General features: G+C 40.7%; 6 protein-coding genes across 22 annotated transcripts; 4 read left to right on the top strand and 2 right to left on the bottom strand.

The window, feature by feature from the left end:
- Window positions 1-20388: 20388 nt before the first annotated feature.
- On the bottom strand, window positions 20389-44649 carry ric8a (RIC8 guanine nucleotide exchange factor A). 2 transcript variants are annotated; one of them, XM_030731435.1, is made up of 15 exons: window positions 44395-44649; window positions 37397-37444; window positions 36544-36561; window positions 33305-33518; window positions 30098-30252; window positions 29907-29987; window positions 29316-29415; window positions 27281-27468; window positions 26820-26914; window positions 26565-26715; window positions 25581-25676; window positions 25348-25492; window positions 23106-23250; window positions 22059-22178; window positions 20389-21928 (listed from the first exon to the last, which is right to left on the bottom strand). In XM_030731435.1, the coding sequence occupies exons 1-15, from the start codon at window positions 44539-44541 to the stop codon at window positions 21787-21789; spliced, it is 1845 nt and encodes a 614-aa protein (XP_030587295.1). In that variant the 5' UTR covers window positions 44542-44649; the 3' UTR covers window positions 20389-21786. The 2 variants fall into 2 exon arrangements, with proteins under 2 accessions (XP_030587295.1, XP_030587296.1); XM_030731436.1 differs by lacking the exon at window positions 36544-36561.
- A 2147-nt stretch (window positions 44650-46796) lies between these two features.
- Window positions 46797-73206, top strand: ppp6r3 (protein phosphatase 6, regulatory subunit 3). Of its 15 annotated transcripts, XM_030732527.1 has the most exons (27): window positions 46798-47025; window positions 48217-48270; window positions 52871-53040; window positions 53214-53447; window positions 54047-54233; window positions 54348-54485; window positions 54779-54844; window positions 55481-55593; window positions 55848-55961; window positions 57041-57167; window positions 57345-57497; window positions 61012-61161; window positions 61471-61535; window positions 61639-61754; window positions 62676-62761; window positions 63437-63523; window positions 64081-64178; window positions 66029-66083; window positions 66455-66585; window positions 67430-67545; window positions 67912-68110; window positions 68235-68332; window positions 68555-68750; window positions 70085-70102; window positions 71516-71623; window positions 72554-72622; window positions 72796-73206. In XM_030732527.1, exons 4-27 carry the CDS (start codon window positions 53221-53223, stop codon window positions 72845-72847), a joined length of 2769 nt encoding a protein of 922 aa, XP_030588387.1. In that variant the 5' UTR covers window positions 46798-47025; window positions 48217-48270; window positions 52871-53040; window positions 53214-53220; the 3' UTR covers window positions 72848-73206. The 15 variants fall into 15 exon arrangements, with proteins under 15 accessions (XP_030588388.1, XP_030588395.1, XP_030588397.1 ...); XM_030732528.1 differs by lacking the exon at window positions 48217-48270 and having other exon boundaries at window positions 46797-47025; window positions 67433-67545; XM_030732535.1 differs by lacking the exon at window positions 48217-48270 and having other exon boundaries at window positions 46797-47025; window positions 64099-64178; window positions 67433-67545.
- Window positions 73207-75586: 2380 nt separating this feature from the next.
- On the top strand, window positions 75587-77598 carry LOC115782371 (THAP domain-containing protein 6-like). Of its 2 annotated transcripts, none has more exons than XM_030732544.1 (5): window positions 75587-75800; window positions 75981-76131; window positions 76299-76406; window positions 76733-76943; window positions 77072-77598. In XM_030732544.1, exons 1-5 carry the CDS (start codon window positions 75703-75705, stop codon window positions 77113-77115), a joined length of 612 nt encoding a protein of 203 aa, XP_030588404.1. In that variant the 5' UTR covers window positions 75587-75702; the 3' UTR covers window positions 77116-77598. The 2 variants fall into 2 exon arrangements, with proteins under 2 accessions (XP_030588404.1, XP_030588403.1); XM_030732543.1 differs by having other exon boundaries at window positions 75601-75800; window positions 75981-76173.
- Window positions 77599-79183: 1585 nt separating this feature from the next.
- Window positions 79184-87202, top strand: tmem170a (transmembrane protein 170A). Its single transcript, XM_030732545.1, has 3 exons — window positions 79184-79405; window positions 80274-80444; window positions 84294-87202. The coding sequence occupies exons 1-3, from the start codon at window positions 79291-79293 to the stop codon at window positions 84422-84424; spliced, it is 417 nt and encodes a 138-aa protein (XP_030588405.1). The 5' UTR covers window positions 79184-79290; the 3' UTR covers window positions 84425-87202.
- A 9387-nt stretch (window positions 87203-96589) lies between these two features.
- cox8b (cytochrome c oxidase subunit 8B) lies at window positions 96590-98654 on the bottom strand. The gene is made up of 2 exons (XM_030731858.1): window positions 98433-98654; window positions 96590-96909 (listed from the first exon to the last, which is right to left on the bottom strand). The coding sequence occupies exons 1-2, from the start codon at window positions 98538-98540 to the stop codon at window positions 96814-96816; spliced, it is 204 nt and encodes a 67-aa protein (XP_030587718.1). The 5' UTR covers window positions 98541-98654; the 3' UTR covers window positions 96590-96813.
- A 4375-nt stretch (window positions 98655-103029) lies between these two features.
- On the top strand, window positions 103030-114848 carry c6h11orf24 (chromosome 6 C11orf24 homolog). Its single transcript, XM_030730990.1, has 4 exons — window positions 103030-103125; window positions 106447-106820; window positions 109343-109680; window positions 109795-114848. Exons 2-4 carry the CDS (start codon window positions 106679-106681, stop codon window positions 110206-110208), a joined length of 894 nt encoding a protein of 297 aa, XP_030586850.1. The 5' UTR covers window positions 103030-103125; window positions 106447-106678; the 3' UTR covers window positions 110209-114848.
- Window positions 114849-144112: the final 29264 nt, after the last annotated feature.

The following is a 144112-nucleotide window of genomic DNA, read 5'->3' on the forward strand; positions in this document are numbered from 1 at the left end:
GTTAGGGCTCAGAGTTGAGCAGATGGATGGCTTGTGGGTAAAAACTCTTCTTCAACCTTTCAGTCTTAGTCCTCAGGCAGCGGTAACGCCAGCCTGATGGGAGCAGGGAGAAGAGAGAGTGTCCGGGGTGGCTGGGCTGTTTTAGGATCTTCATGGCCCTCAGCCTGCACTGCTTGATGTAAATGTCCTGCAGGTTGGGGAGGGTGGTTCTGATGGTCCGTTCAGCTGAACGAACCACCCTTTTTAGGGCCATGAAGTCCTGCTTGGTGCAGTTTCCCATCCAGGTGGTGATGCTCCCACGCACGATGCTCTCGATGGTGCAGGTGTAAAAGTTCCTGAGCACCTTGAGTGGGAGCTTGAAGTCTCTCAGCCGCCTGAGGAGGTAGAGACGCTGTCTGGCCTTCTTCACAGTGATGTTTATGTGATGAGTCCAGGACAGGTCCTGTGAGATGGTCACTCCCAGGTATTTGAAGGTGTCCACTCTTTCCACCTCAGCACCACTGATGACAAGTGGATGGTAGTCCCTCTCCTGCTTCCTGCTGAAGTCCACGATCAGTTCCTTCATTTTGCTGACGTTGAGCAGGAGGTGGTTCTCCTGGCACCAGTTCTCCAGGCGGGAGACCTCTCTCCTGTAGGCTGTCTCCTCATTGTGAGAGATTAGTCCCACAACAGCAGTGTCGTCAGCAAACTTGATGATGACGTTGGACTCTGACGTGGCCTCGCAGTCATGGGTGTACAGTGAGTACAGCAGAGGGCTGAGCACACAGCCTTGGGGGGATCCGGTGTTGAGGGTGAGGGAGGATGACCCACTCGTACCACCTGTGGTCTGCTGGTCAGGAAGCTGTGAACCCACCTGCACAGGGATGGGCCCAGGCCCAGGTCCAGCAGCTTAGAGACCAGCCAGGAGGGAACTATGGTGTTGAATGCTGAGCTGTAATCTACAAACAGCACTCTCACATAGTTCCCCTTACCGGTGTCTATGTGTGAAAGGGTCTTGTGGAGGAGGAAGGATATGGCGTCATCTGTGGATCTGTCTGGCCGATATGCGAACTGTAGTGGGTCGAGGGTGGTGGGCAGTGAGGAGGTGATGAATGTCTTGATGAGTCTCTCCTCTCTCCTCATCACCACAGAGGTGAGTGCTATGGGCCTGAAGTCATTGGGGCTGCTGGGGTGTGGTTTCTTTGGGACAGGGACTATGATGGACTTTTTAAAGCAGGTGGGAATCACACACAGTTTCAGTGAGAGGTTGAATATCAGTGTAAACACAGGTGCCAGCTGGTCAGCGCAGGTCTTAAGGACACGTCCACTAATACCGTCTGGTCCAGCCGCTTTCCTGGTGTTTACACGTCTAAACGCCCTCCTCACGTCGCGCTCTGTCACAGTGAGTGTCTCCGCCCCTCCGGCCGGGAGCGCAGCGGGCTGTCGGCTTCCCGACTCGAAGCGCGCAAAGAAGTTGTTGAGTTCATCAGCCAGAGAAGCGTCGGCACTCACCGGGGGTGTGAAACGATCCCACGCTGCAAAGAAACTGTTTCACTGTTACCAATGTGCAAAAACATTCACTTCATTATCTGCTCTGTGCAAACATCAGCGTGATCATGCAGACCTGACATCATTCCCATCATTGGATCACAATGAATCTGCACACACACAAAGATCCTCTTCTGGTCTAACTTAAAAACCATGAGATCCGGCTCCACAGTATACGATGGAATCTCCTGTAAAAATCTGATGAGGGAGCTGTGAAAGAAAATGTTACATAGTTACATTTTTTTCTAGAAATTAGTAGCATGCAATTATTTGTATTTAGTTTTAGTATTTGTATTATAAAGTTGCAGAAATGTGTGTTGTGTTCAGGTGAGATTGCAGCAGTGTTATAAGTTTGCCATCCAGTGGGCTGGATTGGACTAATTGAATATTTTGGTGGGCCTCAGGCCGTATGTTTGACAACCCTGAATTTAACACATCTAAGACAAAAGATCCATAAGACTGAAATGTTTGAGGAAACCTTTTTCCTGGATTTAAAGTGTTTTAGCTGTTAGAGTTCGTGTTAGTGATTAGCTTTTCTCCAGCAGTCAGAGTAAAAATCAGTTCTTATCTTACATGTTAGTTTGTACTGAATCTGTTTTATCTTCATGTTGTTGCTGTTTTATTGTTGAGTTTTTGTTGTCAAATCCTACAAATGCTAGGTTAAATAAAAAATATTTAAAAATGTTAAAGAAACAGTTCAATAATGAATCATTTGAGCCATGATGTCACTTCCAATTCAGTTTTTTTTTTATAAAGCACATTTAAAACAAAGTGATGAAAGTGATGAAAACAGGATAACACAATAAAATAAATATGACACACACACAGTAAAGCCACTGCACTCAACCCGGTGCCAGGCGATCAACCACTGGCTAAAACCCTGAGCTTAACATAACATTAAAAAACTAGTAGGAAAAATAAAAAGTCTTACCTGTTTTTTTTGTCGCTGAAGTAACATACAGGTCATACATCTTCCCTAAGGTAGTGTCGAATGCACATGCGCAGTAGTGCACGTCATGACGCATGCCCACGCTCTTAGAAGTCCTTTAGCACAGCAGATCCCCACACCACTATCTGAAGTTTGTTCAACCTAAAACTTTAAGTAGATTGCACTACTTATAAGTAAACTTTAAAATTTCAGTTGGCTGAACTTTTTAAACAGTGTATTTGTTCTCCCAGCTTTTAAAAATAAGCTAGAGTAACAAATATGAAGTTGGGCTTTTTAGAGTGCAGTGGGGTACAAAGAGCAGCAACAAAGCGGCAGCCTGCACCGAGCTGACCTTTGACCTGCCTGAGTTAAATGGATGATGGACGTGAAATGGTCAGAGACATAAAAAGCACTGGTTCCCAGACAGGAGCTCCCTGACACTGTGAGTGTTCCTGTAGTGAGCTGATCTCAGCAGCTGTGACAGACTGAGCTCCCTGAGACGCTGCATTGAATTCCTGGATATATCTGAGTGGTTTCCCCTCACATGTTCTTCCTCCTCCTTTTCGTAGATCACAGCAGCCTGGGCTCTTTCTGCCACTTTGATGCAGAGAAGAAGAAGAAGCTGCTTCAGAGAAGCGGCTGCGTTCATGGTCTCAGTGCACAGGCTGCCAGTCAGGCTCACACACTGCATGTGGCTTTAAAGCAACATGTGTGTTCACTGCCATGATCCAAACACCGAGGAAAAGCTCTGAAATGTCTGAAAAGTCAATTCTAGTTCAGGACTCCATGTTATTCTTTTTTGGAAGCCTACAATGCTAACACAACACTGCCCCTAACTAATTAAACTTTCTCTGATCCTTTTCCTACGTTCAGGACTCAGTGTGACTCTGATTTATTGAGAAACCAAGTATGTTAACATTGCCCCACCCACTGCTGTCAGGTGTGCTTCCATCTCCCATATCACAACAGGTCAAACCTACATATACCAGTGTGACTGAAGCAGCATGGAGGGTCACTTTGTGAGCGTGTTTCTTTGTGGACAGAAGAAGACTCTCACCCTGTGTGAAGTGGAGGTGTATGCTGCTGGATTTTATTGACTGAAACACACCTGCCTGATATTGACTCATGCCTGTTTGTGCTTTTCAACACTTTTATGGAAATATTTTCACTGCTGCCTTAAACAGACAAACAGTCCAGTCTTCAGCTTGTTATGGGCTGGTGTCTGGGCCAGAACCTATCGATTGGTGCAGAAACTTGAAGGATGGATGTTATACACATGTTTCAAATGATCTGGATGCCTGATGGAGAGCAGACTTATTGGCTGTCACTGCTGTCACCATCATCAACAGACAAGACCATTATATAGACAGGATCATTGGGGTGCAGGTCCTGATCGGGGACTCTAGAGCAGAATGGCAACCAAAAGCCCAGGTAAGACATGACTTCAGACAACTGGATCATTTCTCCATAAATATTAAAGAAGAAAAAACATTTCTGATTTAAATGTCTGTGTAGATTCTCAGTCATCCAGGTCATAGTAGTCTCTGGAGCTTGAAAAAGGCGACTGGACTTCTTTTTGTTTCTTGAAGACGTTTCACCTCTCATCCGAAAGGCTTCTTCAGTTCTCAACCAAATGGTGGAGAGACCCAGGTATTTAACCCCCTGTGGGCGTAGTCCCCTGGAGGTGGTTATGACCCTCTATTGATCATGTGCGTGAACACATGTGCCCAGGTGTGAAGGGGGCGTGGGTCATATTTAATCAGTGGTTTCAGTTGAAACCAATTTAGGACTCCGCTCCATTGTTTCCTGTGGCCTATTGAGGTCACTGGAACAAAGGTGTGAATGGGGGTTGAGACGTCTGGGAAGGGAGCTCAGGACAGCACTGTAAGCGGGGGAAAGTTGGTGACGTAATCCACCTCCTCTGTTCAATGATGGTTGTTCACAGTGGACATAGATGGCTTCTTTCACTCCTCTTTCAAACCATCTGTTTTCCCTGTCCAAAATGTGAACATTGGCATCCTCAAAAGAGTGCCCTTTTTCCTTCAGATGCAGATGTACTGCTGAATCTTGTCCTGTCGAAGTTGTTTGCTGCCTGCAACAACTTGAAAAGGAAAAAGCCATTGACCGCCCCACTTACTACCTACCGCCTGTACCCTGGAGAAGCCACTCCATGCATTTATGGACTCCCAAAGATCCACAAAGAAGGAGTCCCACTTCGACCCATTATCAGCAGTATAAACTCGGTCACCTACAATATTTCCAAACACCTCGCCACCATCTTATCACCGCTTGTTGGCATCACACCCCACCACATTGAAAACTCTACAGCTTTTACTAACAAGGTCCAGAATCTTGTACTGGATCCAGATGAAACCATGGTGTCCTTTGATGTGGTTTCACTTTTCACTTGCATACCCACAACTGAGGCAGTGGAGACCGTCAGAAGACGACTACAGGAAGACGATTCCTTACTGAACAGAACCAGCTTCACCCCAGATCAGCTTTGTGCACTTTTAATTCAATTCAATTCAATTCAATTCAATTTTATTTATATAGCGCCAAATCACAACAAACTGTCGCCTCAAGGCGCTTTGTATTGTGGGTAAAGACCCTACAATAATACAGAGAAAACCCAACAGTCAAAACGACCCCCTATGAGCAGCACTTGGCGACAGTGGAAAGGAAAAACTCCCTTTTAACAGGAAGAAACCTCCAGCAGAACCAGGCTCAGGGAGGGGCAGTCATCTGCCGCAACCGGTTGGGCTGAGGGGAGAGAAAGACATGCTGTGGAAGAGAGCCAGAGATTAATATCAATTAATGATTAAATGCAGAGTGGAGTATAAACAAAGTAAATAAGGTGAATGAGAAACAGTGCATTATGTGAACCCCCCAGCAGACTAGGCCTATAGCAGCATAACTAAGGGATGGTTCAGGGTCACCTGATCCAGCCCTAACTATAAGCTTTATCATAAAGGAAGGTTTTAAGCCTAATCTTAAAAATAGAGAGGGTGTCTGTCTCCCGAATCCAAGCTGGAAGCTGGTTCCACAGAAGAGGCGCCTGAAAGCTGAAGGCTCTGCCTCCCATTCTACTCTTAAGTATCCTAGGAACCACAAGTAAGCCAGCAGTCTGAGAGCGAAGTGCTCTGTTGGGGTGATATGGTACTATGAGGTCTTTGAGATAAGATGGTGCCTGATTATTCAAGACCTTGTATGTGAGGAGAAGAATTTTAAATTCTATTCTAGATTTAACAGGGAGCCAATGAAGAGAAGCCAATATGGGAGAAATATGCTCTCTCTTTCTAGTCCCTGTCAGTACTCTAGCTGCAGCATTTTGGATCAGCTGAAGGCTTTTCAGGGAGCTTTTAGGACAGCCTGATAATAATGAATTACAATAATCCAGCCTAGAAGTAATAAATGCATGAATGAGCTTTTCAGCATCACTCTGAGAAAGGATGTTTCTAATTTTAGAAATATTGCGCAAATGCAAAAAAGCGGTCCTACATATTTGTTTAATATGTGCATTGAAGGACATATCCTGGTCAAAAATGACTCCAAGATTTCTCACAGTGTTACTGGAGGCCAAAGTAATGCCATCCAGAGTAAGTATCTGGTTAGACACCATGTTTCTAAGATTTGTGGGGCCGAGAACAAGAATTTCAGTTTTATCTGAATTTAGAAGCAGGAAATTAGAGGTCATCCAGGCCTTAATATCTTTAAGACATTCCTGCAGTTTAACTAATTGATGTGTGTCATCTGGCTTCATTGATAGGTAAAGCTGAGTATCATCTGCATAACAATGAAAATTGATGCAGTGCTTTCTAATAATACTGCCTAAGGGAAGCATGTATAATGTAAATAAAATTGGTCCTAGCACAGAACCCTGTGGAACTCCATAATTAACCTTACTGTCTGAAGAAGACTCCCCATTTACATGAACAAATTGGAGTCTATGAGATAAATATGATTCAAACCACTGCAGTGCAGTACCTTTAATACCTATAGCAAGCTCTAATCTCTGTAATAAAATGTTATGGTCAACAGTATCAAAAGCTGCACTGAGGTCCAACAGGACAAGAACAGAGATGAGTCCACTGTCAGAGGCTGTAAGAAGATCATTTGTAACCTTCACTAATGCTGTTTCTGTACTGTGATGAATTCTGAAACCTGACTGAAACTCTTCAAATAAACCGTTCCTCTGCAGATGATCAGTTAGCTGTTTTACAACTACTCTTTCAAGAATCTTTGAGAGAAAAGGAAGGTTGGAGATTGGCCTATAATTAGCTAAGACAGCTGGGTCAAGTGATGGCTTTTTAAGCAGAGGTTTAATTACAGCCACCTTGAAGGTCTGTGGTACATAGCCAACTAATAAAGACTGATTGATCATTTTTAAGATTGAAGCATCAATAATTGGAAAGACTTCTTTGAACAGTCTAGTAGGAATGGGATCTAATAAACATGTTGCTGGTTTGGAGGAAGTAACTATTGAAGTTAACTCTGAAAGATCAACTGGAGCAAAAGAGTCTAAACAAATACCAGCAGTGCTGAAAGCAGCCGAACATGAAGAATAATCTTTGAGATGGTTATGAATAATTTTTTCTCGAATGTCTAAAATTTTATTTGTAAAGAAATCCATGAAGTCACTACTAGTTAACGTGAAAGGAATACTCGGCTCTACAGAGCTCTGACTCTTTGTCAGCCTGGCTACAGTGCTGAAAAGAAACCTGGGGTTGTTCTTATTTTCTTCAATTAATGATGAAGAGTAAGATGTCCTAGCTTTACGGAGGGCTTTTTTATAGAGCAACAAACTCTTTTTCCAGGCTAAATGAGCATCTTCTAATTTAGTGAGACGCCATTCCCTCTCCAGCTTTCGGGTTATCTGCTTTAAGCTGTGCGTTTGTGAATTATACCACGGAGTCAGGCACTTCTGATTTGAAGCTTTCCTTTTCAGAGGAGCCACAGTATCCAAAGTTACACGTAGTGAGGATGTAAAACTATTGACGAGATAATCGACCTCACTGGGAGCAGAGTTTAGGTAGCTGCTCTGCACTGTGTTGGCACATGGCACTGAAGAGCATAACAATGAAGGAATTAGATCCTTAAACTTAGTTACAGCACTTTCAGAAAGACTTCTACTGTAATAAAACTTATTCCCCGTTGCTGTGTAATCCATTAAAGTAAATGTAAATGTTACTAAGAAATGATCAGACAGGAGGGGGCTTTCAGGGAATACTGTTAAGTCTTCAGTTTCTATGCCATATGTTAAGATCCAGAGTATGATTAAAGTGGTGGGTGGGCTCCTTTACATTTTGAGAGAAGCCAATTGAATCTAACAATAGATTAAATGCAGTGTTGAGGCTGTCATTCTCAGCATCTACATGGATGTTAAAATCACCCACTATAATTATTTTATCTGAACTGAGCACTAAATCAGATAAAAAGTCTGAGAAATCAGACAGAAACTCTGAGTACGGACCAGGTGGACGATAGATAATAACAAATAAAACAGGTTTTTGATTTTCCCAATTAGGATGGACAAGACTAAGAGTCAGGCTTTCAAAAGAATGAAAACTTTGTCTGGGTCTGTGATTAATTAATAAGCTGGAATTGAAGATTGCAGCTAATCCTCCTCCTCGACCTGTGCTTCGAGCATTCTGACAGTTACTGTGACTCGGGGGTGTTGATTCATTTAAACTAACATATTCATCCTGCTGTAACCAGGTTTCTGTAAGGCAGAATAAATCAATACGTTGATCAATTATTAAATCATTTACTAATAGGGACTTGGAAGAGAGAGACCTAATGTTTAACAATCCACATTTAATTGTTTTATTCTTTGGTGCAGTTGATGAAGCTGTATTATTTATTGTTTTTGAATTTTTATGCTTAAATAGTTTTTTGCTGATTTTAGCTTTGGTTTTTGGTGGTCTGGGAGCAGGCACCGACTCTATGGGGATGGGGTTTTGGGGGGATGGCAGGAGGAGAGAAGCTGCAGAGAGGCGTGTAAGACTGCAACTCTGCTTCCTGGTCTCAATCCTGGGTAGTCAGTTTTTAGGAGGGTTAATAAATTTGGCCAGATTTCTAGAAATGAGAGCTGCTCCATCCAAAGTGGGATGGATGCCGTCTCTCCTAACAAGACCAGGTTTTCCCCAGAAACTTTGCCAATTATCTATGAAGCCCACGTCATTTTTTGGACACCACTCAGACAGCCAGCGATTCAAGGAGAACATGCGGCTAAACATGTCGCTCCTGGTCTGATTGGGGAGGGGCCCAGAGAAAACTACAGAGTCCGACATCGTTTTTGCAAAGTTACACACCGAGTCAATATTAATTTTAGTGACCTCCGATTGGCGTAACCGGGTGTCATTACTGCCGACGCGAATAACGATCTTACCAAATCTATGATTAGCCTTAGCCAGCAGTTTCAAGTTTCCATTAATGTCGCCTGCTCTGGCCCCTGGAAGACATTTGACTATGGTCGCCGGTGTCTCTAGCTTCACATTTCTCAAAACAGAGTCACCAATAACCAGAGTTTGTTCCTCGGCGGGTGTGTCGCCGAGTGGAGAAAAACGGTTAGAGACGTGAACAGGTTGGTGGTGTACCCGGGGCTTCTGCTTAGGACTACGCTTCCTCCTCACCGTCACCCAGCTGGCCTGTTTTCCCTGCTGCTCGGGATCTGCTGGGGGGGAGCTAACGGCGGCTAAGCTACCATGGTCCGCACCCGCTACAGGGGCCTGGCTAGATGTAGGATTTTCCAGGGTGCGGAGCCGAGTCTCCAGTTCAGAAAGCCTGGCCTCCAGAGCTACAAACAGACTACATTTATTACAAGTACCGTTACTGCTAAAGGAGGCCGAGGAGTAACTAAACATGTGACACCCAGAGCAGGAAAGTGCAGGAGAGACAGGAGAAGAAGCCATGCTGGTAGTGAGTCGGCTAAGGACTAAGCTACTAGCTGAGCTAAGCTAGCGAATTTCTAAAAACAAATAAAGTGAGTAATGTGAATACAGGTGATTCAGCAAAGAGTATGCTATTTAAAGTAGGTTAAGATTACACTAAAATATGTTATTATCCAGATAAATCGAGTTATACAGATATAACAGCTAACAGACAGCAAAACACTGTGCTCCGAAACAGGAACAGGAAGTGATACAATACCGCAGTGAGAGCCAACACCAGTGACAGTTTTAGATCTCTGCCTTACCACAACATATTTTAAATACAATGATGGATTCTACAGACAGAAGCATGGATGTGCCATGGGCTCCCCAGTGTCTCCCATTGTAGCCAACCTTTACATGGAGGAAGTGGAAAGTAAAGCTCTTGGTTCTTTCAAAGGGATGGCACCTAGCCACTGGTACAGATATGTAGATGACACCTGGGTCAAAATCAAAACCCAAGAAGTAGAAGCCTTCACTCGTCACATTAACTCAGTGGATAAATACATACGTTTTACCAGGGAGGACACCAGAGATAACAAGTTACCATTCCTGGACTGTGCGGTGCTTATCGAGGAAGATGGAAGCCTCAACATTGAAGTTTACCGGAAGCCCACACACACACAGACCAGTATCTCCTCTTTGACTCCCACCACCCTCTGGAACACAAACCTGGGGTGATCAGGACCCTACAACACTGTGCGGAAAGTGTTCCCTCTAAGGCAGAAGGAAAGCATAAGGAACACACACACATTGAGAAAGCCCTCAAAACATGCGGTTACCTCAACTGGGCCTTCATCAAATCAGCTAAGATGCACAGGAATGAAGGCCAAACACAAACTACAGAGAATAGGAAGGACAAGAGGAACAACATTGTCATCCCATATGTGTCAGGCTTGTCAGATAAACTCAGAAGAATTTTCTCCAAGCATGACATCCCAGTATACTTCAAACCAAGTCACACCCTAAGACAAAATCTGGTTCATCCCAAGGACAAACCCGCCAAACACAAGATCAGCGATGTAGTGTATGCTGTTCAGTGCAGTGAAGAGTGCTCGGACCTCTACATTGGTGAAACCAAACAGCCTCTTCACAAACGAATGGCACAACATAGAAGAGCCACCTCGACAGGACAAGATTCAGCAGTACATCTGCATCTGAAGGAAAAAGGGCACTCTTTTGAGGATGCCAATGTTCACATTTTGGACAGGGAAAACAGATGGTTTGAAAGAGGAGTGAAAGAAGCCATCTATGTCCACTGTGAACAACCATCATTGAACAGAGGAGGTGGATTACGTCACCAACTTTCCCCCGCTTACAGTGCTGTCCTGAGCTCCCTTCCCAGACGTCTCAACCCCCATTCACACCTTTGTTCCAGTGACCTCAATAGGCCACAGGAAACAATGGAGCGGAGTCCTAAATTGGTTTCAACTGAAACCACTGATTAATATGACCCACGCCCCCTTCACACCTAGGCACATGTGTTCACGCACATGATCAATAGAGGGTCATAACCACCTCCAGGGGACTACGCCCACAGGGGTTTAAATACCTGGGTCTCTCCACCATTTGGTTGAGAACTGAAGAAGCCTTTCGGATGAGAGGTGAAACGTCTTCAAGAAACAAAAAGAAGTCCAGTCGCCTTTTTCAAGCTCCAGAGACCTGGATGACTGAGAATCTACACAGACAGGAACGAGCTTTGTTAAGGTTCAGTTGCCCATTAATAGTTTGAACTGAAAAAGACAAAAAGGCTGCATCACAGTCTCGGGAAGTAACATTTAAAAGACATTTAATGTTATTCCAGTCTTTTTGGAGATTACACTACATTACAGAATAAAAGTTAAGTTTATTGTCTTTCATGGAAGCAAAATAATAAAGGAGAAATCACACTCCTGCAAGAGTTGCTCATGAAATCAATTTAAAAAGGGTGCCATGTTCATTTTCAGCTCCACATCTTTCATTCTTGGATTCCACTGGAGAAGGTTTGCATGACTTTAAAGTAATCCTCATTTTATACTGGAGAGGAAATGGGGAAATTGTAGCTGGAATCCTGCTACAATTTCACCATGGACTTCAAACTTATGCAGATATCATACATCAAGTTCTGTGTCAAATTGATCCAGAACTCAAACTGAAAATCACCAATCATGACGTGAGCTGACCAAACGACAGCTGTCAGTGGAATCTATAGTGTTCAAGCCCAAAGGCAGTGCTTCAGTTCAGAGCATTCTTTCCTTGACAACGAGCGTATCTGCTTAAATTTTGAACTCCTCCACCAAAGCCTATTTGATTACATTACATGTACCAAGGCCTTCCCATAAGTGAGGTGAGGCCCATTTTACATCAGCTGACAAATGCCCTGTCTCACCTCACTTCCATGGGAATAGTACACGCTGACCTCAAGCCAGGTAACGTGATGGTTGTGGACCATCGGTCTCCCATCAAAGTAAAAGTTATAGATTTTGGATTGGCATGTCCCGTGTCTGCAGTGGGCCCAGGTGTCTGTGTGCAGACCCTTTGGTACAGGGCGCCAGAGGTCCTGCTCCGTACCTCATTCAATCAAGCCATTGATATTTGGTCCCTGGGCCTGATAGCTGCAGAGCTGGCCACAGGGCTGCCACTCTATCCAGGTAAAACGGAGTTTGATGTTCTTGGATTTAAAATAGAAACTCAGGGCCAGCCGCCAGACTGTGTCCTCGACCGTGGATTTGTTACAGATGATTACTTCATACAACAAAACTGCAGCAATCAGCGCTGGAGATTTAATTCTTCTGAACAATTCCAATATGAGACAGGACTCCAACCCCAAGAAACAAGATATTTTAAGCTTAATAGCCTTAATGCTCTTGAACCTTTAATGATGATGAGAACGGGACACCATAGTGGTCAGGATTTGTTGGCGAGCCTGATTACACAGTTGCTGCACTTAGATTCCAACCACCGCATCACACCCTTGGAGGTTCTCCGGCATCCGTTCTTTGACCTCCCACAGAGTTCCCCCAGAGACCATCGTGTTGACATGGAGAACACAGAAGACTGAAGCCTCGTTCTCTGTCAGCAGCCTTTCAGTTGGCAGTCAAAAAGCCCACACGGTGCTGACTGGAGTTTCCAAAACCAATTGAGCAGCAACAATGAAGAGAGTGCCATTCAATTTGAAAACCAAAATCAGAGCTGGCAATTTATCAGCAAATATGGAGATGCCTTCTGCTATCCTCCACAATCTCAGCAAAGTTGCCCAAATTGGAACTGAAAAACCCAAAACTTATTTAATTATCCACCAGCCCAGTACTCTGATGAAAAATGAATTACTAAGTTGCTCCAAAAAATGTCATTTTGGCTTTTTTTTCTCTTTCATTTCCACTTTCCCCTCACCCCCCCAGGCGGTCGAGGCAGATGGCCGTCCCTCCCTGAGCCTGGTTCTGCCGGAGGTTTCTTCCTGTCAACAGGGAGTTTTTCCTCCCCACTGTTGCCAAGTGCGTGCTCATAGGGAATCATCTGATTCTTGGAGTGGGGATTCTTGTGGAAATTGAAAGAGAAAAAAAAGCCTATTAAACAACAGATATAATCTTGACCTTGAAGAAGTAACCTTCCTATTCAAGCATCACTGAGGAGCAACAATTCTAAAGTAAAAATTTGACCTTAAATTCCGATTTGTTCTGGTGGTAAATACTGAAAATTGTGGTACTGTTTAAATATACTGCTGTAACTGTTTTAAGTTATTAAATAAATAAAAATTAAAGATCTCAAACTAACATCGAGTGTTATTTTGAAATTCTTGCATTATATTATATTATAAATTTATTATATTTTTTTATATATATTATAATAATTATATATATATATATATATATATATATATATATATATATATATATATATATATATATATATATATATATATATATATATATATATATATACATATATGGTCTCGAAGTTAAAATGTGCAGATGAATTGTTAATACGAAAATTTATTTCTTAGCCTATTACTTACAACATGGTGGCTGATATTCCAACGTAGGAAATGGTTCACAAAGACTGTGATTAGGCTTCAGAGGTGCTTTCTGGTTACATATGTAGGCCCCATCACTCAATTAACAAGTGGGAGCAGCTTTTAGCAGTTAGCATTCTTGCCATGCTTCAGAATCAATTGTGGTTTTAAGCATTGTGTTCCAGGTTAATCTTAAATTTTCCTTCCTGTCTTTCTTTAAGGGCTTGCAGCTCAGCGTCTTGGCACAAATATTCCATGTTTATGACAACCAAAGTGATTTTTTCGAGTAAATAACAGTCCCCTGAGAGCTCTAATGAGTCCATTTTTGCCTTGACAGAATGTCTTAGTGAAGATATTTGTAAAATTCTCTGGAATTAATGTTATATTGTATTCTTAAGTCCTCAAATGTCTTAAATTTCCCATTCTCCCATAAATTATGTATCCTACTAATTCCAGGTTCTTACCATGATTTAAGATTGGGACCAGCACCCCTACTGTCAAATCTGGATTTTCTACCAATGTTATCAAAGATGAGATATTCTTAATCTGTCCAAGCAGTTTCCTCAGAATGCCCCGTGCCTTGATTGTATTAGTAATCAGAAAAATTATTTTGAACAATAAGTGGCAATTTGCAGTTTTGTTTATTTAATAAATTTATCATAGGGTTTGCAAACACTTTCCTCAATCTCAAGCCATGGCTGAACATGTTTTCAGGTAGCCCACAGTGAAATAATTCTTGCATGTAGAGGCAGTACATAGTTCTCACCCCTGGGTAGGCCCCATCCACCTAGGTTTTGTAAAGTTTCAATTTTAATTTTAGGTTTCCTGCCTGCCCAAAAGAATATTGCTTTATTAATTCTGGCTAAATCCTTGGAGTCAATAAACAAGAACAACCTGGATACTGGATATATTAATTTAGGGAGAATTACCACCTTTATGAGGATGAGTACAGGAGGACAGTGAAGGACTTTGTCACATGGTGCAAGCGGAACCATCTAGAGCTCAACGTGACAAAGACAAAGGAACTGGTGGTGGACTTAAGGAAAGACAAGGCACCGGTGGCCCCTATGTCCATCGGAGGGGTCAGTGTGGACACCGTTGAGGACTACAAATATCTGGGAGTACACATTGACAACAAACTGGACTGGGCTAAGAACACTGATGCCCTATACAGGAAGGGCCAAAGTCGCCTCTATTTTCTGAGACGCCTGAGGTCCTTCAACATCTGCTGGACTATGCTCAGGATCTTCTATGAGTCTGTGGTGGCGAGTGCCATCCTCTATGCTGTTGCATGCTGGGGCAGCAGACTGAGGGCGGCAGACGCCAACAGACTCAATAAACTGATCCACAAAGCCAGTGATGTGGTGGGAGTGGAGCTGGATTCGCTTATGGCAGTGTCGGAGAGGAGGATGCCGTCTAAGCTGCAGGCCATTATGAACAATGGCTCCCACCCACTCTACAACACAGTGATGGGACACAGGAGCACATTCAGTGCAAGACTCATCCCACCAAAATGCACCACAGAGCGCCACAGGAGGTCATTTCTACCTGTGGCCATCAGACTCTATAACTCCTCCCTTAATAGGTGACATTGTGGTTCATCAGTGTCATTCACTTATCAGTATTCAATTGTACATAAAATTGTTTAAATTTCCATATACATTGTACATACAGTATATACACTGTACATTGTACATACACTTATACATTGTACAAAAAAGGACTGTGCATATATATATAATGACACCTATTTAAAAATTTTTGCACTCACAATTTTCATATGTGTATAGATTTAGATGTGTATATAGTCAAAATATCTCTTTAGTCTTTATACTTTTATGCCTTTAGTGTATGTTATTGTGTTTTAGGTTTACTCGTTTAAATGAAACGGTTGCAGCTGTAACAGTAGTAATTTCCCTTTGGGATCAATAAAGTATTCTGACTGACTGACTGACTGACTGACTTTATAAGGTTAATCCTTCCCAGAAAGGATGTGGGGAGCTTCTTCACCTTGCTAACTTATCTTTAATATGAATAATCATAGGATTGATGTTTTCAGTATATAGTTGACTAGTTTTAGGCGTAATAAGTATTCCTAGATAGTTTAATCCTGTAGGCCATTGAAATGGCTTGACGAATGCCAATTATAAAGGCATTATTTCTGATTTTACATAGTTTACCTTATACCCAGATATCTTACCAAATTTGTTAACACAGTCGAGCTGGAATAGACTTTACAGGATCTGTCAAAGGCAAAAAAATATCATCAGGGTATAATAATATTTTATGCTGTTTTGTCCCTATTGATATTCCTTTAATATTGTCACTTTGTCTAATTGCAATTGCAAGTGGCTCTATAGCCAAGGAGAAGAGGAAGGGGGAGAGAGGACTGCCTGCTCTGATCCTCTCCCCAGTCTAAAAGGTGCAGACAAAAGACCATTTGTCAAAACAGACGCTATAGGTTTTTTATAAAGAGGTTTTACCCAGTTTATAAAATTTTTCTCTAAGTCCAAATGTTTTAAGTACTTCAAACATATACTCCAATTCAATACGGTCGAAGACCTTTTCAGCATCCACTGAAATGATGATACCTGGTATTTGTGTATGACTAAGATGCTGAATAATATTAATAGATCGTCTAGTATTATTTGATGAGAGTCACTCCTTTATAAAACCAGTTTGGTCTATATTACCTATGTTAGGCACTACCTTTTCCAATCTAGTATCCAAAAATCTTACTGAAATTTCACAGCAGCAACTCAAACTCCATAGTATGTATGTATGAATGGCTCTCACATGCTCGTATGCATGCCTGATACTGTTGGGGTTCCTCGTGAGACAACAGATGGTGTCGTGGGGGCTCTCCATCCAGATCTGGACCAGGGAATCACTGAGCTCCTGGACAGTCTGGGGTGCAACCTGGCAGCATCAGATGGACCAAAACATAATGTCCCAGAGGGGTTCTTTTAGATTTATGTCAGGTAAGCATGAAGGCCATTCAGTGGTATCAATTCCTTCATCTTCCAGGAACTGCTTGCATACTCTGGCTATATGAGACCGGGCATTATCTTACAGCAGCGCAAGCATAAAGCCTGCCAATGGGGCCAAGGACTTCATCCCGATACCTAATGGCAGTCTGTGTCATTGCCTAGCCTGTAGATGTCTGTGCATCCCTCCATGGATATGCCTCCCCAGACCATCACTGATGCACAACCAAATTGGTCATACTGAACGATGTTTTAGGCAGCATAACATTCTCCCCAGCTTCTCCAAACCCTTTCTCGTCTGTCACGTGCTCAAGCTGAACGTACTCTCATCTATGAAAAGTGCAGGGTCCCAGTGGTGGACCTGCCAATTCTTATATTCTGATTGTTTGCTCAGAGACATTCACACCAGTGATCTGCTGGAGGTCATTTTGTACCTCTGGCAGTGCTCATCCTGTTCCTCCTGCACAAAGGAGCAGATCCTGGTCCTGCTGATGGGTTAAGGACCTTCTACAGCCCTGTCCAGCTCTCCTAGAGTAACTGCCTGTCTCCTGGAATCTCCTCCATGCTCTTGAGACTGTGCTGGAGACACAACAAACCTTCTGGCAATGGCACGTATTGATGTGCCATCCTGAAGGAGTTGAAATACCTGCGCAACCTTTGTAGGGTCCAGGTATGACCTCATGCTACCCGGAGTGGCACTGACCCTAGCCAAATGCAGAACTAGTGAAAAAACAGTCAGAAACGATGAGGAGGGAAAAGTGTTAGTGGCCTCCACCTGTAAAACCATTGTCTCATTATTGCCCCTCTAGTGCACCTGTTGTTCATTTCAGTAACTGCAAATCAGCTGAAACCCATCAACAACCCCTTCTGCTACTTAACTGACCATCAATATCTCACACGTTTAACTGACTTGATGCTGCACTGATTAAAAAAGTGTTCTATAAAGCAGGGGTGTTCCAAAGAACACGTCGCCTGCTCAGAGGCTTGTCAGAAGGTAAATTCATGTCTATGAAAGGAAGTGATTAAGTGTTGAGCTTAGCAGTCAATATTTAGAGAGAGGTTTTTACAGTAAATACTGTCTATATTTTATATGTGAAGTTTATTTCATTCAAGATTGAGAAAGCTAACACAGGAAATACAGTGTTGAGGCAGCTGAGAGACGAATGACGAAAAGATTGACGACAGTGATTAAACCAGTGATTGAACCAGTAGAAGAGGAGGTAGGATTATGTTCTTGTGCTCTGCAGTTGTACTCTGCAATACATATCTATCCTTCAAGTGGGAAGTCAATGTGTTGCATGGTTACTGAGATACTGAAAGGCTGAGGGACAGACACAACAGAAAAGTGCAAAACCTTCTTCATTGCTGTGCGGCACAGAAGCAGTTTGTGCTTCACTTCCAGTAAGTGAAATTCTACTATTTTATTAGTCTCCTATTTAGCAAAAATTAGTCAGTATGTGTGTGTACCCATACAGACCAGTCCAGCTGATATCCCTGCCTCTGTGACTCAAAATGACTTATCATAGCTGCTGGGACAGAAGCAGAATATCACTGTGGAAACAAAAACATCTGAAAGAAATAAGAGGAAAAAAATCTGCAGTGTTTGCTTGGAGGTGGTAAAGAAAGATTTGGTTTTGTTGCCTATTCCTTATGATGACATCATACAGTTTTATACTGTATACAGTACATGGAGCCTCTCTATACTTGAACCTGACACATGCAGACATACATCCAGCCTGGCAGTCAGCATCATCTGCACCTCATTTCTTACTGCTGCCCTTCCACCATCTTCTTGTACATCTTTACGCATGTAAAGAGCGCTCAGTTGAATTTGCTTCTCTCTTCTTTTTCCACTTAAAATTAGCACAATAATCACAACAGAATGAAGACATGATATTCCTGTCATTTAAACACATTTAATGTAGTTTATTAAAGTTATCAGCTATACATGAACAATTGGAGTATATGCTAACAGGTGTTTAAGATTGCACTCTGCATAAGAATATTTCACCTTTAGTCGAAATGATTTCACTTCTAAAAGTCAAACATCTGAAGGCCATGATCAGAAAGAATGGGCATCTAAAAGTTATTTTTTTTCAAAAATACAGCTAATTCCAGCATCACATACTGAACAGCTGCTCTTTGTCTTTCATACATGGCTATTTTTCTGCTCTACAGAAAGAACATGATCGCCTCGTCACAAAGAGCAAGAACATTCTGTAAAAGTGCTCCTTCAAAATTAAACTTTGAATAAGAGACAGAGACTAGTTTCTATTGCAAAGACAGAGCTTTTCTGCAACAGGTATCTCGATTGTCATGAGTAACAGTAACTGGAATGTAGATTCTGGAAAAGATGTGATACTTTTGAGTTTAAATCAAATTCCATTCACATCTGTAAGTTTTGCAGGAGACCTCAGCATGAGCATTTCTGTCTTAAAATATGTTTTGTGACCTCACTTAGTTGTTGTGATTAGAATTTGTTTTAATTTAATGTTATTCATGTAGCGCAGTCATCTCACAGCACTTTACATTGTCAGATAAAGACGATACACTATCTGACAGAAAACCCCAATAATTAGACAATCACCTATGAGCAAGCAGCAAAGGTGGTAGGGGACCCTTTCAACATGTAGAACTTCTAGGAGAACCAGGCTCAGGGAAAGACAGCAGAGGATTGGAATGCGATTGCAGATATCATGTTGGGTTCTAAACACACTGGTAGGAAATGCCTGCTCAAATTACCCTGTCTCATGAAAACAATAGTGATGACATGTAACCCAATATTGTCAGAAAAATCTAGATGGATATTTTCACTCTCAACATTCAGAACTATTACAAAGCCTCACGCCGTGCAATGATAGTGGCTACGTTCTGATGAGCATTAGCATGCAGCACGCTGGTCCTCTTATATTTATAAAGGTTCAAAAATGTACTTATGAGTACATCTTTTATTTATGATGACTCAAAAATGCTATGCACTTTGAGGAATTAGAATTTACAAAATTTTGCATGGCTTAGTGTAAAAAAAAAAAATCCACTGATTGTGAGAGGTTTAGATGGGAGGCATTCTGATTTAGAATCTGCTGTGAATAAGGAGCATCTTTGAGATGTTGATGCACTATCTTGCCAAATGTATTCACTCACCCACAAGTCATTGAATTCAGATGTTCCAGTCACTTCCACAGCCACAGATGTATAAAATCAAGCACCTAGGCATGCAGACTGCTTCTACAAACATTTGTGAAAGAATGGGTTGCTGTCAGGAGCTCAGTGAATTCCACCATGGTACTGTGTCAGGATGCCATCTGTGCAGCAAGTCCAGTCATGAAATTTCCTTGGTGATAAATATTCCGCAGTCAACTGTTAGTGATATTAAAACAAAGTGGAAGGGACTGGGAACAACAGCAACTGAGCCACAAGGTGGTAGGCCATGTTTCCACAGAGTCGCGCCAGCAGGTGTGAGGTGCATAATACACAGAGGTCACCAACTTCCTGCAGTCAGTTGCTACAGACCTCCAAATTTCATGTGGCCTTGAGATTAGCTCAAGAACAGTGTGTAGAGAGCTTCATGGAATGGGTTTCCATGGCCGAGCAGCGGCATCCAAGCCTTACATCACCAAGGACAATGCAAAGCGCTGGATGCAGTGGTGTGAAGTACACTGCCACTGAACTCTAAAGCACTCTCTGGAGTGATGAATCACACTTCTCCGTCTGTCAATCCAATGGACAAATCTGGGTTTGGCAGTTGCCAGGAGAACAATACCTATCTGACCACATGGTGCCAAGTGTAAAGTTTGGTAGAGGGGAGATTATAGTGTGGGGGTGTTTTTCAGGAGCTGGGCTCGGCCCCTTAGTTCCAGTGAAAGGAACTCTTAATGCTTCAGCATACCAGGACATTTTGGACAATATATTCCCAACTTTGTGGGAACAGTTTGGGGATGGCCCCTTCCTGTTCCAACATGATTGCACACCAGTGCACAAAGCAGCTCCATAAAGACATGGATGAGTGAGTTTGATGTGGAAGAACTTGACTGGCCTGCACAGAGTCCTGACCTCAACCCGACAGAACACCTTTTGGATGAATTAGAGTGGAGACCGTGAGCCAGGCCTTCTCATCCAACATCACTCTCTGACCTCACAAATGTGCTTCAGGAAGAATGCTCAAAAATTCCTATAAACACACTTTTAAACCTTATGGTTTAGGAGCCTAAGCTGTTATAGTTGCAAAGGGTGGGACAGCTTCATACATCAGGGCAGGCTCCTAATGAGACAATGGATGGTTTCCTGGGGGATCTCTTACCAGATCCAGGCCAGGGCATCACTGAGCTTGTGCACAGTTTGAGGTGCAACCTGGAGGTATTGAATGGACAGAAACATAATGTCCCAGAGGTGTTCTACTGTATTTAGGTCAGGCGAGCGTGGGGGTGGGTCAATGGTAACAATTCCTTCATAGGAAGTTCATATGTACCTGAAGGCAGATGAGCAAATACTTGTGGTAAAATAGTGTACTTCTCTGCAACTCCTCACTTCCTCCTACAGTCTCTTGGCACCCTATCATCTGCTTTCTTTAGACCTGCAATGACACACTGTAACTCTTTTGGACCATCTCTATACTTCTCCATCTTCACGGTATGGCTCATCAGCAGTATCCCTCTGTAGTTACTACAGCTCTGCACGTCAGCCTTGTTCTTGAAAATTTGGACAAGGACACTTCTTCTCTATTCCTCAGGCATCCTCTCACTCTCCAGGATTGTGTTAAACAACCTGGTTAAAAAGTCCACTGCCCTCACTCCTACACATCTCCATATCTCTACAAGTATGTCATCTAGACCAATTGCCCTTTCACTCTTAATCCTCTTCATAGTTGCCTTCATTTTCTCCTTACTAATCCCACTTTTTCTTTGCTAACATCTTCCTTTGAATACTTCCTATATTTCCTCATTTCACCACCAAGTCTCCTTGTTTTTTTTCCTCTGTCCAGAGGATACACCAAATACCTTCTTTGGCAGGTTCCCTCACCACTTCAGCTGTACTTTCTCAGACCTAGATCTAGTAACACTTCCCTACCACCCAGAGCCTTTCTCAACTCCTCCCTGAACCCTGCACAACATCCTTCCATCTCCAACACTTACTCCTTGCCTCTGCCTTCATTCTTCTTGATTTCCAGAGTCATCCTACAGAGAACCATCCGATCCTGCCTAGCTACATTCTCCCTGATATCTTTCCCAGATATAAATTAAAGAATCTTCTTTTCCACTCTTTAGTGTTTAATAGCTTCATAGCATCACTAAGCCCCTCAATCAGAATGAGTAAAATAGAACATAATGATACCCATGATATGTGAATTCCTAAAATAGTGAGACAGTTTTTCTAGAATTGTCGTGGATGGAATCCGTTTCTCTCTTCGTGCTTCTGTGCTTATTAGTTTTCATCCTCACTGTCTAAATTAGGAGGCTCTTCTGACTGGAACAAAGGATTGTGGGTCAGTTTATGCAGGTCCTCTGTTGTCATCTCTCTCATCGTCCCATCCATACCGAGCTGCATGGGCTGGATCAAACGGGTCCTGAAAGAGAAGTATAATAACAGGCTGAAATGAAACTGTGACAGTATTAATTACTGAAAAAATACTGCAATTTGTCCATCCATCCATCCATCCATCCATCCATCCAATGTGTCTGTGTGCTTTTATTGACCTCGACAGCTTGTCAAACATGCTGACCAGCTTCATGGCTTCATATTCCTTTTGCTCTTCTGTCATTCCTTCCATGGGATTGGGCTGCTCCTCTTCTACAATTCCTGTTATTGGGTTTATTCTGGGGAAAAACAGAGAAGTGTATATAAAAAAATAAATATGGATAATAAATAAATAAATCATTATTCATACAGGAGATAAGCTCAGATGTTTGATCATATGCAGTGGACTCCCGTTTACTTTCTTCCCTGACTATCCAACTGTTTCTTTGCAAACCTCTTCTTTTGAATACGTTCCTGTACTTCCTCGTTCCACCACCAAGTCTCTCTGTCTTCTTTTCTCTGTCCAGAGGACACACCAAACACCTTCCTGGCCATACTTTCCCAGTCATTTAGCAACACTTTCCTACCACCCAGAGCCTTTCTCCTTTCTCCTTCCTGAATTCTGCACATTATTCCATCTTCAGCTTCCACCATTTAATGCTTGCCTCTGCTTTCACTCAGTTCCTCTTCTCGATGTCCAAAGTCATCCTACAGACAACCGTTCAATGCTGCCTAGCTACATTTTCCCCTGCCACCACTGTCTCCTGTCGCTTTCAGACTGCACCTTCTGCATAAGATGTAGTCCACCTGTGTGCACCTTCCTCCTCTCTTATACGCCACCCTATGTTCCTCCCTCTTCTTAAAATATGTGTTCACCACAGCTATTTCCATCTTTTTTGCAAAACCCACCACCACCTGTTATTCCACATTGCTCTCTGTAACACCATACCTACCCTCATCACCTCTGTTCCCTTCACCTATATGTCAATTGTAGTCTGCTCCAATCACCAATCTCTTCTTCCTGGAGACACTCTCTACCACATCCAGCTTTCTCCAGAATTCCTCTCTCACTTCTGACATCAAACCGGTTGGGGCATGCACACTGACAACATCCAACATCAACCCTTCAGTGTCCAACTTCAAGCTCACAATTTTCATCAAGGTGTTAAAAATACAAAGTAGAATATTTGAAAAAACTGCTGACATAGTGTTCTGTTGGTACTGACTGGGCTTTGGCCTCTCTGTACTCTTCTGTCTCAGAGTCTTCATCCTCGGAGTAGATCCCAGAGTCTCTGCCTCCTCTAAGCAGTCCTCTGGCAGCCAACAGACCTGCAGCGTTACCATATCCGGTGTACTTAATGAACCTTGAAACTTGACAGAGAAAATATTACTGTTAAAACGGCAGCATTCTAACACAATGACATTAGGCTCATTCGCCACTTGACCTCCTCAAAATCAGCAATTTTTTGTTCAAGCATATCCAATGAACCCATGCAAAGTTTTATCTTCATACAATGAAAATTGTCCAGCTTACAGGCCCTCTGAGTACATAGAAGGAGGTTGTTTTAAACACTTGCCTTAATTTTTCCAGCATTAATGAATCCTCATTACTTCGTAAGCACAAAAAATAGCCACATGACATTTTTATGGCTGAAATTTAGTTTTACTAAAAACTGCAACCAAATCAATTTTACACCCACTCCAAGTGTCTAAAGCAATCATTTAATTTTTTTTTTTTTTTTTTTTTACACAAAACTCTTTAAATAGCAAATCTCTATCACTTTAATCTCTATGACACAAAGTAATACAAACAAGCATTCTTACCTTAGATATTTTATGCATTTTCTGATAACCTGAAAAATACTGTTGGCAGCCAGTGCTACCCTTCAGCTTCCTGGCAGTAAAGTCTGAAAGTACAAGTTCTAGAACACATAATTACAGGTCCCAGTAGATCTTAAGGGGGTGTGTATGAGCCTCAGTAATTTTATTCACTGTATTAATTCAAAAGCAAATGGCTGAAGTAAGAACCAGGAATAAGAAACGCTAAAATTATAATAAATATAAACCACTAAGAATACTGTCACTTTCTGTGATTGGCATTATTATGGTAAGAAATAAGCTGCCTGAGATTTTTAGTAGATGCATCTATGGCATGAATTTGAAAATCCTAGGTGACATCATTCTGGAGTTATCGCGTTCACAAAGTTGAAAGCTGGCTGCCCGCCTGGTGGGATGACGATGATACCACATCAGCCCTTTTAGAACTTTTTAATTCTTTTGGGTAAATTTTAAAGGGTCGTATCAGCATGCAAATAGATGGCTGGTCTAAACACATTATAGCATATGAAAGGTCTGCTTTCTAGACTTTGTTCTTAACATCTAGAAGTATTATACACTGCATTGTCATGATGGTGGCCACATACTGACTAGTGTTAACTTGTAGCACTGCCGGTGTTATTACTGATCTTGACAGTGGCCTTATGTGGTCTGATCTTTCTTTGCAGACAACCTTGTGGGTTTCAGCTTGATTTGATCAAGTGAAGCAAAGCTGTGATGGCTGCAAGGTTCCAGGAAGTGTCTTGCTGGGTTCAAAAAGTCCCATCAACCTTGTCCTGTTGCCAACAGTATTGCTAGCTGAAACACAGTCAGACCTTTCAACAAATTTCCATGAAGTCAGGATGTGATCACTGTAGGTTTGTTGCAAACAAACCATGCTGCAATGTGTTTAATCATTCCTTACATAAGTACTTCTGACATGGCAGATTTCTGCAGTAGGTTGTCTTGTTGCACGTACCCTTTGTGAAAACCCCAACTGTACAGGTATCCATATCCATGATGGCTTGGAGTGGATGCAGACTCTATATTCCCATTTGGATTTGGCATGACATCACCTAAGCTTCACGTGCTCGTGATGAGAAGTGGGAAAACCCAGTTTTTATGCATTCTTGATTATCATGACTGCACATGTTGCTCATGACATCAGCAAAACAAAACCACACCCTGTACATACTGTATATAGGTATAGCATTCACTCACTCAGCACTATCATGGTTTTAATGCCTTGAGTAGACAGAACGTCAAATTTTAATATTTGGCTAAAGACATGCTAGAGTTACTGTACAACAAAAAAACTGACCGACAGCTGATTCTGAGAAAGTCAAGTGGGAACTTTTCTCACATTTGACGGCATGGAATGACCCATTAACATCATACGCCACAATGAAATGAAAATAAAGGTTAATGCTGCTCTAGTCAATACTAGTAGTGAGGGACGTTTTTATCTATATGCATGATTAGTTCTTGAGGAGCTTAAACCAATCATACTTCCTGACCTTCTGTGGTTTTAAAGCATCAATGTGGACTGAATTCATTTCTCAAGAGAAGGCTGAGTGATTTTAACATCACCTGTGTCATTCAGTGATCGGATCTGTCCCATCCAAAATGTTCATTTGTGTTGCTGTCTCTCACCACTTTCTTTGCAGAGAACAAACAGGAATTCAGCAGCACAGTCCTTGACATCAGTGTCAATGTGCGTCATAAGGCGGACAATTTTGTTCCTCAGCGTATTGCCCACCTCTGGCCTGTTTTTCACATCACGTAGTGGTGGCAGCACCTAACACACAACCCACACATGTACACACATATCAGAGCAATCAAAACAGCTAAAATGTTCAGAGAGAATCTCTAAGATGAATACTCACTTTTGACCTGAGGAACTTCCTGGTCTCTCTGTGGATACGAGCACTCTCAGTCAACAAGGTCAGTGATGGAAGAAGGGTCTCCTTCAGCTTATGTCCCTGAGACACAGATAAGCAAATTTTTTTTAATATTTCCAAATAATATAACCAATCAGCTGGACTGTAAAATTAAAAAAGACTATTAAATCAATCACGTTTGTATATCATTATTTGGTACCAGTATAAATTCTTTAGATAAATTATACACCTCTCACAATAAAGGTTATATTATATTCAACCTTAAGGCTTTAAGTTCTCCTTGTAGACCACAGAATTAGGTAATACAGCACAGTCTGCCTTTCTTAATCCTGTATTTTAATAGTGCAAATCATTAACAGTGCTACAGCCAATCAAACTGCCCCATTCCACTTTGGCAGGTAGTGAACAAAGAACTCGGCGTGACCATGACAGGGTTGTTGCATACTCGTCCCCAAGAGGACTTCCTGCCAGTCTGATGGGGTGACCAGTTATGTTTCTAAAGTTTATAAGTACAATGTTGTTATTATTACTGATGGGCTGATGACCCAAACTACAGAAAAATAAGTTGCAATAAACCATAATTATCATTTAAATGCAATCTGATTGAGCAATCAATGTCTGATGTTTTCAATGCTTCTGTTTACCCACAAGAAAAGAAGCCAAAATTATTATTATAGCACATTTTAATCAAGAGGGTTGGGGATTTTTCAAATGTAATGACAAAGGCAAAGGATTAAGGAAATATCTTAAAAAAAAAAAAGTGTCAAAAAAAGACTTTAAAAAAAATCAAGCTGGATGGGGCTCAGTGGGTCTCATAACCTGCACTGCACAACTGGAAGTCCTTCTACCACAAAATCATTTTTTCATGACTTTTATGTTGTGATATTTACTGTTGTGCACTTCATTTTTTATTATATATTAACTATCAAAGGTAATGAACCCACATACACTTGTTGTAGCTCGTCTTACCCGGTCAAGTCTTTTCTCCATGAATTTTAGCAGCATGCTGACAGCATCCATGTTGACGCTCATGTATTCAATAGAGCCTTGCTGCACCTTGGGCATCAGCAGCACATCCAAACAAGGCAGAGGGAGGTTACCCAGCAAATTTACAGTATGGCTGAGAAAAGGAAGGAGAAAGGAATGAGGGGGGTGTCATCACAAGGGAGCAATGACTGTATGAGTCAAGTAACCAGAGAACAGCGAATCAGGGTGCTGTAATACCTGTGAAACTCTTCAGTCCGCTCCTCTCCATCTGCATGGCTCATTAGACAGTGTCTCAGTATGGCGCCCAAATGTCTGTACACAGCTGCCTCTTCCTTCACATACACATCAGATACACACCAGTTCACCAGTCACAGAGAGAACCTTCATCTTTATGCATTTGCTTGTAAAAATGAGCCAACTATATATTCCTGTTGTTTCAATAAGAAAATGTTTGTTGCATATTCAAACAGCTCTTACAGGAAATGTGACAGTTTACGTTTGGTCTGAAATGTCTAAAAATATAATGGATAGCTTACCATAAATTTTTATTTTAAATTAATGGGTCCCATGTAGAGTCCACTGACCTTGGTCATGTTCTGACTTTTCCTCTATCAGCATCTACACTATTAGTTTGCTATTTTAAACAAAATGGATAAATCTTGAACATCTGTTCTATTCAATCTAATTTGCTTTATTACCTCATCAACTTTGCGCTTGTTTATGTCAAACGTGATGTTAAAGAGTATTTTCAGTATCTCCATAGCTAGCTCTGTCTGCTGCCGGCTCAGTGGAGGCAGCTCTTCGGCTGGGAAGCCTTCAAAACCTGCTCTTGCTGTCTCCAGGGTACCGGGCCAACACAGACCCAGTGTGGCTTCCAAGTGGTTTCCTAGAATTACAGACAGAAGTCATCAACAAGTTTTTTAATTTAGCTTTTTAAGTTAGCTAGAAAATCTGCTTCATCTTGTTGCTTGTTATTTTTTCTTTTATAAAGAAAAAATATCATGGGTTGTTGAACTTTAGCAGTTCAAGTATTTCAGCTGTTCCCAGGACTGCGTTCTTCTGGACAGAGATCTTGGATGTCATTCCTGGAATTTGCTGGAGCCACTCTCCCAGTTTGGGGGTCACTGCCCCGAGCATTCCAGTTACCACAGGGGCCACTGTAACCTTCACCTTCCACATCCTCTCTAGCTCCCCTCTCAGCCTTTGGTATTTCTCAAGCTTCTTGTGTTCTTTCTTCCTGATGTTGCCATGCACTGTGGACATGGATGAGCGCCTGCACAGAGTACTGACCATCAGAACCTTCTGGATCAATTGGAGCTACAGCCTTCTTACTCTGCTTGTCCTCCACTACTATGTCCTGTTGGTTAGCATCACCAGTTTGTTCATCTGTATCGGGAAGTCTCACAGGATCTTAGCTTGGTCATTCTCAACCAACTTTGGGGGTGTAATGCATTTTGACCTTTGGACTTCCAGGCCAGTGTGGCAGACCCCACCACATATGCACGGGCACGAGCACACGCACACAATCCTAAACTTTATTTAGCTGGATCAAGACATTTAATGTTGGGGCAATGTAAACTAGGTGACTGCAGAGTGGTGGTGAGGGTTACAAATAACATATCAAATGAGTAAACATTATAACCAGAATATAACAGTACCAACACTGTGTGTAAAAGGACATTACAGTATTTCACAATCGCTAAAATGCTAAACCCCATTCCATAAATCAAATCCACAAAAGCCTAAATGAACTTTTTGAATCACACACCCTTCTGGCCAAAACGTGAACACGGTTCTGGCACTTAGCCACATCTGGTACAACACAATCCCTCTCTTTTGCACAACAGCAAACACATTCTCAGTCACTAAACACACTTCACACGAGTTTTGCCGAACCTTAAACACAATCACAGTCACTGAACACATTGTTGCAAAACCGTAAACACTGGCAGCAGAATGCAAACACAACTCCGCCGTCAGCTGTTACACACAGCAACTCACAATTGAACACACATTTGTCAAATGATGTGACCAGACCAACTGGGCAGGATCAAAGTCAGTTTAGCACGTAGGTGGCACATGTGCATCTACAATGGACAGACACACACAGAGAGGCAGAGGAGGAAGAGCGCGTGTGAGGGGGGAGCAGACGAGGAGGACGAAGACGACCGAGAAAACAAACCACACCCTCGTCCGTGGGATGACCACGAGAGAAGCAGGACAAAGGGTCCAACCTAATCTGAGCAGATTCTCTGTGGCAGCATCATCAGGACATTCACTGCTCCATGCTGCACAACATTTGACACACAGTCTGCCACAATGCAAGTACTGTGACATTCATTATAATGCATTATAATGCAATGTCCAAGTGCGCTCCCTCTTTCCCAGAATTGAACAACAAGGGAGCAAGCTAACAGCCACGCCAAGACATCCGGCCACATAACCCCGGGACCCACAGGCGCCCACATCCCAGGGGAGATAGCAACGACCAATGGGGAGCAGTAGGGAGGGGTAACTCACAGGGACGGACACACTATCATCGCTGCTGTTATGGGATCTTAGAATGTTCTAAAAATCTGAGCGAGGGATAAATATATATATATATATATATATATATATATATATATATATATATATATATATATATATATATATATATATACACACATTTTTTTTTTCCAAATTCATCCATGCTAACAAAGAAACAGGCCAAACTAAGAATTAATAAGTTACCTAGAAGACTGACACCATGAAGCTCTTGAGCCAGCTGTGCCCTGACATCCACTCTTAGGGCAGTCAGCAAGAAGGTGAGGCGCAGGTCAAAGAAACGTATCTGGGAAAAGAAATCAGCTGGAATATAACTCATATTCAGTAACAAAAATGCATTGAAAGCTACATCTGCCAGGTGCAGTACTTTTTAAACAACATAGTAAAGAAACATCTACATTGGAATATACAAGTTATGCAAACGACTCATTGTGAACACCCGTGGTCAGTATGTTCTCTTTCACTGCACTCCATTTGTTTTACTGCAGTGTTTGCTCTAAACAACAAGTATGATTTTGTTCTTGCTACCTTGACAAATGTAAAAAAAAAAAAACTAACAAAATAAATTTGTTACATTACAAATTTAAAGAACAGTTTCGGGGCTTAAAGTGAGAAGTGAAGGAAAACATTGATGAAACATGCAAACTCACAGAAAATACAGGGAAGCAACACAACATATTCTTTAGGAATCTTCCAGCTGTGTTGCTACAGCTCCCACAACAAATAATTCTACATCTACTCCCACTCCCACAACAGCTGTCTGAGTAATGGCCTTACGTCATGGTTCCAAGTAGGATCGTGACAATGTTTCAGCCTCTCCGCCACACCTTTAATCAGCTGCAGATCTGCTGCTACCACCTGATATCATCCACAGAATCCACACGGACATCCATCAGCCAGATCTGATAGATTATCAGCAACCAAATAAAATGTGATAATCTGAGGAATGCAGGGCAGAGCAGACTGACCTGTCCGGTCTCATTGTGTAGCAGGATGTTACAGAGGGACTTGAGAGCCTCAGCAATCACTTCCTGGTCGGGATTTTCTGAAGGAGGGGAGGCTTCGTTCACTGCATTACTGCAAAGTCCTGCTGTCTCTTCCTCGTCTCCTCCCTCACCCTCTTCTAGGAAGAGAAAGAGTAGCAGTTTTGTATGGTTAAACGGCTTTCAGCTAATCCAATCAAATGATGTTCAGAGGACACACATTATAAGGTTTTGTATACTAGTGCATTTCACAAAATGACAATATCATGAAAAACTTTGCTTTTTTATCATTTAATTCAACAAGGTAAATGTTAATATATTCTATATTCATTATGCATGAAGTGAAATATTTAAAGTCTTTTTTCTTTTCATTATGATTATAGCTTATAGCTCATGAAAATCAGACATTCAGTATGTGTAATTATTAAAATGTTTCATTGTGAGTTTGAGTAAATTACTGTTCAAACTGTCTAGTTCAGTACATGCAACCACAATCATGGGGAAGATGATGATGATCATCAACATCCTCCACTAGGAAGGTAAGCATACTGCCACACGAGGGAAGCAGTGGTTGGAAACTGCAGCGTGACCAAAATTATTGCCATCATGTGCAATCAACTTGCGATGTCCTTGTCTTTGCAGTAGTCGCTTCAAAAATGGGGACCATGTCAATAATAAAAGGAGGCGGAAGAACAATTAATATGTTCATGATAAAAGGGTGAGCTCTTCTGTTGGAAACTGCTTTGGACCCTGTGTGGACCTGAGGACTGAGACTCAGGTGGAGAGCAGGACTTATCCAGAGAGTTGCTTTATTAATATAAACTATTCCTCCATATGAACCTGAAATCTATGTAACAGCTGACACAATGTACAAGAAGGACACAAAACATTATTTACTGTCACATCCTGAGCCGTCTCTGCGTTAATGTGTACCATGTGCGTGAATGCAAACATTGTTCTGGGTTTTCCTGCAATGTGTGAAACTGAATTGGCAATATGCACCAGGGCTGCTGTCTCACTTCCTGCAGTTAGAAAGCATTGCTTAGTGAGTCTCTGAAGAAATGTTACGGCACAGCTTCTTGGCTTTGCAACTGATGGTGCAGCTCGGCTGATGAAGAGGAGCAGCCACACTCCTGAGTGATTAAACCCCAAACTGATCATCATTAGAGATTGTGTCATGAATCGGTGTGTTGTGGTTGTGTCTCTTTTCTCTGCTTTGTTTCAGGAGGCTGACAGGCTGGTTTCCCCTCCTCTGCAGGGCGGAGCTGGAGGCTGACTCACGGAGGCCCTGCACACCTGCAGCGACTTCTCATTCATCACTCTGGTATTTGAGGTTTTGCCCTAACCTCCTGTCTCCACCAGAGTGTCTGCTAACGTCCGTGGTAAAGCGTCCTCCAGCTTGTTTCGAGTCAGAATAAGTTTTCTATGTCACTCACTCGTGTCTGTTTGTAGTTTCACATCTTGGATTCTCACCCACTGGATTAATTAGTCTCTTGTCCGCTGCTGAAACTCCCTTCGCCTCTCAGCCCACCTGCTGTCCTGGAAGAAGCGTCAGAGCCAACCCAGCAACCTGCCTCCCCATTAATTATTCCAACACTTCACCTCACTCCAGCCACTCCTTCTGCAACCTCCCCACTCACCTATATGAACACTCACTCCAGCCGATGGCTCCCCTCTCTTCTCCCTCTGCCTAGACTGATCCCTAGGCAGAAGGAGGGAGGTGAGGATTTGGACTACGTCTTGAGAAAACCCCCAGAGAACCTTTCAGCTATTAGGATTGTGTTTCTTTTGCTCTGTTCAATAAATTGTTTAAGCCATCCTAGACCTGCCTCTTTCCGGATCTGCATTTGAGTCCACCTTCACCTTGTGTGTGTGTGTGTGTGTGTGTGTGTGTGTGTGTGGGGGGGGGGGGGGGGGGGGGGGGTGACATGTTACAGAAAAGCAGAAAAAAAAAAATCCCTCAGTGCAATAGACCATTTTCTTAGGAATCTACTGCACTACTGTAGTATTTATTTCCATCTGACACTTTGTTCAGTTTCAGTAAAATACCAGTATTATTGCCACAATTTACTCGTCTGCCTTCACACAGACACACACACACACACGAACTTGCCAGACATCCCATTTTTAATCCACAGGGTTTAATATGATGTCGGCCCACTGTTTGCAGCTATAACAGCTTCAATTCTTCTGGGAAGGCTTTCCACAAGCTTTAGGAGTGTTTATGGGAATTTTTCTTTCAGAAGCACATTTGTGAGGTCAGACACTGATGTTGGCCTGGCTCAAAGTCTCTGCTCCAATTCATCCCAAAGGTGTTCTGTTGGGTTGAGGTCAGAACTCTGTGCAGGCCACTCAGGTTCTTCCACTCCAAACTCGCTCCTCCATATTTTCATGGTTCTGGTTGATGTGGTCATCCAGCCTGCAGCAGATCTCCAGAGCAGCTGTCACAGTGTTGACAGCAGAATTGGGAGTCTGCCCTCAAAAAAAGACCCTCTTTCAAAGCAACTGAATGATATTTCAACAAAATACTGTGCACTCAAAAAGTGTGGATTTACTTTAAAAAAAAAAAAAAAAGTTATGAAAGTGGTTCGACCCAACTGTGTTATGTAACTCTTAAGCAATTGGCTGTTTTTTACTCTAACATGTTGAATCAACTCAACAAAACGCCACCAAGTTAACCTGCCAAAATAGTATTCTGTTGAATAACACAAATAACTCAAAAATTTGAGTGATCATCTGAGGAATGCGAGGCACAGTGATAGTAAATCCAACTAAACAGGATTCTTTAAAACCAACAACAGTGAGATTTCATCTTTTTCAGTGAGTTTTGGCAGGTTTTCATTGAGTCAGTTCAACATTTCAGAGTAAAATGCAGTCAGTCTTTTATTTAACACAACTGAGTGGAAACACGACATATTTTTTTTAATATATTTTTTTTAGTTTAGCAAAACCATCAAAAATTATACCATTTTCCTGGATTTTTTTTAAAAGCTTCAAAATATCCAGAAACAGTAGTTAGTAGACCTTTGTGGATTTCTGAATTGACGAAACAGAGTAATCAAAACAAATCAAAACAAGCATTCATAACAATTCATTTAAGTCTACATCTTTAAACCCAAAATATAATCTCTCCTTGCTTTGGAAAGACGACACAAAAACAAGGATAGAAACCTTGGTGTACACAGTAATTACCTTGGCCATCCACGGGCTGGCTGTGGGCAGGTGTGACAGTACTGTTCACAGCAATGCCAGCATAGTGGGCAAGAGTGGACATGGCGGAGTGGTTGATGAATGGATCCAGGCAATGTTTGTCTCTGGACAGGATTCGAACTGTTTCCAGACAGGCCAGCAGGCAGGAAGGCTGCAACTCCCTGTTTAGGAAACCGAGCACCAACTCGCCCAGATGCTGCATTGCACAATAATTTATCAAGTTAGAGCTATATATTTATTCATGGAAGAACAGCATGGACAGAATGATTCTTATAACTGATGGACTCTGAGCCATTGATCCTCATCAACAGAATAAACCAATTTGTGTGCGCGATAGTAAAAAGCTTTAAAACATCTGTTAAAATTAGTGGCAATTCTGGTTTGATTATATATTTTCAGAAATGCATGCTTTAGTTGTCAGTCTGTGAATGCAGTGGAGGCTAGCTCCAGATGATGAACGATTGCATGTAAGCATACACAGCAGATTTACCAGCATGGCGGTTAGTTTGGTTCCTAACAAGTTTTGGAGCTTCAAAAATGTTGTCAGAATGAACAAATCCATGAACGTATAAGCAGAGACTACACTTATATCAAAGCTATCAATACTAATATAAAAAAAATAAACAATCATTTGAAGGTGCTTAAATTGTCCAGTTTCCTGGTTTATGTTGCACTATAATTTTCTCACATTGTTTTAAAATTAAACCATAAGGTTTTGCATGTTTGTTGCAGAACATAAATCGACACATTTATGAGCTTCTGATGTGTTATTTGGTTATTTATAGAAGAATGTTTACATAAATAGCTGCATCCATCTATTTTTTTATTATTATAACCTCACTTTATATCAGGTATCTATCATATTTGATGTCTCACTTCCAGATGCCCAAACGTCTCATTTTGCATGTCTGGATGCAAATGGAGAAAATATTATAAATGGAACAAGCTGTATACCAGATGCAAGTTGGACAAAATTTACTCTTATTTTGTCTGCAGCATCTTAAGCTCCATAAAAAAAATAAAAATTTTAAAAAAGACAAGTTGCAGTAAGAACTGTTGAAAAATATTACCTAAAAAATGGCCCATCCCAGATACAGGCTCATAGGCTCATGTTACCTATAAACATCATATATTTAACTAGACAGATTTACATTTTAAACTTTGAGAGTAAAATATCAAGACTGGTTAGCCTTTAGATTTTAAAAATTAAATCTGCCATATTTGCAGCTTCTGAGCTGTAGTCTGAATTCTTCTGGCCTGAATGAGTGCCCGTCGCAGGCTTCAATCAGGTGATGCTAGAACACATTTTTGACCAGTTTGTAGTATAGCACTTCTGTTTGTGGGATCATTTTCTGACTAATTTTAATGAAATTATGATTGTTTCCAGGCTGTCAACAAACTGATTTCGGCCCACAACCACTGTATACCAAATCAATTAAAAAGTGACTGCTGTTCCTTTTTGAGGAAGTTGCGACAGTTAACACCATAAATAAAACTGTTCATTCAAAAACTCAACATGAAAAATACCACATACTAAACAGCAGTCTTATGATAGTGAATGAATAAAAAAATGGTCTAATGTCAGTGTTTCCTTTGTGGAAAGCCCTACAAAGCCCTAGTGACCAAATGCAGACAGCTAAAAATGTTGCTTTAAGGTCTGCTAAGCTGCAGGACAGCTTAACGGACATTCAAGTAGGTGTATACTTAGTGTGAGTAGGTTTATTGGATGAAGACGCCGTGCAATAGCACTTAAGCTGCACCATAAATAAACGCAACCCTAACCCGTTCTTACCTTTTGTTTCCACCTTAACATTAAACCACAGTTCCTGTTACGATCGTCTCCTACTGGATGAAATGCTTCCCTTAAACAGCTGTCCTTCTCTTTATCAGAGAACGGAAAGCTAACCAGGAGTATATTTTCAAAAACCAAATACTTTTCTGATGGCATTTTCTCAAACAGAATCAAAAATATACTGCTTAAAAAAAAAACAAAAACTTTCAATGCTTTTCAAATAATAAAGCTGCAAAATGTAGACATATTGGCTTGTTTAGCTAAATATAGTCCTGATTCTTGCAGAGAGGTTTTTACTGCTTTCCAAATGAGTTACAGGTGCACTGGATACAAAATCACAACTAAACTAATCAAACAATGGTCTAATGTTCTATCTTCCCAGTTATTCATCTTAATCAGCTCAGAGGTCGACTTTCATTGAAACTGAATAAAATGTATGAGGTTTCAGCCATGAATGACTCTTTTTTGGCAACTTTTTAAAGTCAGAAATACAATTAATGATAAACCAGATTCATTTATTTTTTCCTAAATTGTTTGTTTTTGATGAATTATGCATAATCAGAATCAAATCGAATGTGCCGTATTAGTGTGATTGGTGTTCAAGCAAATCAATGAATCAAACGCCGAAAGTCATCCCACGTCATTGTTAGCTTTCATTAAACTATTACCACTGGTTGCTTCAATATGACCCTGATTTATAGTTTTCATTGAACTTTTGAACTGATTAAGTGTGATTCCATCTACTGACAGAAACCCACAGTTTATCATGGATTCACTCCATCATGTTAAAACTTGTAACAAACTGCACAACCAAAGTAATCTAATATAATGTAAAGAAAATATTTCAACAGGTAAAAATGTAACTATTAATTTCACAACTGCCTCAACCTGCAAGAACAGCTCTTGCAGTTCCTATTCTGTTTATCCCGATTCATGATGATCTTAATATAAGTTTCCAACAAATTTCCACCAGAGGTTTGTGAGCTCAGCCTCCAGGGCCAACATGGTTGTGCCCTAAACTCCAGTTCTTCCCTAAATCCAAACTCTCAGATTGTAAGCCTCACACTTACAGTCTGTTTCTATTATCGCTGTATTGTGTTAAGTAGTCAGAGATGGAAAGTAGCACTAAGAAGAATCTAAGTCACAATAATAATCAATTCACAGCTGGCAAACTACTGCCATTTAAGTACAGATCATCAGTCCACATTACCTTCCCTCTGGTTAGAGCACACAGATGTTTACAAGTATGCCACACATGTCATTCCCACTGTCATCTTCATTTCATAAATTACTTGCATCCTAAAATGGATTCTTATCAGATCCCCATCCAAAAAAAAAAAAAAAAAAAAAAGAGTAACAAGTTGTAGATAAACTGTGGGCTCTGGTTTCTAAGGGAAAGCATAACATGCTGCTCATTTGTTATTCATACCTTTTGCAGCTTTCTTTCCTACATCAGGCAGGCACACACAGCAAGAGAGAGAGATGATGCAGGTAAGAGTGAAGTTTCAAATGTGTTCGGTCTGTTTACATTCTGTTATGTTCTCAGCTTTCTTTTTCTTATCGTAGGAATTGATTGTACAGCTGGTTTGTTTGGTTCTTTATTAACTCGTGTATGTTTCAATTTTATGCATTTTTAAAGCCCATCTGAAGATGGGCTTTAAAAATTAACAGACTAGAAATGGTGTGTGGCATGGTTTATGATACATACTTGTCACTATACAAATAAATAAAAAGCGTAAGCAAAAATAAAATATGACCTTCAAATTCATCCTTGTGTTACAAAAAAGCCCCAAATTAAAGAAGAATATTTAAAAGGAACCCCTTTCTTTTTAAATCACGCAGTTAAAACACACAATATGTTTTCATTAAATTTAAAAATTGTAAATGTTTCATACATAATTTGACCTACAAATTATTTTGATTAATTACGCCAGTGCACCTAAAGCTAATTAATTTTATTGACAAAAGAAAACTAAGTATCAAAAAAATATGGCACTGTGGTGTTTCTGATTGTAACTTCCAGCTGAAAGGAGATGAAGGAAGTAATATTAGTCTTCACAGCTGTCCATAAGAGTTAAAACAAAAAAAAAAAAGTGGGAGTGCTTATGGACAAAGACAGCATCCTAAATACACATAGTTGTGGGTGACACGTCTGTCCTGATGCAGCTGACTATAACAGCTCACAAATGCTTGTGTATCTCTCTCACATAAACAGGGTTCCTTTGAAAACATATCTTGACTAGAGAAATAGGAGTTTTTTTTATTGGAAATGTTACAAATACCTCTCTGTCCTTCTCCTCGTCCCTGCTGAATGTAAAGCACTGGTTCATCTGAAGAAAAGAAAAGTACAAGGCACAAAAAAGTTGAGTCAATCAATAGAAGAAGCAGAAAAACTGGTTTGAGTTTAGGTTACAGTTACTTTATTTCTGCCTATAGGTGGTTTGGGTGTGTAGGTGAGCCATCCATTAGCACATGTGCATTTTTCAAAACAACCACAGATTGTCATGTTATGCTCTGTTGGTAATCTTGTGGACCCAAATGCAGAGCGCATGAATCAGGAGTTTGAACATAGAGGGAGGCTTTAATGTCAAGCACCAAGTGGTTACAAAGTCCAGAAACCCAGAGAAAAAACAAAAGCAAGCCTGAGAATCCAAGTTTGCAGAAATTATTACACATACAAATACAGGATTAGGACACACAAAACTTAGAGGGATGACTCGACAGAGGAAGGGAGAGACTGAGACATTATATACAAAAGGTAATGAGGGAAGTGGAACAGGTGGGGAACACAGCTGGAAACAGCTAACCAAATGAGACGGGGAAGTAAAGGACACTGAGAACAACAACTACCTAAATAAAACAGGAAGAGAGACGGAACTGATCAGGGAAACTCATTTGATTCATTTGACACAACTAAAGAGGGGAACAAGGTAGGAAAAACACCAACAACACTAACCAGAAATGATAAACCTAAAGTCATCTATAATAACAAAATGATAAAGAACCAATACAAAGCATTAGAAGATAACAAAACTCATGAGCACAAGGAAATACAAAATAACACTATTAAGAGAAAACTATAAAATAATACAAAACATCAACATAAATCACTCCAAAGAACTAATAAGTCAGAGAAAAAGACCCAGAGACCATGACACAGATATGGTATTGTAGGGTCTTCTAATATTGTTGAGTCTTGAATTGAATACAAAATAGAGAGAACAAAAGCATATATACAATAATAATCAAAAAAGTAATTATCCACATCACATCATGTAAGCTATGAAATATTTGTTCATCAGAGTGATGATTGTTGGAAAAAAAGGTGTTTTGAAAAATGTTTCTTTGCACTTGGGGACTATAAGCCTCCGTCCAGAAGAAGAAATCACCAATTCTTGAATCAGCGTGTTACCGGCTACTTATCAATTCGACTGATTAGGTTTCTGTTCTTTGCAGATTATTCAAACCATGGCGTCAATGAAAACGACCAAAATGATAATATGATGACTATGATTGACGCTCTGGATAAGTGGAAGAAACTGGATGGATGGACAGACGGACGGACTGACTGACTTCCTGTCTATTGTTGTTAGTTTAAACATAAGTAACCCCAGCACCAAACCCATGTGCTAAACCTCATTATACTGATGCCAAAATAAACATGTACATCGCAGGTGCTGAACTATATTGGCCACTTGCTAAAAGTTAATCCACATTTTTCACTTAATTGGAATACAAAGTTCTCACTTAATGTCAATAAACATAAATTATACTCATTTTTTCATTGATGTGCCATCCGAAGATTTATGTTAATGCAAAAATCAGTGTAATTCCCAGAAGGCTGGAAAACCAGAGCAGGCTAACTGAGCCACCTAGAAGATATACAACGTAAATATGGCCGAATCTCCTGTAACAAACACTAAGCTTCTCATCTCTAAGAGCTCTTTGGTGGAGTAGGATTTGACTGGGCCGTAGCTAACTCTATTCGTGTATCAGAAAGTCTAATCCTATTGCCTTTGAGATTAACTCCTACACAGACTTTGTGCTGAGAGAGCCATGAAGCATGGTGCAACTGGGGTTTGCAGCATTAACAAAACTCAAGTGACTATGTTCTGCAGACTCCAGTAGACAGTGCTTCGTTTCAACCCTCCTGAGCCACCTGAAGCTAACCACACAGTTAGAAACGGTACAGTGTTACTGTGATACTGAGCTTGGCGTCTTCCCAGGTCAGTTAATGGTAGAAATGATAGTTGAAACTACACACATACCCATTCATGTCCCTGGCATTAATTACACTGATCAAAACACAATGAGCTAGACTGTATCTACATTAGGTGGATGTAGTTTGCTGTACTCCTTATGCATTTCCACACAATTAGATGTCAGCAAAACACTATAGTGATGGTAAAAACATTTTTTAGAAACTAATATCACCAGATTTCTAACTTAATAATTTATGTAGAGGACAACACAGTTACCTAAAACAGCTAATTAGAAAAAAATATATCATATTTCAAGAAATGAAATATCAAATATAGTCTAAGGGTAAAAAACAAATAGTTCAAGGGATGTGGTATACTGTGTTATGATAGGCTTAAATTTGTACTTGATATTAAAATATTTGTAATATCAGGCTGCAACTAAAATCTCTGACATTTTACTGGTTTTACCTCAGACTGATCTTACATTTTCTCACCTCTACCTGCTCCACTTAGAGCAACTGTTTCTCCTTCTCTTCCATTTTTTCTCTGTATCTAAGCAATTAATACATTAATGACATAAGTATAAAAATTTGTGTGTGCGCATTTCCACAGATTCTCTCCCTCCCCACAGCACTCTTTCCCCATTGCTTTTCAGTGTCCTGACACCAACTCCTTCCCGAGGTGCATCATTTTTTGAGTTACAAGAAAATCCCAGAAAAACTAGAAGGGCGTGAACAAATGACCTGAGATAAAGAAACCTCTCTGAATGGCTTGAATTAAGACATTTGAACATCTTAGATTCTGTAGGAAACTGAGGATCTCAGGACATCTTGGCGAGATTATCTCTCGAGTGGCGCAGGAAAGCCTTGATGTGTGCAGCACACAACTTCCCAGCACCAACAGCAGAAAACACAGAAATACTTTACACAGTAAGAGATGAGCTGGGAAAAAATATTGATCTATAAGAAGCTTAAGACCCAAGTGTTTTTCTCAGCAGTGCTAAAGGACAACAAATATTACACTTACTGTACTGTGCAAAAGTCTTGAGCCACCTCACCTTTTTCTTGCTAAGAAAAAGGTGAAATATGTGCAGCCATTTATTTAAAAATGTACAAACATACATGGCAATACAGTATATGAAGCAAAAACTGAGTTTGTACAATTCTACCAAGCTTGAAAGTCAATATTTGGTATGACCTCCTTTACTCTTCAACACAGCCTGAACTCAAATTTCTCTAATTTCTTTAAGTTTAATTCTAGAACGGTGGCATCAACTGGTAACAACAAAGTCTGGTAGTGCTAATTTTTAATCAATTACTTCAGTTTTGTAGTTTGTTTTTTTTTGTCAAGTACTGATGGATACTTCTGTGGTGAGAAGTGTTTACTCAAGAGAAGAGTTTTTGTCACTGAAATGGAGCCGATCTGGAAGATACCACCCTATTCCAGCTGAGGTAAAGAGGTATTTTTGTGGTTGCCGTGCTGGTGCAAAGGTAAAGGTTTGGCAGTGGAGACATAAGCCCTTTCTGCCAACAGTCATCATGGGAAATATCAACTCTCTGCCCAGCAAAAATGATGAGCTGGAGATATTGGTGAAGACTCAGAAAGCGTACCTCAAACAGAGATGACAGCGCTAATGTCAAGAAAAAAAAAGGCAACAGTCAAAGTTCCATGTGAAGTTCCCCATGAAACTGTTGCTAGGCTACAGACTAAACATCCAGAGGCACTCTGCATAATTTCAGTCATGTTTCTCTCTCCTCCCACCTGACCGGATTCACACAATTTGTTGACTGTCCTACCAGAGAAAGTAAAACCCTTGATCTGCTGTACGCCAGCATCAAAGAAGCTTACAGAGTTTCTGTCTGGCACGTAACCAGTTACCACCACAGAAGCCATCCTGATCACCCACTTTATAACATCTTTATGGAACAAAAAAACAAACAAAAAAACCCACATCAGAACAGATACAGATACAGAAACAGAAAATCATTCGTACCCATAGCCATCAGGACTTTCAATTCTCATACAAATTGCAGATGAGCTACATCAGACATATGACTGGGATCACTGAAGTTATTCTTATAAGTTAAATTTAAAAGTGAGTCAGTGATTTTTGCTGTAGACTGAAAATACTTGGGCTTGACACAAATAAATAAATATTAGACAAAAGATCAACATCTCAGCTTTTAATTCCAGATGTTTACATCTGGATCTGATACAAAGTTCAGAAGATAGCACCTTTTGTCTGAACCCACCCATTTTCTTGTGAGCAGAAGTATCAGAACAGATGAACTTAAAATTGATTAAAGTGAATAAGACTTCATATTTAGTTGCAGTAACTGCCTCAAGCCTGTGACCCACGACATCATTAACTTTTGCATTCTTCTTTTGTGATGCTTTTCCAGGTTTTCACAGCAGCCTCTTTCAGTTTTAGTTAGCTTTTTTTTTTTGCGGGGGGGGGCATTACTCCCTTCAGTCCTCTTTAGCAGGTAAAATGCTCTGTAGGGTTTAAGTCTGGAGATTAACTAAGCCAGTCTAAAACCTTCGACTTCCTGTTGAACTCCTTCGTAGTTTTGGCAGTGTGTTTTGGGTCATTATCTGGATGAAGAATCAGAATCAGAAGGTTTTATTGCCATATGGGTGAACAGGTTCACAGCATTAGGAAATTGCTGCGGTACTTTGTGCTTACATAAAAAACAAATAAGTATTAAAAACTACAAGACAATGTTACAAATTACAAATATACAGAGATATTAGAACTATAACTATAACACAATATTACAAAATCTCTCAGTCAGTTTGGTCACATCTTTCTTTCAATTGACAGACAAAATATTTCTCTAGACTTCTCAGTTTATTGCACATCATGTGTGACATCATCAATGACAATTAATGAGCCCATCCCAGAAGAAGCCATGAAAGCCTAAGCCATGACATTACATCCACTGTGTTTCACAGATGAGCTCGTATGTTTAGGATCACGAGCAGATCCTTTCTTTCTCCAAGCTTTCCAAGCATTGGTAAAGGTTCATCTTTGTCTCATCAGTCCATAAAACTTCCTCCCAGAATTTCTGAGGCCTGTCTTTGTACTTACTGGCAAATTCCAGCCTGGCCTTCCTGTTCCTCTTGCTAATTAGTGGTTTGTATCTTCTAGTGAAGCCTCTGTGCTTTTGTTCATGAAGTAGTTTGTGATACCTTCACTCACTTTCAATGTTTCTGTCATCAGCTGCTGCTGTTTTCATGTTGGTTACTCCTCTAACTATAAATGCACAGTCTGCACAGACAAAACCCAAATCTGAAACTGAGGGCAGACATTCAGTGCTATTTATTGGTTGAATAATCAATTTAACAGGACACACCTGGGCAACAAAACACAGCTGTAAGTCACATGTTCCAAAACTTTTGCTCACAAAATGGGTGGCTTCAAACCAAAGGTACTATCTTCTGAACTGTATATCAGATCCAGATGTAGAGACCTGGAAACAAAAGCTGAGATGCTTAATTTTTGTCTCATATTCATCTTTTAATGTCAAACCCAAATGTTTTCAGTCTACAGCAAAAATAAAGGGATTGGCCTCACTGTTCCAATACTTTTGAAGGGGAGTGTAGTTTTCTATGCCTGACACTTTTGTCCTCCACTTGAGAACTCAAAGGCCTTTAGATACCATAGAGGGATCATACTTGTGTTTTATCATCTCAAAAGGAGTCCCCATCACTAAAGAAGCAAAAACATGAAGGACAGAGACAACACGACCAGCATCCTCACCTCAAGCCTCATCTCCTGAACTGAAGTCAGGGCTCTAACACATGATAACATGCATAAACATGCTTATTTATTCCTGATATTGTCACAGTTACTTATTGTCAGATCAGACATGGGACCCTTGTCTCTGGACAGTTAAATAGAGCTGGTTCAACAACAGCAGCAGCTGTTCAACAGCTAACATTATGCCAGCTAATGTTAGCCTTGAGTGTCCCAAAAATCACACTTTCCCTCTGATAAACAGTTTGATTCCATTCTCACATTTATGAGAGTTTATTCACTAAGCATCAGAGTCCTACATAGCCTACCCACACAGTAAAAAACTCTGGTCCAGATCTGGTCGGGAGTCTTTGTCCTCTGGGTACACTCACTACAGATGAACAGCAGGCAGAATTTTTGAGGTGACTCAGGGACAAAAACATAAAATACCACAAAACATTTAATTGAAATCTAGTTTTTATTTCTGGCTTATTGCTAAGTGTTTATATTATTTAAATATGTTAAAATATAGTGTGTACAAAAACATCTTTACACACAAAAAAGTAACAAACACCTGGTTGCGGCCGTTATGGAATACAGCCCAAAGTTAATGTTGTTGATCCCTCTTAGCTGACTGAAACATGCTTGTCCTACAGCAGCCACTGTAGCTTGTGTTATGCACTTGAACTGGGAGGGGTAAGAGAACAGAAATCAGTTGACTGCAATCTACTGATATCTACTGTGAGATTTTGCACACTGTAACTTTAAGTTGCTTAACTATCCAAAACATTCCTCTGAAAACTGTCAGGTTCACGGAGTGCACTAAAAATGACAGACATGGTAGCGAATGTCAAAAACAAAAAAAGCTTTGAAAAACCTCCAGACAGCCCAGAAAACTAGTGCTCGAGCCCACTTTAAAAATTACAATAAAATCTGGAAGCAAAGTACAAAGACATCAGGGTGGCTCAAGACTTTTGCACAGTATTGTACATTTATCAAGTGTACAAAAATGCTGCTCTGTCTATTAGATGTGTCAACGGACTGCTTTATGTCTGTTATAATAACATAAATAACATGCATAGTCTAGTTTGTTGAGCTGTACCAAAATATGACCTAAAATATTTGTTGATGCTGATTTAAAACTGGTTAAATATACTGAAAGCTCTTCAATGTCAGCATCATCTGAACTGAAAGCGTTTTATAGCGGATCTAGGGCCAGAACAAAAGCTATCTATGCAAAGTCCGTCAAACACGCAGCACTTACAGAATACTGTACATGATAAACTTAAACAGCTGTTCCAGCGAGCAGACTCCTCTCAGGTGCAGGGCTGAGGTTTACCTGCTTGTTGTAGCTCTGTAAAGCCGTCAGAGCGCTATCTTGGTCGCCCGTCTCCATCTCCTCTATGGTGGCACTTAAATCCATTTTCTTCGTCGTTGAGCTGCTGCTGCTGCTTCTGTGCGTTTGTTCCTCTGACTGCAGATTCATGGTATGGTCTCCGTTACCTCCTACTGAGGACAGCGTGACGTCTGATTCCTGATGAGCTGACGAGAAGCGATTAGCGAGGAGGGTTTATGCAAGCCAGTGCTGCGTTTAGAGTCCCAAGAAAAGACGGGAGAAATTAAATTTGTCATTTAATTTTTGTAAATGGACAAGATTAATGATGACGTCAGTTAAAAGAGATGTTAAGAGGAATATTAGACATAATATATACATAGTCAACCAACTGTAAAATAGCACTTATCTCTCAGACTGCAGAGTCACTCGTGGCTCCTGGAGTTTCTAAAAATAGTAGAGCATTCAGCTTTCAGGCCCCAAAACCAGCTGTGGAACCAGCTCCCAGTTTGGATTCAGGCGAGAGACAGTTTCTCTACCTTTAAGATTAGACTTCTGCTGCTACAGACTCGGGCTGCTGGAGGTCTTCCCATCATGCACTCAGCATTTCTTCTCCACAGCCATCTTTTCACTCCCGGTGCGTTTATATGCCACTACTGTATACGTTTGTCCACTGGCTTCCGTAGTTTGTTTAGTCTTGCCCCCCCAACTGGTAGATGGCTGCAAATCACTGAGCCTGGCTTTGCTGGAGGTCTTCTTTTTATATATAACAGAGGTATCGTTTCGTTGAATGCCAGTGTGACCTCTGTGATGACGGGTGAATGGGTGAATCTACGGTTTCAATTCAATACAAACTCCACATGTCTGGTAAGAACAGGAATCACACTGATGACAATAAAACCATTTCAGAAAACCTCTGTTGATCATTTGAAGTGTACTCCTTCTTGTGTGTATGAGATTGCTGTTAAAAGGATTAAGCACATGTATAATCATCAAAACTATTTTAGAATAAAGAAACATGACAGTATGTAAAAAGTATAAAGAGTAATAAATATGCCAAATTTAAGCGTTTATAAATGTAAGGGATTATCAGTAAAAAAACTTCCCTCCTTAGGAAGGCCTGCATGTGCGTTGCATTGCACACAAAGCAAGTAGGAGAAATGCCGGACGAACCCTTAATAGAAGCTCACTTCACCTTAATAAAGGGAAATAAATCTGTGGAAAATCGAGGGGAATACCCTCTTAACACTGTCAGCACAGTACCAAGTGCTGCTCAGAGTAGTGATGAGAGTGTGAAACCGAAGCTTCGGTACGTGCTTCGAACCCTGGGCTTACAACTCCAGAGAACCACTGCTTCGAAGCTTGCTTCAGGACAGAAAAAAAAAATCACGTGACATATGACGTCCGAAGCAGCAACTGCTTCGTTCTCGGAATGAATCAGGTGACTGGTTCAGCTGATTTGCTGGTTACGAGTGAAGGAGTGAGAGAGAGAGACAGTCAGCCAGGTTCATACTCGCACAGTTTTAGCGTTGTTATGGCCAGCAGTTACTGCTGAGTTGCTGGCAATCTCTTGCTCGTCCTTTCAACATGATGACGGACGCTGGTTAATGCCATGTTTTCCCAGCACTCTGCTCAACAACATAACATGCACATATGCATCCATCTTTATTTGTAAATAGAACCTGATATCATGATATCATGATGCTTCAGATCATTGAGCTGTGTGAGCGTGTGCGTGCAGGTGTGTAATTGAAAGCATTACACTTTTCCAGGAGAGGGCGCTATAATTGACGCTTCGAGTAATAATCTATTTGCGAACCATTTGGCTCAAGCGGTTCAGTGCTTCACTAAAGCTTCATTTTCTCAGCTCAGCTCAGAGGATCCTCTGATACTGAAAACTTTAAAACTTAACTCTTTAACTTTGCATCATAGAGTGCCTTGGGGCGGCGCCATGTAAATAAACTAATTTAAAGGCCGCTAAAAGAAAAGCGGAACCGCAAACGTTTACTTCAGGTCGCAGTCGTCTGCGCTTTTATACCACCGCCTGGGTCTGGGCGGTTCTCAGCTGACCGTGGGCGTGGCTTTGCGCTAAGTGTGCTCGATTTAAAATTCAAAGCCAACGCGCGTGCGGGGTGAAGGTTTTACATTACCTGTAGTGTGTCCTAATATGATTATAACGGAGATTAATTACACTAAAACAAATCATTATTTTGTTCTGTTACCACATCAGTGTTACCGTTTTGCTTACAGTTCGATAAAAAAGTATAAACTCCGTTCTTCCGGGTGACACTGTACATACTCCGTGTTCAATGACGCCTTGGAGAGACGCGCACTGCATCCAATAAAATCTCACGGCCTGCTTTGAGCGACTGGACGACAACCAATCGCTTTGCGGAAACAGTTTGACTGACGAACGTTGCAGCTGGAGTGGGGGAAGGGGTCGCTGAAGTTGACGGAACCGCCATCTTGAAAAGTGCCCTCGAAGATCTACATTTTCGCGCCTGTTAGAAACAGTTTTAAACGCTTTATTTTCCTAACGGAAATTTCGTGTTATCCCTGTCTTCGTATCGCTAAAGTCCGAGGCTAATGTTAAAATACGCTACATGCTGGAAAGTCGGTGTTTACCGTTGTCTGTTGGTAGGTACAATTGCAAGCTCATGCACTTGGTATTGAAGAGACGATTAGCCAGCAGTCTTTAGATACCCGGCTAACGTTAGTGGCTAGCAAGAAGCATACTTGCCGTCTTAGCACTGCGTTGTCAGACTGATTTACCTCAAGCTGAGACGGTAGCATTAACAAAGCATATTAGTGTTCTTTAGGTTCCTGGGAATCATATTGTTATTTAATTACCCATCCTTTCAGCCAGTTCATGTTAGCCCCATATCTCACATTGTTGGTTAACAGGACGAGTTTGATATTCACTGAAGCACTGGGTTAGCTAACAATAGCTAGTGACGTTGCTCGAGCCGGTGTGTTGCCTGGAGCGTTAGTGGCAGATTGTTTTGGGCCCTGGTATGTAAATGGACTGACGTTTTTGCAGTCGTTAGACAGCATACCTTATGTATGTCAGGTAATGGGTTGCATTACCAAATGCGGCTCATTTAACTGGTGTTTAGCCGAAATGAAAGCTGAGCCAATCTGACTGGGCCGTGGTGGTTTGCAGAAACGGTGACTTTGCGTGCGAATGTTGATTAGTGGAAATGAAATGTAACTGTTAACGACTGCATTCAGTGATTGCCTTTGCAGATGCATACAAAAAAACCAAACTTTTTTTTTAAACTCAGTCTGTTGATTCGAAATTGATAGCCAAGCTCAGATGAACCGGATGGTTCTGGGTGAATACTCTGTATTATCTCTAAAATGTGTGGTGTTATTGCTTGTTTATGGTGGCGCTACACGGGCCTGAAATGTAGTCAGTTTTAGCTGAATGGTGGGTAGAGGTGTCCGGATTAATTTTATTAGGTTCTCCTAGATTTTGTGTGCCCACGATATTTATTGTTCTTTTTTTTTACTTTGACATATGTTTCACTGTATTCGGGAGCAAAGGCAATCACAGGGTAGGGGTTGAATTATAGTGTGAGTGTAATGCGGTACTTGTGCTAGTTGTATTGCTAAGTTAGTAAAAAAAAAGCCCAAATAACACATATATTTGGTATCCACATGATTAGTACATTTTCAAAGTAATTTGAGGCTGAATGCAGCCAGCATCCTGTATGTTTATCAGACATATTTGCTGCAGTCTCTTGGTATTACCATGAACTAGGGTATCTGCTTAATTGGGGCTTATAATCTGTGATTCTGTCTGAAGTACACAATATTTTCTTTTAGTTTCCAGGGCCTTTGGTGGTGACTACGCACAGCAGTAAACGCAGTTGGGTCACAGTGAGTCTAAATAGATTACACAGAAATCCTACATGATATAACACATCCAGGACTTGTCATGACTTATAGAGTAAAAATAAACAGCTGTAGAATTGCATTTATAAAGTAACTTTTAGAGTCCTTCTTGTCAACTGAAACATTTCTAGTTTTCTCATGATAGCGGGCATCTAAATATCTGGCATTTGGTGAACTGGTACTTGACAGTTTCATAATTTTAATTTGGGGCATTCACTAGAATTTGTTTACATGCTTTAATGTTCAAAAAGACACTAGTTTTCATACTGTATATTGCTACATGTTCTTTCACCCTCTCTGAATTATGAAGTTACAGCTTGTGTCTTCCCCTCAAAGAAAGTTGGCAGTTCAAAAATAGTGATCTGTGCCGGTTACGTGTTACATATGTACAGTGCTGTCTTGTTACCTGTCATTTTTTACATTTTGCTTGGAAGATGGGAAAATGGTGGTGCGATTTATTGAAACTTGCAAACAGAAATGAAAATAGAGTATATAAGGCAAAAACACAGTTGCAGTTCAGCTTGAAAGTCAATATTTGGTGTGACCAACTTTATTCTTCAGCACAGCCTGAACTCTTAGTCAAGTTTTCTTGTAATTTCTTTAAACAGGCTTCGGGAATAGTTCTCCAGGCTTCTTGGAAGACATTCAAAGCTCTTCTTTAGATGCTTCTACCTTTTGTTCTTTTCTGTCAGGTTGATCCCACACTGCTTCAATAATGTTGAAGTCCGGGCTCTGAGGAGCCCAGTCCAACACTGATAGTGTTCCACTGTGTTTTTTTTTTTTTGTTTTTTGTTTTTATTCTATCAAGTATGCTTGCAATGGCAGTGTGTTTGGGATCGTTGTCATGCTGACAAATGAAGCTGTTACCAACCAGACATTTTCCAGATGGCATTGCATGGTGGGTTTTTTCTGTGTTCATAATCCCATCAGTTTGACAAGATCTCCAAAACCACAGGTTGAAATGCAGCCTCAAACTTTGACAGAACCTCCACTGTGTTTTACCGATGGCTGTAGACACTCACTGTTGTACCTCTCCTGACCACCTCTGAATATATTGATGACAATTTGAACTAGAATTTACAAATTCAGATTCATCACTCCATCTGACCTGTTGCCAAAGATGTTTAGTCCAGCCTTTATGTTCTTTGGCATACCTCAGCCTTTTCTCCCCCTTTCCCTTCCTTAAGAATGGCTTCTTGACAGCCACCCTTCCATTGAGACCTTTTCCAATGAGACTCTGGTAAAAGTAGATGGATCAGCTGAAGGTCCAGATGCATCTCTCAGGTCTTTGGTGGATTTAATTTTTGTGTGTGTGGGTTTTTTTTTTTGTTTGTTTTTTTTTTCTCCCTTAAGGAGATGACTTTGAGATGCAGTTCATCAGCTGTAGGTAGTTGTTTTGTTTTTTGGGGGGCCTGCCCCTTGTTTTGTCCGCCACTTGTCCAGTGGCCTCTTAAGAGCAGACGTCACCACATTGAGATATGCTACGTTTTGGCTAATAGCTCTTTTATAATTCCTTTATTGGTGTTAAACTGTGTTTTAAGAATTCTGAAAGAGGTGAAATCTGAACGTTCTACACACCTAAATATGGAAACCCTAATATGGTAATACAAACTGAAAGCAGCATAGCTGCTGCAGACAAACACAGCAATGTGAGTGGGACAGTGCTGTTTAGGCATTGTCCAAAATGATCTTTTCTTTTAGTGAGCTGAACATCCTTAACATATAGGGGAGACCAGGGCTTTTGTCAGAAAAGGTCTTACTGGATGGACGGACAATAATGCAGAACAATTGGTCTCCTAGAAATTGCAATTATGAGACACAGATGGAATAGCAGAGCCATGTTAGCCTAGATGTATATGTGATAGGGATGAGCAATATGGACCAGGAAGAATATCTCTTATTTTTTTTTTTTTTAGCTGAATGGTGATATACAATATATATCCCAATATTTTTTTCTTCCCAAAAGGTATAAAGAAAACGGCACTTCTGAGTCAAAGCTACATATCCCAAATGTCACACAGGCACTTTTATTAACATTCAGCTGTAGATGTACATGACAAATTGCTCAAAAACAAACTATTGGCATATTTAAATAATTATGCTTCTCAAATAAATTGTTTTTTTTCTTCATAACAAAAGACTCACAGCTGTGCTATTAAAATATAAACAGAAAAAATGCAGAGCAAAAATATCAAAAGGCTGACTTATTCTTTAAAAAGCCAAAAAAAAAGTTAAAAAGTGCTTCCTCCTGCGTGTACTCCTGTACATGTAGTACTCTGTGCAAATAACAACATATAAACAGACTGAATGAACAAAATTCCGTCTTTCAGTCAGCAGGATTCTAGCCAGCTCAGTAAATCCATAGACGTATGTGCTGACGTATCACAACAACAGGCCCACCTGCTCAGCACATGAAAAAGACCCACTTCCGATATTAAGGTCACGTGACTGCCTGCAGCCATGGTCCAGGGTTTCCAGCAGTCACAGAGGTCACCAGAAAAGGTCACTAAATTTGTTGCTAGTCACTTTTTGGGAAAAAAAAGTTGCTGGGAGGTCTGAAAAGCCAGTAAATATAGCGACAAAGTTGCTAATTTGGCAACACTGCCATGCTGTCACTTCCTGCATGATTTACAGGTGAAGCGGGGGGGGGGGGCAGTAAGAAAGTTGTGCAGAAACAAATTGGGAGAAGAGAAAGGTGAACTGGTGGATATACAAGTATGATTGTGACGTGACATTGCTGGACAAGATAGCACCAGTTACTTTGACCTTTTGTTGATCTCTGACAATATCCATCAGTACAACCCTACCATGCAGTTCATACAGGAAGTTAAGGTGTAAAAACACTGGAATCTGTAGTGGTCACAAACAAGTTTGACTTCTCTGAAAGTTGTTACAACAGCATCTTTTGCACCTTTTTGAAATGTAGTTTTTGTGTTGCATTGTGGTTAGGGGTGGGGCTTTAACGCGTTAATTTCAATTAATTAATTACGAGGAAAATAGTGAGTTAAAATTTTTAACGCATTTTATTCGCACTTTGCACTGTGGAACGTTTCTCAGTGCACGAGTTCCGGGCATACAGATTATATCGGCGCACAATAGCCTCTTTCCCACCAACAGGGTTCCGGTGCCTTAATTTGAACCATTAGGCGGGTTTTCCACCGCGGAAGCACTCGGTGCTCGGCCGAAAAACGGGTTCAACTTCGGCTCCGCAAACTAGCTGGTCTCGAACCAAGAACGCGTGACGAAAGCGGCAGAAGGGCGTGACTCTGCCATCTCAACATAAAGTTTTCTACCATATTACATGTGTATTACATGAGAAAAGCAAAGCGATTTTCACGGCTGTGAATTAGGTTGGGCTCTAAGGCTGAACTTGCTGCTTTGTAACAGTTCATATCACAGATAAAAGAACACAAAGTGCGTACTTGTCTTGCTCTAATCGCTGTCTGTGTTTCCCTCTGTGCTGCACACGGATACTGCAGTAGTTTGGTTTGGACCGTAAAACTTATTTGCAGCACAAGAAAGGAGAGCGTGTTCTCCCACGTTTGTGCGCTTCGGCTTCCGTGTCCAGACGAGGACCCGCACACACTCATACATAAAGGTGCAGTTCACAGAAACGCGGTGGGAATGTGGGCCCCCTTAAGTGTTTAGCCGGTTCATTGGGAACAGCACGAGCACGCGAACCAGCTCCTCGGCGGTGGGAAAGTAGCAAATGTGATAAGAATGATGAGCTGTCCAAATTCAGGGGCCACATCCTTCGAAGGACCCGGCCCACGTAGACCGGGTCCTTCGCAGCCCACGAAGACCGCAAAGGCTGGAAGTGAGCGGCTGTGAAATTGGACGGTCTAGCCTTCATATCAGCGTCACCTGCCCTCACCTCTGCGTAGCTCATGTCGCCTAGCAACCGTGAGTGCGAAGCACAGCTGTGTAAAAGCAGCTGGTTAAATAACACATTTCAACATCAAGGAATACAGCTGAGCGAATGATTAATTTCCAACTATATTAAGTGAGACATTAATGTCGAATAAAACTATCGAGTTATGATGCTTAACTTTAATTTCAGGAGTTTGCTTATCACAGGAGCACTTCCGCCCTTCGTTGGTCTGTGTAGTAGACTGGTGGGAAAATAAACAAAATTTTGAAGTTTAAGCTTCTGTATATTGATTCATTCATCAACCAAACTTAAATTAATATTTCTTGTTAAATATTTAAATGTGATTAAAATGCGATTAATTTCGATTAATTACAAAGCTTCTAATTAATTCGATTAATTTTTTTAATCGAGTCCCACCCCTAATTGTAATACATGAGGAATGTACATTTGCTTGTAATTGCCTGTCAGTGCAGTTGCTGCACATTGTCTGTCTGCCAAGGTTGGGTTAGAGTCCAGTGAGAGGGCTGTTTAGTGTTCTTGCATGTGTAGGTGAGGTGCATTTCGTAGTCTGAGGATTGCTGGGTACAGTCACACAATAGCCCCCCCTCCCCCAAACAAAATCTAAAAGACAAATCTAAATAAAGACATGGACACAAAAAAGCAGTGCAATATTCATTCTGATTATGTGCCTATCTGCTTCTTTTTGCCACACAGGTGTGTTCTTGAAGTGCTGTATGTGTGCTTTTTGTGAGTGTGTCCATTACCGCTATCTGCCTGCTTGCCCATTCGTCTGGTTAGCCTGGAATGGGCCACAACTCCCAAAGACTAGAACAAACTTGTTTTTAACCTGAGCTCCGCTGTGTGGACTCCCAGCATACTCACAGGTAAGCTGAAATAAGAGCTGCTGATTGAGTGATCCCTCAATAAATCATTAAATCAATCTTGCTTATGTCCTGATCATGTTTGGGTGGAAAACATTTATTTTAATGACACTTTTGCCCAGAATGTATTTTAACAGATTTGTGTCTGTCTTGTTCATCTGTATTATATATGAAAGAACCAACATGTTTTGGAAATTTGACCTCCACACCACATCCCACATTGACACTCTGCTGGAGAAGGAGGATGTGACGCTTACAGAGGTCATGGATGAAGATGATGTCCTGCAGGAGTGCAAGGCCCAGAATCACAAACTTGTGGACTTCCTGCTGAGACCACAGTGTATGGAGGACCTGGTTACCTACATCACACAGGAACCCTGTACTGATGTTGAGGAGAAGGTGAAATACAAGTAAGGAAATGGTGCTAAGGGGGTACAAAAACTGGTGGTTGGTTTTACAATTTGACAACATGTACTGACATCAAGAACATCAGACTCTTTCAGTCTCTGAACAGGATGCAGATTTTCAGTGTAGTTATTTGTGGTGCTAAACCAAAATCATGTAACTCCAATGTACAGTACCCAGAAGTAAGCAGATAACATGTGCACCAAACTTCAGGCCACAAAGTTGAAATTTTAGCATGTTTGTTCACATGGCCAGAATAAATTGAAACTGATATTTGTCAACTCATTCCCAGTCTTAAGATTATGTCATGAAATCAAGTGGGGAAAACTTCACACAACAGGAGATTGTCTGCTTTAAACTCATTCTTACTGCTGGAAATACTGTTTGGTTTAAGCAGGTAGGAAGTGCTGGGGGCAGGACACATGCCCAGGTTCTCATTGTGAATTCACCAGGAAGATGCCTACACCAGTGGTTTCCAAAGTCAAGAGTGCTGTGGCCCACTTAAAAACCAGAAATGGGGCCTCTTCTAACTCTGATTAAAGTGTTCCTTTAATTTTTTTATTTATTTAAAACAATCCAGTTTATTTATTTTTAAATCCATCAGGTATCCCAACATATCATGTGAGCTGCTTACATCAGATGTGAGCCAGATCAATGACAGACTAGGAGAAGATGAAAAACTGCTGTTGAAATTGTACAGTTTCCTCCAAAATGAGCCACCCCTCAACCCCCTCCTGGCCAGCTTCTTCTCCAAAGTTCTTTCTATTCTTATAGGACGAAAGCCTGAACAGGTAGGATTTTTTTTTTTTTTCCCCACCAACACACATGTTCTGTAAACTTACTGAGAGGATAACTGCTGTGTTACTTACAGGTGTGACATAATGTGTCTTGTTTGTATTTTAAAGATAGTTGATTTTCTGAGGAAGCAAGAAGACTTTGTAGATTTGATGATCAAACACATTGGGACCTCTGCAATCATGGACCTGCTGCTCAGAATGCTCACCTGCATCGAACCACAGCAGCTACGTCAAGATGTTCTTAATGTGGGTAGAATCACAGCACTAACTCAGCTTTGCTAAAAAATTATATCTATTCACACAGTTTAAAATATAACATCACAATCCACATAAGCACACTAACAAATTATATGGTCATCTGGTATAATTTACATTTGTGTTCTCAGTTGATGTCTAGAATAAAAGCAGGAGAAGAGTTGTTTTGTAAGGTTATGGTGGTTTCTTGAGCTGAAGGAATGAAGTGGGCAGTAATGGGCGAAAAGTTTTGAAGTCTTTCAAAAAAATTTTTCTGTCCTGACAAAGTTCTTTGTTTCTGTTAGTGGCTGAATGAGGAGAAAGTGATTCAGAGACTGGTGGAGATGATACAACCTTCTCAAGATGAAGATGTGAGTTTCATGCACATTTTGCTGTGTACCTCAGTAGTCACAAGCTTATTATTCAGGCAATATGTTGGTATTTTTTATTCCTGAAGATATTCAGATGCAATGCTTCCCACAGAATTTTATTTTTATTTTTTTAATGTTTGTTTGAACATGCAAAAGGAGCCTCAGGTACTTTAACTGGAATATTAAACAACACTATATAAAGTGCTCCTCCTCTAATATGTTAAGTACTTCATTACAAACTCAAGGTAATATTTTCAACTGCTGCTCAAAGAGCCTCTTGCTCCACAGATGAGCTCCAACTCCATATTCAAGAACTGCAGCTGTGCTTGGTAGTTCTTGTTCTGCTATGCATCCCCTGTAAGCTTGGTGCAGCAACATATGAAGCAGGTCTCCACCTGCTACAGGGTCCAATTGGAGTGGTCTTAGAGTTGCAGTATGTCACAAGGACAGAACAAGGACTACAGTGTAACCTGCAGGCAAAGACCGTGGAGCCATGTTCCATTCTGTGGGGGCAAGAGATGCACTGGAGAGTTGGCTTAGTGATTGAGGGCTTCCACAATAGCCACCTGGTCAGCTAGTGGCAGGGAAACATGTATCTAGCTGGTTAGCATTTTTTCTTTTTCTTCTTGAACACAGAGACACTCCAATGCATCCCAGTCACTGTGTGAGATCATCAGACTGAGCAGAGACCAGATGTTTCAGGTCCAGGGCTCTTCAGAGCCTGATCCTCTTCTGGCCACACTTGAAAAGTATGTATTTCTCTACAAAAACTTAAGTATTGTACAGAACAAAAACATTTATTGTCACTGTGATGCAACCTTTGAAGTCAGATATAGGCCAAGGAAATATTTCTTGGCTTCTAATTAGTGTGACTTTGAGGAAGAATTATTTTTTTTAATCTACTTTTGCTTTTGTTCAATTTATCATTGTGATTTTTTTTTTCTGCCTTGTCAAAGCCTGTTTTTTCTTTGCATTAACGTCTATCTGTTCTCATCCTCTGCAGGCAGGAGACAGTAGAGCAGCTACTTTCTAATATCTTCGACAAGGAAAAGAATGAGTCTGCAATTGTCAGCGTTATCCAGATTCTACTCACCTTGTTTGAGACGAGGAGACCAGCGTATGTCTTGTCCTCTTATCTGCCATTTCATATTTTGAATGTGACATAAATTTTTTTTTAACAATTTGCAAGGAAGACAATGCCACTCGACATAAACAGCTGACGACATCAAATAGTTGCTTTTAGGAACTAAATACTCTAAACATTCCTCCTGTTTTTATAGCAATATACTCAGATAGTAGTTTGCTCAGTTCATATCAAGTGGACATGAAACACTATGTATTAAGACTAAATGATATTATGGAGTCTTGCTCTTAAAAAGAAAAAACCTCACTCGCATTTAACACGGCCAATAGCTCAGTGGAATAGCTCAGTGGAAAACAAGGAAAATTTAAAATAAAACAGGATATACTGTCCACTTTCACTCTGTCTCTTAAGCTGTGCGTTGTTCTTCATTTTTGACTAGCTGCACAAGGAAACATCAAACACAGAGGGTACAGTGTTGGACTTCAGCTTGTTGGTATGGTGAACCATCAGTGCACCTGACTCAAGTGCTCTCCTCCAAACAGTCCTCATTTATAAAGTGCTCTGCAAACCCAAACATTACGTCTAACAGGTGGATTCTTATGTTTCGGTGCAGCTAATCTATAATGAAAAACCACTTACTGATTAAGAGACAAAGAGTGAAAGTGGACAGTATATCCCTCATTCATTGCTGCAGCCAGGAACAGTACATTATTTTTTTTAATGTATTTTCTAAAGTTTTCCAGTAATGCTGTACATTAATGTTTACATTTAATCCTCCCTTATTCTTGGCCGACTCTTAAAACCTGGTATGAGTATTCACTGTGCAAACCTCAGACAACTGAGTTCTTACCGTAGTACTACCAAGTGACAGACAGTAAGTGAGAGTATTCTTAGTGGTTTTTATTTATTATAATTTTAGCATTTCTTATTCCTGGTTCTTACTTAGCTGTTTGCTTTTGATTTGATGGAGTGAATAACGTCACTAAAGCTCATGTGCACCCCATTAAGATCTACTACGTTTCATTATTGTCCCAGTCTGAGACCTGGTATAAAATGTCTTGGTGAGACTGTTTTTTTTTTGTGAACTAGTTTGTGACTGACATATATTGTAGGTTTGAGGGTCACGTTGAGTGCCCCCCTGGGATGTCCCACCCATCTTTCTCAGTTAACCACAGCATCCTGGAGGCTGTAAGACCTAGACTCAAAGACTTTCACCAGCTGCTACTGGAACCTCCAAAGGTAAAAACCAGATTGACAGCTGTGAGCAATGTTCTATGTGCAGATTCAAAGTTGAAGTTAGATGGACTTTTTAATCCTTTCAGGCCAATCCATTATCAGCCATAGGTTGAAGTGTTGATTGACTAGTGTTCATATATTATATGTGGTTAAGGTGAACACTTTGTTTTCCACCATCAGAAGACTATGATGAAGACAACATGGGGGGTTCTGGACCCTCCAGTGGGAAACACCAGGCTGAATGTGGTCAGACTGGTGGCCAGTCTGTTGCAGAGCAACACACACAGCATCAATGCAGAACTAATTAACCTCAACACACTGGGAGTTATATTAGTAAGTACTGGCTTCTTTTTAGTTAATTTAAGATTTTTTTTTTTATTTTTATTTTTTTAATGACTTTACATTGATGTTTACCTTTAATCCCCTCTCATCAATTATTCTTAGGCCAACTCTTTTGAAATGTGGTATGAGTATTTAATATGCAATGCTCTACAAAATGCTTCAATTTTTTTCTTTTTTACATTTTGAAGATAAACAGTACATTCAGTTTTTTGTAGGGGTGGGACTTGATTTAAAAAATTAATCTAATTAATTAGGAGCTTTGTAATTAATTAATGGAAATTAATCACATTTTAATCACATTTAAATATTTAACATGATACAAAATAGGGGAGGCATCTTTTTTTCTTTTTCTTAAATGACTTTTTGAAATTTTCTAGAAACACTATAGATTACTGTTTACCTTTAATCCATACTCCTCCCTTTTGTTTTTCTAAAACGTGGTATGAGGCAAAGGTCTACAGAATGTTCCAGATTGTAAATTTTTCAAGAAATACTATACTTTGATTAACTTCAGTTCCTTATCTGTTCTTATTCTTCTGAAATTTGTCATGAATATTCCTTATTTATTGGCACATTCATCTGAAACTCAGTATGAGTATTCATTGGGCAAAGGTCTAAAGTAAGTATCAGACCGGTAGCGCCGGTCTCTGGCTGCATGACCGCAGATGCTCGTCTATGGATGAGTGATCTGGAACGATCATTTCGTTGTGTGCACAATGACAATGAGTTGAATCTAACATCTAACCCGATGTAAGGTTTATTGCCCAAAATTAACAGTATTGGTAATGACAAAATAATTTTTTGTTTCTGTAATGATTAATCCACCAGTATGTGCTAGCTCTTTATATTTTAAAAGCATAATTATTTTCGTTCTTAAACTTTCAAATTTGCTGTTTTACAAAACTGCAGAAAAAACAGGCTCATTATTTATTTATTTGTTTTTTTTTTTTGTTTTGTTTTTTTTTTAATTTAAGACTTGGACTTCTGGACACAAAAAAAAATTGTTTTAGTGGTTGAATGTTATGCTTGATTAGCATACTGGCTCAAATTTGAGTATAAAAATGGGGTCGAATTCTGCTTGTTAGTGCTAATGGTCACGCCTCCCAGCAAACTGTAGCAGTCAGTTCCAGTAGCTAAATGCTGAAACTCTCAGCCCAGCTTGACAGTACCTCAGCCAGGCACGGTGCCGGCGATCATCTGCTAGAACTCTGACGTTGGCTTTTTAGTATTAGAATCGTGGTTTATTTCTTTCCGGGGTAAGAGCAGTTTGCTTGAAATTGCTACCTGCTGACCAAATGCAGAAATATGAGAAATACTGTAACTATTCCTGAAAGATCACTCTGACCTTGGTGCATAGATAATAAGAGTGTTTTAAGGTTTTGCAAAACATCTAAAGTCTTTGTTTTTCCCTAATGAGCATCTGTAAGAAATATAGATTTTTAGAAACAACTTTATTCCTTGATCATTTTTCTCTTCCCATGTTTGCTGCCAACAGTTTTACAAGAATTTTATTGTTCTGTAAGCATGAATTTAAGATCATAAAACAGAGCACCTCTTTCTACTTGAACTTGTAATTGCATGTAGAATACTTTGATTTTCGTTTATCTATTCATTCTTTACACCTAGACCATTAAACACCTCTGGGCCTAAAGCTGAAAGAATAAAAACTGAAATAAAACTATATTCTGCACATCTAAATACTCATTTGGGATGCTGTGGTTAAGATTCTCCCATGTCTTAACGATAGAGCTGTGAGACTGGTATGTCTGTTAATTTACACAGTCAATGTTTTCCTTTTTGTTTTTTTAAAATAGGCTAGACTTGATGATTGCTTGGATGGTTGTCTTTTCCAGGCCTACAAAGCAAAGCATTTTGTTTTGTTTTTTTTAAATACTGTACTACTATGTGGTGCATATCCACTTGTGCGTACTCAGGCCGCTGCCTTAGCAGCAGCTATATTGCTTTCGACCTGTATTACATGTTTAACCACTTCAAGTTTTTCTGTTAGAAGTTGCTTTTCTGACAGTAGACCTGTCCATGTTTTTGGTCAGAACACCACTCTTTTTGTTAACATGCCTGGAGCTAGATTAGGAAATCCTGAGTTACCTTAACACTGTTGTATGGTCTTCACCTTACAATATAAAGCGTCTTAAGGCGAGTGTTGTTGTGATTTGGTGCTATGTAAATGGAATCGAATTGAAAAATTGAATTAAATTAACTTATCAAGTTGATAACAACCTTTGTTTGAACATTTATCCTGAATGTCAGCCTAATTGAAGCCAAATAATGGAAAGATATCCTGGCCATGCTGAACTTGCTTCATACCACTTTTTCAGTCCCTGAAAGCAGCTGTTAACATTGGCTTATCCAATGTGCCTCGGTCTAGGCAGATCAAATGTGGTAGCAGCTTACATCTTAAGTCAGTGGCTGGAGGAAAATCATGTGGTGCGATCCGGCCTCTCGGTCAAGAATGCTTGGTTCGCTCACTTGGTACTTACAGTGACGATGCACAGGTAGCCTACATGTCATGTATGATTTTAATATAGGATCTCAACCTGTAAGGGGCCATGTCTACTTTCTTTACTGCCACTGAAGGCATCAGTGCTTCCAGAAGCATGGAAGTCTTTGTAGCCTCTGTTAGGCATGCAGATTCAGCCATTGTAACAACCTTTTCCTTGGAAAGCAGTTTAAGTAATTATGGTAAATTGGTGACTGGTTTTACACACTGAGAGTACATATATGGTGTGAAACAAAAATACTAGAGTTAAATATTAATGAACTGAAAGGAAGATCAGCTATAACAAACAGGAAAATTATGAACACAGGGTTTGCACGGGTGCTGGAACGCCTTGAAAATGCTTGGATTTTAATATTGTCCTTTTTAAAAGTGTGAAAAGTGTTTGAATTTAGATATAGTGTTTGAAAGTGCTTGAAATTGTAACTGCATTTTTAGTCTTTATTGTATCTATATTATAATTCAATTCAGTCTTATTCATATAATAGTATTCAGATGACAAATTGCTCCATTGTGCTGCTGTGTACAGTGTGGTGGCGTGGACATATTGCGTACATGCAGTGCAGTACATTGTTTAAATATAGGAAAGAGTATATTTGATTTCCAGAATTTTTCAACACCAGGATGTGTTTTTAATAATTCCTATTACATTAAAATACCAAAGAACCAGGTGAAATTAAATGTCATCAAAAACGATCGACATTTTCTTTGTACACTTTTGGGGAGAGTAGTCTGAAAAAGAGTACTCTTTGTACACTTTGGAAAATGTTGATAATCGTGAATGACCCCTTAATGTGCTGGAAAATCTTGAAAATGGACCTTGAAAGTGCTTAAAGTACTTGCATTTGATCCTGGAAAAGGTGTATGCACCCTGTGAACATCTCCTGTTGTTGGTGGAGGCGGTGATGGTCCCCCAGTTTCACTGTATCCAGTTGATTTTATTTATGCATTTCCTTTTATACTTTTTTTTTTTTTTGTTTTACCCAACAGGATATGTATTTCAAATACATCTGGAACAACTTCCTCCACATTCAGGTGGAAATCTGCACAGCCATGATACTGGCTATGCCTCCTGCCCCCACAGACACCCAACCAGACACAGAGTCGGAACGTGTGAGGGAAAGCATCCTTATTAAACATGTAAGATTGAAATCTGGGGGGTGGGGGTGGGGTCCACCTCACTTTATAAATTGTGCAGTAACTCTGAAGCAGTCATGACAAAGGTAGAATTAAACAAAATGTGTCCATGTTTAATATTCAGAGAAAATACAATAACTGGTAATTATATACAAATAGACCCACCTGAATTCTGCAGATAATCTCTCCGTAATCTGTTTATACAGGCCTATACAAGCAATAGATGTGTTGTACAGACTAGAGACTCAGAAGCCACTATGAGCCAGACATGAGCTTTGTGATGTATTTAGTATCCTTGTTTTTCTCCACCAGCTGTTTCAAAAGTGCCAGTTTATACAGAGAATCCTCGATGCCTGGAGCTCCAATGAGAACGAACAGTAAGTAGTCTTGTTTGCACTAAGAGCATAATGCTTGGATTTTGTGGTCATGGTGGTAGCACTCTTTGTAAAAGTCTAATAATTCTATTGAACTTTGTTTTAGGGCAGAAGGTGGTCGGCGACGAGGCTACATGGGTCACCTCACCAGAATAGCCAACTCTATAGTTCATAACTGTGACAAAGGCCCTAATGGACCGCAAATACAACAGCTCATCTCTGGTAAGGATTCACTTATCTGAGTGCTCATCTCACACTTCCATTTGTCTTGTGAATTAGCTTAATTGTCTAAGTTTCAGACAACTGATTGTATTGTGCCATATGCTGGTGGTAGTCTTGCTCTGTATTATGCGTTTCTGTACTTATCCTGTTTATAAAAGTGTTGGCGTTTGACATGGACTAAAAATAGGGCTTATTGACTATGGCAAAAATCGTAGAAAATTGGGACACCGCTATAGCTTTCCTGGTTGAGCTGGTGACCCATGTGCCAAAGGTGCTGCAGAGGCCTAGGTTCAAGCTGGTTAGCTGCAGCTTCTCCATATGTGCTATGAGATGGTGTCATAGATGGTTACCGCTCTCCTGTCAAAAATGGCTTTGGAGTTCTGCGGGATCATGGTATTGTCACGTCGATATAGGATTCTGACTCAGAAGCCCTTGATCAGTTGCTCTCATACCAACCGGGACCAGGAGTAAAACTAACTTATCTAAACCAGGTTTCTGACCAGAAAAAATTCTCAGGCTAATGGTTGCGCTGCTAGCTAAATGTGACAATAGCAATCCGTTCCAGTAGCTAACAGCGGAAATTCTCAGCCCAACACAACAGCACCTCAGCAAAGCGCAGCGCCGGCCGATCGGGCGCTCGCTAGAACCCTTTGAACCCTAGCTCATATTCCAAAGCACCCCCCTGTTAGGGAAAGAGAAGTGCTGGATTTACAACACACAACAAATCAAGAGGACCATTGTGGAATACAATTTGGCATCACAAATGTTTTATTTTGATTATCTGGGTTTTTTATTGGATACCAAAATCATAACTGAAAATAAAGTGAAACATTTTCTCATCTGTAATTTGAGAGCAACAGTTTTGATAATTGTACTGTTTATGTTGATGTAGAATATATAAACTTCATATGTTTGTGACAGAGCTCCCAGCAGAGGATAGAGAGAAATGGGAAGCTTTTATTTCTGGGCAGCTGGCTGACACAAACAAAAGAAACACTGTCGACTTGGTGAGTAGCCACATTAACACGAAGATTTAAAGCTTTCATATTCATTTCACTACATGTGTTGGTTAACCATTGCACTATTTAGAGCAGTGAGGCATTTCTTTATTGCACTGTTAATGCGGTGCAGCACACTCGGTGAAATTTAATGTTGAATATTCAGAAGGCAGCATATATGGATTGCCAAGAGTGCCGAAATTAAATAAATGCATGATTAAATAAATAAATGTCAGTAATTCATTAAAATTGGAAAAACTTTATTAAATACATAATTAATTAAATGTACCATTAATTAAAACATAAATTTTATTTAAAAACACATTTAATTATGTCACTGTTGAAATTATTTCATGGTTCCTGTGCTGCCAACCTCACCCATCAAAGTCAGGGGGAGGGGCTAATGCTGATCTAGTCAAAACCAATCCTTTGGTCTGGAGTCGATTCTTTCAGTGGGCATTTTTCAATATCAAGTACACAGAGTCTGTACTTGCATACTTGCTAGTTCCTATTTGGCAAGCACATTCAGGACTCCAGAAGTCGGGGTGCGACGACCCTATCGTTGCTGCTTGCAGCTTTAATTTAATGTATTAAATTGTTAAAATTTTTAAAAAATAAATAATGACAATTATTTACTGAATTATTTGACTTTGATCCATTGTATTAAATGCAATGTTTCATCAGGTAAATACACACCACATCCATTCTTCCAGTGATGATGAGGTGGACTTTAAAGACAGTGGTTTTCACCAAGACTCGTCTCTTCAACAAGTAAGACCTAAACACAGACACGAATGAATGAAAGCACAGAAGCAGACCCACAGCCACACAGACCCAGCTCGTGTACAAATGGTCTTTTAACCCCAAAACATTTGTGACTGTATTTGATCCCAACACCCTTGTGATTAGTTTGCATAAGTTATAAGTTCATATAAGTTTTTCTTTTTTAAATTTTGTTCACCTTATGATCCACAAAAGAAAATCTAGTCTTCAAGATGTGTATTTTTTTTTTTTTCCCCTCCATTGTTAATTGCAGTGGGTCCTGTGTGACCGTGGGGTCCTAACTGTCTCATCAGATCAGTCTATCACTAGAATATTTTTCTACAGTGTTTGGAATTAATTTGCTTAAAAGCTAATGTTCAAGATGCTTTAGTGACTTTAATAAAAGGAAAGAAAATGAAAGCATTTCAGCTACTGACTGTAAGTGTGTGTGTTTGTTATAGCATCGCAGCATACATATGCATTTGCTATTTTCTGTACTGCAAGTAATGACCATTTTGGAGTAGAGCCAAGAGTATATCATTATCATTGGTCCTGGGTTTTGCCAGGCCTTTTCTGATTATCAGATGCAACAAATGACGTCCAATTTTATTGAGCAGTTCGGCTTCAATGACGAAGAGTTTGCTGATCAGGACGATGTTGTGGAGTGAGTACTTACCTTGCATGACTTGCTATCTAAATATTTCTATGTAACAATAAAGGAGCATCACACTACATTACAAAGCTGGTGGGGCAACTTTTTTTCTTTTTTTATGAGTTCATTCAGCTGTAGAATATTTGCTTATCACTTTTAAAAGTAAAAAGTTCTCAAGCTAAATTTCTGGATCATTACTCACTGGCATGCCTGCTTATTAACATTATGCTTTTAAAATTGAGCACTTAAAGTGTTGTTTTTTTTTCTGCATGCTTTATTTTTATATAGAAAATATGTCATCATCAGTGACACCATTGTAGGCCTTATGCCTGGTACAGCTACCACATCATAGAATAAACTATAGCCACCTTTTTGTGCTGTTGTGTGCTGTCTCTATCTTACAGTGATCTGGGTTGGGACAGAGTCTTTAATAATGCTTGTGGGTTTTGCTTTTGGCTTTTGGCGTTTTTTGTTTTAATATAATTCCAAATGGCTGGCAGGTGATCAGTTTTATTTATAAACAGAGTGTTACGTAATCTTGGGCTTCTGCATCCTTACATTAATTCTTGTAACTTTTAATAGTTTTTTTTTTTTTTTTTTATTACAAGAAGTTTTTATTCATGCAGTAAAATGCAGATCTCCAGTTTAGTATGGATTTGTTTATGTAAACATAAATTCTTATAGGTTGTATTCAGAAGGGAAAAATGGCATCAGGAAAGAGCTGAGGAATAAAAAGATCTGCCCTTTGTAGCCAGTCGTGTAAACATTTGTCAAAGCATGCTCATAATAATACATAAGAGATAATAGGAGCAACACAATGATTATCTCTCGTCTCTCTCATACGTAAGAGATAATGCGTAAGACTTAGAGCACTGACAGTACCCAGCTGACAATAACAGCTGACAAGATCCCTTTTTGAAAATATAGCTGTTATTCACTCAGCTGATGATACTTTAGAGCAAATATAAAGCTACATTGATGAAACCACAAAAGCAATTATGTTGATTGTCAATTAATTACAAATCATTTTTTACTTATGCTCTGGGAAAACATCTAATATGGAACTTCAATATGCATGATGGGTTTTATGTTCTGTAACAGCTTTTTCTTTTGCATGTATGGCAGACAACCCCCCCCCCCCCCCCCCCCAAAAAAAAAAAAAAAAAAAAACAATAATATTTTGGGAAACTTTGCCACTAAGCAGCATAGAAACTGACAATGTTTCCTCTACCTGGAAATGTGTATGACTCTTAGCTTTTCTTAGCCTGGTCAGTTTACAGCATAGAACAGGGATATGAAGAATAAATTGGCTGTTAAGAATTTTTTTTCCCTGGTGCTGTCTGCCTGGAATATTAAAGTGCTCGTGTGTGCTAGAAGTTGCCTGTGTGGCCATTTTCAGACAGACAACAAGTTAAAGGAAAAACAAAAGTATCTTTGTAAGGCGTTAGGCCACCAGAAGCTCCAGTGCTCCGAGCCTGTGGAATTCTACACAACAGCTAAGCAGCAAACAAATGAAATTCCCTGTTTTGATGACACCAAATGTACACCTGGTGGCTGAAGGCCATGGAATGAGATTCATATCAGTCATACTTATTAAACGTTCTGTACCCTATGGATGGGGCATTAATGTCTTGGGAGAGACAACTTTCTTCAAGAGTGATTCATCATCAGTTTAAAAACAAAAACATAAAGCATCACTCTGAACAACGTCTAATGTCCCCACAGCACGACAGAGCCATGAGATTCCCTCACTGTAGGAGTCAGAGGCGTGGGTTTTTCCTTTAATTTGTCACCTGTCTGTGCGTGGATACCCAACAACTCTAAACTAACTAAATTAATCTCTGTTCTCTTTAACTTTGCAGTATTCCCTTTGATAGAATATCAGACATCAATTTTTCACTGAATACAAATGAAAGTGTAAGTACTTTGATTATTGATCTTAGAGTCATAATGTTGAGAGAAGAAAGTAAAGCTCTCCTGGAACAAGTTTAAAATGTTTTTCATTTAAAGGCATGTCGTGCATTTTCTGATGTTCGTTTAGAAGAGTGAGACAGTAACTGTGCTACAGAACACAAGTCTTGAAGTAAACAAAACATATTTTTTTACCTCATGCTTTGAGTCCATAGCACTATGCTGTAATTTCTTTTCCTCGAGAGCGATTTGCTGATTGCAGTGAAGGTGTTTTGAATATAAGTGCATGCTTCACAGCCTGGGTTTTTGTTCTGTATGACCTTACTTTATATGTGCATGTGGTTTAACTATGTGGCCTATGTGTAAATGTTTTTCAGGCAAATATTGCTCTGTTTGAGGCACGCTGTAAGGAGAAAATCCAGCAGTTTGAAGATGCTGGTTCAGATGAAGATGATATCTGGGATGAAAAAGATGTCACCTTTGCCCCAGAGGCACAGAGACGCCCCAGGTCAGCCAAACACACACGCAGATAGCAAGACATTGTTTTATTTGCAGTCTCATCCTGAATAAACTCAACAACCTCATGTTGTTATCATTCCACTTTTTGAAATGCATTTCTCTCTGCAACCAAACACAAAGTGTCCCGTTCGCAGCTTTGAAATCTGCTTTGCTTTCGTTCAGTGTGAAACGACAGTTAAGCCAGTCGTGGGCATAGATGTAGTGCTATCGGAGCATACCGGTGTGCATGTGAACAATGTGCCACCACGTTTTGGACAACTAAAGCAGTAAAATTTAATTAATACTAGGAATGGTATTGCGGTTTTCTCCTTTATTTGCATGAACACTGTATTGCATCTTATAGTGACTCATTTTTATTAACTCCAACTTCTGAAGTAGTTTTTAAAAATGTTTGTGTTGCTATCTGATAACTGTAATGGGACGTATTTAGAACTTTTTGTTCCTGTCTTGCTGTAGAAGCTACTGTTATGCTGATGATAGAAACTCAGCATTTCCTGTATTGGTTTCAAATTAAAAGCCATCTAATGTTTCACTTACCACTGTCACCACTGCTAATTCATTCTGTCTGAATCTGTGCAGCGTGTGTGGCTGGCAAAGGCAAAAGTGTCTCACTCTAGTCTGTTCTTTTTTTTTTTTTATTATTATTATTTCAAATATGGAAAGTGGTAGCAATAAGTTGAACTGATACGACCCTGCTGATACCCATCCCTACTGAGCTGCATATTCTGTATTTATTACACTCCCCAGTAAAAACAGAGGACAGCTCAGATCTTTTTTTTTTTTTTTTTTTTTTTTTTTTTTTTTTCTTTTAATACTTGACCTGTCCATCTCAGAAGTTCGGGCAGCACAGACAGTGAGGAGAGCACAGACTCCGAGGACGACGATGCGAAGAGGGATCCATTTGAAACTTCCAACCCCAGCAACGATGACAGAATGGAAGTTGACACAGGTTAGTGTTTTTGAGAGGACCACATGTAAAACCAGGTGCACCATGGTTGCCACAATGATGATAAATTGTCACAAAGATGTGAGGGGCCTTTTTTGTTCGTTGGGTTTTTTTCAGTTTGAATTTTTGCCCCAACTAGATTTTAGGATTTTTAAATTCAGATTGTTAAGAATATTGTTTGAGAAAATATTTTCTGGATGCAGTTGTTGCATTGTGTGAGCATTTTAATTAATTTGGGTTGTTTTCAGTTGTTGCTGATACGGAGAATCATTGAATAGCTCTATCAGCTCACATAAATGAGCATTAAAAATGGCTTGGTGCAGATGCGACACCTTACTTTTTTTTCTCTTATATTTAAATTATTTTTAGGCCCAGTGTGGACAGCAAATTTTGATGACATCCCCATGGACACAGGTACATCCACAGCTCCAACCTCCAACCCCAATAATCCAGCTGCATCCTCTCCCTTGTCCTCCACCTCTCCTGAAGCAGCATGGAGCTCCTCTCCTACTGCTACCTCAAACTCAGAAACGGGCTGGGCTGATTTCTCAAACTTCACTCCTGTCAGGTAGGATTCTGACTCCCTGTGTTTCTGTTTTTGGGTCTGCAGTGCTGCAGCCTTAGGAATAAATGATTTGCTTTTAACATTGTCTGGAAATTTTTTTAAAAAATGCTTCGTGATTCTCTTTCAGCCCCAAAGACCCTCTGAGGTGTAACTCCCCTGTTGCTATGGAAACCAGCATAGAGACGATGGACCCTTTAGGGGTTAACGCACCCATGCAGCCTGAAGGTGAGATGTGTACAAATGCATGTCCCAGATGATCGAGGGAAGTTTATGAGCATCCTTCGCATCTGACGAGAGAGACATACCCAGGGTTCTCTGAACTTTCAGATTTTTCTTCTTATTAGGGGTGCATATAATTCCTGGTAGGGTTCTGTTGTTAAAACAGTCTCAATGACCTTGATTTGATCAGACCTGATAACTAATGTCACATTTCTTTACATTCCTCAGACTGTGATGGCTGGTTGGGCACAAGTGGGGCTGCTCCAGCTGCCACTTCACCAAGGGACTGTGGGAGCTCAAAGACGGAGGAGGAAGTATCTTGTTCTGAGCACCGCAGCATCACAGAGACGGTCATCAACGGCTCCATGAAAGAAACAGTCAGTCTCACTGTTGATGCCAAGACTGAGACCGCCGTTTTCAAGAGGTTCGCAAATAATATGCACACAATAGAATTACACTTCAAGCTTACAGTACTGACAGTGGCACCAGTGGCATTTGGAATGTTAAGGTCGTAGGGCATTTGTCCTTGAAACCCAAGGTGTTTCTGAGTGGTGTATCTAAGTAAATCAATTTGACATTAAAGAGGGGGAACTGTGTGTGTGTGTGTGTGTGTGTGTGTGTGTGTGTGTGTGTGTGTGTGCGCGATCACTCTGGTGAAAGGTCGCATCAAATCCTAGTCACTGTTGCAGTATCAATTGCAGTGATCGCTTTCATCGTTGTGTTGGGCGGGAGGTCTGAGCCCATCTCTAATGAGAGCAACTTGCAGCATTTCATTAACTTGTTTCTATTCAGCGTTTACAGAGTAGGTCTTCTACCTCTTGGCCTTTCTGACACTTTCCTCTGCAGAAGAAAAGCTCTGAAGTGGCTGAAGTCCTCCATCCTGAGGGCTTCAGTGAATAACTTCTCTTTACTAGGATCTAGTCAGTGTAAATTCTTAGAAGTTGTCATCATTTTCAGAATTTTGTTGAACCTTTGGCACATGGAGCTTTGAGTAAGTAAGCTTTATGAATACAGGCCCCTGTTTAGTTATGTCTGCTGTTGCAGCGTTGCTCATTACCATAGTGGCAGTGTTAACATGAGGATCAGAGACCTGATAAATGAATCCTACGTGAGCTGGTCACTGCCATAAAGAGCATTCCTCCTTTCTAGATATGCTGTCTAGACTGTCGTGGCTGTAGCTCACATAAGTATGTTAAGCTAATTGTATATTTAGATTTTAGAAGCAACCACTTTAGTCTGATTTGCTTGTCTCAATTTGTCTGCCCTGTCACAGGTCAGTGCAAACCCCTGAAGATGATGTTAGATTCAGCTCATTGTCATTGTGTGCACAAGGCACACGACGAAATGATCGTTCCAGGTCACTCATCCAGAGACCGGCGCTACCATTAGGCAATGTGGTTTAAGTGTCTTGCCCAAGGACACAACTATTTTTTGGGTTTTCTGTTAACACACACTCCTTGATAACTATTCAGTGTTTAAAAAAAGTGTCCTTTACGAACTAGAGAAATGTAAACTTTTCAAAGCCACTTTTAAGTCCTGCAAGTTTCAAAAGTTACACACAAGTGCCTTTCACAGTGAAATCTGTTTCCTGAATAATCAGGGTTTAAAGCTGGTTGTCCTGTCCCTCCGTCTCTGTTGATGCTGTCATGTTGTCTGTCTGTCTGAGTTGATAACAGCAGTCTAATGAACTGAGCAACACTTACAATCTGAGCTTCCCCTCTCTCTCTTGCTGTGCGTTGTGGGTGTGGTCTTCTTCAGAGTGTTGAAATCTTATCGGTATGTACAGCCAATCAGAGATCAGCCTGCAGCCGCGATGTAGTCTTGTTGTCACGTCAACCACCAACTTTGTTTTCGGAATTTTGATTTTTGGTTTCAACTCCTTGTTTGTTTATTTCATTATCTCCATTCTGCATGTGTTTCTACCACAGGTGTGTTCTTAGTGCAGTTTTATTTCAGTTTTTTTTTTTTTTTTTTTTTTTTTTTTTTTTTTTTTTTTGGCTTGAGCTTATTCAGATTACTTTATTCTAACAGTCCAACAGAACCTCATTCTTACCTGAAATGGCCCAAATGAAATTGGCCCAAAGTAGAAACCAGTTTTCTGAAGTGGCCTCAGTTGGATCCTCATTGGTTAAACAGCTTTGTAAAGATTTTTCTCTATATGCTTGTTTCATTGGTGTGCTATAACCATAGCTGCCATCTTTTCTTTTTTTTTCTTTCACATACCAACACTCTTCATCCTGAGATTGTGACTTATTAGACTGAAATATATTACTGCTTTATCATTTTTAATGTGCAAAATTGGAGAAAAACATTCTTATGGTCGTGTTTCGACTGAAAAACCATGACTAAACAATAGTTTTGAAGCAGAAAGATTTGTGCAATTCAAGCCTTCATATGCTAATTTGAATCAAAGTTCAAAAGCAGGATGTACAGAGGACTGTTGTTCATAATACTTTGCTAATTAGAATTGACATAAGAGTTTCAGGCATATTATAGGGAAGATGTTTTTAGAGCTAGGAATTTGGTGTAAATACAGTTCATAAAGTTTCACTTGGCCTGTACATGAAATAGCATAAAAGGTGTGTGTGTGTGTTTTAAGTACTTGACTAGATTTCCTTTTAACTGAACATGAAGACAACAATCTGAGTGTGTTTGGAGAAATTGTTAAATTGAGTTCCAAAAATGTAACCATGACCACAGATTTTTAACAGCAGAGCTCTGACATTTGTTTTCTAAAATGTCCAAATTCTGGATAGCTGTTTTTAAATGTTTGAGTATATTTGGATGTTTGTGAGTGTTTTTCCTTTGAGGCCTCATCAAGATGATTGGTGGTTCTCTGAGACGAAGCAAGACTGACGGCTGGTACTAACAATTTTGGTCTAATCAGTCTCTAGGCCTGCTTACTGTTTGCTTGCTATCAACAAAGTGAACAGCGTATCATGGCTCAACAATCCAATCTGTTGACTTTCTCCATTTGCTGTACATTTTGATGCTTTTCCTACACAGACATTAGAGTTGTTCCATTTCAACACAGCCATCCTTTGTTTTACTGTGTTCTCTGTCAGTCGGTTCAGCATGCATCACATCTCAGTGTTGTAGTGTTCGGTGTGTTTCTGTGGAGCAAGTGGTTAATTAGGAGGGATTCATGCTAGAGTATTAATGTGTATGCGATGTACTTGTGTGTTCCAGTGATGAAGAGAAGATTGCTTCTTCAGAGAAATACTCAGTAGTGGAGTATGTGGAGTCGGAGAGAGCGGGCATCAACAGCTCAGCCACAGCCTGTTGTCCTAAAACTGGGTCAGACATAGCACAAGTCTCACATGCACACGCCACTTAAGTAAAGCCAGAGTCAGCACACGCTCTGCAGTATTCAGCACTACTGAATCACACATTTGTCCCTGAAATGTGCAGAATTTTGCAGTATTCATTGCTGCTACCAGACGCTGTTGCGTCAGATTATGTTCCCTCATAACTTCAAGTACACTAAGATTCATCAGTTGTCATATCGCTGTCTTCCTGCATCTAGCAGGTATGCCAGTGCGGCTTCTTTCAAAAACAATATTTTTTTTAATGTGTAGCATTGCATGCATGTCTATTAAAACAGGGAGCAAAATAATTTAAAGGTGTAGTATAGATAGATAGATGGGATGACAGACTTAAGCCTTTTTGATTTATAGTTCAATTATTCCATTATTTGTCAAAATTGAAAAAAGAAATCAGATAATTATCCTTTTTTTTCATATCTTTCCAGTTTGTTTGGTAAAAGCAAATGTAATGAATTGGGAATAGTTTCATCAGTTGAGCAGTATAATTAACTAATCTGTTGAATGGCACATCCAAGCTCCATACATAATCATCTGAGCCTTTTACACTAAAATAAAATCTCACAGAGCTGTCAGTATATGCAGAATAGAAAACTCCAGGGACTGTACTGTACGTCTGAATCTGCACTGCAGCCAAATCTATAATGGATCAAGGTCTAAACCTATAGGTCGTATTCTTTAAGAGTAACTTGTGGCACTCGTGCACATACACGTACCAGATTAAACTACCACGTCCACAGTTTCTTTCTCCTCAAACATTTTGTTGTTGCAAAATTGAACTTGGACTTGGTTCTTTGTGCCATCACTGCTGTCCATTATAGCATCTTCTAATATATGACATGTTCTGTTATTGTAGACTGACTAGTGTTACATTGTTTCTCTCCCCTCTCATGTCCCTGCTAAGTAGTGAGAAATGTCGTGTGGAGCTTCCCAATGGTCCTCTGGAGGAAATGTCTCCCACTGAGGAGGCCAAGTAAGTTTGCCTTCATGTTCAGAGTTTTATCTTGTTTGAATTTCATTGGAACTGGTATAAATGTAATCAGACAATAGTTTACAGTCTTTACTTATGTGGTAATATTTATTCACTTTATTCACCTTCTGTCTTCAGAAGGTTCCATAAGGTATATCTTCGCTCTCCTTTTCTAGGCTCGACAGAAGTTCTGTGTCCTCTGAGCCAGCTGTCAATGGGCCAGCATGAGGGTCACTTAATGCCTGCCAATGGCCAGCCTGTTCTGCCATGCAGGGCCTTTCTCCTGGTCAGCCAGCAGAGGCTACTGCTCTGAGCTGTTCCAACCACACGCCCCACCAGGACCAGCAGTACTCCCATCGTCTCATCACTGAAAGACAAACGGGCAGACAGGTGTACAGACACAGGATGGACTGAAAAGTAAAATGAGAGACACTCAAATGGATACAGAATATTTTTTTTTCTGCATTTGTTTATATACTGTTGTACTTAGGTGATGTGCGACTGATATCCTGACTCTCAAAATTAAATAGTAATGTTGCTATAGTTAAGGAAATGATTGTATGAATAAAATATTTTATAAAAGAAAATGTATACAGAAACAGATGAATTGCCACAGGGAGAGGAATAGTTGATTCATGATGCAACCAATCACCGTGCTGTTGTTATTGGCTGCATAAAGGCTGTCACTTCCAGTTAGAACCACATTTCAAATTTCTCCTCACCGTCGATTTTGTCTCTCAGCAGAACTGCTCCTACTAATTGAAACACATACTTAAAGTTTTATTTTGGTCCAGCTATTTGCAAATGTTTTTTCTCTTGTTATCTTCTGCATTGAATAAGATTCGACAAGAGTTTTATTGTTTTTATTTATTATGGAACAGGAGATTATAGTAAGAAAAAGGGGGGAAAAAATGACCACAGAGCCACACCATCACACTCTCCCCTATTAGCAGGCGGCATTCATGCTCACTTAGCTCACAGCTGGAAGGCTAATCAGGAGACACTTGTTGTCACCACAGCCTAAACTAGGAACTGTAAATGTATTCTGAGTATGTTTTTAGCCACAACTCAACTTCTTCAGAACCAGGTCCTAATCTTTGGTCCAGTTTTGTTCTTGTGTGTTTTTAAAATCGCAAGTGCTCTTCAGACAACTGGTTTTCAGCTCACTGGGTCTCCCTTTATTCTGAATTATATTTAACAAATCTCATTCCAAGTTGAAGGCTCATCTTCAGTGTGCAGAACTGTCATTTCAGGTAGCTACTAGAGTAAAAAATGAAAGGCATGTAATTGCCAAACTAAACACAGTAGCAGAAGATAAAGTTATATATATATAAAAAAAAATAAGGCCAAAACACACAGTTGCCACATGGAACATGTCTAAACAGCTGCTGCTGTTTTCTGTGTACCGTCACACACCACAGTCTAAAGTCCAGCTTCACCACCCCGACTGTCTCCTGCTCTGTCAGCTGCAGAGGGAGAGGAAGTGGAGCTGCTGCATATAGTCTCAGTCTCAGCATTAGACTGATATTGATTAGAAAGGCGTAGCTCTGGAGATATGCTCTTTAGAGAAAAGTATTAGTTTTTCTAACATGATTTTAAAGCCAAAGTCTGCACACCGTTCAGCTCACGTGTACATACATGTAGACTTTATATAAGAGAGACTGCAGTTTGTGGTTTCTCATTGAGTGGCATACAGCATATATAATATATGTGGCAGCTGTGTGTTTTCTGCCTTTGCAAGAGTGTCCCGTATCCAGCTTAGTGGGCCTGTGTGACAATCGGGTCAAATTGTTTCAGCTACTGACTGGGAGCCCAACACATGGCACTGTTTAGACCAACACCTGTGGGGAGGAAAGAGGGTGAGGTGGGGTGCTGATGTACAGAGCTGGGGGGGTGCACTGGTTGACATCAGACGATGGAGTCTGTTGGCCTGTCTGATTAGTGAAGGCAAACATTCCTGCTAATTACTTTGTAATATGAATGGTGACATTTTATTGTTTACACGTTTTTAAGATAAAATGATAACTAGGATGACTTTTCAGCTATCACATCAGATGCTCTGCAGTGTTTTAGCATCTGGTATGTGTTTCATGTGTGAGTTATTCCTGCAGAGCAGGAAGTCCAGCTTGAGTAAAGCACCTAAGTTTAAAAAAAGTTTTATTTCAATTTTCATTGACTTCATTCTTGTTCTGTTAAAGACCACATTCCAAAGACATTACCTGGAAAATGGTTTGATTTATTTTGGTCTCCACCAGTGACGTTTGGATCCTGAGGTGTAAGATGCATTTTTTTCCTTTTTATTTATTTATTTATTTTTTTTAAGCACTTGCTAATCTTGATTAGCCTGTTCCTGCAGAATGTGTCAACACAAGGGTGACCTTTGCATTGAGCACTAAACGCACTGATGATTTTGAAGTGCACCATTTATGCTAATTTTCTGGTTCTGATCTTATTCTTGGACCTGGACAACTTTGCTTAGACTGCTGTGTAAGCACCTGATAAGGACCTGCAGATAATGTCATGGTAGAAATCAAAGGTTAGCTGGAAAGTGGTTCCTAACGAAAATGGTTTTATGGTTTGGTTTTCTGTACCAGGAAAGAAAAATGATGCTTACAGGTGATGGTTGATCAGCTGCATTCAGTTCTCTGTTTCTGGACTGTCAAAGGCACAAACCTTTTTGCTAGATTAAAGGTTTCAGTGGAATCTGGGTTTCCATTTTAATATACTGGTGTATATTGATGGGGACAATCACTCATACCCACCCCCGTTTGTCCTTATTAAATATTGTTTACATTTTGCACCAGATTTATAGTCTCGAGAACAGCAGTATTAAGGTATATGTGGGCTAAATGACACGTGAGTTTACCTGTAGCCTGATCAAATTGGCTTCAAACGTATGTTAACGTATGACAGATAAATATCTATTCTAAAGGAGGAAAACCTGGGTTTGCTGTACGTGTTCAAAACATCCGTTTGACAACAATTACGTCACTCAGACAGCCGGAAGCTGGATCTGTTAGAAGGACAAACGCGTACGTGGACGCTGCATTGAGCAGTGTACGGCAGCGTCGCCGCCATTTTGGATGTGGCAAACAAGAATAATGCCTCACTCTTGTGCTGCGTGGAAGTGCTCGAACCGTTTTACAGTCGAAACCAGGTCACATGGGATTACCTTTCACAGGTAAGACTGAAGATTTGTGGGTTGTTTTTAATCGTATTATGACATTTTGAAAACCGACTTTACCGACGTTGTGGATACTCTGAATTCCCGCGGTGGCCTCCAAACAATGAAGTCAAACTTAACCAAATTTTCGCGAACTACTCTGTTGTTCGGGCTTGGCTAACTTTTGATACTATGTAGGTTTCCCAAAGACAAAGGGCTGCGAAAGCAGTGGGAACTAGCTACCAGAAGGAAAGGGTTTTCTGCTAGCCCGTCGTCCATGCTCTGCAGCGAGCATTTCAGACCCGAGGACTTCGACAGAACAGGTCAGTCAGTCAGGATCAGATATGGAGCTGTTCCTTCGGTCTTCTGTTTACCAGCTCATCTTCAGAAGGTAGGTGTATCACAAGGCTGCAAGGACTATGCTGGAAATATTTACTTTCTTGATTTGAAGGAAGAATCGGTGCATTTTGTATATCACAGTGTCAGATAATGTCAATATTTTACCCATGAACTTAGGCTGTGACTACCAGGACATCTCAGACCTCAAAGAAGGCTCTAGAGCCTCTGCCAGTCCACTGTTCCCAGGTCGTCCAGCAGACCAAACCCCTGGCTTTGCACAGTGTTGTGAGTATAAGTGCTGCTAGCACTACTAGCTAGGGGCTGTAAGGGGGGTAAGTGTTGGAGTGTGAATGTTAGATAATAAAAAGCACTTAGCTTAGTTAATGAGGGAAGTGCTTGTATGAATGGGGTAAATGTAAACATGTTGTATAAGCGCTTTGAGTGCTCAGAGTATATAAGAACTAGTCCATTTACCAAACAGCTGTAAGCATCATGCCCCTGGTTATATTCAAACCACCTTCTCACACACACTTTCAGACGTACGTATGTAAACACATGTACAACCCTGTGAGGGATTGAGACTATAATATTTTCATCCCTCTTTATACTAGGACCACTCCTATGCTCTGCCTTCGTCACCTGACGATCTGAGAGTGAGGCTCAATAAAGCCATAGCTAGGGTGGAGAGTCTGGAAAGAGAGAAGAGGAATGCCAAGGACCGAGAAAGAAGAGCAAGGAACACTGTGTGTGGCCTTCTGGAGTATCTCAGCGGGAAGCAGCTGATAAATGAAGAGCTGAAAGAGAGGCTCAGCTTATACTCAGGTAAAATGAAAATGCAGATTTGGAGAAAATTTGAACTAAAGTGCATAATACTTTCCCACATTTGTGAAAACTTCATTGTTTTGAAGGGTATTTACTAAATGAAATGGCCTGTGCTTATTAAATTTCAGATCTCCCAGTGCACCACTTGTCGAAACAAACAAAGGAGGGCTGATGATTCCTTCGGAGGGCACAGTAAAGGTCATCAAATCAGCTGAGCGTTTCATCTGGCAGTCTGCTTCAGGGCAAACTGTCAAAGTGTCCTTGATCGCTCAGGTTGTTTGAGCTGAGATTGGTTCAGAGGATGTTTTTTTTTTCTCAACGGGAACATTTGGGAAACTTGGTTTGGAATCGACAACCACTGCTTTATGCTTGTCATTAGTCATCTGTCTTGGACAAACTGAGGCTGCGCCACATCGCCGAGCTGAAGACTCAGCAGTTAGAGAGGGGCAAAAAAAAAAGCTGTGCAAGGCAGTTCGGTTCAATGGGTTTTAGCCCCCACACGCACACGCGCATGCACGCACACTTGTTGTGATTTATTGCCATATAAATAAAGATCTTTGAGTGTGTCTGCTCATCAGATTTTTTGCATGTGCTTCTTGGCCCTCTTGTTTTTGTCTAACATTTAATTTTTTTAATTAAATTTGCTAAAACAAAAGTTGGAAATGGCTTCGTTTTTACCTTTTTAACCATGAAATTTGTTTATGTACAAATAAACAAGGCTGTACAATTTCACGGCCAAGGAAAATGTGGTAGATCACTGCAAATTGCAGTCTTATTTTGATTAGCAAACTTGAATTTTTTTTTTGATTAAAAAATTGCCGTTAAAGAAAATATGTAATATATAAAAAAAAAAATAGAGACTGTGTTCTCTTTGCAGAATTATCTATTAGAAACTGATATGTCAAAGTACATGTTTGTGTATGTTTTGATAACATTCAACTGAATGAGTTGATCTTTGATAAGATAAAACTTGGGGTAGAAGCACAGTCATGCACCCAGATGAAGATGACATTTATTATGAGCTGCCACTGAGCAGTTTAATATCAGTGGCAGTAATTTCACAGTCCTACCTTTTAATGCAAAAGAGTACTTGAGTTGGATGATGTTTAAATTTGGCTTTTGTAATGCTTGGATGCAGCTGCTCGGCCATGGAAACCCATTCCATGAAGCTCTCTGCGCACTTCTTGAGCTAATCTGAAGGCCACATGAAGTTTGGAGGTCTGTAGTGATTGACTGCAGCAAGTTGGTGACCTCTGTTTACGATACACCTCAGCATCCGCCGACCCTGGTCTGTGATTTTATGTGGCCTACTACTTCATAGCTGGGTTGCTGTCATTCCCAATCACTTCCACGCTGTTATAATACTGCGAACAGTTTGTGTAATATTTTTTTAGGGAGGAAATTTTACGACTACTTGTTGCACAGGTATCACAGTGCCTTGCTGGAATTCACTGAGCTCCTGAGAGCGACCCATTCTTTCATAAATGTTTGTAGAAGCAGTCTGCATGTCTGGGTAGTTGGTTTATACACCTGTGGCTGTGGAAGTAATTGGAACACCTGAATTCAATGATTAAGATTGGTGAGTGAATACTTGTAGTATTTAGTGTGTGTGTGTGTGTGTGTGTAGATAGGCAAGGGGTGCTGTGATGTCTGCCTTTTGTGACAGGGGGTGCTGCAGCACCGCTTCTTCCCGCGGCCTTGTCTCAGACATATCTTTGCATGTTTATAACTGACATTTTTCTGAGTGTACTCTCTATAGTTTTGAACCCCCCCCCCCCCCCCCCCCCCCCTGGGTCAAAGCAGGTTGCGCATGCAGCTCATGATCTGTAAATCCACCTACACACAAGTAAAAAGCGTTAAATGTTAACGTTGCGATAGAATTCGATTTAAAATTGATATTTAATAGTTGATATTTTATCAATATTAATGACAAACTATGAAACAGAGGATTCTGCCAAAGAAAGTAGGTCTCAAGAGGAGGGGAGACTCCACACCTGCTTTCGGGTGTCTGGGGAAACTTGTTTCTTTGCTGCAAGCACTGACGAGACATCGCCATCAAAGAAACTGTGTCCAAATAAAAAGCTGTTATAATTGAAAACCTATAAAGACGACTGTCTATCGAGCATTAATAACTACTGGTTTAATTATTAGTGTTGTAGTTGCTGCGTTAGAGCCCTGCTGCTGCCTGACAGACTGAACTCTGGGCTAAAGCTCTGCTGACGTCAAAACAAGTTGTGCCGACAGCTAGCTTAGCCAACCTGATGCTAGTTAGCCGTGCGTCCGGCTCATGGTTTTCCACGTCTGTAGGCCATCTTTCCTTTATGCGGTGGCTACTTTGTTGTGAGACATGCAGGACAGGTACAACGAAATAGGTTTTGTCCAGCAAATACTCGGTTTGAATTTAGTGCCGAGAAAAAACAGTACAAACCGAGGCAACGACACATCTCTCAGCGACTTCTCAGGTGGGCTAATGTTTGGTAGATGTTTAGCTAGTCTTTGTATCTGTGCTGAAGTATTTGACTTAAATATTTTAAGAGTGATTAATATCACTCAAAGTCGTCTCTTAAAGGGCTTCTTTTTAACGAACGAAACCTTATGTGCTCGGTACCCCCGCGTCCCTGTGTGCCAGCTGTTCTCGTTTATGCGCATTAGTGTTGCAGTAGTTGTGAAGCTAAATTCTGCTGTATCTGAACGAGGGTTGTATAGTCGGAAACTTGAGAATGACTTTGGAATATGTACGCTGGAATGAGGGCCTCAAATGTTGCGAATACTGTTGAATTAGAGCTATGAAAAATGCCCATAGTTGCTGTATACTGTGGGCAGGACACGGATATGGAGAAAACAGTGGCAGTAGTGTAATCAGGGCTCGTACGGATGTGGCGCACAGCAGAATAAATGTGGGAAGTAAAATATGCGCTACTGTGATAAAGTCTGATTGCTCTGCCTAAAATCCTGCACCTGCTGAGGACTGAGTTATTTTACGGTGTCGCTAATATCCGAATGATCTGGCTTTGGGGGCACACTGAACACACTTCAGCACTTTGTTCACCACAAATTGGACCCGGACTGGAGTGTGTCAGATCATGATCGAGGTTCAGAGAACCGTCACTCTGATACATTGCTCCACGATTTCTCATTGTGGAGCAATGCAGTTGAGTTAAAATTTGATGACTATCAAGGGACACTGTATATGATTCTCACCATTTTCATACTCCTCAAAGTCATTCACTGAATCTCTGTCACCCTTATGGAAGTGAATTAATTCATAGTCATGAAATTTGTACATTGACTGGCATGAAGATGCATGACTGTATAACTGTGTTTTCCCAGAGATGTGGTATGGCGTGTTTCTGTGGGCAGCGGTCTCCTCTCTCGTCTTCCACCTGCCTGCAGCCCTGCTCTCCCTTGCATCACTGCGCCAGCACAAATTTGCCCGGTTCATGCCCATTGCAATCCTCCTCATGGGCATCGTGGGACCCGTCTGTGGGGGAGTCCTCACTAGTAAGCCCTCTGACAAACATGTGCTTGCTTGTGTTGTGTGTGTGTGTGTGTGTGTGTGTGTGTTTTGTTTTTTTTGTTTTGTTTTATGAGTGGTGTAACTATTTATAATATTTACTTCAGGATTAAAGAGTATTGTTTTGTTTTTATTTTTAATTTTTTTTAAAGATCTGGATACGTACATGTTGCTAAATAGACGGTGCTTTCAGCTGCTCCCTCATTTCCCAAGAGCTCACCACAGCAGATGAATCCACATATTTGATTTGGCGCAGATTTTATACCATATGCCCTTCCTGACACAACCCTCCCTTTATCCAAGATTGGCATTACACAAACTTGTGACCTCCTGAGGATGGGTTTGTGTATCATCCTGGTATCAAACCAGGGATCTTTTGCATGCTAGGCGAATGCATTAACCACTACATAATGGACACAATATCTGTACATTACAAAGTAAACTAGTAAAATGAACGGGTCTAGGGCCCTGAGTGAACTCTGAAAATGACAGAAGAACTTTGTGTTTTCCTCCATGTAAAATGGGAACCAATCAGACCATCATTGATCTGTACCGCAGGAGACATTCATCGTGAAAGCTCCTGTTCATTATACAGTGTCTGCTGCCTACTGACCAAAATCCCAAGTATTTCCAAATAGGACTCAAAGTGTAAATTAGTGTCTCTGTAGCTGAATTGGGTTGTGAACTCTCTGCAATCATTACCACATGGTTAATTAAATATTCTAGGTCTTTGAGCCCCTACAATGATGTACAGTATTGGCCCACTGTTACTGTGAGCCACTTGTAATAATTATATATTTTCTTATTACTTCAGTTTAGTTTGGCAGTTTCCAGACTGCATTTGCTCAGTTTTTATTGTTCAGTAATGTTTAGTTGTATTTTAGTTTTTATTATTTTTCAGTGTTCATTATAATTTCTTATTTTAGCCATATATTTTTCAGAAGATGACAGGTTTTAATTACTTGTCGTGTTGCTGTGAACTGTCAGTAGCACACATGGAAACAGCTTGAAAAAGTTAATAGAACTAAATTTCTTTTTTTTTAAGAAGTGACACAGTTTATGTCCAGTTGCTCATTTGATGTCAGTTTATGCATGTTCCCTAATTATGGAAGGGTGAATCATTCATCCCCCACTTTCTGATCTCATTTGCAGTCCTGATCTAAGGGAAAACATTTGCTGACAGTAACATAACGTTATCAGCTCAATTAATATTGTAACTTTACCTGTCTGGTCTGGGCTGCTCCACACATATGTGAGGAGGTAAACACCTGACAGCGGAAATGGAACCAAAACTAACAGTACCTTCTGATAGCAAAGCACATTAAAGAATCTCTCACTGAGATACACATGCTGGAGGAAGTATAACTCACAAGGCAAATCTGTGGAAGGATTATTAAAGGTTTTCTGCAGCTGCCTCTGTTTCCAGGTCCCTCTTGGCCTCTGGCGGTATTCAGCAGGCCTCCAAGGAGTCCTTTTGGACCCCACACCCACAGACTTCACATATGCCGCGTTTCCACTAGTACCTATTCAGTGCATCTCGGCTCGACTCGGCACGGTTTGTTCCATTAGGTCCAGGTACCAGATACTTTTTTAGTACCCACTCAGCTGGAGTTCCAAGCGATTTGAAAATGTGTTGTCGAAGAGCAGCATGCCACTGAGTGCCGTCACTAGCTGAGTCATGAGAGCAACTTCTTCACCAGAATCAAGCGCACCATTTTTAAAACTTAAAAGCGAGGGAAATGGAGACTCACAACAACGAGGTGCTGACAAAGGTTATTACTGTTGCATAAAATAGAAAACAAACAACATAAACCCCTCTGAACCTACGATGTAACCTGATGTGCACCTCTTGAGAAATGTAACTACACGTCGGGTCCACGCAGCCCAGAAAAATTGGGGTGGGGGATAAATGTGTTTGCAGACAACAAAACTGACCACAAAGAGCAAGGACCAAAGAGAGGAAAAAGTCCCAGCATTTTTTGTTTGTCGGCAGCACCGCATATAAAACACCAGCACACAACCATAATGTAATTAACACACAGAGTGCGGCTCATACAAGCATAAATGCTCAACTCTGAGCCCTAACTGGACTATTATTGCACAATGTAAATATTATAATATTCTATAATTCCATGTAAAAGTGTGTATAGTGTGAATCACTTATTTTTATTTTTATTCTTATTTATATGTGTGTGTATATATGGTTGCAGGTACAAAATACATTTCACTGTGCATTGTACTGTGTATAACTGTGCATGTGACAAATAAACACTATCTTAATCTTAAAATCTTAATCTAAAATGCGGCAACAATGTCAGCCACTTACATAGGTTGCGTACAGAGGCCCCGCAAAGACCCAGCGCACAAGTCTAATTAGTATCTAACCAAGCTGGTGTCTCTGAGCAGCTCTGACAGAAGCAGCATCATGTGGTGATAACATCAGAACGCAGCTGGATTTGAGCTTTGATTCCTTCAAAGCTTTCTCATGATGTTCATGTGTCCTTTAGTGTTACACACATTTATCACATAATGCTCCTATCTTGTGAACAGTTGGTTGTTGAATACATGTTTTAAAATGGTATCTTATGCCAAGTTCTTATTACACAGTAGTTACTCTTGCAAAAAACTAAACTAAAACTAAGCATTAAACAAAAAATAAAAACTAATAAAAATGAGTAAAACCACTCTGAAAACTAATTAAACTAAAATAGAAAAAAGTTACAACCAAATTAAACTATAACGTAAAATCCAAAACTATTATTACGTTGGTGCAGATGTTTCTGTGCTTGGTGGCAGACGAGAAATGAGAAAGTGTATCAGGAGGTCTCCAAGCTAAAAGCCACATTTGTGTCACATACAAATTACATGAAGTGACCTTTGCCCATGTTGCTGTATCGACTCCACCCACATTGAGGTGGTACGCAATTGTAATGGAAACAAAACAAAAACCGCGTTGAGTCGTGCTGAGTAGGTACTAGTGGAAACGTGGCAATAGAGAAGGCAGGCTGGCAGGCCCTGATTAGCGGATGTTTGTAACCTTGAAAGGGCAGCCTGCAGTTTGAGTCCCTACCAGACCACTCTGCATACCCTGCAATTCAATTCAATTTCAATTCAGTTTTATTTATATAGCACCAAATCACAACAAACAGTCGCCTCAAGGCGCTTTGTATTGTGGGTAAAGAACCTACAATAATACAGAGAAAACTCAACAGTCAATCCGACCCCCTATGAGCAGCACTTGGTGACAGTGGGAAGGAAAAACTCAGTTTTAACAGGAAGAAACCTCCAGCAGAACCAGGCTCAGGGAGGGGGGGTCATCTGCTGGGACCGGTTGGGCTGAGGGGAGAGAAAAGAGTGGAGTATAAACAAAGTAAATAAGGTGAATGAAAAGAAACAGTGCATTATGGGAAACCCCCCCAGCAGCCTAGGCCTATAGCAGCACAACTAAGGGATGGTTCAGGGTCACCTGATCCAGCCCTAACTATAAGCTTGATCATAAAGGAAAGTTTTAAGCCTAATCTTAAAAATAGAGAGGGTGTCTGTCTCCTGAATCCAAGCTGGAAGCTGGTTCCACAGAAGAGGGGCCTGAAAGCTGAAAGCTGAAGGCTCTGCCTGCCACTCTACTCTTAAGTATTTGAGCTCTATTTAAGGTTCTGAAAACTACCCTGAGAGAACATGTTTTCAACACCCTAAATCTGAGGTTCTGATTGGCTGTCAATTCTGACGGAAGATCAATATGCCAAGAAGTGGCTCGTCGGGGCAGCCCTGCTTATCAGCACGTCAGCAACCCAAGAGGAAACCAAACATGTTAAATAGTTATTTCCTTTCTTTTTTAGGTGCAGCCATAGCAGGTGTGTACAAGGCAGCAGGGAAGACGATGATATCTTTGGAGGCCCTGGTTTTTGGTGTTGGACAGTCGTTTTGTGTCCTCCTCATCTCCTTCCTCAGGATACTTGCCACCCTTTAGCAGTGCTGAGGACCCGGGGTTGATGTGGACTTTCTGGTGAAACCTAGCATAAATGTAGAGCAGACCAGCCTGGGTTGTGATGTCATTCTCTATAATGCATCAGTGCATCGACTATCAAGAGAAGAGAAGTGTATAAAATGATGTTATGTGCTTATACAGCACCGAACACTCTGACTAGGTGTTGAGTCATCTGTACAATATTCACTGTAAGACGGCACAGTGCTGCATTCACATCATAAGGCCTCCACACACTACACCCAGTGTAAGCTGCTCATCTTGGCATTGTGTCCCCAGTTTCTTCCAAAGTCAGGCGTCAAGCTTAAGTCCTCGATTAAGGAGTCTGCAGTTATTCATGCATGATGTGAAGGCAGCAGGATGCTGTTCTCTCCGGTTAGCAGAGCTTACAGAGGTTAGCAGGATGACACTAACGTCTCTCAGGGGCTGTGTGTGTGTGCGTGTGTGTGTGTGCGTGTGTGTGTGTGTGTGTGTGTGTGTGTGTTTCTCTGCCACAGTTTGACTCCATGCAGTCACTGCATGGAGACAGAACAGCAGACAGGCTGATGTATTGTTAAAACAGGGAGATAAGTTATATGCAAGATTCTTGCTTTTTCTCTCGAGGCCTTAATTTCTCTTTTCTACCTTCCAAAGTGGTGTTTATCTTCAGGGCTGTATTTCTTTAACACTCTCTCTCTTGCTGCTCCTTGTGTTCTTTCTTGTATTTTTGGTTCTCATTGTTTGACTGCCTGTGTGTTAATAATAATTCCAGGTTATTTAGGAGCACCTACATGTCTCCTTCTTTTCTTCTCAGCTTATGTCTTTCACACAGGGATACAAGTGCAAATGGTATTATAGAACTGTTTGTTTAGTTCTGATCATATCCCTGAAAATGCAGCCTGGGTCTTTAGAGTGTCTCTGCTCCGCTTCTTGATTGTTTTGTCTTCAGGTTTGATAAGGGGGCACCAGGATGATCAGATTGCTAAACCAACTGAAAAGTGATATAAGCTTTTAATCTTTTAGCTCTTTGAATGATTGTGTGTTTTCAGGTTTATTTTGTAACAATGAACTGATTTGTATATATTCTAAACTGTTTCCAGGTCTTTGTAAGTTTTCAGTCTTTATGACCAAATATAATTTTTCTGCACTAAATGTGCATATATAGGTTTCCACATTGTGACTGCTTTTTAGTTGATTTTGGTATCTGAGAGATGCATTTACAGTAAACTCTACAAGTGAAATGAAAGTGATTCTCTTTGCTGTGTTTGTCTAAGTAACTACTTAATAATGGATTAAGCTAGCAGAAAAGCTGTGATATGCTTCTTCACTAATAGATCCATTTACTTCATCTGACATGTTTTCCCTAGAATGAATGTAGGGCCTCAGACCAATAAATGAGCTGTGGGCCCTACAAGTGAAATAGATTATAAACTATATATAGCAAATAAGAGATTAAAGGCTGACACAACCCTTTGTGCTTTAAAGTAAGATTCAAGGGCCACCTGCAGCAGGAAGATCTCAGGAAAAGGTCAAGAAAACTACTAAATGTTAAAAGTACGGCAGCCATTTCCAATAGATGAGTACAGACATGTGCACACACTTTGGACTTTACATAACTAGAAATTTAATTAACCATAGTCATAAGCTTTTGGCTGGAGCTGGCATAAGACTAAACTATTAACATTTAGCACATGTGCCCATCATTGTAGACTGTATATGATTTTCTGAGTTTACTAAAATTAAGCCAGTGTGAAAGTGCCTTAAATGCTCCCCTCTGGTTGCTAGCGGAGGACTTTTCCTCTGGTTCCAAGAAGAAATCTGTCCAGTCTGAGAAAATGGTGCCAGAGCTCACTTGAATTATGACCGCATTAAACACTTTCCTAAGAGGTTTACAGTTAATAGTAAAAGTCACAAGTTAATAATAAAATGGAAGGTTAGGTGAGGTTATGCCTTAGGGTGTGATTACCTTATATTTGACCTTGTTACCCAGTGAGCGGGCATGGTGTCCTTCAGGTTCTCAGTCACATCTGCCTTGTGTGTGTCACATCCCAATGATATCACTGCAGAAGGCCTAACTCAAGACTTCACAACTGTGGCAGCCAAACAAATGGGTGATGTCACAGCGGTTATATCTACATGTTTAAGTTTAGCAGGAAAATTAAATCAGCAGTTAACCTGTTTAGGGAAAAGAATGGAATGACTGGAACTTCATAACCAACTGGCCGGCATAGTATAAGGAACATCTGTGCTGAGTATGGCCTGGAAGTCCCGAGGTCAAAATGGGATACCCCCCCACAGGTGGTTGAGAATGAGCGAGCTAAGATCGTGTAGGACTTCCAGATACAGACGGAAAAACTTGTGATGGCTAATCAACCGAACATAGTAGTGATAGACAAGCAGAGGAGGAAGGCCGTAGTGATAGATGTAGCAATACCAAGTGATAGGAGCATCAGGAAGAAGGAACACAAGAAGCTCGAGACATACCAAGGGCTGAGAGAGGAGGTTGGGAGGATGTGGAAGGTGAAGGTAACAGTGGTCTCCGTGGTAATCGGGACACTTGGGGCAATAACCCCCAAACTGGGAGAGTGGCTCCAGCAGATGAGATCTCTGTCCAAAGGAGCACAGTCCTAGGAACAACTAAGATACCGCACAGGAAGCCTCCGGTAAAGGACCTGAACTCAAGGATCGCATGTTAGTTTATTTATTTATTTATTTTAGCCTTTGACTCAGAATTTTATGTTAAAAACTATTTACATGATTTCTTTTGCATTATTGTGAAATACAACTATATACCATTCAGAAATTGTCACTAATTGTCTTTTACAATGTGGATTTTTTTTTTTTCTCAATAGGACTTTTACGGCTGTTTGAATGGATTTTTTTTTTTTGTCATATTATAATGAGACAATACTCAGACATTTTTTCACGTGTCTGTCCCAGATAACACTTTTTAAATGAATATTTAGAAAAGTCTTTCAAAGCAATCATAAATGTCCAACTTTTGGACCATAAAATTTTTAGGCAAACTGGAGATGGTTGAGCTGAAAATGTTCTAATAATTTGAGATGGAATGACCCAAAATCCTGAGTTGATTTTAACTTGAAAAAATATACTGAAGAATTAATTTTAAATTTACTTCTAGTATAAAGGACTGGCCAGACTCCCTGCTCCAAATTTAAAGTCTACCAATTTGCATTGTAGTTTAATGGTACATTACTAAACAAATATGCAATTATTCAAACAACCACATGGGAATTTCCATATTTCACTGTGTTGCAATAAAGAATCTACTTATGAATGGAACAGAATGATGAAGCAAAAATTCAGATTGAATTTGTGGTGTACAGTACAGTAATGTGTAAAAGTCTTGATCCTCCCTAGTAGTAGTAGTAGTAGTAGTAGTAGTTGAGCAATAGTTCTCTTTGGACACTGGCTGCTTTGTTCATTAATTTCCCATCCAGTCCTTGTACCTGACTATTTTCAGAGGAATTTCTTTCCTTTTATTTTTCTTTCTTCTCTTTTGGTTAGTTATGGCTATGCATCATTCAAGCATAAAAAAAGCCCCTAACTCAAAGGATGAAGCAGTGTTATGTCTACACGAAGGCATCTTAGCAAGAACCAATTATAAATAGACTCTTTGGGCACTTTTTTATTATTAGCATATTATTATTATGCTAATAATATTATTATTATAAATTGCTCCAATTTCTTTAGTTGAATCTATAAAAAAATGCCAAAGATAACAGCATAAAATTGTATTTTTATACCAACAAGGTGATTTCCAAAGAGCAATTTGTCAGAAACTTGGGATATCTCAGCATGGTGTCCTTAAAAAAATATGTTGAAACTGGACAAATGAAAAACTGGCCCCTTCTGCAAACTATCTACAGCAGATGAAGAACATCTGAAAGTCATGTCCATAAGAAATGGGGGAAAAAATCCAGCAAAGACCTGAGAGATGGACCTTCAGTTGATCCATCTACTGTTCACTGAAGCCTCATCAGAAATGGTGTTACTGGAAGGGTGGCTGTCAAGAAGCCATTCTTAAGTATGGGAAACAAAAGGGGGGGGGGGCAAATTACACAAGAACTAGGCTGATGGTCAAAGGCAACAGGTCTGATGGAGGAATGCAGATTTCTGGGATTGAGAGCTGCTACATCCAAAGTGGGATGGATGCAGTCTCTCCTATCAAGACCAGGTTTTCCCCAGAAAGGTTCTCAATTATCTATAATTATGTACATTAATCTATAAAGCCCACACTTGTTTATTTTTGTCATTTGTCACATTTCTTCAGTTTTAGTTTTGTTTTCCTGGCAGAAAGAGGCTTCCATACAGACCTGTTGCCTGTCAGTCAAACACACCAACTATTGCTGGGATGTTTTTACAACAACACGAGATGATGTAGGCACACAGGAACAAGCCATCTGTTCTGTCCATCACTATCAGAATACCAGATCCATAGACAGCCACGCCTGTCAGAAACACCCGGCACACTCAATGACAGGACAGCACTGCAGGTGTCAAGTTGATGCTAGAATAGAATAAGCTATTTCAAACATTCCTGGGCTGTATGTGTTCTGATTTGTAACTTTTTAGGCTTAAATTTATAAGAGGAAATAAAGTACTAATGGCTAATAATTTTGTTAAATAAAATGTTTCAAGTAAAGTGCTACAGTATGTCATTTTTCCTTTTTTTTTTTGTTTGCTTGTTTGTTTGGTCCTTTTTGTTTAGTGGTGACTGGTGGAAACATCAACAATACTAACAGGAATTTAAGTGCATTGTTTCATTGTTAACTGTGACAGCTGGCTGTAGTTCCAGTGTAGCAGGAACCACAGAATTAGTTTTGAATCCTTTGACAGGTGCATATACACCCACTGAATAATTTTTTGGGTACATTTGTTCAACTGCTTGTTAAGGCAAATATCTAATCAGCCAAACACATGGCAGCAACTCAGTGCATTTAGGTATGTAGACGCGGTCAAGATGACCTGCTGAAGTTTAAACTGAGGGTCAGAATGGTGAAGAAAGGTGATTTAAGTCATTTTGAACATGTCATAATTGTTGATGCCAGACATACTGGTCTGAGCATTTCAGAAACTCCTGATCTGCTGGGACTTTGCAGCACAACCATCTGTAGGGTTTATAGAGAAGAGGAAATATCCAGTGAGCAGCAGTTCTCTGGGAGAAAATGCCTTGTTGATGCCAGAGATCAGAGGAGACTGGCCACACTGCTTTGAAATGACAGGAAGGAACCGTAAATCAAATAACCACCCATTACAACCCAGGTATGCAGAAGAGCATCTCTGAATGCAAAACATGTTGATCCTTGAAGCAGATGGGGTCCAGGAGCAGAAGACCACACTGGTTATCACTCCTGTCAGCTAAGAAAGGAAACTGAGGCTACAATTCCCAAAATTGGACAACAAAAGATTGAAAAAACATTGCCTGGTCTGATGAGTCTTGATTTCTGCTGTGACATTTAGATATTAGGGTCAGAATTTGGTGTAAACAAAATGGACAAATAGATCCATCCTGCCCTATATTAACAGTTCAGACTGCTGCTGGTGCTGTAATGATGTGGGTGATATTTTCTTGGCACACTTTGGGCCTATTTGTACCAATTCAGTGTTATATAAACACCCACAGCCTACCTGAGTATTGTTGCTGGGCATGCCCGTCCCTGTATGACCACAGTGTACCCATCTTTTTATGACTGCTTCCAGCAGGATAATGCACCCTGTCACAAAACTCCAATCATCTCAAACTGGTTTCTTGAATATGAAAATGAGTTCACTATGTCAGATGGCCTCAGATCTCAACCCAATAGAGTACCTCTGGGATGTGGTGGAACGAGAGAGTCACATCATGGATGTGCACCTGACAAATTAGCAGCAACTGTGCGATGTTGTCAGTTTGCATAAATATGGACTAAAATCTCTGAAGAATGTTTCCAGCACCTTGTTGTGCTGGGAAGTGATGGGAGTCCAACCCAACCCTTACAAGGTGTACCTAATAAAGCGGCTGGTGAGTATATATTCTAGGACTGGCATTGCAAAATGGTATTTAGTTTAAAAATATTAATAGTCTAGAAAAAAAATGACATAAGATGTATGATGAAAAAAGGATGTATTGAACATACATCGTTTATCACTGAAAGATATATTTCTTTAACATCTCTTCACAAAGTTAAAAGCTGGCATATGAAGGGTTAACTACTTACAAATATGTTGATAAAGTAGGAATTATTTGATCATGTGTTCAGTAAATACAGCTGTAATATTGTCTAAATATTGAACATTCTTTTGATTATTGTGAACAATTTTGACATGCACAGTAATGCATTACTAATACTAATAACGCATGTGATTCTGCACCAAGTACCTTTAGTTTAGGTACATTAAGTATATTCTGATGCTCAAACTTCTGTACTTTTGGTCTACTTAAAATGACTTTTACCTTTTACTTAAGTAAAGTGCTGAAACAATATTTTCACCATTTTATGAGTTATTCAGTCAAAACAAACAAAAATGTGGCAGGGCGGAGCAGCACATCCTGTTTTACTGCATTAGATACAAGCATACGATTATGACCACATGCCTAGTACTTTTGCTGCAAACACAGCCCTGACCTGTGGAGGCACGGACTTCACTAGACCCCTGAAGGTGTGCTGTGGTATCTGCACCAAGATGTTGGCAACAGATCCTTTAAGTCCTGTAAGCTGTGAGGTGGGGCCTCCATGGATCAGACTTGTTTGTCCAGCACATCCCACAGATGCTCGACTGGATTGAGATCTAGCAAACTTGGAGCCCAAGTCAACACCTCAAACGTGTTGTTGTGCTCTTGGTGTACAACGTCTGCAACAGTGCTTAGGTAGGTGGTACGTGTCAAAGTAACAGCCCCAAGGTTTCCCAGCTGACCATTTCCCAAAGGATCACACTGCCTCCACTGGCTTGCCTTCTTCCCATAGTGCATCCTGGTGCCAGGTGTACCCCAGGTAAAAGTGATGCACATGTGCCCGTCCATTCATATGATATAAAAGAAAACACGATTCATCAGATCAGGACAACTTCTTCCATTGCTCCATGGTCCAGTTCTGAAGCTCACGTGTCCATTGTTGGTGCTTTCGGCAGGTGACTGGGGTCAGCATGAGTACCCTGACTGGTCTGCGACTATGCAGCCCCGTACACAACAAACTGTGATCCACTGTGTGTGATCCACTGTCCTTTCTTTTAGAACCAGCATTAACTTTTCAGAAATTTGAGCTGCAGTAGCTCATCTGTTCATCGGACCACATGGACCAGCCTTCGCTCCCCACGTGTATTATTTAATATTATTGACAATGTTTGAAACACCCATCAGTATACTGGCATTGAGCCTTCACCTGAGGCATGTGAAAAATTTTGCAATTTTTTTGTGGATAAAGTGAACAGTGTTAGGGCTCATATATTATCCCCAGTCTTTGACCCCTCAGTCTCTGTTCATCGCTCTACTGCTTTGCACCAGTTTGAGCCTGTCACTCTGTCTTCCTTATGTGAGACTGTCGGTCAGCTGAAGGCCTCAGGCTGTCCGACTGACTTATCCCACCTCGACTTTTTAAAGAGGTTATTTCTGTCTTAGGCCCACTTGTTCTGGCTCTCATTAATAGTAGCCTGTCTACTGGCATGGTTCCTAAAGTTTTTAAATGTGCAACAATTCAGCCACTGATCAAAAAACCTGGACTTGATCCCTTTGTTTTATCCAATTATAGGCCCATTTCTAAGGTTCCTTTTCTGTCTAAAATCCTAGAGAAAGTTGTTTTTAGCCAATTGAAAGCCTTCCTAGATGACAATAATATCCTTGAGGTGTTTCAATCTGGCTTTAAACCTCTTCATAGTACTGAATCTGCATTGCTGAGGGTTTTTAATGATATGCTTTTAGTTACAGATGCAGGAGACTGCGTGGTTTTACTTCTCTTAGATTTGACAGCCGCCTTCGACACTGTGGATCATAGTATTTTAATTTCTCGTTTAGAGCAGTATGTGGGTTTCCAAGGCACAGTCTTAGAGTGGCTTAGGTCATATTTGGCTGATAGGTCCTTTTATGTTAACCTAGGCGATTTTAGATCATCCCCTGCTCCTTTGTCGTGTGGGGTGCCACAGGGTTCGATACTTGGACCTCTGTTGTTTTCTTTATATCTACTCCCCCTTGGCTCCATCCTTAGAAAGCATAAAATTGCTTTCCATTGCTATGTGGATGATACACAGATTTATATGCCCCTAAATCGCAAAGAAGCCAACTCTGTACAGATTTTAATTAAGTGTCTTGATGAAATTAAATCTTGGATGGCTCTAAACTTTCTGAATTTTAATGAAAAAAAGACGGAGGTGATTGTTTTTGGCCCTAGTACCACTGGTGGATCTCCTCCCGTGGACCTGGGTCCATTATCACAATATGTAAAGCCGTCTATCACAAATTTGTGTTTTATGATGGATGAGAGTTTTAAGTTGGAGGGCCAGATCAGTGCAGCGGTGAGATCTAGTTTCTTTCATTTGAGGCAGCTGGCAAAGATAAAAAATATTTTATCAAAAAAACACTTTGAAGTAGTGATCCATGCCTTTATCACAACTAGGCTGGATTACTGTAACGCTTTGTATGTTGGTGTTAGCCAGTCTTCCCTATCTCGTCTACAGCTGGTTCAAAATGCTGCTGCGCGGCTCTTGACGGGATCACGAAAGAGGGAGCATATTACTCCTGTTTTATCCTCACTGCACTGGCTGCCCGTCCATTTTAGAGTCCATTTTAAAATTCTTTCATTTGTTTTTAAGTCATTACATGGCCTTGCCCCACCTTATCTTTCCGAGTTGCTGCACTTACAGGGGTTGGACAATGAAACTGAAACACCTGGTTTTAGACCACAGTAATTTATTAGTATGGTGTAGGGCCTCCTTTTGCGGCCAATACAGCATCAATTCATCTTGGGAATGACATATACAAGTCCTGCACAGTGGTCAGAGGGATTTTAAGCCATTCTTCTTGCAGGATAGTGGCCAGGTCACGACGAGATGCTGGTGGAGGAAAACGTTTCCTGACTCGCTCCTCCAAAACACCCCAAAGTGGCTCAATAATATTTAGATCTGGTGACTGTGCAGGCCATGGGAGATGTTCAACTTCACTTTCATGTTCATCAAACCAATCTTTCACCAGTCTTGCTGTGTGTATTGGTGCATTGTCATCCTGATACACGGCCCCGCCTTCAGGGTACAATGTTTGAACCATTGGATGCACATGGTCCTCCAGAATGGTTCGGTAGTCCTTGGCAGTGATGGCCCATCTAGCACAAGTATTGGGCCAAGGGAATGCCATGATATGGCAGCCCAAACCATCACTGATCCACCCCCATGCTTCACTCTGGGCATGCAACCGTCTGGGTGGTACGCTTCTTTGGGGCTTCTCCACACCGTAACTCTCCTGGATGTGGGGAAAACAGTAAAAGTGGACTCATCAGAGAACAATACATATTTCACATTGTCCACAGCCCAAGATTTGCACTCCTTGCACCATTGAAACCGACGTTTGGCATTGGCACGAGTGACCAAAGGTTTGGCTATAGCAGCCCGGCCGTGTATATTGACCCTGTGGAGTTCCCGACGGACAGTTTTGGTGGAAACAGGAGAGTTGAGGTGCACATTTAATTCTGCCGTGATTTGGGCAGCCGTGGTTTTATGTTTTTTGGATACAATCCGGGTTAGCACCCGAACATCCCTTTCAGACAGCTTCCTCTTGCGTCCACAGTTAATCCTGTTGGATGTGGTTCGTCCTCCTTGGTGGTATGCTGACATTACCCTGGATACCGTGGCTCTTGATACATCACAAAGACTTACTGTCTTAGTCACAGATGTGCTAGCAAGATGTGCACCAACAATTTGTCCTCTTTTGAACTCTGGTACACTCTGGTCACCCACAATGTTGTGTGCATTGCAATATTTTGAGCAAAACTGTGCTCTTACCCTGCTAATTGGACCTTCACACTCTGCTCTTACTGGTGCAATGTGCAATTAATGAAGATTGGCCACCAGGCTGGTCCAATTTAGCCATGAAACCTCCCACACTAAAATGACAGGTGTTTCAGTTTCATTGTCCAACCCCCGTACATACCCCTTCCCGGTCACTCAGATCAGCTGAACAACAGCACCTTGATGTGCCAAGGACACAGCGGAGGCTCAGAGAAGACCGAGCCTTTGCTGTGGCAGCTCCTAGACTCTGGAATTCACTGCCATTGGGCATCAAACAGGCCTCATCATTGGCCAATTTAAAATCTGCTCTTAAGACATATCTTTTTCATTTGGCCTTTGACTAGTATGAACTGCTGTTTTGTTTTGTTTTTATTTTATTTATTTATTTTTAGGATAAACTGTGTATTTTATTGTTTTTATTGATTTATTTTATTCTATTTATGTATATATTTATTTATTTTTAATTTCCTTTTTAAATTTTATCTTCTCTTGTCCTGATATGTTTTATGTACATCACTTTGGTCAGTACTTACTGTTTTTAAACTGCTTTATAAATAAACTTGGTTTGGCACATGCATCAGTGAGCCTTGGTTGCCCATGACCCTGGATCACTTCTGATAGATACAGACAACTGCAGACCGGGAACACAACACTAGAGCTGAAGTTTTATAGATGTTCTGAACCAGTCATCTAGCCAACACCATTTAGCCCTTATCAAACTTGCTAAAATCCTTATTTTTGCCAATTTTTCCTGCTTCTAACACATCAACCTGGAGGACAAAATGTTCACTTGCTCCCTAATATATCCCACCCACTAACAGGTGCCATGATGAAGTGTCCCACTTCACCTGTCAGTGGTTCAAACATACACAAAGTGTGCCCCCATGTGGTCACACATAAGTACTGCTGGTATCTGGATCCAGACCATAAGAGGGAGTCTGAAGGAGCAGTGAGGCCCCAGTCCGCTCCACCACAGCTGATGATAGTCATCAGTTTTTTGTTTGTTTGTTTCATGGATGTTGTACATATTAAAATTTGTATGTGGAATTACATCTATTATATCATGTAAATTATTATATCTTAAACATTTAAAGTGCGTATCAGCATAAAAGAGTAAAAATGTATATCCCATCTTTTCTACACTGCAGAATGTCAAACTGATGGTTTAGCAGAAAGAAGCTTGTGGGGTCGTAGGTCACTTTCTTTGCTGAACCTTCTGTGGTTTCTTACTCAGTAATAAAAACCTGTTGTTCACTTTGAGTATGACTACACAGTTGTACAGGATTTATAGCTGAAATAAAACCTGCATCCTGTAATTCGTATAACTGGGATATCTGAGTGGATTTCATGGAAACATAAAATGAATAAAAGCAAAACAGAAAAGATTTACTGTTATTGCATCACTGCTCATTGTTACAGGAGGACAATGTTCTTTCTGCCATCAGCAGCAGCTGCTGGTTAATCAGTAGACATGAGGCTTTATGTGAGTGTGTGTGCTGGTACATCTATCTTTGTGGAGACTGGTTTTAAATATTAAACCACTAAAATGACGACTGCGTGCACCACAGGAGTTGCTGCTTATGTTAGGGTTAGGGTGTGTTTAGGTTAAGGTAAGGCTCCAGGAAGTGAAAGTCATCACAGTGTCTAGATGCAATGCAGCTACAGGAACGTGGCTCTGTGTATGTGTGTGTATGACATACTACTAATGACAAATTTGCATTGCAAATACAAAGATTACTTTTTATTTTTAGATTTGTGCCACAAGTGCTGCAGCTGTTATCAAGGCCTGGAAGATTATTGTGGTGATCTAAAACTAAGTGCACTGCTGTGTTTACACAGACTGGATGTGTGAGCCACTGTAAATCCAGTGTCTCTAAAACAACAGCAGCCTTTAAGTAGGTTTTTGATTTGTGGAACTTCAAATCCAAAAAAAAAATAAGCCATAAATCTTGTAATGGAGCAAAAGTATTCCACAATTCTCTGTTTTATATCATTGATGTGAACAGAATATGTTCATGTTCGACACTGTCAGCTGATGCCAGACAAATGAAGAAATCAGGACATGCCACCTTGGACTTGGAGTATTTTCTAAATTCTGTGATTCAGTGGTTATCTGGGTTAAAAACATACATTATGCTATTTCTGTCACTAGCAAAAACACCACATTCACCCATTTTCTGTAGACTGAACATGTATTTATTGATAAGAGTTTGTATGTGCACGGGCGGACGTATTATCTCAGGTCAGTGCAGGAACTTGGAAAGAGAAGATCAGCATGTCATCCCATCAGCTGGGGAAGGATCAGGAAGAATGAGAGACATGGAGAAACAGTGAGCTGACTGGTTTTCATGTGAGCAGGTGCCCTAAACTACCCGATACCCTCTCCCGTCCTTCCTCTTCTTCTACTCCTTTTTCTTGTAGTCCTCCAGGTGAGCCAGTATCCAGCCAGAGGGACCTAAGATGGTCGCAAACAGGGTGGTCATAGCGATCGCCTGCTCCTGAGGGGCACACAAAGCCACACACACAACACAATGATTACAGTTTTGCATTTCTCATCACTTTTTCATTTGGTTTAAAATTTTTGTTTTCAATTCTGTTTAATTTCCTTTGTTAAACAGAGGTTTAGTTTGAATGTTAGAACTTCTCTTTTTCTAATACAGGTGGTATGAGTTAGATTTAATACAATACAAACACAAAATCACACACAAATCGCCGTCACTGAATACAATGCCTCCTCATGCTGGCTGTGTTGAAAAATGTGACCACTTTGGCAAAAACTCAAGAGATTAACTGTAAATTTGTATTTTTGTGAGTTTTCTAAGAGTAAAATATCTTTTAGTTTTTGTAAATTTAATTTAACTTTTGTTTTAGTTAACTGAAATATTATTGCACACTTCACTTTTAGCCTGGCTTGAATTCATAAAACATGGCAGCATAAACATGCTCACTCTCCTAAAAATGAACTGTAATGAGGTGTAAAGCCTCCTGGCCAGAAGAAGAAATATATTAAGGAGGAAATATTTGTGTAAGATGGACATTTTGTTTCATTTGTCTACAACAGCAAAAAAAAACTAAGCAAGCACGCTCCCAATAAAAACAGGTCAAATGTATCTAAATATGTCTACATGTTATGATTTGTTTTATGTGTTATAAGATACAGAAACAGCTGTCCCACAGCTCATACTTAAGTAGCTTTTAACTGAATCTGTCCACAAGCTTTCTGTTAATTATTAAGCCTTTGACAGGAAATGGAACCAAATATTTCAGTGTCAATAACGTCACTTTTATTGCGTCCCTGTGACTTCAGGTGCGTCACAGCGAGTTGAAATGGGCTGTTGTTCCCTAAATGCAACGATTTCTTTCTGCAGTCTGTCTTTGTAACCGGGCAGGCTCCCCTCTGTCTGACCTTTTCTACATCAAGGTTATTCGTCAGCTGTTGCGCGGCAGCGAGTACTTCTGCCGCAGCTGCACCATGCTGTTAGACCGCTTAAATGACTTTATTCAACTTTCGCGGCTCTGTCTAAATGTTATGGAAAAATACTAAATTGTTCTTGTGCAGCTTCAGGTTCATTTAAACAGCAGTGTGTAGTAGTGTGTAGCGCGTTAGACCTACTTATTTCGGAGCAGTCATAGAGGTCTACGTGTTGGAATTAGGCGGAATAATGGCGAGATAGTGGCGCACTTATCAGTGTTAAAAGGAAACTGAATTTGAAAGTCACTGTGTAACAATGGGACGAGGAACAGAAAGATATACAACACATGGTTTTTGTAATATTCAATATTTATCAATATTTATCGGTATTCATTTATTTATATATCAGGTACATCTGCAGCGGTTAAGAGAAAGTCAGTCCAGCAGGTACAACGTCGCAACAGACCAATAGGCGCTATACTGCTATTAAGGTTTAATAAAGCGAGCTAAAATTGAGCCTGTTGCTGCTAATAGAAACCTCTGTAGTTCCAGCCGAGACAAGTTAGCTGCTTCAGACATGTTAAGCTGACAGAGCGAATATGAACTCACCCCTGCAGTTATAGTGTGTTTGGCAGGTTTTGTCGTCACATGAGCCACAGGGACCAGCTGAGTCCTCAGTGCGCTCCTGAACAGCCGGCAAACGGTGGGCAGAGGCATTGCGTCGGTTCACTGCGGCTAGAAAGACTGGGGGGTGTAGGTCTGTCCTGCCGTTACTGACACTCAGTGTGGTTTCAGCTTATCTGAAGGCTGCGTCCCACGTACAGTGAGCAAGTGCACGAGAGAGAGCGCGAGCGAGAGAGAGCGTGCGCGCCAGGGCCCCCAAGCAGCGTCGGAATTTAATTGGCCGTCGCGCCTCCGGGTTTGACAGCGTGACCGAGGAGCGCGAGCGTGTCCTCACTTCACCACGAGCGGTGCTGTGGGCGTTTTGTGCAGCTGAGACGTTACAGCGTAAATACGCCTCAGAGATAAAAGATGAACATCAAATATACTGACAGACCCTACGATAATAAGGTGAAGCTCCAGAGGAAAACCTGAGGGGGAAAAAAAGGTTAGGCTCTTCTGGAGACCGGTGTTGTTCCAAAAAGTGATTTATGTGTAATGTTTTTGCTTATAAATATGGTTGCAAACTGTAGTCAACAGGATTTATGCAGGGTTTGTATATAAAATGAATAAATTACCTGTTTTGAATCTTTACGTCTCTGCGTTATTGTAATCCTGTATTTTTGGCCACTTAAAATATCTTTATAGAACTGCGATGCTATATTTGTTGCTTTCTTCGGCCCTCTTGGTCAGTGCTCTGTGAAAAAACACTTTTTTAATGTCAGTTTTTACTCTGATAAATAAAAGTCAAAGTGATCGTAGCTTCTACTTTGTGACGGGAATGTTCTTTCTGGCTCAAAATGATTGATATCAGTAATTAGAGATGTGTTTGACACGTGCTTCTCATATTATCGGCCAAAAAGTAATTTACAACAGTTTTAATATGGCCAGTCTATTTGTCTTTTTTGGCAAATACCGGAATCACTTCTTGGCACAGCACCGGTCAGCTGCGCCAGTTTCTATGAAGGACAGGGCGGTGTCTGAGCTTCATGCTACGTTTATTTGGAAATTAGCATCAACATGATCATAAATGTGTATATGATCCACAGGCGTAAACTAAAATTTACAAATGTGCGCAAAATGTAACCACTGAGTTTGGTTAAGAGCTGCTTTCTCCAATCCAAACAAATACAAAGCAATCTCTGAACACATATAAATCTATTTAAAATGCGCGTATCAAACTAAATATAAACTAAATAAACAGATCATGTACACACAGATTTTTAAGTTCAAACGTTACAAATTGACAATTTTCACTTTCAGAAAGCTTCCTGTGCCTACAAATGTTTAAAAATATCTGCGACATCATTTCCGCTCATTTACACATCATTAGATACCCGCGCGCCATGGACGCAATGAAAGCGCCGGATACACGAAGATCACTCATACGTGCACGTGGGGTTTTGAGACTCTTCACGCGCTCAGCTTCGCACAGATCCACAAACGTAAGCTGCGTTCACGTGCTAGTGGAAAACTGGGATATCTGGACTTCTTGTGAATTTCCGTGTCACTTAAATCAAACTGAACAGCTTGCCACCCCTCGATTAGAACACATTCATTTACCAATTACAGACGCTTTGCAGCAGCGAATTAAGGTTGATGTGTGGTTTAAATAAGCTGCTACTCCATGGTGGACATTCTTCTGCTGGGAAAACAGTCAGTCAGTGTCCAGCTGGAGATGAGAGAGCGCCATGATCAAACATCTAAGCATCTCTGTGGCTCAGCCTCTGAAGTGAGTATATGCAAACTAATCTCTTGTAAGCACAATTTTGAATATAGATATGATGCAGTTAGGTACTCGACATCTTGAGCTTACCATTCTCTGATCCAGCGGGCTAACATTAATATTAACTAAATGACTAATAAATAGTTGGTCATCTTTTGCAGATCTTAGTGAACAGTTTTAAAGCTGTCTTATTAAGAGTATATCAACTGTTCCTTAACTGTCAGCACTTTGTCATTTGAACTGATCACCATGCTGACAGCTTTCTGCCCTCAGCAAACATTAGGTAAGAAAAATCCGGGGGAGGTGAGTAGCTCCTTGCATTTTTTTTTTAACAGTAGTCCATTTTGATCTAATAAATATCTTTTTAGCTTGAAATACTTTGAAACTGGAAGTACACTATAGTTTAGCAAAGTTTATTACCAGTTCTGTCATGGGCCTGGGTCAGTGCACCCAGTGTTTGGAGTTTTTGGATTTTGAGGTTTCGTTTATTTTAATGATCCTGGGTTGCTTAGAGTTTATATTGATTTTTTGTATTTAGTATGTTTTGTTCTATTCCTGGCTCCCCATTGCTTTAGGTTATTTCCTCCCTCTGTGTTCCCTCCTCGTGTGTCAGGTCTCTTATGTTTAGCCCGTTCATGTGTCTGTGTCCTTCCCCATTTGGTTCGCTCACTTCCTGTTTTATTTTGTGACTTGTTGTTCCTTGTGCATTACACTGAGTTTTTGCTTCCTTTGTCTTGTCTCCATGATTTATTTCACCTGTGTCTCGCTCTTCCCATCTGTCTCTACTTCCCTCAATTGTCCTTCTGTGTGTATATTGCCTCAGTCTCCCTTTGTCAGGTCGTCTATTTATGTTCCTCAGTCCAGTGTTTCCCAGTTCCAGTGAGTTTCCTAGCTTACAGTTTTCAGTATTATGTTTTGTATTTTAGATGCCTCAGTTCCCTTTTCATTTTTGTTTCTCTGATGGATTCCAATAGCTTATAATAAACGGCTTGCTTTGAGTTTAAGTCTGTCTGCCTCTGTGTCCTGCCTTTGGGACCTCACTTCTTCCTCACTCCACATTGTTAACTTCCACTGACCGTGACCATTTCCAAAGGTTTTCTTGACATTTTGCCAGGGTTGCACAGGATCTACAAATAAAAATGCATAATAACTGTACAGGCAAATTGCAGCAAGAAGAGGTAAAATGATTGTTTACTGTCCTGGAATTTATATGAACTGAGAGAAAAACCCCAACTAAAGAGAACCAGTCCACTGCACCTCGATTATGTTCAGGTCTCTGACTGACCAACTACAGAAGGCACTTCCTTATTTTGTTTCACTGTACTTACTGTGATAATGTTACTTTATCTAAATTATCTGTGTTTTAAGAGGCACCCAGACTGCTCAGTGATGTTTTACCTTTGTGAACATGTCTGGGACGTTTTGAGCATTCTAGTGAATTTTATGCACTAATTTGTATCATTAGTGCATCTATTTATAGCATCAATTTATACAGGAAATGGCTTTATTTATATAAAAGAAACCAGAATTAAGGCATCAGGCAGAATATAACATAGTAAAGCTCACAGACATTCTGTATCATGTTGAAACAATTATTCCTAATTTTTTTCAATGACTATTCACAACTTTCATCATTTAATATCCCTGATGAGTCACAGGGACTTACTGTGATTTCCTGGTTTTGTCTTACATAATTCTGTTTACCAAAGAATTTTCAGTGGTTCCTTAATTTAAAATTCATATTTTGGGACCATTTGATTGTTTTTACTTTGTTCATGTAAATTGTGAATTTTTCTCACATGCAAAGGTTAGTCGTGGAGTTCCACCGGGTTCTGGAGTAGGACCGATACTTTTCACTCTATAGATCCCCAAAACACAGCATACATTTCCACTACAAAGCCAAAAAACAGACATTGTGGATCCTCACTGATTGCAGCCTGTTTGTCAGGAAGTCCAGGACCCAGTTGCAGAGGGAGGAGCTCAGTCCAAGTGTGAGCAGTTTGTGCACCAGGCTCTGTGGAATGATGGTGTTGAAGGCTGATGTGAAGTCCACAAAGAACATATGAAAAAAACCACTGAGGAGATGGCGTCCTCCATGGGCGGGTTCTTCTGGTATGCAGTATTGATGTGGGTCCACAGTGACATTGATGGTGTTCTTGATGTGGGTCTCTCAATCTCTCAAAGCACTTCATGACTATCGGGGTGAGCGCTATTGGCCGATAGTCATTCAGACCTGTCACTGTGGAGCTCTTGGCTCCTTGGTGGCGGTCTTCAGGCAGGTGGGGATAGCTGCCTGTGTGAGGGAGGATTTGAAAATGTCAGTCAACAGCACAGAGAGTTGGTCTGCACAGTCCCTTAGCACCCGCCCAGGGATGTTGTCTGGGCCAGCAGCTTTGCGAGGATTAATCCTCAGTAGAATCCTCCTCACCTCTGCTGGGGTCACACCGAGGGGCTCTTTTCCAGGTGGTGGGGTGAGTCTGATGGTGGAGGAGGTGGTGGGGTCCTCAGACCTGGTGTAGAACCTATTGAGAGTGTCAGGCAGAGATGGGTCCCTATGGCATTGCATATCTCTGGAGTTATGTGATACACTTGATGCCCTTTCACATGCTACATAGATCCTGGGAGGAGAAGAGTCCCTGGATCTTCTGAATGCTTTTATATATGTAGGTCTTAATAATATTATTATCAGTACCAGTGGACGTAGCGGTAATAGCCATATTAGCCATTAAAAACTGTAAACTGCAACATTAGTAGGCGTTGTTGTTTTAACTTGGTGTGAGCAGCAGAGGGCAGTAGTACGTTGGTTATGAGTCGACGCAGCCAGAACCGCCGCTGAGGAAGAAGGTTCGAGGTTTTCTACAAACTGATGCCAGTTTCTGCTGTTGTTTCCAGCCGACGTGTCCCTGCTTAACCCAGGTGAGGATCGCAAATCACACGAATTGTAGTTAACATGTGAGCGATTACACAACGTAACAAAGACAACTGTCCATGATCATGACTGGTTAGCATTAGCTGTCCTGTAGTGTGGATGGAGACCCACCGAGGTGTGTCTGTCATTCCCCGTTAACTCGTTTTCCGGCTGGTTTATTCCCGGTTACAGTATTTGCTCACTGTACTCTTAATGCTGCGGGTTTGACTGTTTCCGTGTCGATTTGTGCAATCGTGCTGTTTAAACACGGGCTAAACTTTGAGGTTACCATCAGAACTAAGCTCCGTGTCCTGCTTTCGCTTGGCCCAGTGTTAGCTCCTGTGAGCTACAGCCGGCTCAGCAGTCCGCGGCAGTACGGCCACAGCAGTTGTTTTTTGTTTGTTTGTTTGTTTTTGTCAGTTGAAATTAAAGGGACGCTTATCAGATCTAATGCTATGAGGTGTCTGGTCGGGCAGGTGAGCTGATTGGCAGGTCGGCGTTTGGCAGAGCGCCTCTTTCCACGTTGGCGTCTTGAATGACTTCTGGACTTTCCTGTTTACACTGAGAGCAGATGAATAAAAACGCATCCTGTTTACAGCGAACTGCCTCCCACACTAGCCTCTTTCCCACCAACAGGGTTCCGGAGCCGGAGCCGTGAATTGAACCGTTAGGCGGGTTTTCCACCGCCGAAGCACTCGGTACTCGGCCGAAAAACGGGTTCAATTCCGGCCCCGCAAACTAGCTGGTCTGGAACCAGGAACCCGTGCCGAAAGCGGCAGAGGGGCGTGACTGCCGTCTCAACATCAAGTTTTCTACCATATTACATGTGTATTACATGAGAAAAGCGAAGCGATTTTCACGGCTGTGAATTAGGTTGGGCTCTAAGGCTGAACTTGCTGCTTTGTATCAGTTCATATCACAGATAAAAGGACACAAAGTGCGTACTTGTCCTCTTGCTCTAATCGCTGTCTGTGTTTCCCTCTGTGCTGCACACAGATGCTGCAGTAGTTTGGTTTGGACCCTAAAAGGTGTTTGCAGCACAGAAAGGGGAGCGTGTTCTCCCACGTTTGTGCGCTTCAGCTTCCGTGTCCAGACGAGGACCCGCCCACACTCATACGTAAAGGAGCAGTTCACAGAAACGCGGTGGGAACGCGGGCCGTTCTTAAGTGTTTCGCCGGTTCATTGGGAACAGCACGAGCACGGCTCCGGAACCTCGGCGGTGGGAAAGTAGCAACAGACTCGGGTCCCGACTGCTCTGTGCTGGGAAGAGATTACAAAGTTTCGGTCAGTGTCAGATACCGAAATCTGGTATTGTGGTAAAAGGCTGGCCTAATGTGGAGGTACGGTCCCCTTATAACGATCATAATACCTGTGCGGGTACATTTCAGCTTGTGCAGTCGGAAAACTGCATAAAAAAATCAGAAAAACAAAATTTGTTGATGGCATTGCAACAAACAACAAGCCCATGTTACTGAATAGTGGTCTGTACTTTAAACACATGCAGTCCAGTTTGCTTCAAGGTGCTATACATGACTGGAGGAGAGAAAATCATAATTCACATTCAGCTTGTATAGAAATGAGCTGCTAGACATTTGACTACAGCCAGGAAAGTCTATTTAATGTTTTATAAATGATTTTGATATGTTTTATTAATTACTTTTAAGGCTCTTCGAGGCCAGCTTCAGGACTGTATTTCAGACTGGGTCTCGATTAACTCTAGAGGGGACCGGGTCTTGTCTAAAGCCAATCTACATAAACTCAATGTACATAAACTCGCAGATGGCTTTGTAACCCTCTTGCTTCATACAAATGTTCAGTTTCTTTTCGTGAGCTGTTGCTCATACCAGCACTTGATGCTGTATAAGTTGAAGTAAGTTATAAAGTAACTCACTCCTCCAATCTGAATTTATATTTATTATTGTAGCAGAATGTATGGACAGAGTCTTATAAGTGGTGCGTTCAGGGACCAGCTCTTTAGATCTGCAAAACACTGAAGTGTTTAAAAAAATAATGGCTCAAAGTTTATAAGATTTAGTTGTTAAAAATGACGCCCTTGTTCCAATATGAATATTGGTTACAACACGTGGAGAAAACATCCAAATAAATTCATTAATTTTACTGTTAGCTTCTACAAGCATTAAATAAAGCCTATAACCTGTTTTTAAAGAAAAACTCTTATACTACTGGATTTGACTCCAGTAGATCATTGAAGTACATCACTGCTGTAAAAGTACAGGTTGTGTGTCTAAGGCACAGCCAGCGTGGAAGGTTCTCAAAGGTTGTTTCCAAACTCAGACATTAAATCCCCTCAGCAGTAAAAAGTATCTATCAGCTGCTAAGAACTGTTACAGTTCGAAGTGAGCTGTCATGAATCAAAGCTCTCATAGATATTGTTAGGGTTGGCCAGTAGTAGTGCTTATGAAAAGCTAGCAAGGAAAGACTTTGGGAGAAAGACAGCAGCTTGACTCGGCCTTCGTGTGAACTGAGTGGAGTTTTACACTGTTTGATAGTCGACTGTGTTTCTGTACAGAAAACCAATTAAGAGATTTTCACACTTTCTGTACATGTAAGTTAATTTTGTTCTAGCTTCTTCATTTGAAAATGAAATATATGCAATAATTATTGTTGAGCTAAATGTTTGCATTAACATGCCAATATAAGAAGCACCAAGCTTCAGTAACTTGGGCCTGGAGTGTAATTAAACTCATAAAACAGTCATCATGGCTGATACTGCTGGCTCCTGCTGAGACGGCGTTGCTCTGGCACTAGGTGGCAGTCATTCATCACATTTAGCCTGTGTGGACTAACTGCTCAGCCACTGTATGGAAGGAGGTTTAAATGACATACTTGAGGAAATTTGTCTTAACTCCAGCTGGATAATAGATATGAATATTGTAAAAGAGTTGTAGTTTCATCAGTTCAGCTTAATTAGAACCAGATCCTCATTAACATCCTCCAACCTTTTGACTTTGCTGGTCTTGATAAGCCCTTAAATGTCTAAATAAATCACAGTATTTGTATATTTTTAACCAATGAGATCATACAAGCTGTATTTTCATGTCTGATTGAATAGCCTAGTAAATGTTGTCATGTATTTACTTGTTCTAATGATATATAGCAAGAAAATATAACCACCTCATCATGAGGTTAACAATCAAAGTATCCAGTAAATATCAATAAATGCTGCCATCCTGCATGTTAAATATGACTTTAATTGTGGTTTTGCAGATTGTGGCTTAATAACTATCTCTTCTTACTATGCTGATAGACTGTTTATATGTTCCCCATCTGTGAGGCTGCTGCTGACAGTTGCCTGTTTGTCTTTGTAGGTCCTAAAAGCAGACACCGACTTCACTTCCTCCTGGTATCACTCCTTCAGCTCATTGTGTGCACACTATACCTAGTGTGTGTGTCTGTGTGTGTGTGTGTGTGTGTGTGTGTGTGTGCGTGCATGCATGCATGCATGCAGGGGTGTGCCTGTGTCTGTGTGAGTGCGCATACATTCATTCTAGTCATATGTGTGTGTGAGTGTGTGTCTGTTTCATTCCCTCCCAGCCCACCATGTCCCTGTATTCCTCCAAACTCCAGTTGAGCCCATCACGTTGTCCTCGTCTCCTCTGTCTGCTGCTGCTCCTCGCCAACTCCTCCGGGGACAATATCACCACACCCATCACAACACCCACGGCTAATTGCTCCACTGGATGTGAGTATGTGTCAGGATTCACCCTTAAGGGTTCTGTGTAAGAATATGAAGCATTTTTCATGTATTTTAATGGGCAATGTTTAAACAGCTTGTAACATAACTTAAAAACAGAGACCTTCTTTGTGGGCTGCCTCTAACCCTGATTTCTATGTGAAGAACCTCGTCTACAGTACCAGCGGTGCTTAAAATTAGCTAACATCAGCTTAGAAATGGAGCCCGTTGACATTAACAAATGTGGCGCTTCAGCAAAGTGCAGACTCCACAGAGCACAAACACTTCTGGCTGCAGGAAGTATTTTGGTGGTGATAATGTAAGCAAGGAAGCTAAAGCTGTCACTTAGAGATGCTGCAGGAATCGGGCACTGATTACTGGTCAGGTAATCAGGTATTTTATATATTTTTTTAAAATATTGTGACAGTCATCGTAGGCTTTGTGGTGTCCTTTGAATAAGACTGGTATTTATAAGGCTTGTCAGGCAGCATGGCGGTGCGCTGGTTCGCACTGTCGCCTTACAACAAGAAGGTTCCTGGTTTCATGCTCTCCCTGCACCTGTGTTGGTTTCTTTACGGGTATTCTGTCTTCTTCCCACAGTCCAAAGACATGCTTGTTAGGATAATCTGTGATTACATTTTCCATGGATGGTAGGAATGTATGGTTTAATGTTGGTTGTGGTTTAAAGTTCTTTGAGTGGTCAGTCAGACTAGAGAAGGACTATAAATGTCAGTCTGTTTCCTTATCATGCACACAGAATCGAAGGTTTTAGCATGCTAAAAAGATTTCTGCACATATTTTGCTGTTTAGGGTTTCTATAATCTTAGCAGGACAGCCACTCATCATAGAGCAGCCACCATCTTGAAGTTCCCTGTTTGTAAACATTTATTAATTTTTTGTTTTAGATTGATGAATGTGGGTAAGAATACTTTTGTAACCTTTCCCAGCTTCATGCATCTCTAGGGCTTCTTTATAGTCCCTAGGCATGGTTCAGAATAATTAATCTTTTTTTTGAGATTATTAAACAAACCATATGAGGGAAAATTTACTATATAGATACTTATTACAATATAAAAAAAAAATACTGAACAACATTTTATCAGTGACTGCAGCTTGCAGGCAGCAGCATTTATTAGTGCAAATAAAATGAAGGGCGTTTTCCAATCAGTGACTGTCACTCATGACAGACTGCCTAATTCAAAGAGTGAATCTGTTGCCTCAAGGTGCCAGCAGTAGCATCTTTATATATGGTGCAATAGTAAGGACACAGCATAGGTCAAAATGTAAGCACAAAAGTACCTGAGGTGGTGTTTCCCAGGAAATTTTCAGTAAAAGTAAAATGACAGCTTAAAAGCGAGCGCTCCATCGATGCTTGGTTGAGTCCATGTTGTTAACTTTTGGGCTGGACATCAGCAGCTGCTAATATCACCTCTAGGCATGCCTTCATAACCTGGCTGTACTTGACTTTATGTTTTTGCCTCAAGTGGTGAAACAAGTTTGTTGTTTCCACCTTTAGCAGGACCAGGTTTCCTGCATGCTTTGCATTTGTTGGAGGTTGTTGACGTGACTCCCTTCTGAGGTACTAAATCATCATCATCAGAGGCTCGTACACTGCTGTCACTCTGACATGTTTGGGCTTGTCTCGTGCCCACTAGAGACCATAAAAGTGTGGCATTAATATTGTCATATGACACTTTATTATGTAAAAATTTACACATATTATCACAAATGGTATGGCACAGGGCAGCACGGTGGCGCAGTGGTTAGCACTGCTGCCTCACAGATAGAATACCATCTGGAAGGCCTGGGTTCGATTCCACCTTGGCCCAGGCCTCTCCCTCTCTGTGTGGAGTTTGCATGTTCTCCCCGTGCTTGCGTGGGTTTCCTCCGGGTACTCTGGTTTCCTCCCACATTCCAAAGACATGCACTTACTCGGGTTAGGGTAATTCTATTCTAAATTGCCCATAGGTGTGAATGAGAGTGTTAATGTGAGTGTGAAAGGTTGTTCGTCTCTCTGTGTTGGCCCTGTGACAGGCTGGCGACCTGTCCAGGGTGTACCCTGCCTCTCGCCCTATGACAGCTGGGATGGGCTCCAGCCCCCCCCCCCCCCCCCCCCCCCCCCCCCCCGCGACCCTGAACAGGATAAGCGGAAGCGAATGGATGGATGGATGGATGGTATGGCACAGCTATAGTCCACAGGCAACAGATCAGGTCAGGTGACAGTGGGAGCACGCTTGCGCTCTCATCAGGTTCTGTGTCTGAGGTAAAACATGCAACAGAGACGGTCTGAATGATGTGGGCGGCTCTTGTAATGAAAACTAAAGTGTTTTTAGCTACACCACAACAATGTTCTCTCACCTGCTCTTTTATATTGATCTTTAAGACAACACTGCCCCTCTGCTCATTTAGTGTTATATTTCTTTGAAGGCCACAAACTGATGCTTTGCAGTTTTGAGTGAAATATAAATGAACATTTGACTGAATGAAGAATTTCTACTAGTTTGAACTAATTACCATTTTTTGTTCTCCAGGTGATAATGGTACTTTTGGCACCGATGCATCAACTAAGGAGTTCTCAGACACTAGTTCCCCACGAGCTTCACCAGATCATCTCACATCACCGGCAGCAGTGACGTCTATTCTTCCATTTACCACCACAGGCTTGTCTGCTCAGTCCCTGCATGATGGATCCATTACCAGCACTAGCAATATAAGAGAAACCACTTCGACTACACTTCGAACAACTACGACAACGACGACAGCAGCAGCGACGACGACGACGACAGCAGCAGCGACGACAGCAGCAGCAGCAGCGACAGCAGCAGCAGCGCCGACAGCAGCAGCGACGACAGCAGCAGCAGCGGCGACAGCAGCAGCAGCGCCGACAGCAGCAGCAGCGACGACAGCAGCAGCAGCGCCGACAGCAGCAGCAGCGACGACAGCAGCAGCAGCGCCGACAGCAGCAGCAGCAGCAGCGACGACAGCAGCAGCAGCAGCAGCAGCCCCACACACTCCAACAACAGTAAAGGCATCAACTAATGGAAGTATTACTCTTACTACCACCGCCTATGGTCCAGACATTTCATCGCAGGCTGCCATGCCACACCCAAGTACATCACCATCTGCTATAACGGTTACCAGTGCTGATACTTCAGCCAATCAAAATAAACCTTTTGCCTCAGCTACTAGGGTCCCTATGGTAGAAGTGGCAGGGGCTGCTCTGACCAGGCAGCTCGTGGATACAGCATCTTTACTGGCTGTCCTGCTGTTTGGCCTGCTCTTCTTCTTGGTCACGGTGGCTGTGTTTGTCAAACAGGCCTACGAGAGCTACAGGAGGAAGGACTACACACAGGTGGACTATTTGATAAATGGCATGTACGCAGACTCCGGGGTGTGAGAGAGAGGAACGATGAGCACAATTCACTGAGCGTTTTCTTTTTTTCCCTGCGCTTGGAGTCAGCCTGTAGAAGGACAGATGAACTAAATGGTAAGACTGGTGCTGTGAATTCACCGGATGATCCAGTGATGCCGTTCAGCAAGAAGTAGAAACTGACTGACTATAAAATGGTATAATCCACACTGATCTCTTTTCTAACAGCTCCTCTTTTTTGTTTTTCTTTATTTTTTTAATGATGGTTTGAATGTGACAAGTTTTTTGCCCAACATTAAACAACATAAGTCATAACTCTGAGTACACGTCAATAGCAAAACCTGCTTATAGCTTGCATTTGCCAGGCTTTGCCCGATCTCTTCCATGTTGTTGGTCAGTCCAGCAGTGCTTACTTTTAAAGCGTCTGGACCAGTCAGGATGTTTCCAGAGCTCAGCAGATGACGGTTATTTTACTGTTGGTAAGGAATGTCATGATTATCAAACTCACAATTTATTATAAACTGTCTTGTTTTGTTTTCTTCAAAGGGACACCCCTATAGCACCAAAGCATATTTGGGAATGTTATGTCCAACATGTGATTCTTGTGATTACCTCATTACTTCTATAACAAAAAAAGACAACTGATATAAATCTCACTGGTAAATAAGGTGTGTAGCTGACTCACATTGCAAATTTTGTCGTGTGGAATATTGCTCATGAATCGTGATAATTCAGTTTTATTATACCTGATCAGCCCTCAGTGTTCTTGAACAGCAGATTTCTGTCACAAGTTGTGAGTACAATAAAACATGCTCATGGGTGAAGTATTGTTTTTCATGTGCAGCTATTCAGTGCAAAAGAATTCAAGTATATGTGTGGAACTGAGCAGCAGAGTTGCTGCTTGGTGAGTTTTGGAGTTCTTTGAATTTTAGAAATGAGTTTGTTTTAGATCAGATTTGTTTACATTCTGGAATATATGTGTTGGTGGTTTAATGAACTTTTTTTTTTTTTTTTTTTTTAAAAAGCTGTTTACAATTGGAGGTATAACTTTGATACCGAAGAAATCTTAGTGAAATCTCAGCTTTCCCATTCCAGTCCCGGTGCGCACACAGTTGCATGATTTGATGCAGAGCGGGTTTACTTTTATCTATTTTGTTGTCCATCCTCTGCAGAAAAAATGTGGTATGAACTGTGGTCTTAGAGAATTGTTATACTTCTAAAATATGTGTGTGCAAATTACACACACAAATAAATAGATATAGATATATAAAATCACTTGTAACTTTTGACAGAAATCTGATGCCAGGTTCTACATGTAATTGCATTTGCCATATTTTTATTGTGGCATTATATTTCCCATCACTTCACCTGTTTCAAACTACAGCTGGAATTTATTGATGTACACTTCCTGTAACCTTCAACCACAAAGCTACATTCTGAGACTCACGGCTGATGTTTTTGAAAGCAATCATAGTTCAGTATAATATCATAGCTCAGTATAATATCAGCATAGAGCCTTGGTGGGTTTTGGCAGTTCCCTGCTCACAGTTGTAGGTGTAGCTTTTGTCATAACTCGTCTTTTGTAGTCTTGGCCGTTATTTCCTATGATAAATACGAACATTGTTACTAATGTTGGTAAAACTAGTTGGCAGGTGTGTGGAGAAGCAGTAAAGTGTACTGTTTGAAAACCAGCAGATTATGGCTCATGGCTCATTTCATTAGTGCTAAGGGAGAGATTATTGAATCTCAGGTGTGCTTTGAGTTTGACCTCAGGTAAAATGGGTTAGAAAGTGTGGATACACTACTTAGTTTGTTTACAGTCTAAAGATAGAAACGATCAGTAAAGCATAATTTTAGCCGCCATAAACGAAGGCCAAAACTACGAAGAAAAAAAAAAATCTGTTGGTTTATGTTTTAACTGTTTAAAAATTGCTGATCGGCCAGCCCGGTCAGAGGAAAGGATCTGATCGGCGCAGGCGGCTGATCTTGAATCAGCCTCTCTCACACGTTAGTCACAGTAAATGATAATGTGAAAAAACTGGAGTCTAGCGAAGTGTTGGTGTTTTCTCAGACATGAAAATTCTGCACAGGTACAGCTGCCAGCTAATTACACTGCAAGATGTGTTTCCATTGCTCTGCTTAAATTTCTCTCAGATGTGGCTTTGTGTGTTGAAGCCTGATGTCAGTGGATCAGGGCCAAAATACATACTGTCTGGTGTCTGGTTTAGCCAGTAGGCCATTATGCTTGTACATTATGTTGTACAGGAGGTTTTTGACTTAGCAACTCCCACTATAGATAAGCCTACTAGACTATTCTAGCTGCTGAAACAGTTCAGCTATAGCAGGGTTGTGGTCGAATAGTCATTTTGTCATAGAATGATTTGATGTGACTGATGATCATCATGGAAATCAGCAGTGCATTTCTTATCTTATTGCAGAGCGTGTTAAAGTGGAGCTGCGATGCCAGCCTTCAGTCGCGCTCCTGCTCAGAGGGCATTCAGTCATTCTCCTTTACACTCTCTGGGCTCTCGATGTTTTCCACAGAGGTCAATGAAAAGTAATCAAGAAAAGAGAGAGGACATCATTTACTTAAACTACAACCCAGCAATGACTTAAGTTAAACAAATCTTCTCCTCTCACTATAGTTAAATAAGACTTTCTGCATGCTGGACAGTATTGGGATTTCTTTTTCCTACAGCGTGCCATTAGCTTTCATTGATGGAGATTTCAGCAGTGTTCCTTTGTACATGTCTTCCAGTGAATCATAGGAACAAGGCCATACTACATTGTTTATTTCTATATTTTATATTTTTCTCATGGTGAATGTGTTCTTTTTAAATGTATTGTCTCATTTGACTGACTGTTGTGTTATGGCTAGTCTAGAATTCTTAAACAGATTTTTCTTCCAGCTTAACATGTACCTCACTGTGCTCTTTCCCATGCCTTTGTATGAAACGACATGAATGTTTACATTTCAACATTCCTCCAAACATGCACATTGCATTCAGCAAAGATCAGACCCTTTACACGGGTTCTCATAAAGAGAAAAAGCGGTAGATGTTTCATAAAGAATGAAATGGTGGCGCTAATGAAAAACACTGCTTTTATACATCAAGTAAAAGTTCGGTGAAATAAGGCTAACTTCTTTCTATTACATTAACTCTGGAGATGAGGCATTTCCATAAGTTGTTGCATCATTCTCTGGTTATTGTCTTGGGTTCAAACTGTTTTCATCCTTCGGTCCTTTTGCAAAATGGTTCTCCATGATTTAGCTGTGCATTATGAACAAAGAAGTCGGTATCCGTGCCATAGACTGAATTACTGTTGCCTTTTCATGAGCAGATTGTGTTTGTTGTCTTCTTCCAGTGGAGTACACAGTTGATGGAGCTTTGCCAAATAATCACTGAAGCACATTATTATGTGATAAAGCCAAGGGAAACATAAAGCCATTATCAGTTAGTGACTGAATGAGAGAGAACTTGAACTGTGTTCCACAACAGGAACACAACCTTTCTGGGTTAGTCTGAAACTTAACACAGCACAAAATGAATGGTTTCCAATGAAAGTGTGATGTGTGAGTTGTTTTGTATTTTGCAGTAAATGCACTCGGCCCTGCCTGTTCCTCCCCTCGTTCTTCTTTTAGAGGAGAACGTTCTCTTATCTTGTGGCAAAGGACTGAACATTCACAGCTTCACATGAACCCAAAAGTGGCACTTTTTCTTTTTTTTAAACTTTATTCCCAATGATTGAGTTCATTTTAATAAAGTTGTTCATTGTTAAAAAAAACAAAAAAACAAAAACAACCTAAGGTACATAAAAAAAAACTCTTTGTAACTTGTGATCTATAAATCTCAAAGCAGTCTAAACTGCCTGTACATGCTTTGATTTCTCCTCATTGGATGATTATATGTGAGACAGTGTCGGCCTTCGTTTGTCCTTAGCATGGATCAGAAAGCTTCCAGTGCCTGAAGTTTTGTCCCGTGTTTAAAGATTCTGCATAAATATATGAACAGCAATACCACTGCATAACCAGCAGGAGCATTCACTGAGGCGGTCATTTTCACATCACAGGTTTTATAAATAACCGTTTCTGCATAGTTTTCTGCTTAAACCATACTTAAGATTACGATTGAATTTAAGTTTCTCTTACAAATGATTTTGAAAACAGCCTTAAGTTTTCTCAGAATTTTCTCTTTATTTCTGTGGGGGGGTTTTTTCCTGTTATCTTGAACAGATTGCCTTTTGAGTTTTCTGTTCTGTCTTTTTGTTTTTGTGAGAAATTAGGAAAAGAAGATGGTACTGATATGTATTTGGGTTATTCTGAGATCACAAAAAAATTCTGGTGTGAAACAAAGTCATTTATAGCTGTTTGTAAGAGTGACTTGATGTCTGCAGTGATGACATAAATGTCTTTTGTGGCAGTCAGAATGTAGTTCAAACTGTATCAAATTGTCTTCTTCAAGTGATGGTTTTCTGATGTCAATAATTTCATAGTTTTTAAAATCCTGGAACCAGCGTGGACTGTATTACAGGTAAACTTGTGTTTGTAGTGACTGATGTGCAGAATGCCAGGAAAGGACAGCGAGGACATCTGTGCCAACCTAATAATGTTCTAATGCACTTTCACAAGAGATTTTTACTTTGCAGAAAATAAATGATGAACTAATCTTGTTGGTGTTTGAGTAATTTAATGTTTAACTCGTAGCTGTAGTGCAGTTACAGCACAGTACCATCATTCCTCATGAACACTCATTGATCAACGCTGCAGTGCCAGGTTCAGCCAGTGGGTCAGTCAGTCAGGAGGTCTTTCTCAGAGCGCCAACTCTTCAGCACATCGATCTACACCGCTCCTCCTCGGCCTTGGGAATTCTGATAGATGGACAACAAGACCAACTTGGCTGCTGTATCATGTATTCATGAAGGGTGAAATATTTTTATTGGTGTGTGTTTGTAAGTGAGGTCCTTTGGGAGTGTGGGGTACCTGGCTTGTTACTATGAGCCATTCAACCGTTGTGAGAGTTCGGTCTGCGTTGCCGGTGTTCTTATTGACATTAAAAATGTCTTTTTCAAGTGAGAGCTGGTCAAGAGGGCAAATATACCATCACAGTCCTACAAAGATATTGTATAGGGACCAAAAAGGACTGGATTGATTATAATATGGGCACAATAATGCAAAGTCATAAAGAGACGTGCAAAATGGGTCATTTCTTTTTTAGGTCTGAGCACTGACGGTTTGAAGACCCTGTTGTTTCTGCTCTATTTTTTTTTATTATTATTCCAACAAATTAACCATAAATATGCTCAAAAAGCCCTGTGACAGGCTGGCGACCTGTTCAGGGTGTACCCTGCCTCTCGCCCTATGACAGCTGGGATAGGCTCCAGAACAGAATGAGCGGAAGCGAATGGATGGATGGATGGATATGCCCAAAAACTCATTAAATTTTGCGCATGTGTTGGTTCTGGTGAAAATACAAAAGTACAGATTTTATTTGTTTCTCCACAGTGCCGACTATGAAAGTATTCCCAGCACATAGTTTAAGCTACATGAATGAAATTTTGTACATGCGTGTACCATCTCAAGACGTACAAAAAAGTCCACAGAACCTATGACCTAAACCCAACAGGAAGTCCGCCATTTTCATTTTTTACACCATTTTGGCAATTTCCAGCCCTCGTACTTTTCCAAACTCCTCCTAGGGTCTTAATAGGATCAACTTCATTTCTGGTCAGTATAAACTACAGACCTAAATTGTGAAACTTTTGAGTTTTTGTTTTGCTGTGGTGCCATGGTAAATTTTGATCATTCGCCATGAAAATGTAATTGGCACACATACATTATCCAATCTGGCTGAAACTTCACAAGCATGATAAGGGTCTGCCTGTGAATGCAACAGTATGGCATACAGGCATCAACCTTGTATCCGAGGGAATACAAGGATACCAACCCCAGCCTGCCACCTCTCAACGAGGGCGACTCCAGACTGGAACAGAGCCCAGCCCTTCTCCAGGAGACTGGTCCCAGAGCTCAGACCATGCACTGAGGTGAGCTTGACTATATCTAGCCAGTATCTCTCAACTTCACACTCTATCTCAGGATCCTTCCCCACCAGAGAGGTGACGTTCCATGTCCCAGTAGCCAGCCTTGATAGCCAGGGATCAGTCCTCCAGGGCCTTCGCCCTTGGCTGCCGTCCAACACACATTGCACACGTTCCCTATGACGCCTCCTGTGGGTGGTGGGCCTACAGCTGGGTCCATGTCTCCCCTTCGGGCTGCTTCCAGGCTATTTTGCCCCCATGTAGGGTCTCCCAAGGCAAATTGTTCCTGGGTGAGGGGCCAGATGAAGAGCGATTCAGATGACCCTTATGGAAGAGAGATCAAGGGAACAGTTTACCCTTCATGGATAGGGCTTTGGGGCCCCACCCTGGAGCCAGGCCTGGAAGAAAAAACAAAATCTTGAGGGAGCAAAAACAAATCTGAATTTAAAATGTTGCTTTGCGTATGGACTAAAAATCCAGCTGGGTCACTGTTAGACCTTAACCACACACACAATGTTTTTTGGTGTGTAACACAGAATGTAAGCAGCATGTTTGTCTATTAAGAAAATTACACACGGGGCTTGTAGCAGGCAAGAGTAATTTGATCTGGTGTTTTGAGGATGTTGGAGACTAACTGGAGGCTGCAGTTGTAAATCAAATGTTTTTAATCTGTTTGCCTGATTAAGTAAAGGTTTAAATTAAATTAAAAAAACAGATTGGTTCAAAATCTAGTGTCACCTGGTGACCAAAACATATAATTCATTTACAATATTGCCAAAAGTATTCACTTGTCTGCCTTCACACACATATGGTAAATGGACTAGTTCTCATATAACGCTTTTCTACTCTAACTGAGCACTCAAAGTGTGTTCATGGGAATTTCTGACCATTCTTCCAGAAGCGCATTTGTGAGGTCAGAGACTGAAGTTGGAGAAGAAGGCCTGGCTCACCGTCTCTAATTCATCCCAAAGGCGTTCTACTGGGTTGAGGTCAGGACTCTTTCCAGACCAGTCAAGTTCTTCCACTCCAAACTTGCTCATCCATTTCTTTCTGGTGTGCAGTCATGTTGGAGCAGGAAGGGGCCATCCCAAAACTATTCCCACAAAGTTGGGGGTATGAAATTGTCCAAAATGTCTTGGTATGCGGAAGTATTAAGATTTCCTTTGACTCAATTCCTGAAAAGCAACCCCATACCATAATCCTCCCATCACCAAACTTTACATTTGGCACAATGCAGTCCGACAAGTACCGTTCTCCTGGCAGCTGCCAAACCCAGACTTGTCCGTTGGACTGCCATATGGAGAAGCGTGATCCGTCACTTCAGAGAACTTATCTCCTCTACAGTCTGTGAGTTTCACCTCCTTCAGTAAGTTCTGCCCCATTCTGACCTATATAAAAGCATATCCATAGCACATGGCAGGAAGCCATCTTCACACACTTGTGCAGATGACATGCAGAGGGGTTTTGGGTGTTCAGTGCTCCAAACAAAAGAAAACATCATGGATAAATTTCCTGAAAATATTATTTAGTAATAATTTGTTATTGTTATTTAGTAACAAATGTTCAGTGAAGTTGTTACCTCGTTTACTAAATACAATGCGATGCCACCACCTGAGTGTGGGAAAGAGTTGTTTTTCTGTTTGTTTTGGTTTGGGGTTTTTTTTTTTCCAAGTTTAATCTCTTAACAAAGTAATTTGAACCTTTTTTCTCAGTACCTTCAGTTTACAAAACCCAGTTGAAGTTATTAGTAGCTGATGAAACTATGCTTTTGTAATAGTACAGCAGTTTTCCTGAACACCTGGCGCTGGATTTCTATCATGAACAAAATGGGAATCTGTGTTTTGACCAAAAGTGCTGCACATGCTGCACATGTCGAGGGTCAGGGGATTAAAATGCTAACCCTTAAATTAGTAGATAACATGCTACCTCCTGTACATTATTTGATATAAATTAATATTTCTGGATTGTTACTAGTGATACATCCATATAAGCAGCACTTTAAGTGGTAACTTCACTTACTTTGTATCCTGTATTTTTTCATCTGAATCACATCCTGATGCACAAGCCTTGAAACACCGGCAGCAGAACTGTAGAGGAGACGCTAATTTCAACTGCTTTAGAAAAATTTGCAAGACAAGCCTCAAGTGCAAACAGAGGCTTCATTATCAGGTATTCAAACATCACATGTATTCAGGCTCTTACCTGTGTGCCCTCAGGTATCATTGCATGTTAGTATGCTATATGTTAATGTTGGAAAAAACTTCATGTGACTATTTGTTACCTGTTCTGCAATGATATTCTGGCCAGATCTGACATGAAGAGACTGACAGGTTGAATACTAAAAAAAAAAAACCAGCTGAAAAAAACTGTATATAATGCTATTTTACAACAAAACAAAACAAAAAAACTATAAAATATATCAAAATATATAATATATAAAGTAGCATAAACTGGAAATTGTCAAAGGAGGCCTGAGAACCACAGAATTAGAGACATAAGCAAGTGAGCCCAGTTAGCTTTCTATACAGTGAACACCCTCATTAATGTAAAGTCTTTTTGCAGCATATAAGATCAAAGTAAACACAACACTTTGGATGTAGCAGGAACATAAAGTATAGCATTTAAATTATACGTTGTGTATGATTCAGGATTTATTGCTCAACTTCACTGATAATTTTATTTTGGGTTAGGGTTAAGTTCTCTCTTAAATGTATCTTTCACAGTTTGTATCCGCTGAAGGATAAACACACAGGTGAAATGTTAGAAACCCAGCTTAAAGTTTCACATCAGACTTTTACTGCAGTCCAAACTGCTGACCACTTAAGTTACATATGAATTCCTTTGTAATACAGTTTTCACGTGTACAAAGGCATGTTGAAGCAGTGCAAGGCTTCCTACAGTGCACCTCTGTACTGATGTATTTTCCAGAGCATCAGCAAATGTTTTTCCTCTTAGTCATCTGGTATAACTGCCAACATGCCCACAACAAAGACAACATGCATAGCAACACATCAGTCAGGGTGCATGGGAGTCCAAACATAGCAAGCCACATGCAGACTAAATACCACACACAATAAACTGGTTTCTCAGCCATCCTGTACAGTTTGCAGATCTTCCCACGTGGATGGATCAATTACAGTAGACGAGTAGCAGCTGTGATTGAATGGCAGTATTTTCACCTTGGGTAATTGTGGCGGCCAATGACACATTTATTAGGTCTTCTGTAAAATGACAAGATGCTGCTGCTGAGGTTGCTGCAAGTCAGGCTGTTCTGAAAATGTTACAAAATCAAGAAGGAGAACAGGTAGAAATTGATCACCTAGAAGCTGACGTTAAAAGGAAGATAGCTTAACGTTAGGCAGCAGCAGTAAAACATCAGCTACAGAGAGACGAAGAGGAAGCGAAAATTAAGGCTCAACTGAAGGAAGAGCATGCAGCTCTGCAAAAGACTGGAGAAAAAGTGAAGGAGAATATAAGTGAAAAATCTCACTGCAGCGCATGCAAGAATGCAGGTGTATGACCAAGTGAATGATGTACAACCTGGAATTGTAGTGGCTGATGAAGTTTGTGCTCGCCCCAGTGTGTCTCCATGAGCTGTGGTCACTTTTTCAAATGACAGTACTGCAGACTGTGTTAAAGTGCTGCCAACAGAATTCCAGTTTCTGAACCTATAGTATTTAGTGGTGATCCACTGAAATAGAGTTACTGGAAACTCTCTTATGAGATGCTAATTGACCAGAAAAAAAATTCAAAGCAAGGAGAAAATCTATTACCTTTGCAGATATGTAAGTGAACAAGCTAAGGAAGCAATCCATGGATACTTCCTCCTCAGAATCGAATTGGCCTGTGTTGCTCCATTTGAGATTTTGGAAGAGAGATATGAAAACCCATGTACAACTGCAAAGGCATACAGAGACACACTCCAAGCATGGCCCAAGATCGGATCTAAAGACAGCCTTGAGCTCAGTTTGTTGATTGCCTCTGTAGTTGTGAGGCTGCCCTGGTCCATATTAAGGCACTGGAAATCTTAAATGACTGTAATGAAAACAGGAAGATTCTGTTGAAGTTACCTGATTGGCTAACAGCAATATGGAATAGACAAGTTGTTGAAATAGAAGAAGAGGTTAACCAGTTTCCCTCGTTCAGCCAATTTGTGACGTTCTTGACAAGAGAGGTGAAAATCGCTTGCAGCCCTCTGACATCACCGCAGTTGAATGTGGCAGTAAAGACACTGAGCATATCTTTCACACATGCAAGAAGTTCACAGAGAAAACAGTTACTGACCAAACAGAGTCATTCAAACAGAAAGGTTGTCTATCTATCTATCTATCTATCTATCTATCTATCTATCTATCTATCTATCTATCTATCTATCTATCTATCTATCTATCTATCTATCTATCTATCTATCTATCTATCTATCTATCTATCTATCTATCACTCTTCTGAAGGCACCACTTCATCAGGTGCTTCATCAGGTGGTGCAGTAACTTTGCCCTCGGCCATAACTTCTATTTCTGCTTAAGGCGTAGGCGTAACTTATCTCTTCATCTGAGTGATGAACCTAACTATGGGGATTTATATAAATACCTATATACTGCGAAATCCCGCAATATAGCGAAAACGCTGCAATACAGAATTAGATTTTTTTTTTTTTTTTAAATCCACGATACAGTGAAGCTGCAATAAGTGAACCACGATATCGAGGGACAACTGTAGTTCTCTCATTTTGTCCAGGAGTTGTTTAGCTTGATGCAGTCATTAGAGACTAGAGACAACTTCACTCCTAGGTGTGCTTCTCTGATTTCTCCAGCATGCTGTGGCCATAAGCGTGGGGCCTGGCAGCAGGATGCCATTTAGGTCTGGGATCTAAAATGAACCTGCCTGCTGTAAGCACCTGTTACCAACTGACAACATATGTTGGATTGTGAAACTAAATAATATGGAAAAGGATGCCCCCTACAACCACTGAGAAAAAAATGCTTTTCAATCTACAACAAATTTTCTCCTCAGTTATCAAACTTTTAATGTCTTGTTAATATTGTGTTAATGCAACACAGTGAGGAAATTACTTTTTTCAACACTCCCTTCTGTGTCACATTCACATGTGCATGTTTTTCAAAATGTCCTCTTTGTGCTACTTTCAGTTGAATATGGGGTTTAAATGTGTGTGTGTGTGTGTGTTTTAATATTTCCCAGCTTCTCGCTGTCTTTGTTCGCAGGCTCAGAATTCGTTAGTTGTTCCCTGCACGCAACTAAAGACCACCACTACATCTACGCTCAACTGATTCTCTTTATTCTCTTAAAAAGCAGTCAAAAACTTTTCTGTTTAAAAATTTTATTGAATTATTAGTTTTTTAGCTATTATGGTGTTTAAGTACTGTTTTTGCCCACAACGCTGAACAGGATAAGCGGAAGAGAATGGATAGATTAGTGGAAGTACTGTCTGTTTTTTTTTTCTTACCATGTACAGCGCTTTGTGACTGCTGTCTGTGAAAAGCACTAAATAAATAAATTTTAGTTACTTAGTTTTCACAAAAATTAAGATCTAAACTGTAATAAGATGGAAATATTCTTTGAAGTATGTATTCAGACTGAGAAAACAAAAATCTTCCAGAAATTGTGCCATTGGAGGGTGTAACTGAAATATGCTGTATGCCTGTACATGCACACACACACAGGCACGCACGCACGCACACACACACACACGCACACGCACACTGACAGATGAACCACACACAAACACTCACACAGCAGGAGGACTTTTCAGGTTGAGGGAACACAACCTTATTTTAAGAGGTAAACATGGGAGCCATTAAGGTGTTAAAAGTGTGAGAACACAACTTTCTGGCTTCAAAGGCCTTTGCAGGTTGCCTCGTCTCTGGGCCCACCTTGTGAAAGAGATGACATTCAGTAATGGGATTTATGCACTTAAGTGTTAGGCTGCTGCCTTTCCAAAGCACCACAGGGCCTTTCAGTTGCTTTCAGTAGCTTTGTCACAGCAGGTGTGTCTCTGCAATTAACAATTCTGGCACCTCAGGGGGTGTTGGCTTGAACCCCTCAGTGTGTTCTTTCATAGTGTAGGACATATTTCCAGGAAACAGGGGAGTCAAAGGTGTCAGTAGGGTAAGTTATATTATTGTTACTGTGAGCTTGATCTAGTCTCTGACATCTTTTATTAATTTTTGTGAGCAGCCCTAATGGGATTGTTTCTGGTTAACTAGTATCAAAGGGGAGTTTTAGTTTTAGTTTTTTTGTAGAAATAATAACGCTTTAATGCTTTAGTTTCATTTAAGCTTTATTTGGCTTCATTAAACCTCTGCTCATGGTCAAATAGCTTTAAAAAAAACTTTCTTTCTGGACATGGTGAGTGGAAGGGTGATGGGAACAGACAATTTCCATACCTTTCCAAAACCTGACAGTCCAGCGTTCACAACCACTTTACATCAACTTTCTAATGCTGTTTTGCTAACTCACACTCCTAATCTGAAATATATATATATATATATATATATATATATATATATATATATATATATATATATATATATATATATATATATATATATATATATATATATATATATATATATATATATATATATATATATATATATATATATATATATATATATATATATATAGCCATCACAATTTGTCCCTTGTCAAACTCACTCAAATCCTTATGCTTGCAAATTCTTCCTGTTTCATTCACATCAACTTTGAATGGAAAATCTATCCTGCCCACTAACAGGTGCCATGATGAAGAGATAATCAGTGTTATCCACTTCACCTCTCAGTGGTAATAATGTTATCCTTGACTGATATAGATAGAATATTTATTTCCAGATTAGTAACTCACTGGATTTAGGTATGTAGACATGGTGAAGATGACCTGCAGATGTACAAAGCAAGCATCAAAATGGGGTAGAAAGGTGATTTAAGTGACTCTGAGCATGGCAGAGTTGTTGGTGCCAGATGGGGTCTCTGATCTGCTGGGATTTTGCCACACAACCATCTCTACGGTTAAAAGAGAATGATCAAAAAAGAGAAAATATCTAATGAGCAGAAGTTTTCTGGGCAAGTTGGTGTCAGAGGAGAATAGCCAGACTGCTTTGAGCTGATAGCAATGCAGCAGTAACCCAGATTACTACTCATTAAAACCAAAATATGCAGAAAAGCATCTCTGACTACACAACACAAACCTTGAAGAAGCTGCTGCAGCAGCAGAAGAGCACACCGGGGCCACTTCTGTTATCTCAAGAACAGGAACGTGAGGCTCCAATTCACATGGGCTCTCAAAAATTGAACAACATAAGATTGTAAAAACCTTGCCTGGTCTCACAAGTCTTGATCCTTGCCGTGACATCTGGATGGTAGGGTCAGAATTTCATTAATGTGAAAGCATGGATCCATCCTCATATTAAAAGTTGAGGCTGATGGCAGTGTAACGGTATTGAGGATATTTTCTTGGAACACTTTGGGCCCCTTAGTATCAACTGAACAGTGTTTAAACACCAAGTATTGCTGCTGACTATGTCCATCTCTTTATGACCACCATGTACCCATTTTTTGATGGCTGCTTTATCAGTGAAGTTACTTTTACAAGAGTGTTCTGAGCTAACAAACACAGCATTAACTTACTGTTTTTTCCAATGGCAGGACAAACTGGAGAAAACTTACGCAACCATAGGGAACCATACAAACTCTGCACAGAAGGAATCAACCCAGGTTTGAACCAAGGACCCTCCTGCTGAAAAATAAGTGCTACCTACTGAGCCACTGTTAATTGCCAAGAAATTATGTTAATTGCAAAAGATGCAATGGTTCTATGAACACAATTCATATTTTGAAAACAGAAAGACATATTGCTCAAGAAAGAAGACGCACTGCTTTTCTAAATAAGCCCTCTGCTTATTATATGCTTTTACCTTGTGGGGGGCATCTGTGTTTATGGCCAAATGCAACACAAAATTTAAATGAGGGAGATGTAGCCTGGAAAAAAGTTACTAAACTGGCTATGCAAAGTGTACTCGTGGCTGTAGCCAGTCTGACTGGCAAAGAACACAGTGCTGATTTGAGAGCAGCTGACAGATAAGACTGAGTCCTTACAAAAGACTGTCCTATAAATATAAAACCACAGGCTTCATCCAAGTTCTCATTAGTAGGTTTGCTCCAAAGTTGACAAGCCCAGATGGTTCAGGCTGATTGATTATTGTTTCTATATTTAGATTAGTAAACAACATTTACCTCTGCCAACACTTTATGAATGTGGCTCAGTATCAGATATGCTTGTTTGTTCCCATCATCCCTCCTATGACTGGCACAATCCAAACCAAGCTGTTGACAACAAAACAATTGTTGGTGGCAGATGGGCTTTGCTTGAGCATTTCTGAAAGTGCTGATATCTCCAAATATCATGCAAAGTCTCTGTTACAGCTTATAATGGGGAAACAAAAATCATCCAGCAAGAGGCACCTCTGCAAGTGGAGATGCCTTGTTGATGAGACAGGTCAGTGGTCAGTCGAGCTGGTTGGAGCTGACAGAATGGCTGTAGTGACACAGTGGTTAATGCTGTGGCTGCAGAGCAAGAAGCATCCTGGTTTGAACACTGGCCGAGGCATTTCTGTGTGGTGTCGCATGTTCTTCCTGCTTTCACTTGTACCTTCCAGCCTTCTTTGTGGGGTAAACTTTGACCATTTTGTGATAAATAATTCTTTGGACTGCCAGACTGCTGTATGTGGTGGAATTTCACCTTCCCAAATAAGAAAGTGTACAAAGTGGAAAAACTATTTTCCTTCAGACAAAAACAAAAACAACAAAAAAACCCAAAAAAAAAACACTGAGATGACCACAAGGACATTAATACCAGGCACAAACCTGAATGCTGGCAGCGGCATCAGCCACTTATGTTACGTCTTAGGCTCTACAAAGATTCACTGCAGAAATCTAAATCTGCCATTAAAATATTTTTATCTGTACAGCTGGACAGTTTGTGATTTCAGCTTACTGTGCTGACATGGAAAATAATTTTCCTCCTATTCCATTTGTTTATGTTTGATATAGAACACAGTAACCAATATAGAGTATCGCTTACAGAGAGAAGAACCAACAGGCATGTGGGGCAGGAAGGAATTTATAGACATAATTCAGTTCAATTAACACTAGAACTCCCATAGGTGGTCATTCTGACCGCCATACATTATTTTCTTAAATTTAAAATAAATTAATATCATATATATAAATATAATTTATAATCAATAAAACATTGAAGAATACACGGATCTTTAATGTTACCAATCAGCTAAAGATGGTTGTGGCGAGGAACATCAGTAGTGGCAAAATATGTCTGTGTAGATTCTCACTCATCGAGGTCATGGTAGCTTCAAGAGCTCGAACAAAGGGAGTGGACTTCTTAAAACTGATTAAAATACAGAAGCTTATAATGTTTAGTGTCATCAGGAACTTTGTGTTCTCACTGGGCAACAGACCACACTGATGGAGACAATGGAGACTTCGAGGTCACCCAGCTGTTGAAGTTCTCTGTTTTCCACATATCGTTTTGTATAATGATGTAACCAAGACTGATAAGCTGTGACTATATGAAACTGTAAGCTGAAAAAGACGGTGTCAGTTCTTCATGTTATACCCACTGGCATGGCATGCAGTCCTGACCCAGATTAATCTGTAAAACTGTTTGAAATGGCTTGATTAAATTTAATAATTGGACTCCTTATTCCGTTGTTTGTGTCATTCCTGTTTGATGAACGAACACGCAGAAACCTGGGAGGAATAAGCTGGTAGCAGGTTTCTTCAGTTCCCCTCTTATCCAAGAAGCTTCTTGGATAAACTCTGTTAAGCTCCAGTGGGAGTTGTCCCCTATGGAAGTGGTCATTGACCCATTATTATTCATGTGCCGTTGCACACAAGCTAAGGCTTAAAAAACGGTGTCGGTCATTACCACCTTTGAATGAAAGCGACTTTGATTCATTTGATGCAAAAAAGTTTTGATGCGTTTTGGCCTCCTGTTTACACGAGAACGGAGTGAAAATGATACTTTTTAGAAATGGGCTCCAGAGTGGAGCGTTTCTGAAACGCTTCGGCCTCAGTTTCTTTGTAAACAGACGAAAATGCTGCTTTATGGAAACGGGGGGCACTCGCACATGCGCACTATGATTGTGGCTCCTATATCCACACTGACAACTTGTGGCCTGGCAGGAGGAACTGCAGCGTTTTCAGCGTTTTGCATTTCCGTGTAAACGGAGATCATTTCTGAAACATTTCAGTGTGAACGTGTTACTTTTCAAAAACGAAAAAGGCCAAACGCTGGCATCCTCAAAGAGTGTCCTTCATCCTTCTATGTCATGCCATGCCTTTGTGCAGTGGCTGTTAATTTCTCCAATGTAGAGGTCCGAGCAGTCCTCACTGCACTGCACAGCATACACTATGTTGCCTAGCTTGTGTCTTGGAGTTTTTGTCTTAGAGTGTGACGATGTCATGCTTCGAGAAAATTCTCCATCTCTCTGACAAACCTGCTGTGTAAGAGATAATGTTGTTCCATTTGTCATTCTCTTTTTCCCTAGTGATAATTGCATATCTTTTGAGGATGCCACTGTTCATATTTTGGACCGAGAAAGAACATGGTTTGAAAGAGGAGTGAACGAGACCATCTATGTCCACTGTGAACGACCATTATTGAACAGAACTTATGACACCAGCTGTCAGCTTCCTACAATACAGCCTAGAGATCCCTTCCAGGTGCCTCAAACCCCACTCACACCTTACTTCAGGTGACCTACTGAGGTCAGCTGAAGTGACAAGGTCTCACAGATCTCACAGTGGTTTCACAGGAAACCCTCTGTGGTAATCACCCACACATTTCTTTCACACCTTGGCTTATGTGATAATGAATAACAATGGATCAACAACCACCTCCAAAGGGGACAACCATCACTAGGGTGTAAATCCCTGGGACTCTCCACCTTTCGGTTTTAGAACTAAAGTAGCCTCTTGTGCTACGTTTCCACTGCAGAGGTGCCAGTGCTGGTGTCGGCTTCAATGAACCAGCGAAATGCTTAAGAACGGGCCTGCATTTCCACCGTGCTTTGTGAACTAATCCGTTACGTAGGAGTGTGGGCAGGTCCTTGTCTGGATACGTGGGAGAACACGCTCCCCTTTCTTGTGCTGCAAATACATTTTACAGTCCAAACAAAACTACTGCAGCATCTGTGTGCAGCACAGAGGCAAACACAGACAGCGATTATGAGCAAGACAACAAGTACGCACTTTGTGTCCTTTAATCTATGATATGAACTGATACAAAGCAGCAAGTTCAGCCTTAGGGCCCAACCTAATTCACAGCCATGAAAATCGCATCGCTTTTCTCATGTAATACACACCATGCAGTGAAATAACGGTAGAAATCTTTATGTTGCGATGGTAGAGTCATGCCCTTCTACCGCTTTCATCAAGCATTCTTGGTTCGAGACCAGCTAGCTTGTGGGGCCCGAGTTGAACCGAGTTTTGGCCGAGCACCGAGTGTGTTCACGGTGGAAAAACCTCTGAACGCTTCAAATACTGTCAGCGGCACCAGCACCCGGTCAGTGGGAAAAGGGCCTTGGATAAGAGGCGAAATGTCATCAAAAAAGTTTTGTCCATCAACAGTGGGCAGCAAGCGGTAGCTATCAGGGATTAGATAGACAATTAGACAATCCCTTATTAGCAAGCACTTGGCCACAGCGGGAAGAAAAACTCCCTCTTAACAGGAGGAAACCTCTGGCAGAACCAGGCTCAAGAAGGGGCAACTTGGCACCAGGATGGCTCAGTGGAAGAGCAGGCAACCATGTATGCGAAAAGCATGCAGGGCAGGTTTGCATCCAGACCTGTCGCTCTTTGCTGTGTGTCTTCCAGCTCTTCTCCTGCTTTCCTGTCTCTCTATACCAGTGATTCTCAAATCCAGGCCTCGTGGCCCGGTGTCCTGCAGGTTTTAGATGTGTACCTGATCCAACACACCTGAATCAAATGTAGAAGTCATGAGCAGGACTCTGGAGAACTTGACTGCATACTGAGGAGGTAATTCAGCCATTTGATTCAGGTGTGTTGGATCAGGGACACATCTAAAAGCTGCAGGACACCGGGCCACGAGGCCTGGATTTGAGAATCACTGCTCTATACTGTCAAATAAAGCCACTAAAACAAAAAAGAAGGGGCAACCATCCACCTGGTTGGGGATGTGAGGGGAAGGACACAGGACAAAAGACATGCTGTTGAAGAGAGTTGAGATTAATGATAACTAATGATTAAATGCAGAGTGGTTTATAAACAGAGTGAAAAGAGGTGAATGAAAAAGAAATACTCAGTGCATCACGGAAACCCCTCAGCAGATTAGGTCTATTGCAGCATAACTAAGGGAGGGTTCAGTGTCACCTTTTCCAGCCCTAACTATAACTGTGATCAAAAAGTTTTAAGTTAAAGTTTTAAGCCTAATCTTAAAAATAGAGAGGGTGTCTGTCTCCTGAATCCAAGCTGGGAGCTGGTTCCACAGAAGAGGGGCCTGAAAGCTGAAGGCTCTGCCTCCCATTCTACTCTGAAGTATCCGAGGAACCACAAGTAAGCCAGCAGTCTGAGAGTGAAGTGCTCTATAGGGGTGAATTTGTACTATAAGGTCTTTAAGATAAGATAGGTCCTTATTATTCAAGGCCTTGTATGTGAGGAGAAGAATTTTAAATTCAATTCTGGATTTAACAAGGAGCCAATGAAGAGAAGTCAGTATGGGAGAAATCTGCTCTCTCTTTCTAGTCCCTGTCAGCTGCAACATTTTGGATCATTTTGGATGCACAGCCTGCAGCTGGGTCTAGTCTGGTGTGGTTGACCTTAGCCTCTTCAATTTTGTGCTTAGAGATTGTTCCTGTGCTGCAATGATTAGTGCCTCTGTGCTGTCTTTCAGTCCAGCTTTGTCCAGCCATAGGCAGGATTTTTCACTATCAGCCACTTCTTCTATCCACCAGTGATGCATGCTGTGCAGGGGCCTAACCTTCCCTCGTGGTTCCTGGTTCTTGCTTGTTTTTTCTTGGGTTTCTGCTGCCATTGCTAAGCACATGATCAGTTGTGGTTAGTGTTTGCTCCATTCTGTAGTCAGTATTCAGTTCAGACCTATGCAGAATAGCACTGGGGACAGAGCATCTCCTTGGTAAATCCCACACTTGATGCTGACTTGTGCAGTTGGCTTGAACTTGGCCTCTATTGTTGTTTTCCATATCCCCAACTGAATTCCTGATGAAGGCTGTTACGGTGCTGTTGATCTTATTCATTCCAGGATCCATGTGTGAGGCATTGAGTCATAGGCTTTCTTTCTTTTTCAGGAGGGAGATATCATCATCATCCATGCACTCCTAGATTGGGTACCAAGCCCCAGAAACAACTGGTACCTTGAATGCCACAGCAACTGACCTGAAAGAAAAGAGCAAAGCTAGAAACCTGGACCCCCTGTGGCCAATTACCAAGACTATATGAAGTACCCTCTGAAAGTCACTAGAAGATGTGAATGCAGCACCATGAACAATCCCTTCGACCATCACTGAAACCAACCAGCTGATGTATACCACAGCATTAATGATCCTTGAGATGCTTGGCTATAAGATAAGCAGCCACAAGGAGCAGTATTCTCCATGGAAGAAGATTAGAGGCTAAGATCAAGACAGCGCAAAGGGAAGTTAGACAGCTATCAGAGCTGATGAAGAAAGGGGTGCCTAAGAAATACAACAAGCTGTCCATAACTGAGGCCTTAGAAACTGCCAAGCAAAGATTCACAGCCTTGGCTAACCACTTGACCGTTGAACCACTGATCAGGCTCCAATAACCATCACAGTGGAAGACATTCAAGAAAGAGTCTCACATATGAAGAGCTGGGGAGCATCGGCTAAAGAAACTGACTGCACTCCATGAGTGCCTGGCAGCACAAATGAATGAGCCTCTAATGGATAAGAAGATGCACAAGGAATGCCTGACCAAAAGCCATACAATCCTGTTCCCCAAGGACCCCCAGAAGAGACCGGTGTCATACAACTAATGGCCAATAACCTACCTCAGTACAACATGGAAACTCTTGTCAGAGATCATAGCAGCTAAGATGCAGAGGTGGCAAACGTACTGACATTCTGTACTTAAGTAAAAGTACAAGTACTTGTGTTAAAAAATACTTTGGTAAAAGTCGAAGTACTGGTTCAACTTCTTTACTTAAGTAAAAGTAAAAAAGTACAAGCTCTAAAATGTACTCAAAGTAATAAAGTAAAAGTAGCTCTTTGGAGGACGTTTCTACCGGCTATTTTTGTGTAAAGCTAACCGAACCTCTATATATAATACATGAGAATAGAAAAGTTATTCCAATCTAAATTTTAATCCTAATGAATGCACTCAGCTTGAATCTGTTATGTAGGACACAAACTGTGAAAGGGAATTTAAACACAGCTCTAGTCTCTGTGTCCTCCATAGTAGAGGGTGACTGTGCCTCCACCTAAACACCAACATGAGGATACTCAGGGGTTACAGAGGCATTCAGAAGGTGGAGGAACCCTAAGATCAGCTGTAGTGGCTCTGCATGGAGAGAAGAATCACAACTTTCTATTGTGAGCTGCAGTAAATGATGTTGGTCTGCAGGCTGTGATCAGCTGACCTGCTGCTGCTGCTCTGAGGTTTACTGCTCTGTGTGGATGAACTGAATCCACAAAGATGTAACCCAGTATTTCACAGCTATCTGAGCTGATCTCCATCCCCTACACTGACAGCATACAGGCTGCAGAAATGTTGGATTCAGTGAATGAATCTCAGCATCAGCAACTTTTATTCAATCTCATCTCTGCTGCACTGATGTAACCTGTAACTCTGACCATGAACACAGCCTCTGTGTACCAACACAGAGCTTTACTGTAAATACAGTACAACAAGCTAATCTGTTTATCACACACTAAACTGCAGTATTTTCATACAATCTTTGAATAACAAAAAGTCAGCATACTTCAGTTTGTTTTGCAGTCCTTATTTTTAATTCTAACCTCTCTTCTTCCTCTGCTGTCCTCTTTCTCCATCTCTTGAGTCAACTTCTCTCTCTTTGCTCTCCCTGGAAATACAGCAGCTCTTCTTTTAGCTAGCAGACACACTGTGTGACAAACTGCACACTTTTTGTGTGTTTGCTGATATCTGTTGAGCATTCAGAAACATTGCACTTAAAATTACCTGCCACACGTTATTCCCTTTATGTTCCCTCCTCTTCATTGGTGCTAGCTAAGCTGTTTATGTCCCGCGAGCACAATTTACGGACTCGGTCCGGTCCACTGTAACCCCTGATTATAGCACTATAAATGATACATAAATTATATGTGTTTGCGTATTTAATCCCTTTGTACCCGATAAGCCCCAGTGATGGAGGATAAGCCAGTACGATTGTTTCTTATGTGTGTGTCTCTTATATTTCTCCGTTTAGGCTCAGATCGTTTGATGTTTGAAATGCAAACTTCTCTCTGACGTGTTAAAAAGTAACGAGTCTGTTTGAAAAGCGCCAAATCACAACAAACAGTCGCCTCAAGGAGCTTTGTATTGTGGGTAAAGACCCTACAACAATACAGAGAAAACCCAACAGTCAAAACAACCCCCCTATGAGCAGCACTTGACAACAGTGGAAAGGAAAAACTCCCTTTTAACAGGAAGAAACCTCCATCAGAACCAGGCTCAGGGAGGGGCAGTCATCTGCCGCAACCGGTTGGGGCTGAGGGGAGAGAAAAAAGAAAGACACGGGGTGGCTGTAGCTCAGTAGGTAGAGCAGGTCACCTACTGACCGGAAGGTCAGCGGTTCGAATCCTGGCTACTCCAGGCTACATGCCAATGTATCCTTGGGCAAGATACTTAACCCCAAGTTGCTCTCCGACCGTTCTGTCGGAGTATGAATGCGTGTGAATGTTAGTTAATTAAAAAGCACTTAGCTTCATAAAAATGGAAGTGCTTGTATGAATGGGAGTGCATGGGTGAATGCACAGGTTGTATAAGTGCTTTGAGTGCTCATACTGAGTAGAAAAGCGCTATATAAGAACTAGTCCATTTACCATTTACATGCTGTGGAAGAGAGCCAGAGATTAATAACAATTAATGATTAAATGCAGAGTGGAGTATAAACAAAGTAATACAATAGCCCACCCTAGAAGTAATAAATGCATGAATTAGCTTTTCAGCATCACTCTGAGAAAGGATGTTTCTAATTTTAGAAATATTGCGCAAATGCAAAAAAGCGGTCCTACATATTTGTTTAATATGTGCATTGAAGGACATATCCTGGTCAAAAATGACTCCAAGATTTCTCACAGTGTTACTGGAGGCCAAAGTAATGCCATCCAGAGTAAGTATCTGGTTAGACACCATGTTTCTAAGATTTGTGGAGCCAAGAACTACAGTTTGATCTGAATTTAGAAGCAGGAAATTAGAGGTCATCCAGGCCTTAATGTCTTTAAAACATTCCTGCAGTTTAACTAATTGATGTGTGTCATCTGGCTTCATGGATAGATAAAGCTGAGTATCATCTGCATAACAATGAAAATTGATGCAGTGCTTTCTAATAATACTGCCTAAGGGAAGCATGTAGGCGAGAAGCTTAATTTTAACTTAAGCTTTATTTACACGAGTACAACAAAGGACGGGCTAGATGGGAGTCAGCAGCACAAACTTCAACTCCAAAACTAAATGTTACATGACATGGACATAAAACATGAGGTGCACAGCAGGAACAGCAGACATCAAAACACAACGACCTGACAAGGAACAAACAAGAACGCAGACCATTTATACACATTAAGTAATTAGGGGAGTGACAACAGGTGGGATCACAGCTGAATGTAATTTCAGCGACGAGACAAGGAGAAGCAAAACTAAACACTAAGTACAGGGAACACAAGACTGTCACAATAAAACAGGAACTAAATAAACATGGTATATGCAGACTGACCCAGAGGAAACCTAAACATGAGCAAAACAGAAACCTAAACACAACACACAGGGAAACACCAGGAAGTCAAACTAAATGCAAGACATGAGACAAGAGACCAAGACATGAGAACACAACAGACATAAGAACAATGACAGAACAGGAGGACATGGGGAAGAACACAAATAAGTATCACCGTAAACCAGGATAACCTAAAATCCTAATTCATAACTGAAAATACATCTCAAAGAAACATCAGGCGCACTGGGCCAACAGCCCAGGATCATGACACAAACATGACCATTTTAAATAGCTAGACTAGCAGTAAAACCCCTCCTGTGCCAAGCAGCCATGTATATAACTCAAAAGCATCAGAGGTGATTAAAGCAGCACTCCTATGATGATCAGCACTACACAGGAAGTAACAAGAAAAAATAGCCTGGCATCTAAATTCAAGTCAAGCTGGAGATGAAATAAGAATTTTTGTTGTCTTTGCATCAGTATTTCTTTAAAATATGCTTGTTTAATAGCATATTTAAAATATTAATGTATTTTAGCTCCAGGTCTGTCAATCTTATATGCAAGTGAAAAAAAGAAAAACTTACAAATTAAAAATACCATTATAAATGCTTATGGAACAGCAGCTCTGGAGCAAACTATGGTGAATGTATGGGTCAGTTTCATATTCTGTTTTAAGGCACATACTTCTCAGAGCAGTCTGACTGACATGTTATTCTGTTATGGGCTGAGTATGAGTCTGAGTAAAAGATCCCACATGTGAAAGAGTTTTATTTAGAAAAGTCAGTGTTCTCCTCAGCCAGCTGGGAGCCTCACCTGTTCCTTGTTACCCACAGAGAAAGAGAAAGGTAGTTTTTACACTCAGCTATGTTACTCCTAAGCCCTGGTCCTGGGCAGAGAGAAGAATGCAGACCTATGCAAAGATCGTTTTGATATTTGTAGAGCAGTGTGTGGATCAAAGTGAGGCCAGCGGCTGTGGGTTGCAGGTGACTGCTGAAAGAAAATATATTTTATTACTGCATTCCAGCACCAGGCTGGGTGCATAGAAACAGAATAAACTAGATCGGATGCAGTTTGGCTTTTTAAAGTTAACCATGTCATACCTTTAGCTATAACTAGTTATTCTTTAGAGATTCATTAGGATAACTGCAACCTGGGTGCAAGGTGACTAAATAACTGTATACAGTAGATACTTTATACATACACTGAGGTCCAATAGCCCTACCCTGTATTTTGAATTTGTTTAGAAGCTGATGTTTTTTCCAGTTGGATGAAAACGTTTGGAGTATCTTATATTTAATAAAAACATTCAGTCAAGCAGGCACAAAAATAAATAACCCTCACTTTCCCAGCATGATTTCACAATGTTTCAAGGTTTCTTAATATGTCAAAAATGTTGAGCTTTCTTGCTCCTTAACTGACACATAAATGTTCAGTTGTCAACTCATTCAAGGTGGCTGGTAGAGCAGGTCACCCATTGATCAGAAGGTCAGCGGTTCGATTCCCGGCTGCTCTGGGCTGCATGCCAAAGTATCCTTAGGCAAGATACTGAACCCCAAGTTGCTCTCTGATGCAAGCGTTGGCGTATGAATGTGTGTGATTGTTAGACAATAAAAGCACTTAGCTTAGTTACTCATGGAAGTGCTTGTGTGAACTGGTAAATGTAAAAATATGTTGTATGAGTGCTATAAGAACCAGTCCATTTACCATTAAAGTCCAAGACAGTCATCCTTTCTTGGTTTCTTAGTGGTGGGGAAAACAAACTGTGGCTGCTATAGGCTGCTACATTTTACTCACTGAACTGTAAAATGCCATTTTATTGACAAGGCAGGTCAACAGATGCTTCAGACCGGACCAACTAAAATATTGGTATATGATTATATGCGTTATACCCCAACACTAAGATCTTTTCTTCTGTGTCATATTGCCCTGCCCCTCTCCCAAACATGTTCCCAGGACAGTATCGTCCATCAGTTTACATATTTTTACCCCCCAAGACCAGATTTCTCCAATATTAACTCCAAAAAAAAAAAAAAAATCACAAACCCCCAAAAGGGGTCACCTTGTCCCAAAACTTATTCTGTTCAGTTTACATTAGATCATTCATTTATGACATTGACCCAGATATTTCCCAACAGTTATGAATATCCTGGCTCATACATGATGAAATGACTCCATGGCATTGTACTAAAGTATAAAGAATATTCATTTAAGAGATGATAACATTTTGCCAATAAATGTATGATAAGTCAAACATTTTATACATCTTTGGGCTCCAGGTAGTTCTTGAAAGTCCTGTTGTGTATTTGTGCTTATTGTCCTGCAAGACTATCTTTCTCAGATTTCTATAGGAGAGCATGGCTCAGGTCTCTGATGAATACAGTGAGTGCCAATGAAAGGAGCTTCAGTACTTTTATTATCTCCTTTAGCAAAGCATACACTGGCCCATCCTTTATGAAAGTATGCTGTCCCATGATTTACAGCACTGCACTATCTGGGAAACAATCTACATAACAAGTAATGCAGATCATGTAAATGTTAATTAACATTGCATTTTCCATTGCATGCCAACAACTGTTAAACCCACAGGTGAACTATGAATGTTACCCTGCTGTGATAAAATTTGCTCCTATAAAGTTAGTGCCTTGTATGAAGAATATACAAAAAGCTCTATAAATAAAGATTATGAGCTATATTAAAATAATCAAAGTGAATTTAAGTTTTACCTTAACTCAGTTTGCACTGGTATCTGAGTGGGTGGGAAGACCATCTAATCTCAATGTGACAAACATTTCATTTCCCTTCATGCTTACCTGGAATGAAGTGAAGTTTGCACAGGTGGTTCCCTTTATTATGAAAGCAACAATGAGAACATGTTGGGCAAATTGAAAGATGTGCGTTTTGTAATCCATCTTTGGAAAAATTGAAACAAACATTTGCCATCACATTAAGGAGTCTGCAGTCAGACTCTCTGAGCATCAGGCATCTTTTTCTAAGTCCTTATAAATTCTTCTGCATGTTTCCTTCACCTCGTGTTTTCCATCAAGGTCAAGGTAAAATGAATAGGAAAAAACACACCAGGCAACTTTTTGGACTATTTAACTTCAGCTTAGTTTTCTTCTAGGTTGTGAAGACTGCTTTTGGGGGTGTGCCCACTTACCAGTTCGGGCTGGCATCCCTGATCTACAGTAACCACACCTCTGTGGTATAGTATTTAAAGATGGGTTCATCAATCCACTCATTACCAGAGTGTACCTGGTAAAGAAAATGCAACAGTAGATCCTACACGTGGGTTAGCCAGCAGAATTCAACTTACTTGAAAATGTACCTCAGTCTCCCATGCCTCAGAAAATCTGCTGCCAGAAAACCCTTCCTGTGTGCTCTGTGCCACTTGATGAACCACTGCTTCAAGTTTTCCTCAGCTCAATTTATAGGACAGAATTTTGCAGAAGTATTATATAAATATCCTAAACCTAACCTGGTGTCTGGATCTTTTTGTTGTTGTTGTTGTTGTTTTGTATCAGACAGTTTTGTACTGTTCATGACACATTTTCTATTTATCAGAGTCTGTATATCTCTCTCTGTCACTGGACACAGCTCCACTGCTTATAAGAGCAGAACTGTTGTACTGTTGTGTTGCTACATTTCAAATTCTTCAAACAACAAAAAGTGTCGCAACATGATGTGAAGAACCCAAATGCATAACACAAAAAGAGATACATTTGAACAAAAAAATGAACCTTTTATTGGGTGATGCAAAAAAGAAAGGGAATACCATTATTAAAAAAAAAAAAAAAACAGATCCAAAACAGGCACAGGAGAAACAAAAAAGGGACAAAAGGCACAGTGGAAGATACGGTTGTACACTGCTCAAAAAAACCCCCACATCAGATCAATGAGGAAAAAAAATCATGCTGGATAGCTACACTGATATGGACTGGGTAATAGAATGAAAGGCTGCCACATCATTTGATGGAAATGAAAATTATCAACCTACAGAGGAATTCAAAGACACGATGCAGCAGGCTAGTCCATTCTGCAGTTTCACAGCAGCAACTCAAAATGGTATGCAGTAGTTTGTATGCGCCCCACATGTTTCCATGCATGCCTGACAGTGTTGAGGCATGCTCCTAATGAGAAGATGGATGGTACAAGTCTGAGGTGCAACCTGGCGATGTCAGATGGACCGAAACATAATGTCCCAGAGGTGTTCTGTCAGGTGAGCGTGGGGGCCAGCCAATGGTATCAATTCCTTCATCATCCTGGAACTGTCTGCATACTTTCATCACATGAGGTCAGGCCTTATCGTGCACCGGGAGGAACCCAGGACCCACTGCACCAACGTAAGGTCTGACAATGGGTCCAAGAATTTCGTCCTGATACCTAATGGCAGTCAGGTTGCCGTTTCCTAGCTTGTAAAGGTCCATGCGTCCCTTCATGGATATGCTTCCCCAGATCATCACTGACCCACCACCAAACCAGTCATGGTTGGAGGATATTACATGTGCTCAGAGCGAACCTGCTGTCATTTGTGAAAAGAAAAGGGTACCAGTAGTGGACCTGCCAATTCTAGTATTCCATTTGGCAAATGCCAGTTGGGTTCCACGATGCCAGGCAGTGAGCACAGAGCCCACTAGAGGATGTTGGGCCCTCAGACCGCCCTCATGAAGTCTGATTCTGATTGTTTGGTCAGAAACATTCACACCAGTGGCTGCTGGAGGTCATTCTGTAGGGCTCTGGCAGTGCTCATCCTGTTCCTCCTTGCACAAAGGAGCAGATACCCAACATGCTGATGGGTTAAGGACCTTCTATGGCCCTATCTGGCTATCCTAGGGTAACTGCCTGTCTCCTGGAATCTCCAAATTCTGTTGAGACTGTGCTGGGAGACAGATCAGACCTTCTGGCAATGGCACGTATTGATGTGCCCACCCTGGAGGAGTTGGACTACCTGTCCAACCTCTGTATGTTCTAGGTATCATCTCAAGCTACATTTTATTAACACCAAAGAACCTGAAACTGATTAACAACCCCTTCTGCTACTTAACTACACTGTAAAAAAAACCTCTGTGATTTAACAGAATGTATTTTTAAAATTTTACAGAATTTTCCTATTATTTTGAAATATATGAAATATCAATAAAATCACAAAACAGACTGTAAAATCCATTATTTTTTCACAAGAAACAACTGTAAAAATACACTTACAGAAGTAACATCATTTCATAAATATGTCATATTTATTTTAACGATAAAACTGTTAAATTCTAATTTATTAATGTAAATGCATATCTGAAATCTGATGCATTGAGTGCATAATGAAACCAAAATGTCTGTAATTTCACATGGATTTGTTCATTAAACAACAGATATGTTGTGTCATCATACAAGTTTTCACCAGAAAAATCAAAAAATGTATTATTTTCTTCCACTTATCCATTGGCTAGGTGTGGGGGCAGCAGCCTAAACAGAGAAGCTCAGACCACTCTTTCCCTCCTACCTTCTCCAGTTCATTTTGGGGAACACCGAGGCATTACTAGGCCAGCTGAAAGATATAATCTCTCCAGCATGTCCTGGGTCTGTCCCGGAGACTCCTCCCGGTAGCACCTCACCCAGGAGGCATCGATGCTCGAACCACATCAACTGGCTCCTTTCAGGGAGGAAACATTTGAGGAGCAGCAGCTCTACTCTGAGCCCCCTGGGTGCCTCTTAGGTGCGGTGTTCTGGGCATGTCCTTCCAGCAGGAGGTCCCGAGGCAGACCCAGGACACATTGGACACATTACATCTGGCAGCTGGCTTGGGAACACTTTTGTGTCCCACTGGATGAGCTGAAGGAGGTGGCTTATTAGAGAGATGTCTGGGTTTCTCTGCTTAGGGTACTGCCCCCGCGACCCAGCCCCAGATAAGCAGAAGAAACTAGATGGATGGAGTATGTAACATCTGCAAATACTAGTAAACTGTCATAATAGCTTACAGCCTGATCTCCTCTGAGCTCAGAAGCTAAGTGGGGTCAGCCCTGGATACTGACTGGGAGACCAACAGGGGAAAACAGGCACTGTTTTGTCTGACTGTATCTCAGGGGGTAGAGCACATCACCCGCTGGTCGGAAAGTTGGTAGTTTGAGCACTACCAGCACCAGTTGGCAAGTTTTTTTTTAAATTATTATTATTATTATTTTTTATGGAACAAAACCTTTCCTTTTTCTAATTAATTTTTTCTGGTGCCCCAGCTGCTGGAATACTTTTGTGATTTGACAAGATTTTTTTTTACAGAGTAGGTTTAACTGACTTGATGCTGTACTCTGATTAAAAAGTGTTCCTTTAAGCTTTTTGAGCAGTGTATGTACACAGGGGACTGATTTTCACATTGAGGCACAGGTGTAAATACAGCACAGGTGAGATAATCATCAACAGGTAAAATGTGGGCAGAGTAGGCAATCACAAAGGAGGGATGACAAATACAGGAAGTAAAAATAACAGTAGACGAGGAAGTGTCAAAGTAAAACAGGAAATAACCAAAAAACAAATAAGTAACAATGAGACTTGAGCAAGACAAGACAGAGGGAGGCCTAGGCTGGGAAACACTGGGACATAAGAAGATTAGAAACATAAGGAAAAATATTAACAAAATCAAAACAAGAACCAAAACTCAATAAACAACCTACTAAACAAAAATGAAGGACCATGTCAGGAAAATTCCACTAAAGAGACAGTTACTGCTACTGTTACCCAAACAATACTACCTGCTCTGTACTGCATATTCTATGTCACAGGAGCTGCCAGCCTCTCTACATGTGTTTGGAGAGGCACAGGAGAAGAACATGTGTTTTGAGTTTGCAGAGCCTTTAAAGTGAAGGGCCAATTGGAGCAGAGGAGCAAGGCACTGAGAAAGTCGAGGAGAAATGAGAGGTTTGGCTTAGGTTTAGGTGTGTGTGAAGACCAAGATTTACTGTTTAATCTTTTTATTCAGTGTGTATGCCTGGCCTTTGTTTGGCGTGTCCCCCTAGTTACCTTCTCTTCAGGTCTGTTTTACTGATGCAGAGCCCAACCTAAAGTATTGACCAGAATAATTCATCTTTATTATTCTGGATGTTCCACTGTTTCACTGTGTACTTGTGAAAGATGTTATGGAAGACCTAGTGTTATGTTGTGCAGATGTGCAGTCAAATAATCACCATGGCCTTTGGGCCAATAAGCAATGCATGACAAGTTAATATATAAAAAGCTTTTTCTTTTCTCACTTTTTTTCTTCTTTCTTTTGTGGTATAAACACTGCAGAGCAATATACAATATATCTGGCACATGCACCGCTGTAGTTGCAGCACTTTTCGATACTTAACTGCACATTTAAATTGAGATTTTGAGCACCACTCCACACGCTACCTCTCTCTCTCTCTCTAAACTTGCAGAGGGGGAAAGAGCATACTATGCATACTGTACCCAGGATATCTTTATCTGCATTCACTTACCCATAACATCAGCAATCAGGGTAAGTGGAACATGAAGTTAGTCTGTGGTGTATTAATCTAGCTACAAGGTTGCGAAAGGGGTGTCACTGGCAGCATCTGACCAATCACAAACATGGCTAAGTCTATGAGCAGCTGGAAAAAGCATAATGGAAAAATATGAGGAGGTTAAACATAATACATGCTGAAAGCAACACAGCTGACAAATCAGCTGTAACAGAAAGAGCACTGCACAGTAGTATAGTATTAAAAGTGCTGTATGAATGTGTGTGTGTGTGTGTGTGTGTGTGTGTGTGTGTGTGTGTGTGTGTGTGTGTGTGTGTGTGTGTCTATCTAAGGCCAGGAAGAAAGGTTGGTGTGAGTGTGTAAGTGAACAGAGTATGAATACTCTGTCACAGTCAAATCTGTTGGAATCCAATTGTTATCCCATTAAATTAATATTTATTTTTGGTTAAGATAGTTTTAATATTTCCTTTTTGAGCTCAGACATATTTATTTATTTATTTTTAGCCCTGATGGTGTTTAATACTCTGAGAGCAAGTAAAAATAAATATAAAAATAGAAATCAAAGGTAGATTTAGTCTATGTGCAAATCTGATGTAATCTGATGCAAAGCTCACAAGTACCCTGTTATAGGTTCATTACAGAACATTAAAATTGTTGTAAAATTATTTGCAGCCAACAAGAAAAAAAGTGAAGGAATAAAGTTATGTATAAGAATCTACTGTCTTACAAATTCTGGGAAAGACTTTCAGAAAAATTGGAGGTCCTTCTACTATCTGCACATAGACGTCAGAGGGATCTTCCAGGAATGGAACTGATTGGTCAGTAGGCAGTGATTTCAAACCTTTTCACTTCTAATCTAAAACACAAGTTCCTGCAGAGCAGATTAGGTCTGCAGCACAAGTTACTATGGTAATATATCCTGAAGAGGTAAGAGGTGAACCACCTTTGTAGTACTAAAATACCCAGGGTTAACCCTGAAGTTACCTGGATAAGCCCAGAATCATGCTTCACAGTACAGGCCTCTGGTGCTGTCCAGGTAGGATCGTGACTGTGTGCGGTGCTTCTGTCACTGTAACTGTGGACAGGAATTTCCTGCAGCATGTGGTAGATATGTAGACTATGTACTCTTTCAAAGAACAATAAAGGTCCAGATTAAACAACATTGATATCATTCACTCAAGTTAGCAATGTTTGTGACTGTTTTTCCTTTGTTATCACTTACAGATTCATTTTTCTCCTTGCATTGACTTTTTGCTTTTGCTTTTACTTACTGCTTGATTGTTATAAATTTTAGGGAATGAAACATTCTTCATCTACTTCATCTAGCTTCATCTATTCAACTATGATATTTCAGTTTTTCCTAAACATTTCTAAAATTCAGTTTTTGCTTCGTCATTTGCTTTGAGTGCAGATTGATGAGGGAGAAAATTAATTATTTTGGCTGCAATGTGAAAGAATGTGATAAAGGAAAAGGATCTGCATGCACTTTACTGTATACATCCTTTCCTCAGCGGTGAGATAAGAAGGTTAATATCATTCCGTGTGAAATATGTGGATGGGATAGTCAGGGTGCTTCAGCAGAGACACGATATTGAAATTGATTTTCTTGAACTTTCAGACAGAAAACAAATGAGCAGTTTGTAGTTTTGTAAATAAAGGGCAAAGCCACAGCAACGGAAAACAGGCTCAGAAAATCCTGTCTCCTCAATTATATAATTGATTTAAATGCATTCATAAATTAGCTTTTATACATAATACCCTTTCATTTTCATGTTTTTCACTGACTGCTTTTTTTCATTTATTTTTCTGACAGTTGCCTGTAGTGTTGTATTACCTGTACGGTTCTGCTTAGGCGCTCATAGCTGAAAAAGATCATGGTTTCAGTTAAATGTTTACAAATGTATAAACATATTTGTTTTGTAGGCTTGCCATCCACAATGAGCATCTTTGTAATAATTTAGTATGACAAAATATTCCATCCATCCATCCATCCATCCATCCATCCATCCATCCATCCATCCATCCATCCATTTTCTTCTGCTTATCCTTTTTTTCTAAAAAAAAAAAAAAGAAAAAAAGAAAATCATACTTTGCCAATTAAATTAATCCCAGTTAAGAGGATGCCTCTTACAAAATGTGTATGAATACAGTAAAAATGTAGCAAACAAGGTTCAGACAAAGAATGTTAAACTGTTTAAGGTTGTTTTAAATGTCATATATAATTGAGCCAAAATGAACTATATTATAAAATGTATACTTCAATCTGACTTTGGGTTTTCATAAACCTCTGACAAAAAGAAAAGCAGCCGTGCTCCAAGGAAAAATGTGTCAGCCTCTTGGAATTACTGCAACAATTATTCATGAACTGTGGTCTGATAGCTCAGTGTGACTAAACTAATAACAGACGGCTGCTCTATTTATTAAGCACACCAACTCCTCCACAGTGGACTCTTGAATTCAGTAACTGGCAGAACGTTGGAGCCAAATCTGGGCTAAATTTTTTTGTTAGTTCTAAGAAAAAAAAACTCAAACTGCAAAAACTAAAATCAGTGACAGTTCAGGTTTTACTCTTGATCTTTGGAAAAGTAAAACTCTGCACGCAATCTAAAAAATACATGTAGGAAAAGTTTTTGGTTGAATTATAGTTTGGATTCAGGTTTTGATTTTTTTGTAATTAATAATTTTTCACTCTAATATAATCTTTTTAATATTTGAGATCTTTATTAATTTGCCGATTGTTTTGGATCCTTTTTTAATCTTTTTGTGGAGGTGGGGCTCAATATTAATCCATCCATTCACTTCTGCTTATCCTGTTCAGGGTCGCTGGAGCCTATCCCAGCTGTCATAGGGCGAGAGGCAGGGTACACCCTGAATAGGTCGCCACCCTGTCACAGGGCTAACACAGAGAGACAAACAACTTTTCACACTCACATTCACACCTATGGGCAATTTAGAGTAGCCAATTAACCTAACCCCAGTAAGTGCATGTCTTTGGAATGTGGGAGGAAACCAGAGTACCTGGAGGAAACCCACGCAAGCACGGGGAGAACATGCAAACTCCACACAGAGAGAGGGAGAGGCCTGGGCCAAGGTGGAATCGAACCCAGGCCTTCCAGATGGTATTCTATCTGTGAGGCAGCAGTGCTAACCACTGTGCCACCGTGCTGCCATGTTAATGTTATTAATTATTATTAATATTAATTAATATCCACACACAGATTTTATTTTTTCACTTTCAGACCTTTGCCCTTGATCTGGCGTGGGGGGGCATCAACACCATAACAAAGAAACCCAAGGAACGTCCTCAACATGTTATCTTCAGAAAACCTGATACTGCGAGAAGTGTGAACATCACTTTACATACAGCATGATTTCAACAGTGAACAAAACAATGTCACTGACAAACTTCCATTTAGCAAACTGTTTTAGACCCTACTGTCCT

The sequence above is a fragment of the Archocentrus centrarchus genome, chromosome 6 (assembly GCF_007364275.1).
Source record: "Archocentrus centrarchus isolate MPI-CPG fArcCen1 chromosome 6, fArcCen1, whole genome shotgun sequence".
NCBI classification, from domain to species: Eukaryota; Metazoa; Chordata; class Actinopteri; order Cichliformes; family Cichlidae; genus Archocentrus; species Archocentrus centrarchus.

Coding starts and splice junctions, on each gene's coding strand:
- cox8b (XM_030731858.1), bottom strand. CDS start 98,540: ATGCCTCTGCCCACCGTTTGCCGGCTGTTCAGGAGCGCACTGAGGACT. Junction 96,910..98,432: donor AACACACTATAACTGCAGGG/GTGAGTTCATAT, acceptor TGTGCCCCTCAG/GAGCAGGCGATCGCTATGAC.
- tmem170a (XM_030732545.1), top strand. CDS start 79,291: ATGCAGGACAGGTACAACGAAATAGGTTTTGTCCAGCAAATACTCGGT. Junction 79,406..80,273: donor ATCTCTCAGCGACTTCTCAG/GTGGGCTAATGT, acceptor GTGTTTTCCCAG/AGATGTGGTATGGCGTGTTT. Junction 80,445..84,293: donor CTGTGGGGGAGTCCTCACTA/GTAAGCCCTCTG, acceptor TTTCTTTTTTAG/GTGCAGCCATAGCAGGTGTG.
- ric8a (XM_030731435.1), bottom strand. CDS start 44,541: ATGAATCTGCAGTCAGAGGAACAAACGCACAGAAGCAGCAGCAGCAGC. Junction 26,716..26,819: donor CGGACTGAAGAGTTTCACAG/GTATTACAGCAC, acceptor TCCTTTTCTCAG/CCATACTGTAAATTTGCTGG. Junction 25,493..25,580: donor GGAAGTTCCTCAGGTCAAAA/GTGAGTATTCAT, acceptor GTTGTGTGTTAG/GTGCTGCCACCACTACGTGA.
- c6h11orf24 (XM_030730990.1), top strand. CDS start 106,679: ATGTCCCTGTATTCCTCCAAACTCCAGTTGAGCCCATCACGTTGTCCT. Junction 106,821..109,342: donor GGCTAATTGCTCCACTGGAT/GTGAGTATGTGT, acceptor TTTGTTCTCCAG/GTGATAATGGTACTTTTGGC. Junction 109,681..109,794: donor CAGCAGCAGCAGCGGCGACA/GCAGCAGCAGCG, acceptor GCAGCGACGACA/GCAGCAGCAGCAGCAGCAGC.
- LOC115782371 (XM_030732543.1), top strand. CDS start 75,703: ATGTGGCAAACAAGAATAATGCCTCACTCTTGTGCTGCGTGGAAGTGC. Junction 75,801..75,980: donor CATGGGATTACCTTTCACAG/GTAAGACTGAAG, acceptor GATACTATGTAG/GTTTCCCAAAGACAAAGGGC. Junction 76,174..76,298: donor TACCAGCTCATCTTCAGAAG/GTAGGTGTATCA, acceptor CCATGAACTTAG/GCTGTGACTACCAGGACATC.
- ppp6r3 (XM_030732527.1), top strand. CDS start 53,221: ATGTTTTGGAAATTTGACCTCCACACCACATCCCACATTGACACTCTG. Junction 54,234..54,347: donor TAGGACGAAAGCCTGAACAG/GTAGGATTTTTT, acceptor TGTATTTTAAAG/ATAGTTGATTTTCTGAGGAA. Junction 55,962..57,040: donor TTTGAGACGAGGAGACCAGC/GTATGTCTTGTC, acceptor CATATATTGTAG/GTTTGAGGGTCACGTTGAGT.